The sequence below is a fragment of the Zalophus californianus genome, chromosome 7 (genome assembly GCF_009762305.2).
Source record: "Zalophus californianus isolate mZalCal1 chromosome 7, mZalCal1.pri.v2, whole genome shotgun sequence".
Classification (NCBI taxonomy): Eukaryota; Metazoa; Chordata; class Mammalia; order Carnivora; family Otariidae; genus Zalophus; species Zalophus californianus.
Window position 1 is genome coordinate 123,759,585 of NC_045601.1, and position 144,179 is coordinate 123,903,763.

The 144,179-nt window shown below is 39.3% G+C and overlaps 4 protein-coding genes across 22 annotated transcripts; 2 read left to right on the forward strand and 2 right to left on the reverse strand.

The window, feature by feature from the left end:
- The first annotated feature begins 19,485 nt into the window (after positions 1 to 19,485).
- On the forward strand, positions 19,486 to 57,974 carry PRPF4B (pre-mRNA processing factor 4B). 11 transcript variants are annotated; one of them, XM_027601107.1, is made up of 19 exons: positions 19,553 to 19,689; positions 28,044 to 29,243; positions 32,016 to 32,192; positions 36,187 to 36,342; positions 37,726 to 37,807; positions 39,150 to 39,360; positions 42,732 to 42,805; positions 44,348 to 44,438; positions 45,094 to 45,241; positions 46,174 to 46,311; positions 46,930 to 47,083; positions 49,929 to 50,043; positions 50,638 to 50,789; positions 52,149 to 52,235; positions 53,355 to 54,097; positions 54,606 to 54,651; positions 55,172 to 55,257; positions 56,031 to 56,076; positions 57,797 to 57,974. In XM_027601107.1, exons 1-15 carry the CDS (start codon positions 19,553 to 19,555, stop codon positions 53,556 to 53,558), a joined length of 3,126 nt encoding a protein of 1,041 aa, XP_027456908.1. In that variant the 3' UTR covers positions 53,559 to 54,097; positions 54,606 to 54,651; positions 55,172 to 55,257; positions 56,031 to 56,076; positions 57,797 to 57,974. The 11 variants fall into 11 exon arrangements, with proteins under 11 accessions (XP_027456903.1, XP_027456911.1, XP_027456910.1 ...); XM_027601108.1 differs by having other exon boundaries at positions 53,355 to 53,633; positions 53,963 to 54,097; positions 56,031 to 57,974; XM_027601102.1 differs by adding an exon at positions 55,515 to 55,587 and having other exon boundaries at positions 19,486 to 19,689; positions 53,355 to 55,257; positions 57,797 to 57,971.
- Positions 57,975 to 61,686: 3,712 nt separating this feature from the next.
- On the reverse strand, positions 61,687 to 76,712 carry FAM217A (family with sequence similarity 217 member A). 4 transcript variants are annotated; one of them, XM_027602678.1, is made up of 9 exons: positions 76,406 to 76,712; positions 74,577 to 74,809; positions 70,056 to 70,181; positions 68,914 to 69,001; positions 66,774 to 66,858; positions 66,596 to 66,609; positions 65,789 to 65,863; positions 65,635 to 65,702; positions 61,687 to 63,199 (listed from the first exon to the last, which is right to left on the reverse strand). In XM_027602678.1, exons 1-9 carry the CDS (start codon positions 76,421 to 76,423, stop codon positions 61,981 to 61,983), a joined length of 1,926 nt encoding a protein of 641 aa, XP_027458479.1. In that variant the 5' UTR covers positions 76,424 to 76,712; the 3' UTR covers positions 61,687 to 61,980. The 4 variants fall into 4 exon arrangements, with proteins under 4 accessions (XP_027458479.1, XP_027458478.1, XP_027458480.1 ...); XM_027602677.1 differs by lacking the exons at positions 74,577 to 74,809; positions 76,406 to 76,712 and adding an exon at positions 74,016 to 74,032; XM_027602679.1 differs by lacking the exons at positions 66,596 to 66,609; positions 66,774 to 66,858.
- Positions 76,713 to 76,821: 109 nt separating this feature from the next.
- On the forward strand, positions 76,822 to 106,369 carry C7H6orf201 (chromosome 7 C6orf201 homolog). Of its 4 annotated transcripts, XM_027603317.1 has the most exons (7): positions 76,822 to 77,122; positions 85,296 to 85,494; positions 90,818 to 91,040; positions 95,406 to 95,522; positions 100,753 to 100,843; positions 104,658 to 104,748; positions 106,144 to 106,369. In XM_027603317.1, the coding sequence occupies exons 1-4, from the start codon at positions 76,930 to 76,932 to the stop codon at positions 95,454 to 95,456; spliced, it is 666 nt and encodes a 221-aa protein (XP_027459118.1). In that variant the 5' UTR covers positions 76,822 to 76,929; the 3' UTR covers positions 95,457 to 95,522; positions 100,753 to 100,843; positions 104,658 to 104,748; positions 106,144 to 106,369. The 4 variants fall into 4 exon arrangements, with proteins under 4 accessions (XP_027459118.1, XP_027459120.1, XP_027459117.1 ...); XM_027603319.1 differs by lacking the exon at positions 104,658 to 104,748; XM_027603316.1 differs by lacking the exons at positions 100,753 to 100,843; positions 104,658 to 104,748.
- ECI2 (enoyl-CoA delta isomerase 2) lies at positions 91,034 to 111,922 on the reverse strand. 3 transcript variants are annotated; one of them, XM_027603313.2, is made up of 11 exons: positions 111,831 to 111,906; positions 110,807 to 110,950; positions 108,909 to 109,062; positions 106,818 to 106,916; positions 106,376 to 106,564; positions 103,988 to 104,057; positions 98,651 to 98,753; positions 97,467 to 97,587; positions 93,766 to 93,855; positions 92,070 to 92,213; positions 91,034 to 91,404 (listed from the first exon to the last, which is right to left on the reverse strand). In XM_027603313.2, exons 3-11 carry the CDS (start codon positions 109,014 to 109,016, stop codon positions 91,249 to 91,251), a joined length of 1,080 nt encoding a protein of 359 aa, XP_027459114.1. In that variant the 5' UTR covers positions 109,017 to 109,062; positions 110,807 to 110,950; positions 111,831 to 111,906; the 3' UTR covers positions 91,034 to 91,248. The 3 variants fall into 3 exon arrangements, with proteins under 3 accessions (XP_027459114.1, XP_027459113.2, XP_027459115.2); XM_027603312.2 differs by lacking the exon at positions 110,807 to 110,950 and having other exon boundaries at positions 111,831 to 111,922; XM_027603314.2 differs by lacking the exon at positions 110,807 to 110,950 and having other exon boundaries at positions 108,909 to 109,077; positions 111,831 to 111,900.
- Positions 111,923 to 144,179: the final 32,257 nt, after the last annotated feature.

Genomic DNA, 144,179 nt, shown 5'->3' on the forward strand with positions numbered 1-144,179 from the left:
AAGACCAAAAGAGAAAAAAAAAAATCCAGTTTAAAAATGGGCAGAAGACATAAACAGATATTTCTCCAAAGAAGATATCCAGATGACTGACACATGAAAAGATGCTCAACATCACTCATCATCAGGGAAATGCAAATGAAGACCACAATGAGATACCACCTCACACCTGTCAGAATAACTAAAATCAAAAACACAAGAAACAAGTGTTGGCGAGGATGTGGAGAAAAAGGACCCCTCTTGCACTTTTGGTGGGAATGAAAATTGGTGCAGCCACTGTGGAAGATATTATGGAGGCTCTTTAAAAAATTAAAAATAGAACTACCACATGATCCAGTAATTTCAGTACTGGGTAATTATTCAAAGAATACAAAAAACACTAATTTGAAAGGATATATGTGCCCCTATGTTTATTGCAGCATTATTTACAATAGTCAAATTATGGAAGCAGCCCAAGCATCCATCAATGAATAAATGGATAAATAAACTATGGCGTATATACACACAAAGGAATACTCTTTGTCCATAAAGGTGAATGAAAACATGGACAGACCTCAAAGATACTATGCTAACTAAAATAAACAAGACCCAGAAGGACAAATATTGTATGATTCTACTTATTTGAGATAGCTAGAATAAGCAAATCATAGAGACAAACAGCAGAATAAAGGTTACACTAAGGCATGGGGAAGGAGAAAAGGAGGAGTTATTGTTTCATGGGAATACAGTTTATGTTGACAATAAAAGGTTGGAGATGATGAAAAGCATTTGTGTATAATTGGTAGTGATGAGTACACAGCACTATGGATGCAATTAATGCCACTGAGTTGTACATTTACAAATGGTTAAGATGATAGATATCATGGTATGTATATATTACCACAATTTTAAAAACTGTTAAAAAAATAAAGGAGAAATAGTTACTCAGAAAACTAAAAATCGACAAATTCTAAAATTCATATGGAAATGGAAATGGAAAGGACCCAGAATAGCCAAGCAATTTGGAAAAAATACAAAGTTGAAGGACTTATACTACCTGATTTCAAAACTTGCTATAAAGTGAGGCGCCTGAGTGGCATAGTTGGTTAAGCATCCGACTCCTGGTTTCAGGTCAGGTCATGATTTCAGGGCCGTGATCTATCCTCCACACCCTCTGCCCCTCCCCCACTCCATCTCTAAAATAAAAATACATCTTTAAAAAAAACTTGCCATAAAGCTACAGTAATTAAGACTGTGAAGTTTTGGTGTAAGAACAGACACATTGATCACTGGAACAGAATGGATAGTCCAAAAACATACCCATACATATATATCCATTTGATTTCTCAGCACAAGGACCAAGGTAATTTAATAGTGTTGGAACAACTGGATAGTCATGACAGAAAAAAATAAAAAGAATCTTATCTCGCACTGTAACAAAAAAATTACCTGGACAAGCTAAAATTACACTATGCCCAAAACAAAACATCAAAGAAAAAAGCAGTTTCCTTCACTGAAAATACATTTCTTGTGTAAGAAATTGTATGTGTTGTAACAGATTAAAAAAAATGGAATTAGTCACATATAGTTAATATGACTTTAGAAGAGCACTGAAACAAAAGCTGTTTCAAGGCAGCCCAAAAAGCTAAAATAAAATACTCCCCCAAAAGCAGTCACCTGTTTTCAGTAATGCTTTCTAAGTTCTCAAAGCACTTCATATTAGATTCATTTTTATAATAAGTTTAGAGAAGTTATAATTTTAAAAGTCTCTGTTAGATATTTACCTAAAAGCTATCTATTATCAGCCCCTTTTCTTATCAAATATTATGTCTTAAATCACAGAGCTAAAAGTAACAAACTTCCCAAGAGTGATACTTAGACAGCAGTTAGCTAAACATTTCAAAGAACAGAAAGGATCAGTTAAGAAAATCACATAACTAAGAAGATAAACGATCATACCAGTTTTTTCTTCCATAAATTACCAACTCAAGGATAGTGCAAATTAATTAAAGAAGTGGGTAGTTGTGTTGACTCTTCCATGTTTCTTTTTTAAAGATTTATTTATTTATTAGGGAGAGAAGGGAGGAGGGGCAGAGGGAGAGGGAGAGAGAGTTCTAAGCACACTCTGCACTGAGTGTGGAGCCAGACATGGTGCTCGATCTCACAACCCTGAGATCATGACCTGAGCAAAAATCAAGAGTCAGATGCTAACTGACTGTGTCACCCAGACACCCCTAAATATATTTTTAAAATTTAGAGAGATATGTATAAAATCCTAACACACTGTGGAAAAGTGACAAAATTATAGCTGTCCTAGCTATAAAACTGCTAAGTTTTTCAATTACATAGTAGAATACAGGTTCCCTTGGAAGAGCATTTCCTAGGACCCAGAAGTTGCTCTAATTCATACAGAAAAACTGGAAGTGATTCAAAACACCTCAATATTCTCAAAACCCTTTTAATTACCATGGAATATCAGCACCACTACAAAGGAGCAGAAAGAAAAGAGAATTAAAGACAGTATGTCTTAAATAACTTGTTTTTAAATTCTGTCTCTGCCAACTTACTGGCTATGTGAACTTGGAAAAATTACCTAACCTCTCTGCTCTGCAGATTTTTAATCTGTAGAATGAAGATAATATTGCCTACTACATAGATTCATTAAGAAGGTTAAATGAACTAATATGTTTAAAGCCCTCATTACAGTGTCTAGTACATAGTAAGTATGTTTGTTATCATCATTATTACATCATTATTATTCTGGAAAATGCTTGGAAAAAGATTTTTCAAAATTATTTACAAAAAGTGATTAGGAAGATCAATTCAGCATATAGAGTCTGATGCCAATTTTGATGTTTGACTATTAATAGCTTTCAAGCCCGACATTCCCCGATCCTCCTTGTCCCACATCTGAGCAAGATGGTCAAGTCCAAATGTCCCCTACTTTGGTGTAAATTCAGACCACACCAGCCTGGACCCTGGCATGGGAACTCTAGCCCTTAACCACCAGGAGAGCCCCAAACCTGTCTTCTTTCCCTGCTCTCTCAAGCCACTTTCAAACCAGGTTAGGAGCCAGCTAGAGAAGTTATAATTTTAAAAGTCTCTGTTAGATATTTACCTAAAAGCTATCTATTATCAGCCCCTTTTCTTATCAAATATTATGTCTTAAATCACAGAGCTAAAAGTAACAAACTTCCCAGAAAGCCTCATTGTGTCCATAAACTTTTTCATACCTGCTTGGCGTTATTTGTGGTGTCCTCAATCTCAACATCAGAACCAAATTCTGGGGGAGGGGTCTATCTTCCTTCTATGCAAGGTTTTCCAAAGAGAGAAGAACTAATCCAAACAAAAATTAATTATATAAAAAGGATTGAAGAATGTTATGAGAAAGCCAAGAAGTCAACTAAAAGATTCTGAGAGACACATATTATGGTGTCAAATGTATATATGAGTATCTACAAAGTAACTATTATAATAAGAATTTCAAAACCTTCTAAAATATGTTAGTATCAATAAAGTGAAAAACAACAGGCCCTGGGTCTCATCATTTTCACAGGTCTCAAATTATTCATAAAATATACTGATTAAAAGGCAAGAGAATATATAATTGGGGAGGGGCTCTATACTATAAAGTGAAAAATAGGTTATCTATATTTCTCCCACCAAGACATTGTCCTACTAACATTTTGGTACATTTCCTTTTTTTTTCCAAATTCAAGTTCCATTTTTAAAACAGTAATAAAGAATATTTTAATTAAAAAAAATTTTTTTAATTTCATCCATCAAGTTTTGCCCTCCTTCATTGGTTCTACCTAAGTTTTTGTTTGTTTTATTTTGTTTTTAAGATTTATTTTAGGGGCTCCTGGGTGGCTCAGTTGGTTGGACGTCCAAGACAGTTGGTTGGACGTCCAACTCTTGGTTTCAGCTCAGGTCATGATCGCATGGGTCATGAGATCTAGTCCTGCATCTAGCTCCACGCTCAGTGGAGAGTCTGCTTGAAAATTCTCTCTCTCTGCTCCTCCCCTCTCATGCTCTCTCTCTAAAATAAATAAGTCTTTATTTATTTTTAAAGATTTATAAAGAGAGAGCATGTGCCCACGTGTGAGTGGGGGGAGGGTCAGAGGGATAAGGAGAGAGAATCTCAAGCATATTCCCCGCTGAGCCCAGAGTTGGATGTGGGGCTTGATCTCATGACCCTGAGATCATGACCTGAGCCAAAATCAAGTGTCAGATGCTTAACTGACTGAGCCACCCAGGCTCCCCAGGTTCTGCCTAAATTTTAAATGATGAAAAATAACCTACAAAAGTGTCACATTAGATCTTAAAAAAAAAGAAAAAAAATTAAGGAAAATGCCAAAAAAATGGAACTGGAAGGAAATGTACCAAAATGTTAGTAGGACAATGTCTTGGTGGGAGAAATATAGATAACCAATTTTTCACTTTATAGTGTTCCATATTTCCTAGCTTATCTCCTAATAGCAAGCCACTTACATATGTTGCTGTTATTTTGTTTCCTTACATTCAGTGTGCAAATGTGATTAGAAACTGTAGGCATGAGCCCTGAAATGCTTGAGAATCTCAGGTAAAATTTTATCTGTCTAAAAAAATCACAGGCGTATACAGATTATCTATAATCTTCAAAATGTTTGTGAAGACTAATCTGAAATGTTATTTTAATTCTATGAATTTTAGTGACTACAGATACCATTTAAACCTGCATCTATATACTTACAGATCAATATATGCTGACGATAATAAGATCGATATATCAAACTAAGTCCTTTATAGATGAAAAAAACACAAGAATAAAGTTATAATTTATAAAAGGGTGTAACACTGAAAGATGGAAATCCAGCCTCAAATATAAAAATCATCCTTTAATATTCATACTGACCTCATATTTCTGTTTAAGGTAGCCTCCTCTTCATCCAAGTGTTTTATCCCTGCTCTCATCTCTTTCTCTTTTACTTTGGTAACTTTCAGTAACTAGTATTTGTATATGCCCTTATAGATTACAATGTACTTTTCAATGTATTATGTAATTAAGAGGAACCACTCAGAATAGTAAAAGTAAAACTGACATTTATAAATTTTGTTCCTGGAAAAATGAATGACCTTACGTGTACCTAAAACTTAGAAGTGATCTCACTGGCACCTTCCGGTATGTATCATTTTAGAGTTTACAAGCCATTCTTATACACTATATACTTTTAAAAAAGTTTGTAGTATTGAAGTGTAGTTGACATACAATGTTCATTTCAGATGCACAACATAGTGATTCAACAATTGTATACATTAACACAAGGCTCACCACAGTAAGTATAGTTACCATCTGTCACCATACAACGTTATTACAATAATATTAGCTATATTCCCAATGCTGTACTTTTCATCTCTGTGACTTATTTATAACTGAAAGTTTGTACCTCTTAATCCCATTTACCTATTTAGCCCTTGCCTCCAGTCCCCTCCCCTCTGGCAACCACTAGTTTGTTCTCTGCATTTATGAGTCTATTTCCATTTGATTGTTCATTTGTTTTTTAGATTCTACGTATAAGGGAAATCATATGGTATATGTTTCTCTCTGTCTGACTTATTTCACTTGCATAATAACTTCTAGGTCTACCCATCTTGTCACAATGGCATATCTCACTTTTTATGGTTGAGTAATATTCCATTGTGTATATAGATACCATACCATCTTCAGCCATTCATCTATTAATGGACACTTGGGTTGCTTCCATATCTTATCTATTGTAAATAATCCTGCATTGAACATAAGGGTGCATATATCTTTTTGAATTAGTGTTTTTTTTTTCCTTTGGGTAAATACCCAGTAGTGGAATTATTAGATCATATGATATTTCTATTTTTAATTTTTAAGGAATCTTCATATTGTTTTCCACAGTGGTTGCACCAATTTACACTCCCATAAGCAGTGCACAAGGGTTCCTTTGTTTCCACATCCTTGCCAAAACTTATTTCTTGTCTTTTTTATAATACCTATTTTGACTGATGCGAGGTGATATCTCATAGTGGTTTTGATTTGCATTTCCTTGATGATTAGTGATGTTGAGCATGTTTTCATGTGTCTCTTGGCCATCTGTATGTCTTCTTTGGAAAAATGTCTATCCATGTTCTCTTACTACTTTTAATGGGATTATTTGATGTTGAGTTATAGCAGTTATTTATATATTTTGAATATTAACCCCTTATTGAATATATCATTTGCAAGTATCTTCTCTTATTCAGTAGGATGCATTCTCGTTTTGTTGATAGTTTCCTTTACTGTGCAAAAGCTTTTTATTTTGGTGTCATCCCAATCTTTGGGTTAATCTCTGTACACATTAGGACATTTAATACAAAGCAATTCCAATTTCCCCCCAAAATACTACCTAGGACTTAAAACGGGGCAGTGCCAATCAACCAACCAAAAGAAACAGTGGACTTCCTTCCACAGAGAACACCAAAGTTGCTACCAAAAGAGGAAGGAGCTCTCAATTGAAAAAGCAGAGTCAGGTAGCCAGGATCTCTTTCAAGATACAGGGAAAGTACAGAAATAGTTCCCTTGTAGGACTAATTCAACTCTGTAGCAGATCTCTTCACCGATAATCGATCAGATTCTCTACTAATAAGAATCAGATTTTCTACTAATAATCTACAACAGGATGTCAGTCATCAGTTTAATAAGCACCAAAAGGAGGCAGTATCTATTCCAAATTTGTTGAAATGGCAGAAGACTATAAACAGATGGACAATAACTGAGGAAGCAGTGACAGAAACTGACAACATGCTTCCCCAGTGTATAAAAATGGCATGTGTTCCGAAAGCTTTGATTGTATGCTTTCTTTGGTCTCGAGGACATTCATAGTACATAGCAATCTAGCATTTCCTCACTACTTTGGATTCATGGCTATTAGGTTATAAATTTTAAATTATGCCTAGTTCCCTACCAATTTAAAAAGTTTAAAAGCAAACACCTATATGATTACATTTTATAATAATTTCAACAAGAACATTACAGAATACATTAAAACAAAATGATTTAACAGAAAAGAAAGTAAAGCACAGAGCGTAGACTAGCTCAAGACAAGCAGCAGGGAAGACATGACCGTTGGGAAGGCAGTCTCATGCCCACAGTCCTTCTACCCCACTCAGCCACATAAAACAGGCCTTGGGCGGGGACATTTCCTTACCAAGGTAAGGAGTCCACACAGCCTGTGTTGATCTTATCACCTTGCGTAGGAAGATGTATCCCTGTTTCAGGCTCATTGTGTGCTCCTTTGTTCTGCTGAAGTGGGCGCCTCAAAGGCCCTCAGACATGCCCCTAGCGTTCAGTATTTCAGTCTCCACAGGGGAGGTGTCGGTGCCCTTCTCCCACAGCACACGTGGGGTTGGTGCAGGCCATTTGACCTGCACTGGCTGCCAGAGGACCTGCTGGCCAGGGGGGACCAAAGCCCACTGTTAGAGCTGATCTTGTTCTGCCTCTTCTATACTTGAGTAAAAGCATTGTTTCATCTAGTGCTTGACTGTGTTCTGTTTTCCTTGCTGACTCTGACATGAAGATGCTGTAGGCACAAGTGTTTGGACTTCTATTCCTGGGGGCTGGCACAATGATGAGCTTTGCTATCCTCCATATAGTTGGAGTCTTCTGGCATTGGTAACCGGTGCACAGGTGTTCGGCTTAACGGTAATGGCAAAAGTCATCCCTCCCTCTTTTGTCTATTTGATTAACTTTTCTAAGTATCATTGTAGTTCTCTAAGTATGGTCCATGAATCATTAGGGGTTCCCAAAACTTTTCTGTGGGGTCGACAATGTCAAAACTACTTTCATAATACAGGTATCCCTCATTATCTGAAAGCAGAGCGTTCCTATGAAACCTTCCCTTAGGCAAAATGGGGTAAAGCGAAGAAATGATTACCATTAATTTATACAACAAAGGTTTTAAGCATTCCCAGACCCAGTAAAACCCTCTTAGGCTTTTCTGATACCTTGCAACACATCTTGCTAATGGATGCACAAAATAGAGACAAGGCACAAATGCTCACAGACACAGTTCAAAGCTATAGCGGCTCCGCACTGAGATGGAGAGTATAGTTCCTGGGGAAAGCGCTTGGCAGTGCCGCCCTCCCTACTTGGGGAGTACAGCTGCTCACTGCAAAACAGATGCTGAACACTAGTTTTGCTTTACGTAAAAGTGGAAATCCTCTATGGCTTTCTTTCAGTTAGTGAGGAAAGAATATAACATAGTCTTTCATAAATGCAAGGTGGCATAATGCAAACTTTCAAAAATCAGGGGATACCTGTAATATCAAGATGCTGTCTGCTTTTGGCTGTGCTGACATTGTACTGATGGCACAAAATCAAAGGTGGTAAACTGCTGGCACCTTAGTGCAAATCAAGGAAGTGGCACCAAACTGTACAAGCAATTCTTGTATTCTTCACCAGTTTTAATTCACAGTAAACAGACTGTAACTCTATTGAGATATGTCTTTAACTCTACAAAATTAGGGACATATATTCAAACATAAATTAAAAGGAGACAATGTAATACATACACTAGGAAATCATTTCTTACTCCCACACACTTTGATGATACCTAATTGTATCAAACTGCCTGAAATTATGCAAACAACAAGAGGCTAATCATATGGTTGCACTAAGACATGCAGGTGCCATTACTGTTCGTGTCTAAAATACAATTTGCCGAATATCACTGAAGATGAATGAATAAGAACAGCAATAACAACCAAGAGAAACGCTCTAAACTTACCAGTGAAATTACTGTGCAGATTTAAATAAGTTATCATTATGAGAAGTCTCCTGTGATTACTTACATGTTCAGCTTCACAGAAAGCTAAACATTCTAGACACTAAAGAATACTATGATGATTGATTCCTTTTCTTGGTGACTGATTCCTATGCAGCCCCCCAAATCATTTTGTGTCAAGAAAACCTTTTCCATATCAAGCACTCTTACCAGCATGTGAAATTTTATGTGTCCTCCCTTTGAGTTCTATTCAGTCATTTGTCAATTACAATCGAAACGGACAAATCCAAAAAGTCTCTTTTGACATTCACAGTGTAAGTACGACTTTGGTCTCAGATATCAGGCTATATAGAAGGCTTCTTTCATCATAACATTTTAACAGGTGAATTCTTGTCATTTCTTCCTTCTTTTCTGCCTTTTATCAATTCTCTGTTTGGAAACTACTTTGGACACTTAATTGTACCAAGGTTTTGAGATTATATACTATAAACTCTTTATAAACCAACAGTTGTAAAGCACTCAGACTAGGTCTTTTATCTTTCCAACCTGATTTTAGCTCAGAGGATATTAGCCACAGAAAGAAAAGCCCTTTAGCAGGAATTGTCCAGCTTCTTCAAATAGTGTGCTTGCTTCACGTGTGTGGGGTACATGAGGACTGTTGTTTTGACCACCTGGGGTTAGAATCAGCACACAGAATTGAGGTTTGGGCGTACTCTACATTGATAAGAGAAAAGGCATCTTTCTCAAATTTTCTTTGTTTTCTGACTAACCTACACTAAAATTGTTCATGTTTCATCTGAGTCAAAATTTATTTCTAGTTCAAAACTATAATGCCACCTCTCCTTTAGAAGAAAATTAAAATGTGGTTCTTGAGGTTTTTTTTTTAACTTTATCTTGAGGTTTTTCTTTGTGCTGCTGGTAAACTAGCAAATCTTGCACCTTATATCTAATGAAAGTATTTCAACCAGTTGCAACTTGAGCTTCAAAGTCCTTCCCTAGGGAAGAAAAAGGATTGGGCATTATGCTTTCCTCTGATAATTGTCAGGATCACATGAAATTTACTTGAATTTAAATTTGAATTCATTAACAACACAGACCTACAAATAGAAAAAAAAAACAGAAATGAATGTATGAGAAGGCATTTTAAATGACTGGTGTTAAATTCTTTTGTTCTCACAGTTTTGTTGAGATATAATTAACATACCAAAGGGCTAATGTTAAATCTTTACTACAAGGCATAAAATTTTAAAAATAATCTATCGTGTGAGGTGCCTGGGTGGCTCAGTCGGTTAAGTGTCCAACTCTAGATTTCAGCTCAGGTCACGATCTCAGAGTCATGAGATTGAGCCCCCTGCTGTACTCCGCACTCCATGCAGAGTCTGCTTGAGGTTCTCTCCTTCTCCCTCTGCCCCTCCCCTGCTCGTGTGTTCTCTCTCACTCTTTCATAAATAAAAAATAAATAAATAAATAGATAAATAAATAAAAATCTCTTAAAAATAATCTATTATGAATGTGGAGGGAATAATGTTGCTGAAATGACATCTAGTTATCTCTTCTTCCACCAACACAATGATACACTTAGAACATATACAGGTCTATCTCACAAATTTGCTAGCTGAGAGGTTTTTTTTTATAGATTTATTTTTTAGAGTATTTTAGGGTTACAGAGAAACTGAACAGAAAGTACAGTATCAATATATACAGTAGTTTCTCCTTACCTGCCAAGAATGCGTTCCAAGACCAAGAGTGGATGCCTGTACCCTCAGATAGTACTGAACCCTGTATATACTGTTTTTTCCTATACATACATACACCCCATGATAAAACTTAATTCATAAATTAGACACAGTAAGAAATTAACAATACAATATATTGTAATAAAAGCTATGTGAATGTGGTCTCTCTCTCAAAATATCTTATTGTACTGTACTCACCCTTCTTCTTGTGATGATGTTTGATGATAAAATATCCATGTGATGAGATGAAATGAGGTGAATGATGCTGGCACTGTGAGGTACTGCTAGGCTGCTACTGACCTTCTGAAGATACATCAGAAGGAGGATCATCTGTTTCTAAACCGTGGTTGACCATAGGTAACTGAAACTGTAGAAAGTGAAACCATGAATGAAGGGGTGGGGAGGACTACTGTACTCTCTCTCTCCCTCCCGCACTCAGTTTCCCCTATAATTAACATCTTGCATTGGTGTGGTACAATCTTTATAATTAATGAACCAAAATTGATGAATTATTATTAACTAAGGTCCCCAGTTTACATTAGGCTTCACTCTCAGTGTTGTACATTCTATAGGTATGGACAAACGTATAATGACATGTATCCATCATTATAGTATCATACAGTGCTATGAATTCTTTCATATACTAAGATTTCTTTCACTTAGCAACGTGCACATAGATTCCTCCATGTCTTTTCATGGCCTGATAGTTCATTTCTTTCTATCACTGAATAGTATTCCAATAGTATCACATTCCATTGTACGGATGTACCACAGTTTATCCATTTACCTACTTAAGAACATAGCCAAAGAAGAACATAGCCTATTGAAGAGCATAGCATACAGTACATACAGATGTCTATCACAAATGGCTACAACTAAATTTTTTTTAAATACAAAGTGCTTTAAATTCAAGGCAGATTTATTAAATTTTAAAAATTTTAGTGAAATGAAATTTAATGAATGAATGAAATGAATTTAATGAATAATTAAATCACAATGTATTGTTGAGCCTCTAACACATGGAAATATAACATATTTGCTAAAGGAGGTGGGTAGGAGCAAAGCTGTACTGGGCTAAAGAAATTACTCTAAACGGTAACATGAACTCACAAAGACAAGAAATGAAGAGAACCAGAAATCATAAATAAGAAGGTCAAGGTCAGGGGTGCCTGGCTCCCTCAGTTGGTAGAGCATGTGACTCTTGATCTTGGGGTTGTAAGTTTGAGCACCATGTTGGGTGTAGAGGTTACTTAAAAGTAAAATCTTAAAAAAGAAAAAGTCAAGGTCAATATAACAAAAGCTATAAATATGTATGTACTTGCTTTCTTTCTTTCAGCTTCTTTAAAAGATATAAAGTAATCACTATAACAATGTATTGTTGGGTTTGTAACATCTATATATACAATATATATAACAATTATACCACAAAAAAGCACAGAAATGGAATAAAACTATATTAGAGTGAGGTTTTTAATCTCGTTGCAATTAAGTTAGCATAAATCTAAAGCTAAGTCTAGTAAATTAAGATGTTTATGGTAAGCCCTAAAGCAACCACTAAAATAATGCTTTAAAAAAGTGAGAAAAAAAAAAACTATGAATAAACTTAACCAAGGAGGTGAAAGACTTGTACTCTGAAAACTAAAAAACATTGATGAAAGAAATTAAAGATGACACAGATAAAAAGAAAGGTATTCTATGCTGATGGATTATAAGAACCAATATTGTTAAAATGTCCATAACACCCAAAGCAATCTATAGATTCAATGCAATCCCTACCAAAATACCAACAGCATTTTTCACAGAACTAGAATAATACTAAAACTTGTGTGGAAACACAAATGTTCCTGAATAACCAGAGCAACCTTGAGAAAGAACAAAGCTGGAGGTAACATAATTCCAGATTTCAAGTTATACTACAAAGCTGTGTAATCAAAACAGTATGGTACTATCACAAAAATAGACAAATAGATCAGTAAAACATATTAGAGAGCCCAGGAATAAACCCATGCTTATATGGTAAATTAATCTATGACAAAGGGGACAAGAATATACAGCAGAGAAAAGACAGTCTTTTTAACAAATGGTTCTGGGAAAAGAATGAAACTGGACCACTATCTTACACCATACACAAAAATAAATTCAAAATGGATTAAAGATCTAAATGTGGGACGTGAAGCCATAAAACTCCTAGAAGAAAACACAGGCAGTAATTTCTTTGACATCAGCCCTCACAAAATTTTGCTAAATATGTCTCTTTAGGCAACAGAAATAAAAGCAAAATTAAACTACTGAGACTATACCAAAAGAAACAGCTTTTGCACAGCAAAGGAAACCATCAACAAAATCACAAGGCAACCTAGTGAATGGGAAAAGATATTTGCAAATGATATGTCTGATAAGGAGTTAATATCCAAAATATATAAAGAACTCTAACAACTCAACACCAAAACAAATGAACAAATAATCTGATTAAAAACGGGCAGAGCACCTAAATAGATATTTTTCCAAAAAAAGACACACAAATGGCCAATAGACACACGAAAAGATACTCAAAATTACTAATCACTAGGAAAATGCAAATCAAAACCACAATGAGATATCACCTTACACCTGTTAGAATGGCTTGAATCAAATAGACAAGGAATAATAAATGTTGGCAAGGATGTAGAGAAAAAGAAACCTTTGCACACTGCTGGTGAGAATGTATATTGTTGCAGCCACTGTAGAAAACATTACGGAGGTTCCTCTTAAGATTAAAAATTACAAATAGAATGATCCAGTAATTCCGCTACTGAGTATTTATCCAAAGAAAATTAAAACACTAATTTAAAAAAGATACATGCAGGGACGCCTGGGTGGCTCAGTCAGTTAAGCATCCAACTCTTGGTTTCTGCTCAGGTCATGATCTCATGGGTGCTGAGATCAAGCCTAGCACCAGGCTCTACACTCAGCAGGGAGTCTGCTTGAAGATTCTCTCCCTCTGCCCCTCCCACACATGTATGCTTTCTCTTTCTCTCTCTCTCTCTAAAATAAATACATCTTTAAAAAAAAAGATACATGCACCCCTATCATTATTTACAGTAGCCAAGATATGGAAGCAACACAAGTGTCCATCCATAGATGAACAGATAAAGACTATGTGGTACACATATACAATGGAATGTTATTCAGCCATATAAAAGGATGAGATCTTGCCACTTCAACAACATGAATGGACCTAGAGGGTATAATGTTAAGTGAAATAAGTCAGACAGACAAAGACAAATACCATATGATTTCATTCATATACGAAATATAAGAAACAAAACAAATAAAGAAAAAAAAAGAGACAAAGAAATAGACCCTTAAATACAGAGAAAAACTGGTGGTTGCCAGAAGGGATGTGGATGGATGGGTGAAATAGATCAAGGAGGTTAAGAGTACACCTATCATGATGAACATTGAGTAATGTAGAGAATTGCTGAATCATTATATAGTATGTCTGAAACAAATATAACACTGTATGTTAATTATGCTTCAATTTAAAAAAAAGGAGGAGAAAATGGGAACAAAAATCATTAAAAAAGTAACGGCTCCATTAGGAAATAGTCACCTGATGCAAAATGAAGCAGTAAGAGAGGGATAGAGGAACAAAAAACACATTAGACATATAGGAAACAAAGTAACATGGCAGACATAAATTCATCTTTACCAATAACATTGAATGCAAATGAATTAAGCATTCTAATCAAAAGGCAGAGGTCATTAGACTAGACTAAAAAGTAAGATCCAACTATGTGCTGTCTATAGGAGATACTACAATGATCTATCATGCAAGCAGGAACCACTGGACAGCTGGAATTGCTGTATAATAAGAGACAAAGTAAAGTTTTTTTATAAAAAAGTTACTAGAGGGACATTTGGTAATGATAAAGGTATCAATCCAAATGGAAAAGGTTTGTAAACATGAATGCAATGAGAGAAGTGAAAGGAGAAACAAGTAACTCAACAATAATTGAAGTTTTTAAGACCTCACTTCCAATTAGACATCTAACAGACTCCAAAGTATGATCTGACTAAAACAGAACTCTTCTTTCCCCCCACTTAAAATCTGTTCCTCCTTCAGTCTCTATCTCTGTAAGCAGCAACTGCATCCATCCAATTGCTCAAGCCACAAACCTATAAGTTGCTGTCTCTTGCACCCCACATCCAATGAATCATTGAATTCTATAGCTTGTCCTTTCAAAATATATTCAGAATCCAGCCACTTTTTCCATTTCCACCCTGGTTGAAACCACCACCATCACTCACGAAGATTACTGAATTACACTCCTAACTGGATTCCATCTTTCCTTTTCTGGTGCCGTGCTATCTCCATACATCAGCCAAATGAACCCTCCAAAACAAATTAAATCAGGTTATTCCTCAACCCTGAACTTATTCTATAAATTCGAAATGAAATCTAAATTCTACTACCTCTCTTTCCAGCTTTTTTCCTACTCCTTAATCACCGTACTCTCTTCACACTGAACACTTTATGATGCAATTCTTAAAAATTCACACTGAACACTTTATGAAGCAATTCTTAAAAATAACAATGTATGTATATATGTATAAAAGGTGAGAAAGAATAGGCCCTACCATAAAACATGAATAATTATTTATAAATTATAGCTAACTATAACTTTTATTGCAAAAAAAGTATTTCTAACTTATGTTTTTATGAATAATTTATATAGTAAAATATATAAAAAGCCTACGTATAAAACCCCTTATACCCAGTGTGGTGATAGTATTTAACCATATACAAAATCTGGGAATAAACCATGCATGTTATCAAAAAAATCAGAACAAAAGAAATTTAAAAATACAAAAATCGAAAAAAACTTTACATGTAGAAATAGTTGGTATTTACTAATATATGATCCAGGCATTTTCATTATTTCAATTAATTCCCATAATAATCCTTGTGATGAGAACTATTATCCTCATGTTACTGATGTGTAAAATGAGGCTCAGAAAGGTTAAATAAGTTGCTTGAAGTGGCAGAGTGGTGAAGCCCAAGTCAACGCCCCTTGAATAGTCACGTTCTAAATACTATTCTAAATATCGCTTCATCATAGTCATATACAATAGTGCAAAACTGAAATGACATACACATCCACCAACAAAGGAAAAAAGAGACATCACCTGGTTATAAAAATGTTTACTGAAACTAGAATTATGTTTAAATAGATGAGTGTGTTACATGAAAAAGCCAACTATCGCATTTACTCATGAGTACAAGAAAACTTAGTATTTCATATGGAAATAATTCAAGCCAATACATTAATGTTGGTTCAGTTTGGACAATAGAACTCTAGGTGGTTTTGTTTGTTTTCTTTTGCTTTTTGTATTTTCCAGATTTTCGTGAATGCTTCAGAACTGCTTTTAAAAACAACAAAAAACTAAATTTCATGGAACAAAAGTCAAAGTTTTATTAGTAATAAAAGAAAATTCAGCCTCAGTGTCTTCCAGCTACGGATTCGAAATCTAGATCTAAACTAGATAAAACCTTAAGTATTATGCAAAAAGCGATCTACATTCTTTTAACTGACATCTGAGAACTCTCCATGGACCAGGGGTTTTTTTTCAAAGGATTTTATGATACTCTTTATTTTGTTTGTAGCCCACGTTAAGATGAGCCAAGTAAAAGCTTATCGGGATTGGTAACTATGTAGCTTAGGTGGTCCGAACGCTAATAATCTCTTTCCATAGGAGGAACATAATTCAAAAGCACTTTCAAACTACCCCTGGAGTGTGTACTGCACTAAAGTAATAATTTTTAAAAGGAAGCAAAGATGGTAAAAAAAAAAAAAAAAGTCAAAAATGCATTCTTGTTCTCAAAACCTTGTCTCCGGGCCAGAACACTTTTTTGGTATTGTTTCGTAGTGAGGCTCCAAGCGTTGCGGGTTTTACGCTCCCTGTCTGCAAAAGAGAGTCAACGTCCGCTTTTTTTGCATTCGGCTTTTCACGGCGGTCAGCAAAGCGTGCCAGATCCCCCGGGCCGCAGGCCGCGGATCTTGAACCTACTTACTACTAGTCGGGCCGGCCCCGCGGCTCCGGAAAACCGCCTCGGCTCTAAAGGTGGCAAGAGCGGCGAGACTGACAGGGGCAAAAGAGCGCGGGCTCACCGCCCGAAGAAGGAAACGCAGAGGCTGGGCGGCTCCGCCAGGCGCGACGGAAATGTACCGACCAGAGAAAACCAGCTCTCAACCTACAGGGAGGGTACTGCAGGGAACGGCGGGCCGCTGCCTCCCTCGGGCACGCCCACCCCTTTCGCCAGACGCACGCATGCACGCACGTATGCACGCACGCGCGCGCTTCACTGGGCGCGCGGACGGAGTGCCCACGGTCGGGAAGCGCGTGCTTGCCGAGGCCCCGCCTCTTCAGGGACTTCCGGTCAGCGGGTTCAGCCGCTATGTTGTCCCTCCTGCGCGGGGCGGGTCTGGCTGTGTCTGCACCTTTTCGGTGCAGCGGTTTCCGAACTCTGGGAGGAAAAGCAGAAGAGTGAAAACCTGAACTTGAGTTTGCTGACTTATTTAAAGTAGTAAATGATGTTTAATTTTAACTCTGCCTTCCCTAAACCCCATTCTTCCAAAACTACAACAGTTTTGGGTGAATCCTTAACAAATCCCTCCTAGGGCGCTCCGAAGTGGTAGTAACCGTGCAAGGGAAAGCGAATAGGTGAGAAAATCTTAAAGGAAATTGGCCAGCATCATTTTCTGAAATGTTTTTTGTTTTTACTGTGCTTTTTAATTTTTAAAAAATCTGAAGGGTTTGTCCAAGTCTAAATTTGAGCCAGTCATAATGTGGCTTCAAACCTGAACAACTCAGCCTCTATTCTCCCCACCTATCCTCCCTTGACCACACTCATACAGCATGGTCATCACTGTCAAATCACTATGTATACATTTGAAACTAATAAAACATTACATGTCAATTACACTTCAATTAAGAATTTTTTAGACTCAAAACAGCAGAGGTGACAAAGGAGATAATACTGTGGTTGAGGAAATTGAGATTTGCCTATGAGCTTTCAGCATTAAGGAAGAGACCCAGGGAAAATAAGGTATATCTGGATGCCCATTCATTCCTCTGTCCATTACCTTTAACTCAAAACACATTTGAATATCAAAGAGCTGTGTAGGTGGGTGCTCAATAAGTAGATGCTAAACAAATGACATTTCTGTGGGAAGCAGCAGGGTAAGGAAAGAGCACAGATGGGAGTTAGATTTCATTTCATATCCTGGCTTGGCACTTGGGAACTAAGTCATCATAAGTTACTTTACCTCCTGGTGCCAGTGTGCTAGGCTTCTTTTGCCCTAACGTATATTCTACTTTATATCCAAGATGAGATCTCTTGCAGGTTTGCACTTATTTCCAAGAATAAATCTGAAGTAGGTTTGTACATACATACACTATTCATCTATTTTAATTTTAAATTTTATTTTAAATATTTTTTTGTTATTTTAATAACATTTGAGCCAATCTGGATACAATGACACATGGCCTTGCCTTCATGGGGGCTGGGGCAGAGAATATAATAAACCATAAATATAATAATGAATTCATGAATTCATACTTTGAAAAGATACATAGAGATGAGAATCTAGAGGCAGAAAACAATTAGAACTCTGAAATCCCAACCTACACACTATTAATAAATAATAGATATATGGTTGAAGATATAAACCATCTTTAACATACTTCTGAAAACTTTTTCCTATGAAAAAAGTCTTCCAAGTTATTATACCTGAATCTCATTGTTAAGGAGAGAAAAATCCTTCACAAAGAAAGCAATGCAATTAAGGACCATATAAAGAAATGCTACAGTGGAGTCGGGGGAGGAGAGGGAATCCACAAAAATCAGTGTTAGTGTTCCATATTAATAGAGTCCACGAAGGTAAAACGTTTAACATTTTTTTTTAAAGATTTAGTTATTTGAAAGAGAGAGCATATGAGAGGGGGCAGGGTCAGAGGGAGAAGCCGACTCCCTGCTCAGCAGGGAGCCCGATGCGGGACTCCATGCGGGACTCCAAGATCATGACCTGAGCCGAAGGCAGTCGCTTAACCAACTGAGCCACCCAGGCGCCCCAAACGCTTAACATTTTAAACACGTTTAGGTTAAGCCAACGAGGGACTCATTTTGTAAGAATAAATGTATATCTTCCCCTCTGAAAACCAAGATATATAACAAGCCCAGATATTCTGAGGTCAAATTTCTATGGTGAAACCAAACTCAGTTCATTACAAGAAGGAAAGCGATCGTCACCCTGATTTCAGGTTCCAGAGTATAAAGAAAGATATTTTCGAAAGAGAACGAATATAGAAACCTACGTGGTGTTAAAAGCTCTCCAAGAACCAGTAAATATTTTCTCATAAAATATTTCATTTAATCGATTATGTAGAATTCATTATAGAAAAACAAAATCACATAAAGTGATTTGGACCAAAAATATTACTGAACCAGCAAACCTAACGACTCCCGATTCGTTACCCCTAAATTAAGCAAAAGCTTAAAGGAAATGCAAAAGTTTCAAATAAATGTATTAATAATAATTCCGTATTAAAAGACATTTACGTTCTAGATACAGTCCTAACCTCCCAATATTCTCAAAATGTCTTTCTACAAACTTTCCCTTAATGCCACTTCAGATTGGGTTATCTATCCAGTAATAAGGCATTTACTATGCCTCCCACTCAGCCCGGCAGCAAAATCATCATCTTGTCCTAGTTTGAGAATTAACTTGTGGGCCCCTCAGTGAAACTAGTTCTCGGAACCGCACACAAAATACCGGTATCTGACTCCCTCTGGGACTTCTTTAGCAAGTTTTCAGAACCAAATGTTCGGTGCCAACATTCACTAGCGGGTAAGCCTAAATCACTCACCCCCTAAACCCTTAGCAGGTGCCGTCTATACCTCCTCACGCCCAACCCCCGCCCCGGAAGTTGCGTCATGGCGCTCGTGCGCCATGTCCCCGGATGCACTTCTATATCCGGATTCTTAGAGCGGACTCAGAGCTCCACGGTTCCCTACGCGGTTAGCACATGCGCGAGGGTTCTGCTCCCTTTTCCTCCACTTCCACTAGCCTCTACCGTCCGGGAAGCCGCCGCTACCGCCGCCGAGGAGTCAGGAAGTTCAAGATGGCCGCCGCGGAGACTCTGTCGCTGCGGGAACAGCCAGAGTAAGTAGTCTCTGTGAGCGGTGCGGAAGGCCGGCGCCCTGGAGACCGCCAAGTGGGAAACCGGGGAGACCTGCACGGGCGGGCGGGAAAGTTCAGGCCTAAGGGCGAGAGCCAAACTTTGTCTTTCCCCGCGCGATACGTTGTTGGGCGGGAGGCGTGGGGGCCTGGCGGACGGGCGGCCTTCGAGTTTCACTCCCGCGGAGGCCGCGGCTGTTGGGTCGAAGGCGGCCGCGGCCTGCCGCGCGTCGTTGCCCTGGGAGGCGTACGCGCGAGCGGCCTCTACAGGTCCCGAGCGCGAGGCGACTGCCGCGACTGTGCGGTCGCGCCTTAGTATTTCTCCCTCTGGGACCGAGCCGAGCTCCCTGGCTGCAGCACTCAGAGGCATCGGTTTTGGGCACCCGAGGAGCAGTGGCGGGAGAGGGGCAAGCAGTAAGACTTTCTGCCGTCGTCCTGCTGTTGGTGTCAGTTTTAGGACCTGAAAGCAGGGAGGAGAAGGGATGCTAGGGCTACCCTCTTTGACCATCCCAGAGCTATATAATAGTTTGTCGCTAACGGGGTATTTCATTTCCCCATCCCTGTGCTCTTACTCCAGCATCATTCGATCTATTTTTTTTTCCCCTCTGCCTGTTGGCAGCTTATTTGCCAACTTGCAAACTTGAGGCAAAGTAAGATCAAGTTCTTGGTTTTGAGGCCTGACATTTTTGGCCTGAGTTTGTAGGGCTTCTTTGGGAGTACAAGGGGAAGACGTAGTAGCTGCTTCCAAACCCAAGCAGTTTATGTCTATAATTAAGCTAACGTAAGAATCGATGCGGCCAAGTGAAAACATTAACTTGTATGTGCTGCAAAGTCTAACCGTTGCTTAAAAGCAGTATTTTGTTCTCCTGTTCATGTTGGGAAAACTCAAACAAGAACCCAAAATAGAGAGTGAATTTTAAAACAGCATTCATAGAGCGATCTTTTTGTGCATCAGCATTATCTGATTTTTTTTTAAAAATCCGTTTTAGGAAAGGGATACAGTCTCCCAGCAACTAGGGACTGAGGAGAAATTTTTACTACCAGGCGCCCCTACACTTCATTGCTATGCATTCAGTTCTAGACTCCTCAGTCGTTTGCTTTACTCAAAATTAAGTTGAAATTGAGGGCTTTTGAAGATTGCTCTGTTATCTTCACAAATTGACTTAGAAGAGAGCAGATGGATTCTAAAGTTTTAACTAGACTTCACCTCCTTTTGTTTCTCATTGAGTTCACAGTGTGGCACGTTCCAGTATTTATGCCAGTACAATACAAATGTTATGCAGCTGTTTTTTCTAGCAATCTCTTCAAAGTTCTGTAGTATCATGTCCATTTATTTGATTTCAGGGACCGTTCAGATTAATTTTGAGGAGTGCTTGGATCATATTTTATATGCATATTCAATACTAGACAATAATTAGCATTTATTTATGCCTCTGCAATAAGAATGCCCCTGAAATAAATAGTCTTTAATTCTACCTCGCTTCCTCACAGGACTCTTGGTATAAATGGAGTATTTGGTCTGTAAGTGTCCCACTTAAAATGTTTAACAAAGAAAATAAATTTTGTATGAAAGCAAGTACTGTGTGCTCCTCATAGTGAATGCTGGAATATAGTGTCTGAACAGTTCTTTAGAGGACACTGAGTAGTTTACAATTGTATGAGCTCTATTTGAAGTGGAACATTTGGGACAAAATAAAAAGTTAAGTTCCCTGAAGGCTTTTTAGTGGCTTTTAGGTTTGTCCTTTAGCTCTCTTTAGTTCAGCCTCTTTGATGGTTTTAAGCATTTAAATTTTTATCTGCATTTACTTATTTGCACTTATCAAGTACCAGATACTGTTCAAAGCACTGAACAAATATTTTATCCTTATAACGACCCTGTGGGGGTAGATAACTTATTTTCTATATTTTACAAATGGATGGTTAAACTGAAGCACAGAGAAATTAAGTTAACTTACCCAAGGTCACACTAAGTGACAAACCCAGGGTTTAAACCCAGGTAGTCTAATTCTAGAGCCCTGCTCCTGACTATTGTACTGTGTAGTCGCCCACTATACATTGTGGCTCCTTTTAAAAATAGCCTTTAAGGTTTGAAATCCTTTTTATTGACTTCCAGTGTCCCAGAAAGGTCCATTTTTTTTTTTTTTGATGTGACAGTTCTAATTCTTTGAAGCTTAATTTTCCATACCTGATTTGGAAAAGGAGGGATGGAGGAGTTCATTTTAAGACTAGTTAGTCTTTTGAATCCATTCTTACTTTTACATCTACATTAATTCTGTATTAAAGTAGTTGAAGTTGTCAGAGAAACAGGCTTAATTACTTTCTTTGTAAAGAAGAGAATGCTCAGTATTCTGTTTCCAGAGCATAAATTGAATGCCTCCCAAATAAAATGTCATTAAGAGTATTCTTTTTAAAAATTTAAAAGACGAAGTTAAAATAACACTAGTGGTTCATAATCAGTCTTCATTTTAAAGTTGTTTCGTTGTGCTAGATGCCCAGAGACCTTTGTTTGAAGGATGAAACTTATACGTTGCATTTAACAAAATAAATGATAAAAACACTCCTAACACTTCCATATAGTCTGCACTTCAAATCAGCTTCGTTTCCAAATAATGTGATTTGAAGGATATTACTCAATTCTCAGTAAGTACTGTTTTATGACAGTCTTGTAGACCATTTTAAATGTTGGTTTAAACATTGACCTGCTAAATGTGTAAATTGTAAAGTGTTCAATTGCAGAACGTAAGTGTTAAAATGTAAATTTACATATATGGAACTTAATTACCTGTATTTATTATAAACATGAACTATGCAAGAAGACTATGAAGTTTCTTATCAGGGTACCTTTCCGTAAAGTTTTAGAAGAAAGTTGTTGATGATGAACCTAAATTAGCTGTTTTTGCACAAGCTTGTTATGTGTAATATGCCATCGATTCATTGAGTTCACGATTTCCTGATGTACCTAGTCAGACCTCAGTTGGTATTTTCTATGGAATTTGCATTGAGAGAGCAACTTGAGGAGGGTGAAGGTCTACTAACCCCAGTGTAGGAGAATAAACTAATAGGCCCTAAGTGCTTATAGCATCTTTATCAGTAGTGTAGTCATTTCTTTAGATAACATTCATTAAATTACATTAGAAACTAGGGATACTCATGGAAATAACTCAAGTGACACGGGACATAATGATGTAGCTTCTAATTCTCAGAAGCTTTAGGAGCTAGATTTTCTTTTGAAGGAAATTACTTCCTCTGTGGGTAAACTCTTAAGAATTTTGATTTGCAACTCCTTGAAGACTTGTAAATTGTAGAAAGCACTAGAAAAGGGTTCAAAGAGTAGATTTTTCTTGGGGAGGGAGGTAATTAAATTTAAATCATTTTGGGGCACTGCATTCACCAGATAGGTGTATGCACTGTGTGAGGCACTGGAGATACAACTGAGCAAAAACAAAATGGTTCCTGTCAAGAGATGAGTATAGTATAGCCAGTAAGCACAGCTGTAGTCTAATGAATACAGTTTTTATTTGTTCTTCTATATAAATCATTTATTGACACAACAGATTACTTATTGAGTACCTGCTTACTATAGGTTAGAAAGTTTACTATAGGTTAGAAAGTTTACTAGGCCTTAGGGATAGAGCAGTGAACTAAATAAATTAAAATTCTGCTCTCATAGGGCATGTGTTACAATACGGAGAGACAAACAAGAATTAGGTGGTGGCAGTTACTTTAGAGAAAAAAATAAGCAGAGAAAGGGGATATGTGTGTGGTAGGGTGAGGATTGTGATTAAAATGACTTGGTGAGGAAAACTTGACTGAGAAAGTAATTTAAGCAAAGACCTGAGGCTAGGCAAAGGAACCAGCAATGTATATGTCTGGGAAAAGCATTCCAGGTGGAGAAACAGCAAGTACAAGTACCAAGGCCCTGAAGTAGGGTTTACCTATTGTTTAAGGGGAGCGGTGTGGCTAAAGCATAGTGAGGGTGGGAGGAAAGTAGTAAGATCAATGTGTTGGGGAGGTTGGGCAGATAGTATGGGGCCTTGTAAACAATTTTGGTTTTTATTCTGAATGTGATAGGAAGCAATAATCAAGTTTCACACAGAGTAGTGATATGATCTGACATTTTAAAAGTATCTTCAGTCAAATGGAAGAGTTCTTGACTGACTTGGAATGTAATACTAGCCTTCTCACTAGCTTGATGTGTGTTTGACCGAAGGCAGGACCCTTAAACTTCCTTGAAACTTAGTCTCCTCTGTCCTGGAGACTTAGACGGTATTTCTTCAATACTTTGTGTGGTAGCCTTTTATATATGAACTTACTGCTACAACAAGTCTGTGATTTATCAGTACTGTTATTTCCCCAGTTTGTACCATTGAGAAAACTGAGGCATGGAGGAGCGACTTGCCTAAGGTTAGACTAGGTGTGTCATGTTGGAAACACCATTTGAACAAGGTAGTTTGACTCAATCCATGCTCTTTGACCATATTACTGAAAATAACATTCTTAGTATCAGCCTTGACAGCTCCACAGTGTCATGGTGAGAAATATTTATCCAGTTTCTGAGGAAGAATAATCTCTTACTTTTGAGGCACTTGGTTTGTGCTAGGCACTATTACGAGCCTTAATAACATCTATTAACAACCATGTGATCCTCACAGCTTGCTTTGAGGTAGGTACTATTTTCTGCAGTTTGTAGATGAGGTGCCTGTAGACTTGAGGCCACACAACTAGTATTGGAATCAGGATTTGAAACCAGATAGTCTGGCTATGGAGACTGGTTCCTAAAGACACATTAGAGGATCTTCAGATAGTTTGAGTTTTAGCTTATTGACTAGAATTTTGTACTTTGGGCACTGAGATTTTATATGCCTGAAAATCATTGTCAGCCTTTAAAAAGGTTCTCCATACTTGTCTCCATATCTTGAATTAGCCTAATTGAGTTTTTCTCACACGTTTTCCCCTATAAGTTGAGTTTTGGGAAAAAAAAACAAAACAAAACTATACTACCACTTTCTAGGTTGTGTGATGGGAGATTTCAGGGTAAGGGAAGTGGTTACTTATATGAGGATATAGCCTATATAAGGAACAAAGTTGAAAAGTCTTTGTACCAGAGCGCCTGGGTGGTTCAGTCTTTTAAGCGTCCGACTCTTGGTTTTAGCTCAGGTGGTGATCTCAGGGTCCTGGAACGAGCCCCATGTAAGTCCCCATGCTCAGCGGAGAGACTGCTTAAGGATTCTCTCTCTCTCCCTCCTGCTGCCTCTCCCTGTGGGTGCGCGCACACTCTCTGTCAAATAAAAACCTTAAAAAAAAAGAAAGAAAAAGAAATGTCTTTGTGTCTTCTACTTAAACCTGTGGTTTCCCCTCTCTCCCCACCATAATAGAACCATGTTGTTTGTTTTTGTTTTCGTTTTTTTTTTCACGTAAAGATACTACACTTTCTTTTTCTAAGTCTTTGAGAAAATTTGATGATCCAGAGAACCCTGGAAAGCCTCTTTGCAAAGCCTCTTTTCTCCACCGGTGCCAAAAGTTCAGTTGCAGCTTCTACAACCATTCGGTATGGTCAGGGGGAATTTATTTTTTCCCAACAGAGAAGAACAGCCATTAGCAGCCTTCTATTTTTGATGTCTCGCCCCACTGTGAGGAATGTGTTAGTTTTAATTCATGTTGATTCCTGTAAGCATTTGACTGTCTCAAGTATTTCCCCCAGAACTTTTTCAGGAAATGGAAGTCATTTGGCTGATACTTGCTTCGTGACTCCAGGTTGCTTAATTTATTGGACAGAGGTAGTAATTTATTTTAAGGACAAAGTGATGAAGTGGGGAAATTTATAAAGCTAAATATTATATATTTTATTTTTCATACGTGTTTGAAGTGCAAATCTGTGGAAATTCCATTTGTAGGACCAAGTTGACATGCCCATCTTAACATTGTATGCTACAAGAACTCTTCTGATGACAGAATTTTGATTAAAGTCCACTGGAAGATGCAAATATATATTTTTATTCTGTCATCTTTGTTATATATTTTTTTTTGTTTGCTTATTTATTCTGTCGTCTTTGTTCCCCATTAGAGAGAAGTCAGTCCAAACTAAAACCTCTCAACCAGAAGATACAGCTTTCTCTGCAGCTGTCTTCAGTACTTTCTTCTTTCTCACAGTCCACAGTACCAAAGTGGAGATTGGCAGTCTGGCAAAAATTTTAATTTTTTGCCATGTGGTAGTTGTATGTTCATGTTCTCCACACCACCTCATTGTTATCAACTAAGAACTTTTCAAAAATATCTCTAGTATGTCACCTCCCTCCTCAGCCCTTCCAACTTTGCTGAAGACTGAGACCTGACTGGAGGACCAAATTCTCCTCTGACTTCCGCCATAATGACAGTGTCTTTACAGACCACTCTCCGGCAACCTAATCTTGCAGTTCCTGGGCCTCTGACCCCAGTGAGCCTCTAACTCTATCTCAACCACTCACTCCCATAATCTCCTGCAATATCTTTTCATCTCCTGGAATTGGTCCAGTTGAGATCTTAACCATTAGACTAGTTTCTTCACAAGTTTGATGCCCTGGCAACACTGATCTGCTTATAGTTTGCTATTTATAACTGTACCTTTTGTCACTTTTTTTTCCCCCTATCTAAAGTACTCTTTTCCCTTCTCGTTAATTTCTTACTCATTCTCTAGGACATTTTTACTCAACCTTTATTTTATAATCTATGTACCTTCTCAATAAACATTCCTTCTCTCCTTTCAAAGTCTCTGCTTAACAAGTAGCTGGGGTTTTTCTGTGATCTCCTTGACCATTTTCAGAATGATTTTAGTTGATCCTTCAGTGTTCCCATAATGCCCTTATTTGTGTCTTTATCATTGCATTCTTCCAGTGTTTCATGTGACTTTCTTTTCCCCTGAACTATAATTTCCTTGAGGTGGCAGGTACAGTTCTTATACATCTTGTTTTCCTGCTGCCTTTCTTAATGTCTGCATTAAGTGTAGTGATTTTAAAAAAATGTTAAAAGAAATTGAATTCTGAGGCGCCTGGGTGGCTCAGTCAGTTAAGGATCTGACTCCTGATTTTGGCTCAGGTCATGATCTCAGAGTCATGAGATTGAGCCCCGCATCTGGCTTCGCGCTGGGTGTAGAACCTGCTTAAGATTCTCTCTCTCCCCTCCCATTTCTCCCCTTCCTTCTCTTAAAAAAAAAAAAAAGAATTCCTTAGTTCTTAATTTTGGCACAAATAATAAATTTAGTAAAAGTACAGGAGTATATAATTTGAAGGACTTGGACAAAATAATCCATATCTTCCTCCAATAATAGTGTGTCTGAATGATTAATGATTTAAAGTCTGGTGTTAGTCTCATATTCTGGGATGCAATGTTTTAGTATGGAATGATTTTAAAGGAGAAGGTTAAATAATACTGTTGTAATCTGCGTTTAACCTGGGATTAATGAACAGCAAGGATTTAGCAAAATAATTTAGAATCATAAACTCTTTCAGCATAGTCTAAACATTTAAGCACAAAAGCTACCCCTTTGATGTAATTAATTTTATTAATATTATTTTTTTTGCATGGCACCAATCAATATGAGCGTATTTTGGGAAACTAATCTTTCATTTGAAATTTAAAGAGATTAAATAGCCCGTTGAACAAATATTGGTTCAACTGTAGGCTTTTGCTGATACTGGACTATTGTTGACCTACAGGAGACCCTTTGATGTGATTCAGTCTAATACCACATGGTTGCTCTGTGGCCACTACAGACTGAGCATCCTAACTCCTTGTCAGCTCATTTTGAAATTTTAACCTTTGGGGGGTTAAAACATCAGCCATCAGTGCACATTTAGAGAGTGTTTGTTTTGGATAAAGCTGAATATTGGTTGTAAAGATTTTAAAAAGAAAAAGTATACTTCTCAATATAAAGTGGAGAAAGAGATTAGTCTCCCAATATATGGCAGTATGTTTTCTGGAAAAAGAAAATAGGGGGTGGGGCATGCCTTTGGTGTTAAGTCTGTGTGGGAAATTATGATTTAAAAAGTTAGTGACTTTAAATCAATATTAACATTTTACTGTACTGGTTTTGGATTTTCTTTTTATTAAGTGTGATTATTTTAACTTCCCTCATTATGTATGTATTCTTTGTATTTGAGTTCAACCATTAGAAACAAATTGAAGTTAAATCACTAAGTTAGTTTTTGCCATATATCTTTGCAATTAAACGTCTGAAGCTGTTCTGAAAATATTTCAGTGACTAACTTCATGTGCTACATTGAGATGTATTTTATCATTATTTTGTTAATGACTAAATGCTTGATAAATGATGAAATTTTAAAATGTGTTTGATAAATTTATAGGATGGAAGATGCTGATAATTCCGAAAAGAGTGTAAATGAAGAAAATGGAGAAGTATCAGAAGACCAGTCTCAAAATAAGCACAGTCGTCACAAAAAAAAGAAGCATAAACACAGAAGTAAACATAAGAAACATAAACATTCCTCAGAAGAAGACAAGGATAAAAAACATAAACATAAGCATAAACATAAGAAACACAAAAGAAAAGAGGTTATTGATGCTTCTGACAAAGAAGGTATGTCTCCAGCAAAAAGAACTAAACTTGATGATTTAGCTTTGCTGGAAGACTTGGAAAAACAGAGAGCCTTGATTAAAGCTGAACTTGATAATGAGTTAATGGAAGGAAAGGTCCAATCTGGGATGGGGCTCATATTGCAAGGCTATGAGTCTGGCTCTGAAGAAGAGGGGGAGATTCATGAGAAAGCAAGAAATGGAAATAGGTCTAGTACCAGATCATCAAGTACAAAGGGGAAACTTGAACTAATGGACAATAAAAATAGTACGAAAAAGCGAAGTAAAAGCAGATCCAAAGAACGGACTAGACATAGGAGTGATAAAAAGAAAAGTAAGGGAGGTGTTGAAATAGTTAAAGAGAAGACAACTAGGAGCAAGTCAAAGGAGAGGAAAAAGTCCAAAAGTCCATCCAAGAGAAGTAAGTCTCAAGATCAAGCAAGGAAATCAAAATCTCCTACCCTTAGAAGGCGATCTCAAGAGAAAATTGGGAAGGCCAGATCTCCTACTGATGACAAGGTTAAAATTGAAGATAAAAGTAGGTCAAAAGATAGAAAAAAATCCCCAATTATAAATGAAAGTAGAAGTCGTGATCGAGGCAAAAAATCCAGATCCCCAGTTGACTTAAGAGGTAAATCCAAAGACAGAAGATCACGGTCCAAAGAGAGAAAATCAAAACGGTCTGACGCGGATAAAGAAAAGAAGCCAATTAAATCTCCCTCTAAAGATGCTTCTTCTGGGAAAGAAAATCGGTCACCCAGTAGAAGACCTGGTCGAAGTCCTAAAAGAAGAAGTTTGTCTCCAAAACAGCGGGATAAATCAAGGAGAAGTAGATCTCCACTTGTAAATGACAGAAGGTCTAAACAAAGCAAATCACCTTCCCGAACTCTGTCTCCTGGTAGAAGAGCCAAGAGCCGATCCTTGGAAAGAAAACGAAGAGAACCAGAAAGGAGACGACTTTCTTCTCCAAGGTAACTTGTTTTCAAAATGTTAATGCTTTTTTTTTTTTTTTTTTTTTTAAAGATTTCATTTATTTATTCATGAGAGACAGAGAGAGAGAGAGAGCGAGAGAGAGGCAGAGGAAGAAGCAGGCTCCCAAGGAGCAGGGAGCCCGATGTGGGACTCGATCCCAGGACCCCGGGATCATGACCTGAGCCGAAGGCAGACGCTTAACCATCTGAGCCACCCAGGCGCCCACAAAATGTTAATGCTTTTTACCAATGCACCGGATTTTAAAAAGGAGAAACTAGAGCTTGTACACAATAAAAAATGAGGTAGTGTAATCAGTCTTACAGTTTTAAATAGATCCTGTCCACTAACTAAATTAATATTTGTACTTTTTTCAGTGAGTATCTTGACTAAAAGATTTACAAATACTGAACTTGGTTGACAGAATCAGTTTTTTTCCCCCAGGTTCTTAATTTAGTATCAAATTTGCAGAATCACTGTTTTAAATCCAAGTAATTTGGCTGATAAAAAAATCTATATAGGTATACCCATTTGTATATTCCCATTTATGGGAAGTGAGGGGAATTTCTAGAGCAAGGATTTTTCATTGAACAGTATAGGCTGAAATTTTTAACTTTAAAAAAGGAGGTGTCAATTTAAGAATTGTGATGTATCCATTCTTTTGAACTGGCATGATTTTGAATTCCAACAATGTAAATTGGAACTACCAAATTTTTTTTTGCCCCCAAAACAAAATTAAATTGAAAGTGGACATTTTTTTTGTTACTAATTCATATACCTGTAATCGCATTGTTTAAAAAAATAGTTATGTCTTAAGTTTAGGAAGAAGAATAGTGTAAGAAATGATTTTATTTTTTTACCAATAATAATGAAAATGATTCATATTTGTATAATGCTTTTAGCCCATCGGTTTTTTCCTCAAATTCTCCTCATTATCTCTCCTCATAAAGTAGAGTGACTCTCATATTCATTTTATAAATGAGAAAATTGAGAGATTATTCCATTTACCTAGCATCATAGAACTAATAGGTAATTAAGGCACATGAAGGATTTTAGCAGAGTGGGTGGGGATTGTTTAGACTAGTCTAAACTACTTTAGAAACTTGATTTTTTTTTTAGTATCCTTATGTTGAATAATTGGACATGTGAAATTATCAGCCAGGTTTAGCTTAAAAGAAGGTTGGCTTATACTATGTAAAGATACGAATTCCTAGCCACGTATTGTGTCTGAGTATAAATAAAGTTGACCTTAAAGTTTAAATCGTTTTTTCTGAAAAATTTCAAGAATGCTGTTTTCACAAAGTGCTGTATCTTAGATACTCTTAATTCTTCTAAGTAGCATTGTAATTAAATGGCCCCTTCTTCCTTTAGCTTTCTAAATTGAGACAGTTGTTATAGTTGCTGATTATGTTCTCTAAAGTGTTTCTAAGTGATCTTTGTTTCTTTCAGTTTGTCTTCCCTTTGAAAAGGAAATTCAGAGCAGTTTATTAAGGACTAGAGTTGAATATTTGAAATAATTTTTTTTAATTACAGAAAAGATACTAATTAAAGAGAAATTCAGATAAGGCAAAAGCCTGTAGTTTTTACCTTTTCATCCTTCACTACCAGTCATAAGAATATGTCCTAGTTCTTTTTTTATGCACATACAATTATATGAATATTCTTTCATACGGAAATGGAGTCTTACATATTAAAATGTGATTTGCTTTTTTCATGAAACATTTCTGTGACAGCAAAGATCTTTTTTTTTAGCTCTTTATATAGCAGCACCATATTTCACAGTATATATATACAAAGTTGAGCTTTGAACAACACAGGGGTTATGGGCACCAGTTGCTCACACAGTCAGAAATGGGCATATAACTTTGGACTCCTCCAAAACTCAATTACTAATAGCCTACTGCTAACTGGAATCCTTACCAGTAACTTACCACGTATTTTGTATGCTCTAGTATCATATATACTGTATTGTTGAAGTAAGTTAGAGGTAAGAAAATCCTAAGGAAGACTAAATACATTTACAGTACTGTACTGTAAAAACAGTCTGCATGTGAGTGAACCTGTGCCGTTCAAACCCATGTTCAAGGGTCACCTCTAATCATTCCCTTACTGAAACATGAAAATTTTGGTTGGTTCCAGTTTTCCAGGATTCTATGCAAAGATGTCCATTGTTTATGTGTGAAGTTTTTTGTAGCATAGATTCATAGAAGTGAAATTGCAAAGTCTAAGGTAATGTACATTTACATTTTATGAAGTATTGTTGAATGTCTTAACAGGAAAGTTATACCAATGTGTATTTCCTTGACTAGATGATGGACTGTCCCTTTCTCTAAACCCTTACTTAGATTTTCTTTGTTCTAAGGTTAACAGTGATTGTAAGATGCTGTTGTATGTAATACATTAAGAATAAGACTATATTACAAAATGTCAAAATTTAGGAAGAAAACATGTCTTCAAACTGGAGGAAATGGAATACTGTTACTTAGACAAGTTTTATTTGAGTTGTTTATCTGGAATTAGAATCAGTGGTTTAACAACATTAATAACCTTTATAGTTTTTCAAATTGTGAGACCAGAGGGAATAGACCTTTTACTGTGTGCGTACCATAACCCCAAAATGTAATTGTGATTTTCTGAATTCAAGTTTTGTTGCAAAACATGTTAATCTGTGTGTTCTGTCTTCAGGTTAGTGTGCCCTTTCTAAAGATGTCTTTTATGTGCAAAACAAATTCATTAATGTATTTTTCTATTAACCTGTATTTGGTCCCCTTAAGAACACGACCTCGAGATGATATCCTCAGTAGACGTGAAAGATCAAAAGATGCCAGCCCGATCAATAGGTGGTCTCCAACCCGAAGAAGAGCAAGTAGATCTCCAATTAGAAGACGGTCTCGTTCCCCACTCAGACGTAGTAGGTCACCCAGGAGAAGAAGCAGGTCTCCTCGGAGGAGGTAGAGATATGTTACATATGTTGACCTTTTTCATTCATTAAACTCTGTATGCTTCTGAAGCTTCATATTAGCTCATTAGGTGGGTTTTCTTAAAGACCATTTTTCTTTGTGAAAAATTGAAGCTGCGATCCCATGTAGTTTCCTTTTTACCAATATGATATTTCACACACACTGATTTTTCTTTATCTTTTTTTCAAATTTAAGTTAGTGGTTCATTAAAAACTCAGTCTTTTGAAAGGGGAACACTTTTTTTTTCCTACTTCTTAAGAAAGAAATACAACATGAGCTATGTTTACTGGTTTGTTTTGTTTTGTTTTAAGCAGGATAGATTATAAGGTAATAAATAGCCCAGTTTCCAGTCATTATGTAATTGCAGGTCTCTATTTTTCTATTAACTTTTATTTGGTCCCCTTAGAACATGACCTTAAGATGATAGCCTCAGTAGTTGTTAAAGACTTTCTTGGCAAAAACTCTTTAACTCACAGTAGTAGAAACCATTTTATGTAAAGCACATGTAGTGAATTGGTTAATCAAAATGTTGGTTTGTAAAGCAGGAATCATTTTAAAGTATATGCACTAAATATTTTTTTAAAGGTGTATCTATTTTACAGCATGCAAGTGGGGGCAAGGGCAGAGGGAAAGAATCTCAAGCAGACTCCCTGCTGAGCACAGAGCCAGCCTCAGGCTTCATCTCACAGCCCTGAAATCATGACCTAAGCTGAAACTAAGTCTACCACTTAACCGACTGAGCCACTCATGCAGCCCTGTGTGTTAAACATTTTAACTCAAACATAAGTGGACTTTCATTTGCCAATTTTTTAACATTTTTAATTGAACTAATACATGAATGTAGTTTAAAAAGACAGCATGCCAATGGCTTATATTCCAACCAGTGGATACATCTTTACATTATCTCTGAGTATTTTTGTATACTAGATTTCTTGAAGTAGAAGTGCTTTGTCTGAGGTTGTGTATGTTTAAATTTTTGAAGTTATTGCCATGTTATTTATTGATTTCTTACTTTGGACAATTTCTTTTCTTTTCCTTTCTTAAGTAGACTCCGTGCTCATAGTGGAGCCCAGTATGGGGTTTAAACTCAAAACCCTGAGATCAATACCTGAGCTGAAATCAAGAGTTGGACACTTAAACTGAGCCACACATGCACCCCAGCAATTACTTTTTTTAATTCCACCCATCACACTTTCTTTTCTACCTAATTGTATCACATTTCTCTATGTTTTTATAGTCATTATGCTCTTGTGCCTGTTGCTCATTGCTGAGCAAGTAGTCAGGGGAAGGGGGCAAGGAAAGACCTTCCTCCTAATGTTTCTAGCCTTCTGTCTCCAAACTGACTAATAGGCCTGCTTGTACAGTTATTGTAGAATTTGTTTTCCCTTTTCTGTCCTCTGGATATTCCCTTGTTTCTGTCTTATTTTGTGTTTCCCTTTCCTGTATCCAGCATTTTCAGGTTTTACTTCCTTGCTTTGTTAATGCATCTCCAACAACTTCCTATGAAAAGGACATTTTGGGGGACTTTTGTTTCTTAAAATTCCCCCCTTTTTTCTTTTCTTTCTTTTTCTTTTCTTTTCTTGTCTTCTCTTTTCTTTCTTTTCTTTTCTTCTTCTTTTCTTTTCTTTTAGATTTTATTTATCCAACAGTGAGACACACAGTGAGAGAGGGAACACAAGCAGGGGGAGTGGGAGAGGGAGAAGCAGGCTTCCCGCGGAGCGGGGATCCCGATGCGGGGCTTGATCCCAGGACCCTGGGATCATGACCTGAGCCGAAGGCAGACGCTTAACGACTGAGCCACCCAGGCACCCCCCTGCCACTTTTTTTAAATTCCCATTGCTGATTTGATTTGTCAAGGAGTAGAATTGCAAGTTGAAATAATTTTTTTCTTAAGAATTTTGAAATTGTTATTCCACAGATTTCTGGTTTCCAGTATTGCTATTGAGAAGTCCTGTTCTGATGCCTGGGCATTTCTAAGAGGACTTGCTTTGTCTCTCTCCCTCTGTTTTTATAATAAATGTCCTGCATTCTGGAATTCCACTATAATGTGCCTTGGTGCATGTCTCTTTCCATTGATTTTGCTGGGCACTAAATAGGCCCTTTAAAGCAGAAATATTATGACTGCCTATTCTGGGAAATTTTCTCTCTTTTGTTTTTGTTTTGGTTTGCCTTCTTGCCCATTGTTCCCCCCCCCCCCCCCCCCCCCCCCCCCCCCCCCCCCCCCCCCCCCCCCCCCCCGCCCCACTGGACCTTCTGTATTGTTCCACTGATTTCCCCACACACACAGTCATCTTTGATGTTTGTCCTTTTGTTCTACTTTCAATCTAGGAGATTTTCCCATTCACCCTTCTTACCTTTCTGTTGATTTTTTTCCCCCTGTGCTCATGTATATTTATTTTTATTTCTAAGACTTGTTGGCTGTTTAATTTTTATTATGACATTTTACTCATGTTTTATAGAAATAGCATCTCTTAGGTCAAAGATGATAATGAGTTTATTTTATGGAGTTTTTTCTTACCTATACTTTTTCATTTTAAACTTTTCTTCCCAGATTCCTGTTGTTGTTCCTTACCTTTTTTCATTTGAGGACTTTACTCATAAACAGCTGGATCCTTCTTGTTGCCTATTCTCATTTAAAACTTAAGCCACTGTGAAAGCTGAATGGAAGCTTTCTTCCATTCTGAGAATGTAGAATTTGTGGCTTAGTGGGTATCACTTCAGTGTAACAATCTCTTTAGCATATCCATGACTGTAGCCCTCTTCTTTTGGGCTAGCAGTTTTCCAGAATCCTCTCATCTGCTGGAGAATATTGTCATGTTTGCAAGGAGAGTTGTGGTTCTTCATAATGTAGACTTCCCCTTATTCCTTTAATGTTCAGTACAGTACTGTGCCTCCCTGCTACCTTGGGTCAGTTTTTATAACAACCAACACCTCTCTATAAAATAAATTTTAAGTATTATGCCAGAATGTGAAGGGGGATTTTTGGCATTTTCTACTGAGTCAGGAAGGGAACTATTCAGAGGCAAGCTGTTGCTAAGGCTTTCAACCAGTTCTTTTTAGCTTTTACCTTACACCACATCTAACAGAATATGGTGTCTCCAGTTTGTGAGGCTTTCTTGGGTTTTGTAGCATGCATTTACTTGTTTCTTATTTACCTTGTCTGTTCCTGTTGGACTAATATTTAAATTTGATTTATTACTATTCTATCCAATTTGTACATCAAGATTTTGTTGTCATAATTCTTCTCATTCTCTTTGCCTGAGGGTTTTCTTTTCAGTTGTTCCTTTCATGTTATTTTAGTAAGGTTTCTTGAGAAATGTGACATAAGCATGGTAGTCAGATGTGATAGTAACTGGGAGTTTGCCAATTCTCTGTAGACTTAGCAACCTTTTGTTTGGAGTTCCATAGCATCTTTCCAACATAAACTTCACCTTTAATGCTTGAACTATAATATCAGTTTCTGTTACACATGAGGCAAGACCTTTTTGCACTTATAAAAATGTCTGAGGGGCATGTTAATTAGACTTGGAATTTTTGTCACATTTGTCTTTTTATACCTTATTAGCAGTGATCTCTTTTTAAACTCGGTTTTATTGAAACATATTCACATAAAATAGATTCACCTTTTTTGGTGTAAAGTTATAGGAGTTTTGACAAACACATAATCACCAAAATCAAGAACGTTTCTATTGCCCCCAGAGTTCTTTTGTGCCCCTTTGCAGTCCAGTAAGAACAATAGCTGTATTTTAGTTATCTTCAATTAAGTTGATTAACCCAATCTTTCTGATCTGTTATTTTACTTTAAATTTTTAATTAACCCCTTTTTAAAAGATTCCATTTTTAGAACAGTTTTAGGTTCACAGCAAAATAGAGCTTTTGAAAAGTACAAAGAGTTCTTTATACTACTGCCCCCAACACACCCACAGCTTCTCTACCTTTAATTGACCTTTAAAATGTGTGTATGTATGATGCCCCCCCCCAATAGGGACAGAGGTCGGAGGAGCCGGTCACGCTTGAGAAGGCGGTCTCGATCACGGGGTGGTCGTAGACGTAGGAGCAGAAGCAAAATAAAGGAAGATAAATTTAAAGGAAGTCTTTCTGAAGGAATGAAAGTTGAACAAGAATCTTCATCTGATGATAAGTAAGGATGGAATTTCTCATAATTGCCTTTTTCCAATTTAGACAAGTACTGTTTGACCTGGAAATCTTTTAATTTCCACCTGGATATTGTAAGTGAATCTATTAATTAGATCCTGAATTTACAAGTTAATTTTTTCTGTATATTTTATAGGTTAAAATTACGTGGCAGAGGTCATGGTTTTCTGATTTTAGAGGTTCCAGTTTTGCCAGTTTTGACTGGAGTGAATATCATGAGCCTTCCCTTTTTCATTTTGTTAGAGATAACAGCCCTACCAATCTTGATTACCAGTTTTACAGTGGTTGGGGGTGGGGGGTATAGTGATTTTTAAACTTTTCAGTTCGTGTGAAATGATACATACTTTGCGGTTGAAGCTATCTGGTGTTAAGTATGCCTGTTACAGTGTGGAAAATACAGAAACATTTCACTGTCTAGTGGATAAAATTTTTTTAATGTGAATTTAGTTGTCTAGATAGAACATCTCAAAAAATAATTTAGAGCAGTGGTCCTCAGCTGGGGGTAATTTGCCTTTCTGAGGACATTTTGTCAATATCCAAAGGTATTTTTGGTTGTCATCTTGTGGCTAGAGACCAGAGATACTGTTCAATATCTGCTAATGCACAGGACAACGCCCTCTTCCATAACAAAGAATTGTCAAAATATCAGTAGTGCTAAGGTCAAGAAAGCCCAATCAGAGCTAGGTGATATGCAAGTTAAGGGAAGGGTGTTAAACATGGATCCTGATATCTTGAGAATGCAGTTTGCTTACTGGTGTGCAGTGAACATTCAGCAGATCATAAAAGAGGCTGTGCGGGGAGGGATTATAAAGATTCAGAGTTCTTTGGGAGGAAATTGGGACCAGTTGGGCAGTGTCTGGGGATAGAGCCACATTCCTCGTCAGATTGTAGGCGAATATTTACATACGCATCTTTGATAGGGAAAAGATCCATAGCTTGCCAAGGATCTATAGCTTTCTGTGACCCAGAGAAGGTACTAGTTTTCTTACATGTCTCACTCTTACTCTGTTAGGGGTTAAAACTGAGGCTGGCTAGGTGAAATGACTTTAGTAATAGCAAGGTCATGGTAGAGCCAGGGGTTACTTTTTTGAACTTAAGGATCTTTTGTTCCTAATTTGGTGCCATGAAACAAGTCAGGAGAAAAATGAGATACAGAGGGTTAAATTACTTGCCAGGATTCCAAACCAGGCAACTGAGAGAGTTTAGAAACAGGATAAAGAGAATAAGGTGGCTTAAGACTTTGCTGGAACTTCCGGATAACCTGTGTTTTCTAGCTTTTATTTTTAAACTGTGTAATAGTTATGGTTTGTGACTGTCTAAGGATGTTTGAAATTGTGTGTATATATGTGCAATTTTTTTTTCTTTAAAGCCTTGAAGATTTTGATGTAGAGGAAGAAGATGAAGAAGCCCTAATAGAACAGAGAAGAATACAGAGGCAGGCGATTGTTCAGGTATGTGATATTAGTAAAGTTTTGAGCAATCCTTTTTAAATAATTACTCTCTTAGTAAAAGGGTTTTTACTTTAATAAAGAATCGATGGTGGTAGCAATTAAGTCTTAAGGAAATGTATATGTGAAATTATCTTTATGAGATTTGAAAAGATAATTTCTTATGTTGAAATGGTTGCCCTTTTTTGTTATATATAGGATTTGGATATAAACTATAAGGCAAAATTTGAAGTGTTTTTTGTTTTTGTTTGTTTTTGGTTTTTGGAATTTCATTTAGCAAAAAGTTATGTAATTATACCTGTTTCTATATCGGGGGGGAAAACCATTTTAATGTCTAAAAAAATAGATTTTCTTGTGTAACTGTGATTGCTTAAATGGGACATCTCAAAAATAATTTTAAAAGTAGTTTAGAGGTAGGTGATTAAGAAAATGGGGTGGGGAGAGGGTGTTGTATATAAGTCTTTGTGTAGTCATTTAAGATTACCTTCCTTGGAAGATTGTCCGTTATGCCTTGGGCATCCTGAGATAGAGCCATGGCTACTAGATCCTTTGTGGGTGGCAGTGCCTGTAAAATGTAATGCTTTCTCTTGATCATGGGAAGGTGAGTGATGGAGTAAAGAACACATTCTGGAAGAAGTGAAAAATGTTTAGATACTATAAGGAAGATATCAGGCAAAAGGGAAGAATAGTTGTGCCTGCCAGCCTACCTACACATACATAGCAAATCATAAATCTAGCACTGGAGGTCAGAGCAAAGGAAAGAACTTGAATCACCAGAGGATGTAGGGCAAAACTGGAATTCCAGAGAAACTTGCTTTTCTGGGACACTGATGAAATTGTTGTTATTAAACTGATATCCCTAGAGACTTGGTTGAATCTTTTTTTGTTCTTGCCCAGGTCCACAATCCCTTATCTCCAGCCCCTGGGGCCAGATGTGCTTCAGAACTCAGAACTATTTGAATTTTAGAAAGGTAATATGGTGCATCTGTGTATATTATTTAGCCCCATCAGTGGGGTCTAGAACAGCACCCCACTATCAAACACATTAGCATTTCTGCAATGAGACATACTGTGTTCACACTGGGGGATATAAAAAAAAGACTACAAATAGTATCACATCTGTTCAGGTGAGGTTTTGTCACCTAATGAATGTGCACCAAACATAGAAAAACTTTTTCAGAGTTTTGTGGATTTTGGAAATATATGTAAGGGATTGTGGATCTGATTCAATCAAGACATCAATACCTTTTTAAAGTTTTTAACATTGACAGTCTTTTCAGTGCGATAGCTCTTAGCAGATATGCATCAGATTTTATGAAAATAGTATGTTGTATTATTGTTACAGAAATACAAATATCTTGCTGAAGATAGCAATATGTCTGTGCCATCTGAACCAAGCAGCCCTCAGAGCAGTACCTGTACACGGTCACCTTCTCCGGATGACATTCTGGAAAGGGTAGCTGCTGATGTGAAAGAGTATGAACGGGAAAACGTTGATACATTTGAGGCTTCAGTAAAAGCCAAGCATAATCTAATGACTGTTGAACAGAATAATGGTAAGTTAGATTTTTGTTTTGACATGCTTTTCTCTGAATTTTTAGCTCTGTAAATAATGAAAAAGATTGTTTTGAGATGGGTAAAAGTGAAAGGGATTAGAAATGTTGCCCCTCCTGAATCTTAGGGTAATACAATATTAAATGTGTCCCAGTGAATGTCCTTTATAAATGTTTTGATTAGTTCACGTAACCTAAACAGTATTATACTGAATCTCATGTGTTCATTACCTTCTGTTTGGGGCACCTGGCTGGTTCAGTGAGTAGAGCATGTGACTCTTGATCTCGGATTTGTGAGTTCAAGCCCAGTGTTGGGCATAGAGCTTACTTAAAAATAAAATGTTGTCATTACCTTCTATTTTGCTTGCTAGAGTAGTTTAAAGCAAATCCCAGCCATGATTTCATTTCATAAATGAAATTGTGTATCTCTTCTAGGTAAGGACTTTAAAAAAAAAAACATTACTTGGGTACCTGGGTGGCTCAGTCAGTTAACTGTTCAACTCATGATTTCGGCTCAGGTCATGATCTTGGTCCTGGGATTGAGTCCCATTTTGGGCTCCATGCTGAGCAGGGAGTCTGCTTGAAGCTTCTCTCTCTTCTTCCCCCTCTCCCCCTTCTCACACTTTCTAAGTAAACAAAATCTTTTAAAAATAAAAAACATTATACTAAAGAATTGATCATTTTTAAATCTTTCTAATTACAGTTGGTTGGTTTGAATCAAAATCCAAATAAGATGCACATCTCTTAATCTCCAAGTCTTTAGTACTCACTCTCATCCTTCCCTCCCCCCTTTCCATTTATTTGTGAGGATGCTGAGGCCATGTGTCCTATAAACTTTTCTTTCCGTTGTGATATTGTCACATTCTTGTTTCATTTATCTTTATTTCTTCTATCCTCCATGTTTCTTATAAACTAGTATAAGTGTTAGAGACCTGAGTAGATTTATGTTAATTTTTTTTTGGCAAGAATACTGCCTAAGTGGTGGTGTGTACTTGCATCGCATCAAGTGGCATGTGGTGTGTGCTTGTCCTGTTTTTATTGATCTTGAGATTGTGTGTTTAGATAAGATGATCACATCTGTCCAACATGAAGTTGCCCTTCAGCTGTTCACCTGGCAGTTTCAGCAGCCATTGGTCATCATTCCTTAGATCCACTATTTCATGAGGGGTGGGGGCAGGTGGGCACACTCCAAAGCTGTGATTCTCAAATTTCCATAATTCCTTTTGAATTATTAGCTGTAATTCCGTCAGAGAAGAGGTTTCCATTCTTTCGTTAACCAAGAAATATAGTTTGTACAGGAGTGTCAGGTTAAATGCTTGGTTATTTTCTTTTATTGACTGATACTTAGGGTAGAATAGATTTGGTACATTAACAACCTCCAGAGATGACCAGTGAGGTTTGGGTTGTTTTTGTCAGGTTTTTATTATTTGGTATCATTATGTACTAAAATTCTCTCCAACTGAGGTGGGGGGGAGGAAGGGAGCATTTTTAAGTTGGTTTCCAATGTCTTTTTGATCCAAACCCTACAGGATTTATTGGTATTAATATATTATGTTTCTTTCTAGGACGGGCTGGCAACTGTTTGTTTAAGGTCAGATAGTTAATATTTTAGGCTTTTGTAATTTATGCGTTTTTTTCTCTGTTCCAACCACTGAACTCTGCTGTTGTAATGCCAAAGCAGCTATGTTTGGAAAAAAACTATGTGGACACTAAAACTTAAATTTCATATAATTCTCACATGTCACAAAATATTCTTATGTTTTTCCCTAAAACCTTTAAAAATGTAAAAACGGGCCACATAAAAACAAGCAGGGGACCAAATTTGCCCCACTCTGTAGTTTACAAACTCCTGTTCTACCACATTGTAAGATATCACAGGCTCACCTTGTACATATCTTGTCCCAGAACCGAAGCAGCTATTGCTCCAAGGAACCCTGGTTCCATTTAATAGGAAATGCCATTTAGACTTCACAAAGCACTTAGGAGTGCCCATTATTCATGGGTTTTTTAATGGACCAAGCTAGGACGTGCATTTCTGCATTTTTGGAAAGGGGAGGTTCATACTGAAAAATTGCCAATTCAAACTTGAGATTACAGGGTTTTTATTAACATCTTTGATTTTCGACTTGTTTCTTTTATAGTGAAAAACCTGATTCCTGATAACATGATTATTTATGTTATTTTGAAGCTTTTATTTACATAGTTTTCAGTATGATCACCAATATTTAATGTAGGGAATGCAAATTGAAAATTTAATGATTCTTTTTATCCTTGGGATACATTCCAAGGTGTAAAGTCATTTGAAATACTTTGGTATGGTTATACCACCCATTTGATAGATTTGGGTTTATTTTAATTGCTTTTGATTTTCAGGAATTTTCGGTTTGATTATTAAAATGTCTTTCACATGTGTATTTGTATTTTTGCCTACACAAGCACACACAAAAATATACACACTCATCAGTATGAAAAGATCTTCATTCCTTTTTACAGCTCTGTGCTATTCCAGCATAATCAATGTGCCAAGGCTTATTCACTATGTCTTCTAATGGTGGATGTTTGGGTTGTATCCAGTTGTTGATTATTCATTGGAGCATTAATTATAATGTCATTGTGCATTAAGTCATTTTTTAATGCTAAAACTGTATCTTTGAAATAATTTCCTAGAAGTGGGGTTGCTGGGTCAAAAGAGTATAATGTGCTATGTTTCCATATTTCACTCTGTAAGGCTTGCACAGTTTTGCCTCCTGCAAGTAATGTTTGAGTACTTGCTTATCAGGGCCTTATTACTGGGATGTTGTCATACTTTCAGGTTTATTAGCCTATCTCAAAAGAGAAAGGGTATTTCTTTATAATTTTAATTTGCATTTCCCTTACTATAAGTGAGATTGGGTGTGTGTTCATATGCTTCAAGCCCTTGCATTCTTTTTTTCTTTCTTTTTTTAAGGAACTCCTTTTATTTTGCCCAGTTTTTCTAGGGGATTATTGGACTTTTTAGGGGAGAGATACATAGAGATCTAGATCTATAGTGGGGTATTAACCTTTTGAGATTTTAAGTTGCAATTTGGAAATGGAATTTTTTAAAGAGGAACTTTGATTTTAATACATAATTATTTAGCTATTAGCATATTAATTTAACTAACAGTGGAGAAAATACTGACATTAAGTCTTTCAACTTTCTAAAATGCATCCTTTTAGTAAAAAATGGATAGCTTTCTAGATCTTAAGTGTTACAAAGTGACTTTAAGTTGGGTATTAGTGAAAAACTGATGTGCAATTCAGTTTGAATTGCTAGTGATATTACATTGATGACTTATTTGTGTTTTAATATGTATCCCTTCATTTTTCAAATATTACTGTTAATTTCCATTAAGGTTCATCTCAGAAAAAGCTCTTGGCACCTGATATGTTTACCGAATCTGATGATATGTTTGCTGCCTACTTTGATGTAAGTAATTTTAAGTCATAAAACATAACTATTAAACAAAATATATATAGGGATGCCTGGGTGGCTCAGTCGGTTAACCGGCTGCCTTTGGCTCAGGTCGTGATCCTAGGGTCCTGGGTGGGGCTCATTGCTCAGTGGGGAGCCTGCTTCTCCCCTGCCTGCTGCTGCCCCCTGCTTGTGCTTGCTCTCCCCCTCCCCCCCGTGTGTGTCAAATAAAATCTTTATTAAAAAACTATATATATATAATAAGTATGTGTGTTGTATACAGAGAGAGAAAAGGATAAAGCAAATTAATAAATGTTAATACTTGGACAGTCTGAATGAAGGGTATCTGGAGACTCTTTGTACTAGGTCTGCAACATTTCTCTAAGTCTAAAAGTAGATTAAGATTTTAAAAAGTGGCAGAACAGTTTGAGAGCTTCCGAAAAGTTAAATACCAAATGACTTAAACCTGTAGTTATTTTTTTGAAACAACTTTTTTTTGGATTTACAAACCAGGGCAGGGGGGCGGGGGTACATAGTTAGCTGAGACAAGATGATGTCAGTAATTTCCAGGCCTGTATTAAAACAGAGTCCACTTTGGGCTTCTATATTGTGGGTGAATGAGAACTTAGGATTTGGATCCTAATACATTCACTGAAGAGTTGGGAATGTTATTACAAGGAATGGGTTAAGAAATTTTGTTTTTTTAGCTATTAATGACTTTTCTTGAAAAAGTCTTAACATATTTAAAAGTATGAGATCATTTTCATTATATATTCAAGAGAACATGAGAAATAAGGAGGCTTTGGCAAGGGAAAGTGGAGGGCTAAACATAAAATAGAGAAATTAAAAATAGAGTAAGATTAAACAGTCAGTGTCCAGGACCCTGAAGACATTGGTCATTGGCTTAAGTAACGTATCTATATTTTGCAATGAGAACACCAAAACAAAGCTAGGTTAAGAGAGGATGAAATGATTAAGCCGGTGAAAGTATCCCCACCCATCATTTATTTGGACGATAGTGAAGGGTCTTCCGGGTATCATGGAAAGTGATGTGTCATAGTCTTCAGAAGTTCCACATTTAATTTCTCACACCAACTGTTAGTGCAGCATATATGGGAAGAGAAATCAAGGGGTGTTTCGTGGACAAAGCAGTAAAAGAAATGTGAAAATTGGTAGGAGAGAGAGTTGAACACTGTTAACTGAGTGCCCATCTATAATTTTTGTTCTCTGTCTATTAATAACTATAAAAAACCAGATCTGGTTTTGAGTTCTTTTTTTCATTTATAATCCCCTAGTCATATTCCTAAGAGTTTTTGAAGATAACTTAATTTTTTTCCTGAGCATTATTGTGATGTGAGACTTTGGTAATCAGTCATGTTTCCAGCTGTATTGCATTTACGTAGGTGACGGTAGGAGTTGACTTAATTTGGCTAAAATGTTTTTATTAAATTATAGCTGGTTTTCCCCATTTTGGTTTTAAAGGAAGTGCTTTAAGTATCTGCCTGATGAGTAGTAGCCGTTAGATAAATGGCTCTCTTCTTGCCTCCTCCATTTCAGAGTGCTCGTCTTCGGGCTGCTGGCATTGGAAAAGATTTCAAAGAGAATCCCAACCTCAGGGATAACTGGACAGATGCAGAAGGCTATTATCGTAAGTTCACAGTTCTGATTAATTTTAGGGTTCGTTACAACATTTTGTAGAAGTATGTTGCTTGATGAAGTCACATGTTGGAGAACTCTGAAAGTCACGTCACAGTGTCATCACTTAAAATGTGTGGCACATCTAATAGCTGCGTGAACCCATGTTGTATTCTAGTAAGCAGCTCAGGAGCTTCATGAATAGAAGTGAGGTGAAGACTTGATGTGCAACTTAAATCTATTCAAAGTTGTTTTCAGCCATGAGATAATCCTCCAGGAGGAAGGGGGAACGTCACTTGCTCGTCTTGATCTGAAACCAAGAAAAACGACATACAGGAACTTGGGATGCCAGTCATGCAGTATTTGTCATGCAGGACTACAGTTGGAAACATTTCAGTGAGCACATTTCTTCCTACTCAATGTTAAAATCCTTAGCAGTTGATAGGAAGTGGGCATGCAGCTTGAACCACATTATGAAAGAGTGACCGATGGAGGCTCGTCTTTGATTCTCCATGGTGTCTAGGAAACCAGGCACACAGAGATTTGACACATTTTTTTTTTAAGTGACTGTGCTGTGTTTCTGTTTGCTTTATTACGTATATCTCATAGTTTTGTTAAGTAAATATTTACTATGGTCAAAATTCCCGTTTCTTAATTTACTTTTTCAGGTGTGAACATAGGTGAAGTCCTAGATAAGCGTTACAATGTGTATGGCTACACTGGCCAGGGTGTCTTCAGTAATGTTGTACGAGCCAGAGATAATGCAAGAGCCAACCAAGAAGTGGCTGTAAAAATCATCAGAAACAATGAGCTCATGTAAGTTCAGAAGACCTATGTAATGAAACCTAAAAACACAGGTATTCACAAATGAACATTTTTAAAAAGTAACACAATCTGTAAAAGTATTGAAGTTATAAAATAACAGAAGTCTGGTAGTGAATCTGCTGCCTTTTTTTCTTTTATATAATAGAGGTAATTGCCATACCCATAGGCTTTAATAAGCACAGTCTATACCACACACTGAGCTGATGTTAAAGTCAACTTGCCATCAGCTTTAAAACACTGGGAATAACTTACAGATGTATATTAACATCTTCAGCTGCCCTAGGCTTAGAAAGTATTTTAAAGCCATTTTAAAAATATGGCCTATTGACAAATTATAACTAGAATTTTAGAGGAAAACCAAATGTTAATATTTGGTAAGACATCCATTCTTAGTCTCTTATATAGTGTGGTTCCATTTTTGTTAAAATAGCATTTACATCAAGACATTTTTTTAAATAAAAATATGCAAGATTGGGGGCACCTGCATAGCTCAGTCACTTGAGCGTACCAACTCTTGATTTCAGCTCAGGTCATGATCTCAGGGTTGTGAGATTGAGCCCCACATCTGGCTCTGAGCTGGGCGTGGAACCTGCTTAGGATTCTCCCTCTCCCTCCACCCACACCCCCCCACCCCTCAGAGAAAAAAGAAAATGTGGAAGATTGAATTCTCTTCAGGCAAGGTGGGTTTGTTCCTCCAGTGTTTTTTTCTGTTAATTATTGTGGAAATAAGCTCCATGGAAACCATATTTGACTAAGTATAAAGTATTGTGTGAGTAACATACAGACTTGTTATTCCTCAACAGATTTACTATTAGTACTTAAAAATCCAAACTACTTATCACCTATGGTAAATCAGACTGGAACTAGTAAATATTTATTTTTCTTAAATTCTGTATTCAGTTTTGAACTAATTTTCTTTTCAGGCAAAAAACTGGCTTAAAAGAACTAGAATTCCTGAAAAAACTTAATGATGCTGATCCTGATGACAAATTTCATTGTTTGCGACTCTTCAGACACTTTTATCACAAACAGCATCTCTGTCTCGTATTTGAGCCTCTAAGGTACACTGTCAAACCTGTACATTACTAAAAATTTAGATAAACACCATGACAGATTGCTGTATGTTTATTTTTTCCAGTTAGCTCTGGTTTTGTTTTTTTACTTTTGGTTAGGAACTAGGTTCATGACAGTCATTAATGTAAAGACCATAATTGACCACATACTATGTGTCAGACACTAACCTTATGTAGCCTTCAGCTCAACAGAGATTCTCTGAAAGTTGAATACTTCCAAGGAAGGATCACAATGTAATAAAAAGAAATGGGAGTAGTGAAGTAGAAATACAGTTTTGATCTTCAAAAGTATGGCTTCAGTTTTGGCCTTTCAAATGTAAACCCATTCTAAAATCAATAGGAATTTTACCATTGTATGTCTTCCCTTCCATTTATTTTGAAAATTTTTATTGGAAAACTGTCTCATTTATACACAGGTTCATGTGCTCTCATTTTAGTGTAGAATAATTTATTAAACATCTGGGAGGGCTCATGAACAGATACTTTCATTTTAGTTAATGTTTTGGATTTGATTTTACTTTATGCTTGAACATGGTTTTGCCTTTTTTATTTCCATTTTGCATTTTAAGCCCTAATTTTGTGGGTTTTTTTTTTCTCTCCTAAAAGTATGAATTTACGAGAGGTGTTAAAAAAATATGGTAAGGATGTTGGTCTTCATATTAAAGCTGTAAGATCCTACAGTCAGCAGTTGTTCTTGGCATTAAAACTCCTTAAAAGATGCAATATCCTACATGCAGATATCAAGCCAGACAATATCCTGGTAAGTCAAACAATCAGGTTACCTTGTATATCCATATAGGTTCTTACCAGTAATGTGATAACCACTGTATTATTTTAGAAATGATGTCTTAAAAGAATAACTCAGCATATTAATTACTTATGACAAAGGACTTAACCAGTGTTTACTTTTTTGGAAATTGGTCCATGAAATTTTATACTAAAGTATAAAGAAAGAGGAAATAGGCTATTGTCTCAATTTTTTCCTTTATATTGATGGATTTAGAGTACACACAAATCCCAAAAGTGCCTTAATGTAGTAATGATGGGCTTCCTCTGGTATCTAAACACAAAAATGCACATGTTGCTGTTTTGAAATGGTGTTCACAGCTCTTTGTTCTCTAATTTGTGGTCTGACAGGCTTAGAGACATTTAAAGAATTATCTCTTAAATAGATGTATGGAGTAGTGTTTTATAGGTGCCCAGGAGGGGCCCAAAGACAGCAGAGCTCGGTTGTGATTAGATGTTACGTTGAAAGGCGTTCCTTTTACATTCTTCACCCCTTAACTAAAGACTTCTGGGTTGGTAATACGCAGCTTTCACAGGGTTTATGTTTTTTAAATTTAGAAGTAATACATTATCATAGGGGAGCGATGAATGCACACATACCGCTTCCTTCCCTGGCCCCATTTCTTCACCCCTTTTCTGAGGTATTCAGAGTTCGGGGTGTGTTCACAACTTGGGGAATTCCTACCTTGTCTGCTAATAACATTCTACACTTTTTTTTTTTTAAGATATTTAAGACAGCACAAGCAGTGGGGAGGGACAGCGGGAGAGGGAGAAGCAGGCTCCCCGCTGAGCAGGGAGCCCAAGGCGGGGCTCAATCCCAGGACCCTAGGATCATGACCTGAGCCAAAGGCAGATGCTTACTGACTTGGGCCACCCAGGTACCCCGTATTCTACACTTTCAGAAGATTATGATCCCATTAAAGTTTGTTAAGGACTCCTCATCAATAGCTTAGCTCTTAGTTCAGATTTTTCTTCTTTTTTAATATCTTAAAATACATCCTTCCAGACTACCATGTTAATAATGCATTCCATCTTAATAGGTTTTGTTTGACTTTACAGTGTGTTATACATCTAATATAACCTGGGGTTAGAGGAGCTAAGTAATTACAGCGAAATAAATGAATTGTAGACTTCATGTTAGGATTGAATTGTAGACTTTTCAACTTCATAGTTAATTTTTACCTCAGTTTTGTTTCTCTATTTTAAATTGTGAAGTATACCATCTGTATCAGAATGTGTAAAATACGTAAAATTTAAAGGTAACTATGCAGTGAACATCTGTGTAACCACCGTAGAAGTTAAAGAGTAAGACATTTGCCAGTATCTTAGGAGCTCTTGTTTTTAAAACTTTATTTTCCTTGAGTTACTGCTACTCTAGTATAAGTTTACACATGGACTTCAGACATTGAATGTTGTCTCCTTCCTGAGAAAGGAGGAAGTAGACATCAGAAACTAGAGGGAGCTGTTTGTGAATGAAAATCCAAAGCTTTCAGCCCAGGATTTCAACCATCAGTGGTAGGAGTACCATGTTCCTCAGGGAGGATAAATGTTGTCTAGGAGGAGTGCGTATGAGTGTGGATACCCTGCGGGTTGTTGAAGGCATTTTAGCCAGCCCAAGAGTCCTACTGACAGGTTTTAATTTTAAAATTGTCCTGGGATTTCTCTGGGTTTTAAACTGCATCCTTAAGTAGCTGAATGCAGTTTAGACTTTAAAAAGTTTAAGAAGTACTTGTGCATTTGAAGATACTGATTTTCTTGATTCCCCAGGTGAAGAGAATGGTTATGAATATGGCAGTGAAAAATAATCATTTCTATTAATAGCTTAATTCTGTGGATATCGTCTGTAATGGGCCAATCCGTAACTCTGACCAAGCTTTATGACATCCCAGTAGAAAGTGGCCAGGACTTATTTATTTAAAGTGTTAAGTTTCTTTGGGGTGGGAACTGTAGGCCAAGTTCAAGTCCCAACTCGGAATTTGTGTGTGTCTCTTTTGAAGGGGGGAAGGGACTCTGGAATATGAATTACCTTCACTTGTTAATCCTGAACATGCTTCTGACTCATGAGTGGCAGCAGCCATGGGAGCAACTCCAGCCTTTCTCAGCAGATGTCACTGTTACTGTGTATGTTGAAGTATTTACAAAGGAAAAAAAGAAACAAATAACTAATATAGAGTTCATATTTATCAGTTGTGGCAAATATATTTAACATTTTCTTGACTAATACCTTCTTTATATTTAAGGGATTTAATATTTTTTAGACTTGAAGTGATTGCTAAATTTGGGATGGTCTAGCGGCTTCGGATGAAGAATGTTTTTATTCTGTTTTTGTCCAGATTTAATCTGAATCATTCTCTGCTTTCATTGCTATCGTAATTTTCTGGCAACTGAAAGTTACCTTCAATCAATTGAAAGTTGATCTAAGTCTGTCCCTTATTAATAAATTGTCTTCATGTTCCTTTAAATAGTAACTTGACTTTATTCAGGTATTCTGGGGATTTTTAGAAGATGCTTTACTTCAATGAGATTTTTCTCTTACTACCCCTCCCTTTTCAAAGTAGCATTGGTTAAAATTAAATGTACTTGGTATTACCCCATATTTCCTCACTGAAAAAAGTTACTTTACTAATTATAATCAAATATTTGATAGCTCTTAATTTTTTATAATTAGGGAATTGAGTTATAATTAGAAGAGGAATTATAAACGGGTAACTTTGTTTTCAGTATTGGAAGTAACTTCTCAAAGCCAATTATTTTTATCTGATTACTTGTCTTAATTATTTCTGGCATGAATTAAACTTCCATGATAAAATGTTTTGCAGGTTAATGAATCAAAAACTATTTTAAAGCTCTGCGATTTTGGGTCGGCTTCACATGTTGCGGATAATGACATAACACCTTATCTTGTCAGTAGATTTTATCGTGCTCCTGAAATCAGTAAGTTTCTTCAAATGTTCTTTGACCTGGGCCATCATATGCAGTGGAAACAGCATATTTAATGTCTAAGTACTGTTTTCCATCGCACTTCAGCAGCTGCACGAGGTCATTGATGAGGAAGGGAACCGTAGCAAGTTCATCCTCCTCAGGTGGAATGGTGGTAGTTGTGACAGGAGTCTTGATCATGTCTGACAAGAGTAGCAAAACAATTGTGGAAAATCCTCGGCTTTAGAAGACTGCTCTTGATTACTCAAGGTCTGATTATCAAATTTATGGATTGTATGGGACCTTTGTTTTTGCTCTTCCTGTTGCCTTGGTTGAGGCTGGTTAGCACCTCCACCAAAGGTGAAATGAGAAAAGAAATACACATTTCCTTCTGCCCCTCCCCCTGTTCCTTCCGTATTCCCTCATTTTTTAAGGTTTTTTAAGTTTAAGAGTCTGTTAAGAATTAGTGGGGAAAAAACATGAGGCTAATGCCAGAGCGAGGTATTAAGATTGCAGTTATGTAGGCCAAGCTAAATTAATCCCCTATTAATGAAAATAAATAGTTGATTGTTTCTTTCATCATGTATTAAACTTCCATTTTGTTTTCAGTTATAGGCAAAAGCTATGATTATGGTATAGATATGTGGTCTGTAGGTTGTACCTTATATGAACTCTACACTGGAAAAATTTTATTTCCTGGCAAAACCAATAACCATATGTTGAAGCTCGCCATGGATCTCAAAGGAAAGATGCCGAATAAGGTAGGACATTAATGCGAGCTGTTATTTTTTTTTTTCCCCAAGGTTTTAGCAATAGTTTACTGTAGACCAGTGGATTGCTGACACTTTACTCATCACTAGTGCCTGTAAAACCATTTCAGAAAGGCAGGTGTATGGCTACTGTAATTCCTTAGCTTTTTTTTTTTTTAATTTCTGTTGTTTAAAAAATAGTGGGTCTAATCAGCCAAGAGGTATCAAAAGTGAGTAAGAGAACTCCATTTTCCTGTTCCCCTCTAATGTCTCTCTTTGCTTTTCTTTACTCTCTTAAATTAAGCAGGAGGGTAGGGGGCTATAGTTTAGAGTAGAGTTGGAATTGAGGAAGAGAGATTGATGAGCATAAATTTGTTAAGCACCATACATGTATATATGACTGTTTCATATCTTTGTTCTTCCCTTGTTCCATTTATTATCCTTTAATGATGGGCAGAGAAGCAGCCTTGGGAGCACACCGTTATTGGTAACAGCACCAAACATGCTTGAGAGGTGGAATGAAAAAAGATGCAGGTCAGGTTAGTTCAGATGTGAAGAAGGGCTCAGTTGTCAGAGAATGACGGGTGAATATTGGAAAAGGAACTTGATGGCAATCAGTTTATTAAAGATTGGAAGTTATTTGGGAAAGGATGGTACCAAGAAAAACTCACTTAAAATTGACATCTTTCTAACATAAAACTCACCCTTAATGCTTCAGCCACAATAATTAGTTTCAGAAATGAAGCAGAAACTTCAGGCATTTATAAACCTGTCTGAGGGCCATATCTTAAAACTTTGATGATTTCAGCTTATTTGGTGAATTTCTGAGAGATTATACAGATTTTTCCCCATATAGGTCAGAAGCCATTATGTTTTTTAGGTACTGTCCAAATTCATGTTGGACTTGTTTAGAATAAGTTACACAGAAATTAGTTATGTTGGTATTTGTTTTAATGAGGTCTGACCTGTATCATTTCAGGGCTATTGGAACATAATTTGTAAAACGTCATCGGGTTTCCTAAGCTGCCAAGAAAAAAGGCCCCAACTGTGTAATAATTTTCCTAGGAACAAATGATTTTGTCTTTGTTTGAGTCTCAGTTTTGAATAGTGAAAGCACAACGTGATATTATAATTGGTTTAAGTCACTGCCTGGGAAAATATAATTTCAAGTTATTAAGTAGTTTCAGGCACAGAGCATTTATATTAGCTTTTTCAAAGATGTTAGACTCTCCAGAGCAAGGAATCTAAGTGAATCCTTAAATGAGGAGACTAAATAAGTCCTATTTTTGACTTGTTATGTATCAAATTGTTGGTAGGCCAGACTGTTTCATAATAGTTCAAAATCCAAGTTTTATTTTGCTTTATTGCCAGATGATTCGGAAAGGTGTATTCAAAGACCAACATTTTGATCAGAACCTCAACTTCATGTATATAGAAGTTGATAAAGTAACAGAGAGGGTAAGTGTCTCTTAACTGTGCTACAGTAAATGATTGTCTTATTGTGAACGAGCTGAATACTGGGTGGTAGTAGGAGCTGTGAATATTTAAAACACTAAAAATAATTCCTTTTTGCTGGTGGCCATTTCCTGAATAAAACACAATGAGGTTATGAGAAAGAGGAAGGATTTAAAAATGTTTGTCTAGTATAATGAGTCTATTTTTATCGTAGGTCATAATTAGGCCCTCTTCCTCTGTTCTTTGGATCATTTTCTGTCTCTGGCCTCCCATCCAGCTTCTGGACTACTTACCAGAGTGATCTTTTTGAAAACAAATCTGATCATGTTATTCTCCGTGCTTAAAATCCCTTCATTGGGTTCCTCTCTGATGAACTCTGCCTCTGCTGTTTTGAGCAGTTTGCATACCCCCTCATGGTACTCTGTAAACCCCCCCATTCCACACTTGGCAGTCAGCTGAAGGGCATGCTGTGTCATACCTCTCTGCCTTTGTTCACAGACCATCCTGACCTTACTTGCCTCCTCTCCTTCCTCATCCCCTAAAAATAATTTATCCAACTTCAAGCCTCAGGGGAAATACACATTCTCTATGAGCCTTTCCAAATCCTCCAGGTTGAAGTAAGGACTTCTCTGTTTTTGCCCCATTATATTGTCTGTTCCTAACTTTGTCAGAGCCCTTAACAACAAACACTTCCATGTCTGTCTGGCACCACTTCGGGGTAGGGAGAGGACAGTTCAGACAGGAAGTGCTTACTGTTAATTATTAATTACTTAACGGTGTGGGGATTTTCGTAGACTTCTTTCTGTTAGCAGTTTGATCTTTTTACAAACGAGGAGTATGTTTTTTAAAAACTATCATAGCTAACTTGGGGTTGATTTTTTTCATTCAGGTTTTTCGGTTACTTCTTAAAAAGATGTAGGGAATAGAGGAAGTCACATAGAAGTTTTAAATGAGTAGATAATACATATATATATATATATATATCAAATATATATATATATATATACACACACATATGTATATATATTAGAAGTTCTGATACACCAAGCAGTCTGATTTAAATTAAGGTACATATGCTTAGTAACTCATGTAGACATACACATTTTTAAAAATTATTTTTAGGAGAAAGTTACTGTCATGAGCACCATTAATCCAACCAAGGACCTGTTGGCTGACTTGATTGGGTGCCAGCGACTTCCTGAAGACCAACGTAAAAAAGTACACCAGCTAAAGGACTTGTTGGACCAGATCCTAATGTTGGACCCCGCTAAACGAATTAGCATCAACCAGGCCCTACAGCATGCCTTCATCCAGGAAAAAATTTAAACGAGATGAAAGAAGCTCCAAGGGTTTGAGTAATTAAATACAAAGACTGAAGAAATTTCACAGCAGTTTATTAATGTATATAAACTTATAAATATTTCTCCAGCAAATTTGAGGAAGCATGATATATTTGAATTAACACCAAGGGTGATATTTCTTTTAGAAATGTTAGTTAATCTGTTTTGTGTCTTATGTGAAATTTCACTGTAGAACTGTTTTAATTGCCAAGACTGCACAGAATTACAGTGCTAATGTATATGGTTGCAGTTCACATAAAAGACAAAAGCATCTGTTATAAAATGAGTAGTAATACTGGGTGGTTGATTTATTTTTAGCAAACTTGGCTTCATATTGGTCTTCGGATAAAATGGCCAGCATAAATGCTGTTTATATTCACGTTTTCCTAGGTGTGTGTGTGCAGGCCACAGCAGCATGCCCTTGGTGTAGTCAGTGCCGAAAGGGGTCTGTTCCTTCTTGAGCCTGCCTGCAGGGATGGTCTCCTCTTTTAAAGCAGGTTGTGTACAACATTCAGTACACTGAAGGTAAGCTAAACCATCAACATCACTGGTGTTTTAAGATGTTATTTTATTGGAACAGTTGACAAATGAGGGATATTAGCTTTGTGGCGGAATTCCCTGCATGTGTGATAACTGATCTTGTTTTATTTTTTGGCATTGCAACTGTGGCATAGTTACAGTTTCTGTTCTGTTCATCACATTTAAAATTGGAAGAGTATGCGCTTGATGGATAGAGCGCCTTCAGTGTACTGTTTCTTATTAACTTTAATTTTTTTAAATCAACTTGCTATAGACTTTATATACATTTTGTTAAATACAGTTCGTAGTGACGTAGAAACAAGGCATAGTTTTCCTTTACTAATTACACATGTTGAGGCCTAATTCTGAAAGTCCTCATATTTAAAAGTTAGACAACATAATGAAATTTTTAACTATTTGTATGTCATTTTGAAAGTGTACTGCTTTATGGTAAAAGTGTTTTTCATTTGTTCATTGTTTTCATTATTTGTGATCATGTTGTCTTTCAATACAGGCATAAACCTTCCACTCTTGAACAAAGCAGCTGCTTTTTAAAAGCGGTAATTGCTTCTTTACCTTTTATTTCTTTTGTAAATGAAGCTTTTCTTTAAGAATGTGACTTTAAAGTGTTGTCTATTGCATAAAACAGTTGACACTCACTTATTGTAAAGTGAAGATTGTTCTCCTGCATGTGAAGTGGACCATGCAGATTTCTGTATGTTCTCAGTATGCATCACTAGATAATAAAGTCTTTTGTGAACAAGGCATTTGTAGCCATTTTTAAAAGTTTTTGTCTTCAGTGCTGGTAAGTCAGGTAAACCATACATAGTTAAAAAGCAATCTTTCATTTCTTCCTTTAAGTCTTTAAAAGATTTATTTGTTAAAGATGTAAGCTTAGCCACAAGTTGATCATTTTATTAATAATCAGGATCCTAACTATTTCATCAAAAAAAAAAAAATCCTACAGATATTGTCAGCTTTCAGTGTAGTGAGATAATTCCTGTAGGTTACAGGGTATAATTCAGGATTTAACTAATGTTTCTGCTATTTTCTCACTTTTCCTTTTGATGGTGCGGAAAGAGAAAAGGAAAACGGGGCACAGGCCACTCACCGCCTTCTCCAAGGGGTCTGATTTGCTGAGACACCAGCTTCACCTTCTTAACAAGGTTATTTCTGACAGCATGTGTAGTTAAACATTTAGCAACGATTTAAAACAAAATCCTGTAAATCAGCTTGGTTTTGCAACACAAAGGAATTTGTATTTTTAACATGGTAGGAGAGCATTTTCAGAAATGTATGTACATCTTTTCTGTTTGGGTGGTAACATTAATGCTTGTCTTCCTGAGCATTGTGGAAAATAACCAGATTTTGGGGGTTTAAATAATATTTTTAAATTGTAAATGGGATTTTTTTATTCACCCAGGCACCTAATTACAACAAGCATGCACATTTTGGTGCATTCAAGAATGGAAAATCAGAATAGCAGCATTCTTCTGGTGGGTTTTGCTCCATTTAAAGACATGAACTACAGCCAGGAAGGTGATAGATGATATAATAAGCCAACTTTGAATCTACACCCCGTCTCTTCATGGTTTAGACTTACTAAAAATAAATAAAAGGTGGTTTCCATCTTCAGGTAGTGAAGCCTTTTAAATAAGGCATCACAGGTGCAGCTTGTCTACCTTACCAAAATGGGTAGTGATTTTCCCACCATGACTTACTTTATTTTGGTGATAATATGCTGCATATTCAAGTCTTTGGTAGTTATTTTCACTCGAAATAGTTAACATTTTGATGCTTCTGGTGATTTTCATGACTTCATTTTATATAATTATTTAATAAGTTAACTTCCACTAGAAACAGTTCATCTTATGCCTTCAAAACTATTACCTATTCTTTAAAAAACAAAGTTGCTTGTTACTTGTTCTTTGTGTTTTAGGTGCAGTTCAGTGGAAGATGATGACAGCCAGAAGACATGAGCTAAGGTTTCTGTCCTATAAAAGATTTAAAAAAAAAAAAAAGAAAGAAAAAAAAGGAGTTCTCCATTTAATTTTTGTCTAATTTTTTAGTTTTCAGCATTATGATTTGGGTTTCGTTAATGTTTGGCACTTAGAATAGTAGTGCTGTTGTGTTCATCTGTAAAGTGCTTGTTTTATCATGCTTCCTGCCTTCTTCCCCTCCCCCCCCAATAAAAACGGTAGTCAAATTTAGTGACTCTTTATGAAAGAGAGATTCTACATAACACATGGCCATCAAAATTGGTTCCTAGGGGTTATTAGAAAAATAGAAGCCACCAAAATCACATATATCAGAAAGTAGTCTTTAGCTTTAGGTATCTTATCTCCTTGGCAGATGCAAAAGAATAGAAAGCAGAACTTTAAGAACACTGTTAACTCAACTCCTTTAATACTCTAGTCCCCGACTTTCCCTTTTAGTAACTGTTTTTGCGAGTGCTCCAGTCATGGTCTTAAGATAGACAAAATATTTAGAACCACTGTCCGTTTTTCTTCTTAAGTGAGAGAAGTAGATCTTTGTTCCCAAATTTAGCATTCCTAGATTTGTCTATTCTAAAAACCCATAAACATTCTTTATGTACATGTACATGATTTTATTAGAATTAATAATTTTGCTGAGGCAGAGATTTGGAACTTTGTAAGACCTCTATTAGATGATGGTCATAATTTAGTGAATTATTTTAGCCTGCATTCATATTTCAGAGAAGCTGTATAGTTTTCAGATAAGTTAATCTCTGATGAAGCATTTGTTTTATTATACTTCACAGCAAAAATATCCCGTGATTGTCAGATGTCAGGGTTCCTAAGTCTTAGGGTCTAACCCTCAAAAAGATCATAGTTCTTTCAGTGGGTAGGTGAGATCCAGAAAGCAGATACACTGTGGACCCTGTTCTCTATGTGAACCTTATTTTCAAAGTCATGGTTTAGAGTATCGAGTTTCGAGTATCAGGTTGGAGTATTGAGGTTTTGAAGGAAGGGAACATCTTAATTTTAAAGACCTTCCCAGTATTCACATTCACCCCTTAGTCCTTGTTAGTTGCATCCTGTTGATTCTCCAGTGTATAACTCATTCCACTCTACTACTTTCAAAATAAGTTTGTTTTTAAGATACTGTAATTTTTTTCCCATTATAATAACCACCTTTTTTCTCCAAAACAAATACTCAGGACATTTCTACAGTACAGAAAGATGTATGTTTTATGGTATGTGGTAGAGGCAGAGAAATGTGTAGTGTTCTCAGAACTGTTTCATATTTGCATTCCTTCTACTATGCTTTACCTGTTCTTTATCATTTTGTAACGCTAGCCTGCTAGGTAGAAATAAATCTCTGGAGTGAAACAGAGGAATCACAAATCTTCAAATTTAGGCCAAGTAGTTAAAGAATGCCCTTTTAAATGTTGGAGATAACTCAAGTAATTTCCTTTCATTAGTTATAATGACATCATTAGAAATTGGGCTTCATAAAAAGTGTTTATTTCCTTGTAGTATCCTAGTTCAAGCATATATTCAACATGAGTTTTATCATCCTCCTAGATGGAATATCTTCCTTATGGAAATGTTCACTACAAATTCATTTGTGTTTTTTTACATGTCAGTAGTGTACACTAAATTGACTTTTAGAATGTTTTCCAGTTATTTGATAGATATCATCATGGCATCCTTAATTTTTTTTTTCTCCTTCTGTATGTAGGGTAAGGGACTATTCTGAAGAATCTTTCCATTTAGTGATCAAGATATGGAAGCTGGTCTCTGAAAATACTCAATATGTATCCCAGTTACTCATGGTATCATTTGAATTGTAACCTGCATTTTAGCAGCAATGTTTCCAATTATTGGGAAAACTTAATAAAATGTGCCTCTTGTTACCATATTGTTTCCTGATTTTTCCTTTGCTGGAATTTGCTATTTTACGTTTAGTTTTAAGTTAAAACACCATTTCCTACCTAAGGTTTCTTAGATGCTATTTCACTGGTGTTCATAGATGTGCTTTGAAGGGTATTCTGTGCCCAAATATGATTGGCAACTGCCAGATTACAATTAGATACTTATGTTAAAACTTCTCAGAAGACACTGTGTGCATTGTGAACCTCAGTGAAGGAGGAAGGTGTGGAGAGAAGTTGACCAAACCACTTGGCAGAACCTGCTGCATGGAAACGGCCAATTTAGTATGATCTTTCTTAACAAACATCAAAACCTTTCCTAGCAACTAAGTGCAGAACACAGGCCAAAGGGTTTGGTATTCGTGTTCTTGTTACATATATTTCTGATTTGGTTATCCTAATAGTGAGAAAACATCATAAGTAATGAGATCACACCCTTTTCTGTAATGATTTAAATCAATTGGTTCATTGTAGATGGGGAAGCCTGACAAATAATTGGACTGTATCCTTAGTCTGTCTGCTCCTCATTTTCTTTTAAGGAAACGTTCTCAGCTTAGAACAAGCAAAAAACTGTAAAATACCTAAGAGGAATGGGGAGACTGAATCTTCAATGCAAAGCAGGACTGGAGGAGGCAGGGTCAAATGTCTGGCTGTGTGGAGTACACCTGACCTAGCAGGTGCCACCTTCTCTACCTAGTTGTCGAGTCCTGGTTTTTGTAAGAGATGGGCCATAAAGGCAGTGGCCCTGGACAGCCGCCTTGCAAAGGCCCCAGTTGTAGTTTTCTACTTGGGCTGGCAAAGGATTAAAAACTACATACTCCTCTGTCTAAAGCAACTGACAAGGGTCATGAGATCCTGTTTTTTGTTAGGGAAGGTGCATTGGGTTTGGGAGGCGGTTATGGCAAACTTTGAAGAGAACTTTTCTACATGTGCCTTCATTGACGAGAAAGTCAGAATCTGCCTTGGGTAAGATCCAAAAAGCTAAGAAAAGGTGTCCAACTGGACAGCCAAAACATGGGGAATGTATAAGCAAGCCAGAAAGCCAAATTCAACTCAAATTTCCTGAACAGAAATATTTCAGTTTATATGTGTCTGTTAGAAGCTGCCAAGTGTTTCTTCAAAAATAGTGGTAGAAGTTGGTTTCCAACAGGTTTGAAAAATAGCCAAGTCTTTCAAGTTTGTTGGTAACTACAGTGCTCCCACCCCCAACAGTAAGTTTTTCTCTTAGCCAAATATTTCCTGTTTTACTCTCATCAATTCACAAGATAAACCGAAGATGGCTACATCTACTTCCTGTGTATATGCCTCTTCTAGCCTCATTTTAGGGACTCCATTCAAAAAATTTCAACTATTTTTACTAATGATCATAACGTTAAAATAAGTACCTTTGCTTCATAATTGAAGTCAGCGTTGCTGCTAATGCATTTTTTACATAGTTATATTTGAAGCAGTTTGGGACTAATTGAAAACTGATAGGTGTTTCAGTAACTTAACTCCTTTTTTAGGTCTAATGGCATCCTAAATAAAGTAGCCTGGTTATGTTTCCAGTGAGAAATTTGCCCTACCTATCTCTTGAGATACCAAAGCCCAGAATCCATCTCCCGCCCCCCAAAGCAATCCTTCAGTGCAGGAATGTATTTTTTGGAACTGCTGACACAGTGACCTATTCGCTCCACCTCTATAATACTCCTCCCTACCTCCTGTTTCCTGTCTCCCATGTCCACTCCCACTCCTGGTCTTCCTGGAAACCAGGGCTTGCGTCTTCACACTCCACAGCATGTTCCTGACGCCGGGCACATGCCTTGCAAGAAGCAGGATGTGAATAATCGGGAGTTGTTCCTCCAGTGACAGTTAATTCAGTGCCAAGGCAGCTCATTCCATCCGGTGTGCCCTCCTGTGTCATTCCGGTTTTTCCCCCGATCTGTTTTTTAATTTGTCAGGCACGTGATCCAATCCTCCCGTGATTATATGAGAGAAGAGGTCCGAGCCGAGGTTAAGGAACCTGCCTGAGGTGCAGATCTGTTAAGTGGCAGCACCTGGCTGTGGAGCGGTGCTTGTAACTGCTGTGTCACATAACCGGCGTCAAGGCTGGGCCAAGTTCTTTCCTTAATCCAATACTTGGAAGGTATCTACGGACCAGGCGATGGTTGTTCAGGCTAAGAGTGGTGAACAGAACAGGCAGGTCCCTTTCCTGGCGCTTTTACAGATAAAAATTACATCATTACGAATCTACAGGTGAGGGGATGAAATCCAAGCAAGTAAAGAAGGTAGAAATGAGAATGGGTAAGAAGTCTGCCAACTAAGGCTCGGGACTCAAGTTAGCGTTGTAACAATGAGAGGAAAGGGGGTTGACGGGAAACAAGAAAGACCATTGCAAGCTGGGATGGAGTGAAAGCATGAGTCCGTTTTTACATTCTGTTCTGTGAGAGGGATGTTCTACCTCTTTGGATAATGACACCAACCACGGGATTTAGGTAAAGTTCTGTTCTACAATAAGAACAGTTAAGTTTATTTTTCTCTTGCCATGTTGATACAGTTCCAGAAAATTCTTTGAAATTAATCTAAAAACAGCCTACTCTCTTTGACCTCTGCTTCTAATTCTTTGAGCCTTATTCTTTTACTAAAAATAGAGGAAACTGAAGCCACAGTTGCTCTCTTCAATATGTATTTGAATTGTCTTTTAATTAATCTCCCCCATCCCTATCTCGAATATTTCATCTGGCTTGGTGTGGAGGGGGTGGGTGGGGCAGGGAAGACGATACAGGATATTGACCACGCCTTGGCAGGGGGCTGGGGAGTAGGGCGCCTTTTACTTCTGTTTCCTTTGGGCAACGCTTGAAGTTTTCATCGTGTTATTTTTTTAATGTTTAAGAAAAACTCTTGAATTCAACCATCCACTGAAACCAAAGCACACTATTCCCACCCTCCCCCCCGCCCGCCCAAACATCCAGACTCTGAGCTATGCATTTTACACCAACTTTTTCCTTTACAGTGGTTTTCAAAGTGTGATCCAAGAACCACCCGCATTAAAATCACCTGGGATGTTTGTTTACAATGCAGGTCCCCAAGCCCCACTCTCAGGTGCCGTGTCCTTGGGCTTGGGACAGAACCCTGGACTCAACTTTTTTGTTTCCCTGATTAGGTGCAGTAAGGTGTGTCAGTCACATAGTCCCCCCTACACACACACACTTTCTATTAATGAGATAAGAAGCTTTAGCTGTTTGCTTTTCAACTAACCGGGGTTAAGACTTAACAAAGAACTTTGGGGAAAAGTTCCATTAACAGATTTTTGGCTGCTCTGTGGATAGCAACCTTTTCTCATTTTCCCTTTGACATTCTAAAACTGTTAGGTCTGAGTGGAAGAGGGTTGTTTCATGCCTACAACTACCATTCGGCCCCAAAAAACTGATTTCGCTTTCATGTATATGACAAAGGACCTGGGAAAGGAAAACTTTTTAAGATTCACTGGAGGATCTAGAGGATCTTGCATATTAATTCAACAAAATCACAAGTATCTTAGCTTTTAATGGCAAAAAAAAAAAAAAACTCAAAAGATAGGTCAAGATGATAGACAAAGGAGATTTTAGAGCTAGCAAAGGAAAGAAAAAAACATACCAGAGTGGGAAGAACTAAAAAAATTAATTTGCTAATAGAGGTAATGTACTCTTAAGACTATAATGGAACACAAAATACACCAGCAGTCGATTACAGCGTTTACAGAATTCTGGGAAACACAACAAAAGAATAATCTTTTGAATAGTTTACAAAGTGAAACATTCCTTTGAAACATGACATGCAAAAGATTGTCAAATATGTCAGGATGGAAGCCCTTGGATTTATATATAGACATTTCAGCAGTGCTTTTCACAAGTTCCACTCCACATCACATCAAGTTATTCATGTGTGTAATACCTGTATCTCGGCATGATGAGCCGTATTTTAGCCAAGCTTCTTGGAAATAGATTTGCTCACATGGAGATGCAGGAGAGAAAAGTTATTTTTGGTCAGTGGGTGAACACTTATCCTTACCTACAAAGGAAGGTGATAAACAGTTTAACTTCTGAATACAGAATGGTTTGTTCAATTCTATGTTTTTTTGATAAGGTTTCTTTTTGGTCCTTGGTGCCTTAATGTCTTCTCTGTGATTTTCGGGAAAAGAGAGAGGTATAGATGAAACTGGTATTGGAGACCTTGGTGGCAGACATCTTGTGGAGACCATTTTAACCAACGATTGAGTTGTTTGGGAAGTAGTGAGCTTGGTTGAGAGTTCTTGGCATGGATTCAAAATGGAGCTTCTGAGATTCCTAATGTCATCACAAGTTGCCATCAATTGTTTGGTGGCAGATGAACTTTTTAGAGACGGTGGTCTAGAAGTCCATTTGTATGTATTGCTGGCATTGCTCCAATTCCATTTGGAAGCATTTTGTTCAAGCTTGCAAGATCCAGAACTGCTTTTTCTTTTTTCGCGACTTTTATCTACACAAGTTGTCTGAAGACTCAAAGAGTCCGAAAGTTTTGGTTGTCTCACTTTGGGGATAGCTTTGGAGGAAAAGGGTCGCTCAGGAGCCGCTGGAGCGCAGAAGGTAGTTTGAAGTCTGGGCCTCTCTTTTTGTATAGTCATGTGTTGTAACCTTTCCATTTCCAGTAAACGAGTTATCAAATGTTCAAGAGAGCTTTCGGGAGGTTCCACTGTTGCTTTCCAATTCTCAGATTTTGAGAGGGCTAATTTGCGCAAGTCCAGAGTATTGAAAGGAGAAGGGAGAAAATCAGGATATGGAAATACTTCATTTGGTTCCTCTGTGACAGATTCCTCAACATTTTCTATTGTTTCTGGCTTTAAGTTCAGGTCCATCTTTTTAAAATAGCTGAGCAAACTATCATTTGCTTTTTCATTTTCTGATAAATCACTTTCGTCTGTTAAGTTTTCTTCCACACTGCTGTTTCCATATTTCAGATTCCAATTTGGGGCAGATAAGCTTTCACCATTACTGTTTTCCACGGCTGAACATAAATTAATATAAGGCTCATTTCTGTCCTTAAAAAAGTCTCCATCAGCATAGGGCCAGCAGAGACCCGATGGTATCTGGAGGCCAGGGTAAGAACCAACTTGCTTAGTGACTGAAGCACTTGTCAGGGAGGGGTTCAGAGTGAGGAGCCTCACGGGATTATTGGCTACATTAAAGCCAGTTTCCACCGCAGACTTCTTGAAATCCCTTTAACAAAATGATTTAAATAGTGAATGGTTTGTTGACTAGAATTAAAATGCTGTTAAAATGATAATCAATAAGCAAAATTATCAAAGACTGGATAATGTTTAGTTTCTAATGGCCTATGTGTACCTATCTGTAACAGAGGTATGTTCATTTCCAAATATGCTCAATTATATAAAACTATATTTTTTAGAGTATAGATTAGAATATTAACTGGACACCCCTTTGTGCATGCACAGGTGACTAGATCATTCTACCCACAAATGTCTAGCTGTGTCTATGAATGGCCACTAGGTTAAAAATGGCTAATTCTATCTATTTGCCTATGAACATACTGTACATGCAGTGATGATGTCTGAGAAGGGAGCTCTCCAACTCAAACTGAAATTATAGTGAAACATTTACGGACACATGATTAGATAAAAGGAAACTCAAAGAATGTAATTAGGTTACTCAATAAAGCCTTCTACTTTGGCCATTGTGGTTTTAAAAAGTTATGCTAACATAAAAGAAAGCAAAACAATGTTTACCAAATCTTATCCCATAGTAAAAAAAAAAAAAAAAGAAAGAAACTATACAATTTAAAAAATTATCCCATAGTAATTTTCATCTGAGGGTCTTTTATTTTATGAGTAATGCTTCTAGTACTATACTAGAATGAAAACTGCAAAAGAGCCATGCCGTAGAATACTGAGTTTATAGTTTGTTTTTTTAAAAAGCTTATTAGAAATTCTGACATTGGAAGAGTTGAAGCATTAATTGACATATATAGTCTCATTATCTTCTTGCTTCCTTTAATGCCAGTGTTCTTGAAGGGCTTTGAAAAATACTTCTATTTCTATAGAAAATGTAAAAATTTATTGATTTAGTTAAATATTAGTTAAACTCACTTGCTTTTGTAAAACCATGGGGAAGTCACTTTAAATCTACAATTGATAAGAGACACAATCCATGTTGTTTAGTGAAAAGAGCACGGAATCTGGGGGTGAGGACCTAGGTTTGAACCCCTTTGCCACCAGTGAGCAGAATGGTAATGACAGTACCGACCTTGGGGTTGTCTGAGAAGCAAAACAATTACATGAACGTACTTTGCAAAATGTTAAACACTAAATGAAAGGCATTTTATTCTTGATGGCATACTGAGGAGAAAAATTAAATGTGATAGAATATTTCACTGATCCAGGACTTCTAACACTGCAACATACTTAGGCTTCCCCAGGATTAATAACAAATACTTATCAAACACATGATTCTGTTTAGTCCTCACAACAACCCTATAGGATAAGCGCTTTTATTTTCTACCTTTTATGGGCAAGGGAACTGAGGCACAGAGTGGCTCAGGTCCCACATCCGGTAAGTGGTGGAGCTGGGATTTAAGCCTGAGTGGTGGCACCCCATGTTGGTAATCCTAGCCACTGCCCTCTACTGACTCAGTTTATGTTTGCTGTATGTTAGTATGATGAAATTCAATTCATTTCATTTGACCTCTTATCTTGAAATCCTTGTTCCCAGCAGAGTTCGTTCTAGTAAAAGTAGCCTTTCCCATGCCCCTCACACTGACGTTCCCTTGGGACATTAGTCACTATAGTCCCTTCAGCACTTCTTGGACTCATGCCTCGAATTTCAGCATTAGGTTGAGTTTTATCCTGAGCCTCACTGAGGTAAAGTCCTCTGACTGGGAGACTGCTACCAATGAGCCACCCTACTGTCAAAAGTGGGGACAAAACTGAGGAACTAATTCTAGTTCTGATCCAGAACTCAAGATCTCCATTAAACAACACACTGTATGTAAAAGTGACCTGGTGTTCAATAAATGGAATCGCCACACAGTAGTAATCTGTGTTTGTGAGAAGCATTCCAGCTGGTTCTAACACAGTAAGTTTAAGGACCAAAAAATAAGAATTCAAACCCAAGTAAGGTCTGAGAAGCAATATACTGTAGTGCTTGAGAGCATGAATCTGGTTCTGCCATTCATTCATTGTATGACTTTGGGCAAGTAACATACCTTGTCACCCTGACTCAATGTCCTCATCTGAAAGATAGGGATGCTGACAATAGTGCCTTATAGGATTACTGTGATGGTTAAATGAATTAATATACACAAGGGACAGAAATCATTCCTGCCCCATGGACTATTATTTTTCTATCACTGTTTCTATTACAGTTCCTTTTCCCTTCAACAAGAAGCCCCAACCCTATCCATGGAAACTCTCACTGTAAGGGCACAGGAAACTGAATTCTTCTTATACTGATGATCTCTGTGGTGTACGCCAGCCACTTCCTATTTTAGGGTGAGTTTCCATAACTTCCCACAAGTGGCACACAATACTTTTTCTTCTGGTTGTTTTTCTCCTTGTCTTTCAGATGAGTAGTTAACTCATTTGCATTTAAATGTATCTCACTAATTTAGGGGTTTACGAAAATAGATATTCTCTCACCTGTTCTCCATGGTACTTCCTTCGTTAAGAGGATAACTCCATAACTGAAATATCCCTTGTTTATTATTCTGGAAACAGAAAAACCATGGGCAACATTTTAGTAACTGCATGCATTGAAAAATAAATACTTTGATTATGATGAATAACATCTCACCTGTGTTCTTTTGTGAGCATGCTCTGACAAATTTAGTTCTAGCATCATTTGCTCTATTGGAATTTCCAAATGGTTCTATAAAGCAGCAGAAGACTTTTAAACACAATACATCTCTATTCCCTGTTATTGTTCTAAGAATGTATAGTTCTTGTTCTAACCAACAAATATATTGTAAATATATTGTAAAGTCATAAAATACTCCCTTTTATACATACAGATATCATTTGTTTTTACTGACTTCAGCAGGAACTAGTTACAAATACCAACAGTGTTAACAAATGAGCCTCGAATATCATTAAGATTATCTTTATTTTACTAACAGTTACTTAACTGTTAATATTAATTGTTAATATATTATATTAAACTATTATTTTAAAAAACTATATATTAAAATATATAGTATATTAAACTATTAATATAACCAAATTTGTTATATCTTATATTTTGATCCAAAAAAGATGAAAGATGAATTTCCTCACTACTTCAAAACAAAATATTAACCATTTTAACTGCCTCAATATATCTTAAGAGCTGAGACTACTTCTCTTTTGGAAATGACTACAAAACACTATAGTCACTACAATGTTAATTTCCATTTCTGGTATTCTTATATTGAAAAAATATATAATAAAGTATTAACTTAATGTCCAGTTTGCAGCCCTGCAGAACAGAAAAGGCTTTGACTTGTTTGAAGAACTCTACAGAAATGAGATGGAAATTTTTAAAGAAAGAAATTTTTTAATGAACATACGTATAATTTTAAAATAATGTTTTGTGAATTATTTAAAACCAAACATTTATCTTTACCTTGTTAATTTTGCCTGAAAGAATGTGTATGGAAAAAATGACAATTAATAGTTACATAAAACTGGTTGTATTAAAAACAAACCCCCTTTAATATGAGTGGTTATTCATATTATAAATATGGATGAACATAAATGTGCAGTATTTATAAATATAAATACACACATCTAGGATTTCTTACCACCTGCTGCACTGTACTTTCCAGGTGGGAGATTTTTATTTTCAGGAGCAGGTACTTCTGATTCCAAATTCCAGTGAGACAAGTTCTAAAACAATATTTGTTTTAGAATAAACTTAACATTAAGAACATTTTAAAAGCTCAAGTACATAATTTTTCATGTCTGTGGCTAAAGTATGAGAAAGGTATAAAGTTTCATGACCCATTCTCCTTCCTATAAGGACACTACCAGCATTTTTGAGAAGCATGCAGTGTTCTCTTATCAAACTTATTATCAGCTTGATAACACCTATTAGGAGATAGGCCTTTACAATAATTTATGGTTTTGTTCTCATTTTGTTAAAAATAATGACACACAGGTTTTCAAAATCAATCTTAAAAATATAATAAAATATCCAGTTCAGTGTGTCCCTGGTACACAATGGCACATTCACCAAATTTTCTGTATCTGAACACCAGATCTGATACCCTATAAAATCTTTCCAACCACCAAAGAAAATTATCTAATCTTCACATTGTACTCAACACTGACCAGCCCGCTACTCATTCTAGACTCCAGACACTGAACCACACTCAGGAAATATTCAAAAGCAAGCCAAAAAATGAAGAGGGAAAGGCACTAATATGTACTGAGTATTTATGTTCCAGACATTGTGCTGAATGCTGTGGGGGAAAAATGTGGGGTGTGTGCAGGAGAGGATTATAACAATTTATCCTGGAATAGGGAAAGTAAAGAGGTGAGGAGTTTATTAAAGAAAAAAGAAAAAGTAATTTTTTGAGAGCATGAACTCAGTTGTTTTCTATCTCAAAAGAGAAAATCCTGGGCGCCTGGGTGGCTCAGTTGGTTAAGCGACTGCCTTCGGCTCAGGTCATGATCCTGGAGTCCGGGGATCGAGTCCCGCATCGGGCTCCCTGCTCAGCAGGGAGTCTGCTTCTCCCTCTGACCCTCTTCCCTTTCGTGCTCTCTATCTCTCATTCTCTCTCTCTCAAATAAATAAATAAATAAATCTTTAAAAAAAAAAAGAGAGAGAAAATCCTTTGTAAATTACACAAAATGTTAGGTATCATCCCCAAACTAAAGGAGAAACAGGGAGAATAAGCTTAAATACAGTATGAGGATTTAATTGGCCCACAAGAAAATTATCTCCTGCTGGGTAGGGTAGTTGAACATTGGAAGGTAGGCTGCAGATTACCTTTCTCTGGAGGTTAATTCCCTGCTCCCCAAGATGACACGTAATTAGGTCTAGTCTCTACGTGAGAATCACCTGGGGAGCGTTTTAAAAATGATACCTGAGGGGCACCTGGGTGGCTCAGTCGGTTAAGCATCTGACTCTTAATTTCAGCTTGGGTCATGATCTTCAGGGTCGTGGGATCGAACCCCGGGTTGGGCTCCGTGCTGGTTGTGGAATCTGCTTAAGATTTTCTCTCTCCCTCTTCCCCTCCCCCTGCTTGCGCTCTCTCTAAAATAAAATAAGTACATCTTTAAAAAATAAAAATGCTTGAAAAAAATTACTGCAAGGTCTGACTCAGTAGGATGAAGGTAAGTCTCAGTTGTTTGTATTTTTAAAACCTCCCTGACAGATTATCAGGCTTCTTTCAGCTCTCTGATCCTGGTCCACTAATGTACAAAATAACATGTGACAGAAATACCCGTACAGTGACACGTAAAGGGAAGCTGATGAAAACTGCAGTTGAGATCATATAAGATTAATATAACCAAATTTGTCAACTGGTAAGGGAAGCTATCAACTACACACGAGGTCCGCTAGATTGCAAACTCCTTACAGGTTGGGAATTGATTATGCTTTCTGATATTGCCTCCTGCCTTACCAACGTTTCTCACAGAATATGTGTGAGAGAATAAAAAAAAGGTGAGCACAGCCTGAGGGAGCAAGGTAGCATCTTTCAGGAAATCCAGCTGCAATAAGAACCGGTTTGAGATTTGGAGAGAAGCTGGTTAATTTTTCCTTTGTTAAAAGAAAGAAATTTCCCATTTGATATTCCAAATGTGCCAAGAGGAAAACTCGGTACAAAATGCTCACAAAGAGAGAAAGCAGCAGGGATGTGGGCAGTCAGATTCAGCAGGAGTGAGGTCTTGACCAAGGGAGGTGCCCAGATGCTCAAGTTAAGCCATTAGCCTTACCTCATGGGAGATGTTGGACCCACGTGGGTTGGTACCACTGTTCTCACCATTTCTTCTCCCCATTTTGGTCCTCTGTTTCCTTAAAATCCTACACAGGTTGTGACAGGCACATTTATGGGTAAGGTACAACACCGATTGTTTTAAAACCTTGAGCCTTTGGCTCCTTGTCTAAAGGAGGTCCAACAATGCTTCGAGTGCAGGAGAACGGGACTATGAGAGCAGAGGAGGGCTAACAATATGGAATCAGCCAGAAACAAGGGGGACCAGACCCCCCCAAAAAACCCACAGAGAAAGCAAATTGTAAGATCTAACTGACAGAAGATTAGGAAATTAAAGTCTTAGGTGAGAACAGAGACATTATCAGACAGAAAGATAAAACACAAATCAGAAAAAAACATGATGAATTATCTGGAACTTATAAAGCAGGGCCATGAACTCTGCTTTTAATTATTCAAAGCAGGTGCTACGTTTGAAAGCAGGATTAACCTCGCAGGCAGAACAGTCACCCCATGCGTGTTTCAGGGACACTAAAAGGCCCACAGGGCCAAGCACTACTTTCCAAGCCCAACTATCATGGTATCTAAGCCCACTACTGTTTAAGGTAGAAGGATCAGAAAACTATCAGATAACAGGTAAAACAATCATTGGGTTAAGGTAGGACTATCCGGAAAGAATCACAAATTAAAGCCACCGCGGTGATCAGTATATTTGCGAATCGTTTACAATTTATTGTCTCCTAGAGGGAAAGGTGTAGCCTGAAGAAATAGAAAATACAGTTCGGGTAAGTTTTGAATCAGTAAGTATTGATCCACCTGCTCTGTGCCGGGCCCTGGGATGGAACAATGAAGGAGGAGGGAATTTGCTGAAGAGGTGGCGCTGCGTGGGGACACCCACGTGTGTGCCACGGAGTAGGGCACTGGGCGCCTGGACGAGGCCACCGCGCCTGGAGGAGGGGCCCGAGGACAAGGGGGCCGTCGGGAAAGGAGCTACGGGGTAGGAGAGCAGGTGGTGCAGGTGCAGGTGGGAGGCCCAAAGCCCGCGGGCGAGCACCCCCTCCCGCCCTCCGTCGGGGGGGGGCGGAGCGCAGAGCGGGGGGACAGCAGGTGGGGCTCGCGGGGGCTCCCCGGGCCCCGGCCTCTTACCCCACGGCGCCGCAGGCCCACGCGTCGTCCTCAGCGTCGTCTACGAGGGCGCTGCCGCCCCGAGGCCCCGGCCCGTCCGCGTGCGGGGCGAGCGGCTTGACGGGCGCCCCCTCGGACTCGGCCTTCCTGCGGCGGGAGGACAGGGATGGCAGCGGGCGGCGGCCTGCCGGGACCACGGCCCCCTCGGCGCTGGACTGCCTGCGGGCCGCCGGGGAGCCAGGCGGGGCCCCGCGAGGCCAACCTCGGCCGGGGCTGCGGCTCCGCAGGCCTCCCCCGCGGCCAGGTCGCCGGGCAACTACCATCGAGCGCCCGCGCCCGCGACGGCTCCGCGTTCCACCGGGGCCACCGGTATTCGGGGGTCACCAGGCCGCCAGGCCCGCGGGACGGGCGACGCCACCGCGGGAGGGCGCTGAGCCGGAGCCCGGGCCCCTGCGCCCCTCCGCGCCTCACTCGGCCATAGCGGGTGGAGGGGGCCGCCCGGGGGCTCCGCGCGGGCTGAGGTCACGGCCGCCGGGCCTTCCCCGGCCTTCTCCCGCCCTGGCGCTGACCCTGACCCCGAGCCGAGAGCTCTGCGTGGCGCCCAGTGGGTCCCTGGCCCCTGTTCGAATAGAGCCAGGAGCTCAGGCGTAGTGCGCTAGACCGAGCAAGCTGTAATGTATTGCATGGATATATGTACAGTTCTATCTAGGCTTATAGTATATAATATTTAAATAACTAAAATGGAAGAAGGAAGGTATCCCAGCTGAGAGCAAGCCCACCTCTGGTCGTTCCAGATCAGTCATTGGTGTTACAATAAGAAGAACAAAAGATGATTTTTTTTTTCCTACCTGGGATACATGGAGATGATAGGCCAGTTTTGCCCTGCAAATGCCTATCTCTTACTTCAGTTCCCTGAAATAAGTGCGTGGGGTGACAGAGGAAGGAATATATATACACGTATATAATATGGATATATTATTATATATGCATTATGTACATGCATATATAACAAATATGTGAGTGAACACTTACATATTTCTGACTGATATATGTGTATAAGTAAGTAAACGAATACTAAAAATGTCAGAGATATTCTTTATATAAAGCATTGACATTTGAGGAAGATATTTTTGCAATCCTTTGCTGATGATACTATTGCATTCTGTGGGGTTGAACATCCAACTGTAGATTCAAGCCCCAGAATGTTTCATTAAGCATCTAAATGCACTGGTTCTTAACATTTGGGGGAAAGAGAGGCCATCTCAGATTCTCTTCTGAGAATCTTCCCAGGAAAATGCACGTATAAACCAGATGTCCAACCCAACTCCAAGGGTGTGTCTGCCCTTGGATCTCCCACCTCTGTCCCCTGCCCAGAGGTGTCTGTCTCCTTCCTCGGCATGTCCGTTTTCCTCTCAGAAAGGCCGGCTCTGACTCAACTTCAAAGACACCTTTCCACCCACATTACTCTATTTCATAACACCCTATTTTCTTCTCTGTACTCCTCACAGTCTTGTTAATCACGTGTGCTTTTCTATCGCCTCTTCCCAGTAGAGAATGAGGCAGAGAGGCCTTGCCTGTCTAGTTCACTGATACACCCTGTCACTTTAACTCTTTTCTTTTTAATTTTATTTTAGCATGTTATGTTAATCACCATACAGTACATGATTAGTTTTTGATGTAGTGATCCACGATTCATTGTTTGCGTATAACACCCAGTGCTCCGTGCAGTACGTGCCCTCCTTAATAACCATCACCGGGCTAAAAGTGTGCTAGGCATGGGACGCCTGGGTGGCTCAGTCACTCAAGCATCTGCCTTCGGCTCAGGTCGTGATCCCAGGGTCCTGGGATCGAGTCCCGCATCGGGTTCCCTGCTCAGTGGGGAGCCTGCTTCTCTCCCTGCTTGTGCTCTCTCTCTGACAAATATAGGAGAATGAATATAAGATTAGTATAGGCCTCCTTGGCAGTCTCCCCCCTGGGTTCTCTCCTCCTTCAGACTGTTTTCCATTCTGCTGATAAAAAGCACGGATCTGCTCTAATACCCTCCTAATCCCAAAGAATGAGCCAGGCTTTAAGTATCTGCTTATCATTTTCAGGGCCTACATGTTCAACACCTCAGATATTTTGCAATTTTTCTAAACACTCTGTCTCCTCCAGGACATACATCATTTTTCTTTTCCTGTAATAGCTCCTCCTTTTTTTCCTCCTCCCGACTTTGATCCACCCAGTTAAGTCATATCCATAGAAATCTAGCTCACAAATCATCTTCCCTGACCCCTCAGGGAAGAACACATTGCTACCTCTTCCTCTTCCAAAATCCCTGTCAGGTTATTATGATTTATTTGCTTACAATTCCTTTCTCACTGTTACGTTATAATTACTCATTTACAATATCCCACTCACCATCTTTTCCAATGCCTTAAAGGCAAGGCCTGACCTTATTCTATCTGGCCTGGTACCTGGTGTATAGTAGGCATTCAATAAATGTTTGAGTTAATTTAATTACTCCAAAAAATAACATTTGCTGTGGTATGGTTACCATGTTGGTTTCCGCGTTTTCCTTTTGTTTCAGAACATGAACTGATCCCTGATCCCTTAAAGTCCCTCTGAGATTTGTCATCCATAAATACATCCTCTAAGATTCTCTCTCTCTCTTTTTTTTTTTTTCCTTGACAGAACATATTCCTAAAACCCTTCTTTATCAATTTGACTCTCCTCACTTTCTCTGGAGACTCTTTGAATGCTTTGACGTCAGCATAAAAATCATGCCCCCCCCACTTGTTGAATTGATAAAGTTGTTAGTATTACAGGTTTAAAACGATAGTGACAGCCTAGTCCCTGTAGAGAGTTCGGCAGGAGAGCATTCAGTCTAGGCTGTGAGGAGACAAGGCTGAGAGGGAAGAAAAGTAAGCGTGAGACGTTGTGGTCGTGGACAATCTAAGGGCAACAACGAAGAGAATCATACCCTCTCCACAGCTTTGACTCTGGGTTGGCTGTCATCCAGCCTGAAGGCAATCATTAGACAATGGACTGTTCTCCACAGTAGCTCGGGGGCAGCCCTAACGTCAATCCTTAGCCCAACAGAACGCACCTTCCTTTCAGGCCACCCCAAGACCCCTCTGGGAATTCAGGTTTTAGGGGTAGCATCAGGCTTGCCTTACTTTAAACCTGTACCTCTTAGCTAATCTGGTGAGGTAAGGTGAGACAGATGTTCTGTCTTGTGGCATTTACAAGCTCTTACATTCATTACCATGGAGGTGGTCTGGATTGGTGGAAAGAAGGAAAGCCTTGGGCCAATCCCTTGGTAGGTAAGCATGCCTTGCTGCTCACCTCAGTTTCTCCTACTCTGAGAGAGGTGACAATTTGGGCCCAGAGAAAGCTCTTTTGGAAAGCACTTTGATAGACATTCCTTTTTTTTTTAGCCCAGGGTGATGCAAAGAAATGTCAGTGACGACATTACTTAGCTTCTAATTATCCTGCAGGGAAATCCTTCTAGTTCAGTCCACCTCTTTCAAAACCTTTCATATCTTTTATATTACCCACGTGTTTGTCCCCACTTCCCTTTATTTGTCCCTGCTATATTGTCAGCGTCACGGCTGGCTATTTACTGCAATGGAATCTTGTTCGGTGTAATTATGTAAATATCTTCAGAAAGTCAAGGTCATATTTTCTAATTAATAGCATGCATTTTTGTTCTCAAGTAAATAAGATGCTATTCAGTGGGAAATATTTCAGTTCAATTCTGGGTGATTTCAGTTCAATTTGTGTGTGGTTAGGTAACTAGTCCTACGCTTCTCCTGTTTGCAGCCTCAGCTTTCTCTTTCTCTCATGGCCAATTACCTAAATCCCCGACTTAGGTCTCCATTTCTGTGAGCATTTACCTGAAATGTCCTAACTTGCTTGGGTGTGTACAGTTTCTTTTTAGGAAATATGTATAAAAATATTTTTTTACTTAGAAGTTGTGTTTCTCTTTTAAAAACTAACCTTGACCCCTTTACTCCCTTGTTTGGGAGACCACCATTTTGTTGCAAAAATGTAACAAATCTTGTTTAAAATCTATTCATTCCGGGCGCCTGGGTGGCTCAGTTGGTTAAGCGACTGCCTTCGGCTCAGGTCATGATCCTGGAGTCCGGGGATCGAGTCCCGCATCGGGCTCCCTGCTCAGCAGGGGGTCTGCTTCTCCCTCTGCCTCTGCTTGACACTCTCCCTGCTCTCTCTCTCTGTCAAACAAATAAATAAAATCTTTAAAAAAAAATAAAATAAAATCTATTAATTCCTAGAACGAATGTGATAGTGATGCCCAGGAATATCTTTCCAAAAGATAAACAGACACATTGGCTGCAGAAGTTGTAGCCAGTACTTTTGGATAAATTCTCCATGGTATATGTCCACCTCTATTTAGATTTTTCTTCAGGACTTGCTGCCTGCAGTGGGAATAGCTTTATGGCTTCCTGTCCTTCAGATGCCTATGCTCTGCAGTCGTGTTTTCTTAGTCTTACATCACCAATGTACTTGGAAGTTTTAAGTTTCAGGATCAAGACTTACTTTCTGGTGCCAGGAAAGGTGTAGCCTGGGTCCTCCTTCTGGCGGCTGGAAGCCTCCCACCTCATCTGCTTTGAACGGAACACTCTCTTTAGAACGCTTTCTTTAAGAAGCTTGGAGATGATCTTTTCCCTTTGAACATTACTGAATACTTTGCCTTCTGGAAGCCAGCTGGTCTTGTCACATCCACTGTGGCAGAGGGGAAGAGGAAGGTGCTCAGGAGACACAACAGCCCTCTTTGGAACAAAAAAAGGAATTGCCATTTACCTAAAAGTCATGAATAAAAGATCAGCCTAACTCGAAAAACAACCCAGTGTCCTGCAGGTGCTGTGCTGTGGGATCAATTTAGTTAATAACACAGAGCTACTACCTGAGTGGCGCGGCTGGCCCTTCCTAGCAACTCACTGTCACAATCAGAAAGGGAGTGCAGGCTTAGGAGGATTCTCTCTCATCTTTTCTTTGAGAAAATAATAATACGTTACCGCTGTGGTTATGGAAATGGAAATGTATTGATCATGGAAGAACAGAATTGGAAAGAAGGCAAATCCCAAACACGGCACAAAATAGAAGGCTCTGTTTTGTCAGAGCACATTCGTTCTGTAGGCTGAGACCTGGCTGGCTGAGATCAAGATCACACAGCTAGTTAGCGGCGGGGGTGCTAACTCTGGTCCTGAACAGCGTTCTTTCCCCTGCAGCACGAGACAGAGAAGATGAAGGAGGTGGATTCCTTGGAGAAGTCTTATCCATTGCAAAAGACATTTATCCATCCATTAAATAAAGTTTATTTAAAAATAAAATATCATAATTGTGGTCTACTTCTGATTTCAGCCAAGGTCAATAAACCAGATAACTAGAAACATTCCATCAGTTGCTATTTATAGCAATGATTAAGAACATATGGTGGGGATGAAGGGAACAGTATAGGGAATATAGTCCGTGGTATTATAATAACATTATATATATATCATACAGGTGTCAATTTATATATATTGATATATCTATATATTTTTTCATGCAGTATAAAGAATCAATTTTAATATATCACTTCCTTGGCCTGTTGAATGGCTTAAAACATGGTTTGTTCTTTTCGATTTATATAAATATTTAGAGTAATACACTCAAGTTTGCTTGGAAGAAAGAAGTCTCGGTCTATCAAAATATTCTACCACCCTCACTTCCTCCAGCTCCCTTCTCTTTCCAAAAACACCTACGACATTATGAGAATCACATTCTATTCGAGTGGCTCTGATTCTATATCATATTTTAAGTTTATTTAAAGTATACCTTTTTGTGTATGTTTAAAAGTCTTACTTTTTAAAGTTTGCAAATGGAAACTGAACTGGAAAGTTAAGAAGTGAAAGTTGGTATCTTCCGCTCTGGGCACTAATGTACCCTACGATATAATCCTGAAGTTTTTATAGTCTTGGTCAAGGGTTTTTAAGTTCGGTAAAAAGCTGGCAAACACTCCCAGCTCTTGCCCTGGCATGCCTGGCTTCCATGGCGCTCCCTGATCACTTTGAGGTATGATTCCCAGCCAGTGCACGGGACAGGGCAATGACAGTGAACCTGGCTCCTTGGGTGGAGCATGCTGAGACTAAGGAGTAGCTAGAACAACCCTTATGATTTGCACGTTTGCCCCAAATCTGGGAATAGCTCTTGGCACCTTCTATCTGGCTCAGGGCTATGCCATTGAGTGTGGTGGCTTAAGGTGATTTAGTACTTCGGCTCAGGGTCCACAGTGAAGAATGGCTTCTGCCGCTCAAGCTAGAATTGAACATTTTGTTTCCTTTGTCAGTTTGGATAAGAGAACACGCAGCAGGTTGGCTTCTTACCTGTGTTAATCTGGACATTTCCACAGTTATGGGCGATGGAGCTCTTTCCCCAGTTCTGCTCAAGAACTGTGTGGATGTAAGCGCTCTCCCTCAGGGCCCCGAGGATCTGTGGAGTCTGAATTACATGTGCCCAGGGTGCATGGCCCGTGCGGAGTGCCAGCTGGAGAAAGAGCACTGGAGGTGTGCACCCTGGCTTCCCCTCTTCCCTTCAGGAAAGCACCTGCTTTCCTCAGGTCTTGCTCATGTTCAGACAGGAAACCGGAGTTTCTGCCTGAAATCCCTGTAAGACTTGGCAAGGTGTTTTTGACTGGCTGATTTCTTCTGGTTTGAAGATCAGATGAGCCCTCAGGGTTCCAGGCGAAGGTCCAGGCCATTGTGACTCTCAGAACGCTAAGCGATCAGAGACCAGAAAAGGGATTCCATGGCATCTCCTCAGGGGTGTACAAAAGCATGGAGAAATAACAACAGCAAGGGGCTCCACCCTTCCAATTCTTTATTTGTGCTTCTAACTCTGGCGGGTGGTCATGGGGACGGCCAAGAACAATCACTTCACACTGAAACTTCCTCTCCTAGACAAACTGAAGACACCCAAAAACTACGCACAGCCTGAGGTTCTGCGTCACACCTTTGAGACTCTGTCCAACCTTCACAGACTGCTGCCAAACCATCTGATGGAGACACTTTATTCCTACAAGAGGGAAGAGGACAAACAAAATTGTACGTGGGTAGAGGGTGGTGTGAGCTCTTTTAACAAGCACACACTTTATCTTGGCGCAAACTTCTTCTTTTAGCCACCAGTAAGAACTAGCTTTCTTTTTTTTTTTTAGAGAGAGAGAGAGCTGGGGGAAGGTCAGAGGGAGAGAGAGAGAGAGAGAATCCCAAGCACACTCCCCGCAGAACACAGAACCCCACAGGGGGCTTGATCTCATGACCTTGAGATCATGACCTGAGCTGAAATCAAGAGTTAGATGCTCAACTGACTGAGCCACCCAGGTGTCCCAAGAACTGCCTCTACATGGCGGGTGTGGTCCGTCCTTGAGACCCATGGACCCGTGGATAGCGTGCCCAGCGATGGACTCCACCATCACTCCTTCACATTCCTTTTCTTTCACTGGTCTTTTATGAACGGAGATAGGTCTGTCACTCCTCTTTCGGCAAAGCTTACCTGTGGAATGATGGAAACTGGACTAAGTGGGAAATTACCACTAAATTTACGGGTGTAGATGTGATTTTGAGATGAGTGAGAGAACTTCCAAGTTGAAGGTGGGGCTTTGATGTTTATTCCTTTGCTCTCTTTCCCGCTGCTTCTTCCTCCATTTGTACCACCCCAGAGAGAAGCCGGATATTCCCCCCGAAGATTACAAATGACTTTCCCTTTCTGGAGTTTGGAGTGGCCCTCCAATTCTGGAATTCCATCAGGGCAGTTGATAACTGAACTGATTTGCAGAATTGGGTGGAGCCTGCCTCCTGAATTATTTATGCTTCAGGGAAGGGCAAAGGTAGCTGGTAGCCACTTGTGCCCATGAACTTAGAAAGAAAGTAGGAGCTACCACAGTAATTAAGACACAAGTCAGGGGTAGGAAGGTTTGATGGCAAATTTGTCCATTTGTATTCTGGTTAGTCCCTGGTCCCTGAATGCACAGTATTATGATTTGACCCCAACATCCAGATTACACTAACAATTACATAAAAATAGTTAAGGAAAATATAAGGAAACTACTACAAGTGATACATGTCATAGGCAATTTACAAGATGAAATGCAAGTTATCAATAAGCATGAGAGATGTTCAAACACTCTGGTAATCAAGGAAGCAGAAGATAAATCAAGGTGGCATTTTTTAGGCCATCATACTGGTCAAATCTTGAAAGATCAATAATGATGAACATGTGGGGAAATTAATACCCTCCCAATCATTATTAGCATGCTTACTGATTCAGGCTTTTTTGAAGATAATTTGAAAGTTTTTGTCAAAATTAAAATGTATGTTACTGGCTTCTTTTTTTAAAAATTTTTTATTGTTATGTTAATCATGATTCAGGCTTTTTGAAGATAATTTGAAAGTCTTTGTCAAAATTAAAATGTATGTTACTGGCTTCTTTTTTTTAATTTTTTATTGTTATGTTAATCACCATACATTACATCATTAGTTCTTGATGTTGTTACTGGCTTCTTAAATGAGTTGAACTGGGCAGAGTAAGTAGAAACTAATTTTCTTTTTACTCACAACTTCCTCTTTGGCCCATTCTGTTGTTCTTTGCTCATCAGCTTTGGGTGAAACTACAAGCAGATCTCAGAGCTTTCCTGGTCGTATTTATTCAGATAACAAAATGTCCACTCTAATGCCCACATTCTAAACCCTCAACCAGAGTAAAGACCTCTCTGCTCCCCATCGCTCTGGCGTGACATAGACTCAGAGACTGGGAGTTGGCCTGCGATGTGGTGGGGCTTTTTTTTTTTTTTATCATTCCATCCCCGCTCACTGGCTGCTGTTGGGTTGACAAGGGTGAGGCTGGGAAGAACTGAAAAGACTTCCTTGATGTGAAATATCAGATTGTCACCTGTCATTCGTGCCTTCTAGGGGTGACAGCTTTCCAAAGCTGGCCTCTTCTTTCCCGGGCGTCTGGTGGGTTCCCTTGCTGGAGATCTCTCATTCACTCAGCCTCCTGCTGACATTTCCCCTCCTCCATCCCCACCCCTGGCCCAGCTTCTGTAGGCTGTGCTCCCAACGTGTTTCAGTGGAGACTGCCTCATTGGGTGACAGAAGCCCTCTTGAGAGCCTATTCAAGATGACTCAAAACTAATCCATTTCCAGGGGCTTCGCATATAACATGTAGAAAACTTGACCCCCTGTCCTTCATACCTTCACCCAGCTGGTGAAAATACAAGTGACTCCCAACACTGACCTTGTGTCTCTGTGGCCACAGGCAGCTGTGGTCCTAACCAATTATCTTATACTTTCTGAGGTATTAGGGCTGAGCTATGTCCCCCAAAATGATACGTTGAAGTCTTAACCCCCCAGTATCCCAAGATGTGAACTTATTTGGAAATAGGGTCTTGAGAGAGGTGCAGATGTAATTAAGAGGAGGTCAACTGGAGTGGGGTGGGTTCCTAAACCAATATGACTCCCCTTATAAGAAGACAGAGACACAGAGGGAGGAGATGGCCGTATGACAACAAACGCAAGGATTGGACTGATGCATCTGTAAGTCAGGATAACACCAGGGATTGCCAGCAAATATTAAAACCTAGGAAGAGGTAAGGAAGAAACCTTTCCCCTAGAGGTTTCAGAGGGATCACAGCCCTGATGACACCTTGGTTTCGGACTTCCAGCCTCCCGAACTGGGAGATAATACATTTTTTGTTTTAATCCACCCAGACTGTGGCTCTTTATTATGGCAGTCCTAGGAAATGAATACATCAGGTGTTAGGGGACACAGCCCAGTTCCTCAGGTAGTTCTCTTATTTATTTACTTATTATTTTTTTTAATTTAAATTCAAATTAGTTAACATATAGTGTAGTATTGGTTTCAGGAGTAGAATTTAGTGAATCATCACTTACATATAAAACCCAGAGCTCAACACAAGTGCCTTCTTTAATGCCTAGCCCCATCTAGCCCACCCCCCCTCCTCCAGCAACCCTCAGTTTGTTCTCTTAACTATAGTCTCCTATAGTTAGAGAGCCTCCCTCTCTGATTTTTTTATTTTTTAAGATTTTATTTATTTTATAGAGAGAGATTGAGAGTAAGCAAGCAAGTGGAGGGGCTGAGGGGGAGGGACAGGGACAAGCAGACTCCACGCTGAGCAGGGAGCCTGACACGGGGCTTGATCCCAAGATCGTGACCTGAACTGAAATCACGAGTCGGGTGCTCAACTGACTGAGCCACCCAGGTGCCCCTCCCTCTCTGTTTTTATCTTATTTTATTTTTCCTTCCCTTCCCCTATGTTCATCTGTCTTGTTTCTTAAATTCCACATAAGAGTGAAACCATATATTTGTCTTTCTCTGACTGACTTATTTCGCTTAGCATTATACCCTCTAGTTCCATCCACGTCATCGCTAATGGTAAGATTTCATTCTTTTTCCATTGTAAATATATGCCACATCTTTATCCATTGTTGATAGTGCTGCTATAAACATTGGGGTGCAGGTGCCCCTTCAAATCAGCACTTTTGTGGGCGCCTGGGTGGCTCAGTTGGTTAAGCGACTGCCTTCGGCTCAGGTCAGGATCCTGGAGTCCTGGGATCAAGTCCCGCATAGGGCTCCCTGCTCAGCAGGGAGTCTGCTTCTCCCTCTGACCCTCCCTCCTCTCATGTGCTCTCTCTCTCAAATAAATAAATAAAATCTTTAAAAAAAAACACAAACAAATCAGCACTTTTGTATCCTTTGGGTAAATACCTAGTAGTGCAATTGCTGGGCTGTAGAGTAGTTCTGTTTGTAACTTTTTGAGGAACCTCCATACTGTTCTCCAGAGTGGCTGCACCAGTTTGCATCCCCACAAACTGTGCAAGAGCGTTCCCCTTTCTCCACATTCTCGCCAACACCTGTTGTTTCTTGTGTTGTTGATTTTTACCTATTCTGACTGATGTGAGGTGATATCTCACGGTAGTTTTGATTTGGATTTCCCTGATGCCGAGTGCTGTTGAGCTTTTTTTCATGTGCCTGTCGGTCATTTGGATGTCTTCTTTGGAGACATATTTGTTCATGTCTTCTGCCCATTTCTTGACTGGACTTTTTGTTTTTTTAGGTGTTGATTTTGATGAATTCTTTGTAGATTCTGCTTACTAGCGCTTTATCTGACATGTCATTTGCAAATATCTTTTCCCATTCGATAGGCTGCCTTTTAGTTTTACTGATTGTTTCCTTCACTGTACAAAAGCTTTTTATCCCAGTAGTTCATTTTTGCTTTTGTTTCCCTTGCTTCCAGCGATGTGTCTAGCAAGAAGTTGCTGTGGTCAAGGTCAAAGAGGTTGCTGTCTGTTTTTCACCTCTAGTAGTATCAAAATGGGTTCCTGTCTTACATTTAGATCTTTCATCCATTTTGAGTTTATTTTTGTGTATGGTGTAAGAAAGTGGTCCAGTTTCATTCTGCATGTTGCCATCCAGTTTTCCCAACACCATTTGTTGAAGAGACTGTCTTTTTCCATTGGATAGTCTTTCCTGCTTTGTCGAAGATTAGTTGACCATAGAGTTGTGGATCCCAGGTAGTTCTCTTAAAATACCTTCAGTTGCCAGGGGGAGGAGAGATGCTACAGTGCACAGCATTTCAAAAACTCGGCCTAAAGAAATCTCCACATGCCTTAAAGAATGTTTAGCTTTCTCTTGTTTGTTTGTTTTTTTAAAAAGATTTTATTTATTTGTCAGAGAGAGTGCGCGCACACAAGCAGGGGGAGCGGCAAGCAGGGGGAAAAGCAGGCTCCCGCTGAGCAAGGAGCCTGATGTGAGGTTCGATCCCAGGACCCTGGGACCATGACCAGAGCTGAAGGCAGACACTTAACCTACTGAGCCACCCAGGTGTCCCATGTTTAGCTTTTTCTTGTACACATAGGTATGTTGTGCATAGGTGGGTAACAGCCACCTACCAGATTTTTCTGACTGTGTGGCCTTAGGACAAAACTGAGACAACAGAAAAACTCACATTTTAACATCCCATTACATACTCATGCTTTTTGACTTAGCAATTCCCCTTCTAGTTAGTGTCTTAGAGAAATTCTTGCACCAGTGCACACAGATGCAGGAAGGAGTGTGTGCGCTGAAGCATTGTTTATCATGATGACAAATTGTAAACAGCCTCATGTCATTCAATAGCAGAACGATTAAATAAACGGATACATCCGTATTGTGGAATACTATTAAAAAGGAAGCTGATGTTAAAATATTTATAAAATGCCCTGTAGAATATTAAAAAATACGCTGCAAAATAAGAAACACCGGTTCCATTTATACCAAAAGAAGACTGTATACCTCTACATATAGACATGTATGTACATGCAGAGGGAAGAGTTCTGGAAGGAGACACATCACATTCAGGCCAGTGGCTACCTCTAGAGAAAGAGGAATGAAGATGTTCCCTTTAACTATGTATACTACTTTAAGTTGTCTGATTTTATTTATTCCAATGGAAATCTTTTCATGTATTTTTGTAATGAAAATGCAATTTTACCATTGAAAATGCATTCAGTGTTTATGTGAGGTTGGAGAAGCGGGTTTTGATTTTCTAGTGATAGTCTAGTTATATGTTGATTTCAATTTTGTTCCCTTAGCCTCCCAATGTAGACACTGATAGGTATTGATACCCCTCTAGCCACTGGTAGTGTTCCTGCCAGATAAAACCTCTGCTCATGATCACTGAGGTCCCTCTGTTTCAGAGGGGTTGGGCTGCAGGGTCTCTTCACTGGTTGGAAGTCAGTTGAAAGTGCATGACGTAGCTGACATGAATGGCATTCGGAGGAAGAAATGTTTCCTCAGAGTCCTGGGTCTGAGGCAGAATCCAGTCATTGAGGGGACATTAGCCTCTGAGACCCTGAATTCTTCACTGAAAGGCTGCTTCATTTCCAGAATGCCATTTCCAGTGAAGGCTTGAAGGTACATATGCAAGAGATTACCCTATTTCTCACACTTTCATCTGTCAGATTATGAATTCAATAATGGATGCCAATGGCTCACTGCTACATGTCTAAAGCCTTCCATCTAGCTGAAATTTCACCTTACCTTAAAAATGGGTTTTATTTCTTCTCGTGCCACCCCCATCTGCACCTGCAGGGAAGCTTTACTTGCATTAAACTATATTTGTTACCCAGAGCCATCAGAAGAAGAAAGAAAAAAAAAAAGAACTGAAGATTTGTAGTTAGAAACACAGGGTCTTTTTTTCTGGATTTTAAATAATAGGAACTTAAATCATACAAACAACATAAGATGAGGAATGAGGATCCATTATACTATATGCACTTGGACCTACCGTGCCCACATAACTGTCCCCCAAACATCACAAGCCTCTGTGAGTGACCTTCTTCCTCCTACCCCACCTACATCCCAGCACAGCAGGGTAAGGAGCTATCCTGAGATCACGTTAGGATTGGTTTGATGATGTTTAATACATTCTCCAAACCAGTCCTTTCAACGACTGGCACCAAACCAAAAAGTAGGACATGGGAGGAAGTTTAAAGCTTTTGTATGTTGTTTTTAATGCTTAAGAAGATGCCTCTCTTGGCTAATTCCCTGCTCGCCCACTCCAGATACTTTGGGAGGTTGCATAATTGAAAAGTTTTATTTATTTAAGTAATCTCTACACCCAGCGTGGGGCTCAAATTTACGACCCCGCGATCAAGAGTCACGTACGTGCTCTTCTGACTGAGCCACCCAGGTGCCTCTCCTTCCAATAATGTCTTGAGGCATCCTTATAATTTTTGTACTTTCTTTCAAAACCAGGAAACTTGCTTATAATTTCAAAGAAGGCCAGCAATAAGAGCTAGTTAAATATTGAAAGTGAGTTCTGAGTTTTTATCTCATTTTGGTGTGCAGTACTAAATACTGGAGGATAAGATAATTTGTAATATTTATGAAATACTAGTCTCTCTAATTTATTCCTGTTTACTTACATAAAGGATTTGAAGCAGTTTACAATTCCAAAGTATGTATATACAACAAGACAATAAAAAACAATTCATTTGAGGCAAAAAAATATATATATATTTTAGCTGGATGTCATCGAATACCTGAATTGGGTAATTAATTCGGTTTAATATTATATTAACTTTAGCTGTGACCTCTGACAACCAAAGCAAACCATATGCTATTCCCATCGTTCCAGTGCCTGGGAGAGCTTCTGGATGCCCCACTGCGGGATCCTGAGCTAATAAACTGCCTCTAAGAGCAGTATGTGGAAGCTGTTTGGGCCAGGCCTGAGACCTCCGGGAAGAAGCCCCGGATTCCAGCCCTGTTTTTGACTCACTTGGAAGGATTTTCAGGCCTCTAAGGAGCAATCTATTAATCATTACATCATTTCATCAGATTGCCAAGCTATGGCCCCTTGGGCCAGTTCTTGGTTCTTTGGGGTCTGTGCCAATTACCTCGTCTGGGAGGGACCATCAGTGGTTCAGTCTGAGAAACAAGGGAGGCTGGATGAGTTCTGATCCAATTCCTATGCAGGGTCATCCTGAATCACTGGGGCTCAGCTCCTCTTCCTGCATTAGGTTGATGGCAGTGTCTTAGTTTCTCATACACCCATGTGGATTGCAGAGCCACGCACAGAGCAGCCTGCACACTGGCTTTTGATTCTCAAATTATTGCCAGTTGGCAAAGAGAGAAGCTTACACCACAGTGTAAGACAGTCATGTCACTAAATCCACGATGTAGTTTTACTGACTCCCTTTCCTTCCCTCCCTCCGCCCCTCTCTTCCTTCCTTTTGGTAGCAGGACTGTTTTGTTGAAGGATGCAGTGTATTGAATTACATTCTGACCCAAGCTCTTTGTCCCATTGAGATGAGCCACTTGGTTTGGGGCCAAACGAGGTCAACGTGAAGCAGTGCATGTGATGTAAATGCAGAGTGTGGTTAACATCTCCGAAGATAAAAATAATCGTGCATTCAATTGCCATTAATTTGAGAAACAGGCACGGATTGCTTAAATAGACTTCAGTATTCATGGTGCTGCCAGCACATTGGTTTGTAGGTTCATTCACTCATTCATTTGCTGTGCATCTATCAGATGTCCAGGACCAGGCTAGTGTCTCAGTGTTGCTCAGTAATATTTTTGCAGAGAAGGGATGGCAGAGCTCAATAGCAATTATGTAGTGGCATAAATATTCTTTCTCAAGTGAGTGCCATGTTACTCTTGCTGTGCAAAGATGAAAAGGCACATGCCGAATTGCATTAATGTTTCTTCTATTACCAGGTCAGAATTCTGAATTCTCTGGCTTAGAAAGGATCTTAGCAAGACATGAGTTTCCAAAAGAGATTAATATGACCCCAAAGCCAAGTAGCATGCCCCTGTGGAAAAGAAAATCCATCAATAATGCAAATCACGGGTGGAAGAAATGCCTCTTGTGGAATAAAAACATGGAGGAACCTCCGATGTCAACCATACTTGTCAGGTAGGTGTCTGATTTTTGTCTGCCGCCAACATATTTAGAGATATCCAGGATGACCACAAACTCTCTTTATGACAGCTAAAAAATGATTTAATGTGGTCTTTGAGATACATGGGAAGCCTGAAAACAAGGATGGCTATGTATTAAAGTACATAAGCCCCATTTTCACACACCAAAGTGTCTGGAGGAGCCCTCACTGAGAGAAAACTCGGGGAGAGAGGAGCAGGTGTGTGGGTCCCCCAGGAGCCATTGCCTTGCAAGCTGGTGAGCAGAGATCTAGCAGGGCTGCAACGGGATTCTTGGAGAGGGAGCCAACCACTGAACTGTAGCTCTTTTACACTGCATGAGTCAGGAAACACCAGCTCACCCCCAGCATGACCAGCAGCCTAGGGTCTAACAGCATAAACAGTAGAAATTTGGCTTGATCTGTAGTCTGCCAGATTTTACGTGGACAGAAATGGGAGCCATTTCAGGGTCTTAATGAGTGGGGTGATGCAATCTGATCTGAACCCTCCCTGGCCTGTAGGGGGGCAAGGGTGGACTCAGGAGAGGGGTGGTGGGCCTCAGACTAGGTGGTAACAGTGGGGATGCGGAATTGCCTGGATTCTGACACCTGAAGTTGTAAGCTTTGGGAGTGCCTGGGTGGCTCAGCTGGTTAAGCGTCTGACTCTTGACTTTGGCTGGGGTCATGATCTCAGGGCCCTGGGATTGAGCCCCGTGTCTGGCTCCGTGCTGGCTGTGGAGCCTGCTTGGGATTCGCGCATCCTCTCCCTCTGCCCCTCGCGCATCCTCTCCCTCTCCCCCCTCCCCCCTCACGCACTCTCTCTCCAAAAAAAAAAAAAAGCAAGTTATAAGCTTTGGTTCCTTGGCAAATTATCTTTGTTGGTCTGCTTCCTTCCCTAATTATGCCAGACGGATGATGTCTCCATATTGTTTCTTTAGTATTGCCGCATGTTGCTGTAAAATACCTAATAAAGAATTTCTACTCAGTACTTAGTAGGTATTCTAAAAATGTTGCCAAGCTGACAGGAGAAATATATAATTTGCTATAAAGAGAGAGTTCTCTCTGCTTTGAAAGTAGCAGACACAGGGAGAGACTTCCAGCTCATGAATTTGCCTGTACGGGATGCTCCCACTGGGACCATTGTTCTATGGAAGTAATGTCCTTGTCTACTTTTCCCCCCCCCGTGTCCTCAGTGGCATAACTTGACAATTTGACTTAAAAGTCCATATTTGAAGAAGGCAAAGATATGTTATAAAAGAATTAGAATGGTGGTATTTTCTTCTTGGACAATACAAGGCCCTAAATTTGCATCCAGATTAAGGGTGTAAGTTATTTTAAGTGATGATTCCTGATTACTTGAGTTAAAATTATTTGACCATACTCTGGAGGCCTATTAAAAAAAAAAAAGAAAAAACAATTTCACAATCATGGAAAGTTTGTATACCTCAATTTCAGGCCATAATGTCTTGACATGAACTAATATATTTTAATTTACATTTTAGTTTGTGTGGTTTCTGAAATAGCTCAATTGTTAGAACATAAGAAATGATCTATTTATTCACATTTTCTTCTATGAACATTCATTTGCTTTCCTTAAAAGCTAGGACAGGTAAAAGCAGGCATCCTGTACTTGCGCTTATTGTCAGGGGAAAATAATTCAGTATTTTGTTGGTTATTGGTTTTTGCAGGTTACTTTTATCAGTTTGAAGAAGTTCATGACTGGCTGGTTTGCTTAGTTTTTATCATAATGGATACTGAATTTTGTCAAATGCTTTCTCTGTATGTATCCATCAAGTTGATCATATTTATCTTTTCTATTAATATGGTGAATTGTATTATTTTTAAAAATATTTTTATCGTGGTAGAATGTACATAACATAAAATTTCCTATTTTTCCCATTTTTTTAAGTGTAAATTTGGGGGCATTAAGTACATGCACATTGCTGTGTATACCATCATCACCATCCATCTCCAGAAAGTTTTCATCTTCCCAGACTGAAACTCTGTCCCCATTGAACACTAACTCCCTCTCCCCTCATCTCTCCAGCACCTGGCAAACACTGTTTTACTTTCTGTCTCTATGGATTTGCCTAATTTAGACACCTCAAATAAGTGAAATCATACAGTATTTGTCCTCTGGTGTCTGGCTTATTTCACTGGGCAAGTTTTCAAGGTTCATCCATATTGTAGCCTGTGTCAGGAATTCTTTCCTTCTAAAGGCTGAATAACATTCCATTGTCTGTATATAACACATTTTGTTTTATCCATACAAAAATTCCCCACCATTTACTGAAAAGATCATCCCTTCCCTATTGAATGGTCTTGGCACCCTTGTCAAATCATTTGATCATTAAAAACAACAACAACATTTGATCACATATGCAAAGGTTTATTCTGAGTTCTCTATTCTATTCCATTGTTTATAAGTCTGCCCTTATGTCATACCACACATTGTGTGTGTGGATATATATACAATTATGTATTATTATTACATATTAAAGGTCTAATATTTGGCATGTAAATGTTTATGATTGTTATATCTTCTTGCTGTATTGACCCTTTTACCATTATATTATGTCTTTATCTCTTGTAAGAGTTTTTTATTCTTCTTTGAAATTAGTAAAGCCGTCCCTGTTCTCCTTTGCTTACTATTTGCGAGGAATATTTTTTTTCATCCTTTCATTTCTAACCCATGAATGTCCCTAAATCTAAAGTGAGACTCTTGTAGGCAGTGTATAATTGAATCCTGACTGGTTTTATTATCCATTCTATCAGTCTATGGTTTTTGGAGAGTTTAATCCATTTACATTTGAAGTAATTACTAATAAGGAAACACTTACTTTTGCCATGTTGTTTTCTGTATGTTTTACCTATTTTTTCATCCCTCGTTTCCTCCATTACTGCTTCCCTTTGTCCTTAGTTGATTTCTTGTACTGACGCATTTTGATTCTCTTTTCATTTCTTTCTGTGTATCTTCTATGGGTATTTTTTTGTGTGTGTGGTTACCATGGGGATTACATAATAACATCCTAAAGTTATAACAATCTATACTATAGATTATTAACTATATCTTATATGTAGTTACAACACTCTATAACAATATATCTTTAATTGTTACAAACTTAACTTCAGTTGCTGCTCTGTCCCTCCACTTACATTATTGATGTCACATATTACTTTTATATATTGCATACCCATTAACATAGATATACAATTACATCTTAGGCATTTGCCTTCTAAATCCTATAGAAAATAAAAAGCAGAGAGGCAAACCAAAATTATGAAAACACTATTTTTATATTTGTGCATATATTTACCTTTACTGGAGAACTTTATATTTTCATGCGGCTTTGAGTTACTATCTAGCATCCTTTCATTTCAGTTTGGACACCATTTAATATTTCTGGTGGGGGCAGATCTAGTGGTAATGAACGTCCCCAGTTTTCGTCTAGGAATGTCTTAAATTTCTTCCTCATCTTTGAAGATGTAGAGTTTGCCACATGTAGAGTTATCAGTTGACAACTGTTTTTTTTTCCTTTCAGCATTTTAAATATGTCATTCTAACTGCCTTCTGGACTGCAAGGGTTCTGGTGAGAAATCTGCTAATCTTATCGGAGATCATTTTATGTGATGAGTGGCTTTTCTCTTGCTGCTTTCAAGATTCACTCTTTGTCTTTGACAGGTCTGATTATAACGTGTCTCACTGTAGGTCTCTTTGTGTTTATCCTACTTAAAGTTCATCGAACTTCTTGGATTTGTATATTCATATCTTCCCTCAAATTTAGCCCTTCTTTTTTTCAAATAATCACCCTGTCCCTTTCTCTCCTCCTCTCTCACCTCACTCCCCTCCTTCTCTGTCTAGGACTCCCATTGTACGTACACTGGGGTTGGCTTGATGGAGTCTGTCCCGTACGTCTTTTAGGCTCATTCACCTTTCTTCATTCTATCTTCTTTTTGCTCCTCGAACTTGATCATTTCAAATGACTTCTCTTTAAGTTTGCTGATTTTTTTTCTACTTGTTTGAGTCTGCTGTTGAACCCCTCTAGTGAATTTTTCCGTTCAGTTATTATAATTTTCAGCCCCAGGATTTGTTTGGTTTAAAAAAATAATAATGTGCACCTCTTTGTCGATACTCTTTATTTTCTTCACATACTGCTTTCCTGATATCCTTTAGTTCTTTGGCCATGTTTTGTCTTTAGCTCTTTTGAGGTATTAGACATTTGTTTTAAAGTCCTTGTCTAGTAAATCTGACTTGCTATGTCTTTCTGTTTCTTTGCAGTCCTTATGACCCTTTGTTGAAAACTGAGCACTTTTGCAAAAACGAGCCTCTCTTACACTGATGCGTAAGACCCTCTCTCACTGTGTCTTCAGATCAGCCCAGGACTTCTCAGATCTTTTCTGGGTATGCTTCCTGTCTAGGCCTGTATGTTTCTTTTTAATTTTCCCTCAGCTGCTTTTAAATGTCTTAGTTTCCTGAAGAGTCTCCACCTTCTTCTCAGGGCCTTAAGTGCTCTATTGGATTCCTGTTTTGTGATCTCCTTCCTGGCACCCGAGAGGCTGTAGTCAGCCTGTACCTTTCAAGTGTTTGTGTGTCACTGCCTCTTGGGGTTTCTTGTCTCACATCCAAACTATGCTAGCATCTCCCTCCTGAACTGTGAGTCAGGCAAGACAGCAACCAGTCCCTCAGGTGGCCTGCACACAGGCCAGAAGTTTACAAACAAGTTCCACTCTGCTCCTTCTATCCCAAGGGAGGGAGCTGGGAATTAGGTGAATTTCTTCCAACCCCACCATGCAGGGAAGTGGTGGGGCGGCGGGGGGGGGGGGGGGCGCGGTGTGGGGGGAGGGGAGCGTGGTAGGGGTAAGAATGCCACACAGTTTCCTACAACTTTCAATGTGATTTTTCTTTATTGGACATTGACTTGTTTGCTGTAGATGTTTAGTTTCTGTAGTTTGATGTTTCTATGGAGAAATGAGGGTATTTAGAACAGCAAACTATTCCACGCCAGTTTGGTAGCCACTGAAATTATGCCCTTGTCCTTGTCATTAGATATGGCACTAATCAAACCCGAAAGTTCCAAGGACGGTTAAGGTAGCTTGCGGGTATGCCTTTTATAACATCCCACATTACACAAGAGTGAAGACTACGTAGTAAATAATTAAGATAACTGATCCAGAACACTGCTTTTATTTCCAGTGAAATAACCCAGTTTTCCCTTCATGGATTTTTTATTAATTTATGGGGTTTAGTGGAACTAAGATTGTTGTTTCTTTTCTTTTGTTTCTTTTTTAATACTACTACTGCTCCATCTGCTTGCTTGCTAGGTGGTTGAAAAAGAACATGCAACCCACCGAAGACCTTCAGTCAGTGATCCAGAGGCTGTCGGTGTTTGGGCCTATTAAGTCCGTCACCCTCTGTGGACGGCAAAGTGCTATCGTGGTGTTCAAAAACATGACTTCAGCTTGCAATGCTGTGAATGCTTTTCAAAGCATGACCCCAGGCACAATGTTTCATTGCTCCTGGCAACAGAGATTCATGTGGAAAGACGTAAGACTCCCTGTGACCCAAATCCTATGTAAATTCTTAAAGCTTGTGGTACGGTAACTGGTTTGTCATCGGGGCTCTAGTGAAATATGATAACCATAAATGATATGTTAGCACTGAGAAAAGGCACAGTTTATTTAGTCCGAGTACTGGAAATCAGAGATGACAGCACATCCCTTCCTTTGAAATGCATAACTCTGCTGTAACAGCATCACAGCTTGGCTTTTCGGGAAAAGAAGTCCATGACTGCATTCATGCATTCGTCTGACAGCCATCTTTCCTGGAGGATCCTGCTTTCTTCAGCATTAATAGCGTGCAGCTTTTCCTTCTCGTGATTTCTGATGATCTGTTTCGAAATATGCATGGCCTGAAAACACAAAACCAACAATAAGGTTAAGGGCATTCCAGAGGGAACGGGATTATTCTGTAGTGCTGATTTTTGTTTCTCCACGGTTCACAGAATCCTGTCACGTCTTCAGATGTATGTGTAACATAGGACAGTGCTTCTCAAACTTGAATGTGCATATGATTCATCTTGGTAGACACGGGAGAGGGCCTGGGATCACACATTTCTAGAAAGCCCCAGAGAGAGACTAAAGCTTCTGGTTCCAGGACCACATTTTGAGCAGAAAGAATATAAGAGCAGTCAGTCACGAGTTATCACATATAAAAACCAAAGTGCTACACAGTAAGAATCTCCTAAAAGTCAACCTATCTGGCTTCTCACCTGGATTCAAGAATAAAAGTGCTCAGCAAATACTGCCCATCCCCCTCCTCAAAGTTATCCCCAGAAAGAACTGTCCCTCTGCCTTCATATGTATCATAGCAATGAAACGCCTATCTGAGAAGTTTTTAAAAAAAACAGTACTTCTAACATTATTATGGTTATTTTTAATCTCAAATTTAGATGTGCTTACAGCCAACCAAGGTATCTCTTGTTTTTTTAAATGCTTATTATCTCTTAAGGCAAATAAATTATTTCCATGGTTTCTACTAGGAAAAAAAACCCAAAAAACAAAAGACAACACTAACATTCTGGGGGAGCTTTGAATATGCTTTCAGCCTGGTCCAAACTTCTTTCTGAAAGGTGCTATCAGGAAAAACTTCAGTAACAAGTCCTTGAGCATAGGCTTCTCCGGCGGTTAACTTCTTCCCAAAAATGAGCATCTCTACTGCCTGAAACGAAAAGCAAGATTAAGACCTTAACTTAATGAAACACAGGTCAGTTAACCTCAGAACTAACTGCTTTCAGGAGACAGAGGGAAGTTCCCTTACGGTCTTTTGAGGTTGCCAGTATTTCTTGTTAAGGGAGAAAGTGAAGACCTCAATGGGCAATGTTTTGCAGACTGTGCTGAGAGCATCTCAGGCTCTCTGGAAGGTTTGCCAAGTATTTTTGCTTCTCTATGTGTCTGTGCTGGGAAGGCAAGAGCAGGGAGCCACAGATCCGCAGAAAGGACCTGAAGCAGATGCTGACCCCGTAACCCACACAGCTAGAAATTTCTGTTTTATACACTATAAACAATTACAAAAGAAAACAGAACTAAAAAGAAAAGGAAAATCCAGGTCACCGTGAATGCCAACCAAACTTTAGACACCCTAACTTTCAAACTTCCCTTCCCTGGAAACTCTACGCAGTGGTCCAGCTCTGACAGTTTTCTTTACCAGCACAGGTACTACTAATTAGTTCTACCTGACCAAAAGAAAGGGAGGAAGGACTAACAAAGGGAGGAAGCTTCTAACAAAACTGAGCTCACTGAGTGGATATCCTCTATATTTCCAGTTGTGCTTCTGGAAAAATATTATTTCATAGTCAAATGCCCTAAGCCTTAGAGTTGGTTCTGCCCAACTTTTCAAAGTTAAAATCTATAATAATGACTCAGGGCATGTAACAGAATAATGAGCCTTATACACTATATATCTGCAACGAAAACCTAGCAGTCAATGAAAACAGGCTCCATTCCAACCCCACCACGTTCAGACCTCCAAGAATTGGCTAAGGCTTCCCTTAACCCCGGCTACCCGCTGTTCAGTCTCGTCATGATTACCTGGAGTCATGCACACTGAGCCTGGGCACCCAGGCTTCCATAGACACGGGGACAGACCTGGGCAGCCACAGAACCCCTCTGGGAGCCTGAACACACGGCTAAACCTGCTCAATGAAGAGGCTGCTATGACTGGGAGCAGCTCTGGAAGGTGTAAACCCCCGGGAGGACTCGCATCTGCTGGTACCTCCCGACTCTCAAAGTCAAAATGTCATCTTATGGCTTCCAGAGGATGCTGCTCATCCACACAGAAATCCAGTGGGGCCACGAGGTGGCACAGCCCTGGTCCTCTAATGACTCCTGCCACATAGCAGTGGAGGACAAGGCACCGGGCACCCAGCTGCAAGAGCAGACCCTAGTCTGCAGAGTCATGGAGAGTTTCTAATTTTCCCTCACACCAGACATTTCCCATAGCCTAGCTCTCCTACATTTGAAATTTTTAGAGTGGCGGAGCAAATAACTCATTTTTCTTCTGTCTATATTATCGAGGAAAAGAAAAGAGTATAGAATTACTTTTTGAACAGAGGTTACTTTTTTTTTTTTTTTAAGATTTATTTATTTATTTGAGAGAGAGAGAGAGAGAGAGTGCAAGTGGGGGGAAACATCCGAAATCAAGAGTCGGATGTTTAACCGACTGAGGTGCCCCCAGAGGTTACTTATTACAACTTAAGGTTTCCAAGAGTTACCTTGGCTGGGCCCATTATCTTCGGAAAAGTGTAAGAGGAACATCCTTCTGGAGTTTGGCCAAGGTGACTAAAAGGAGTGTGAAATGTTGCCTATTTGGAAAAAAAAGAAAAGACAATTACTTTTTGTATGTGATTTTTAAAAGTCACTATTTGTATATACCCTCACAATACTTAAGTTTTTTAAAAATTAGGATTGCTGTGGTATTATATACACACCAAGTTTGCTCTTAGATAGGCAGCTTGGTGAGTTTTAATGAAGGTACACAGTTATGTAGCCATCACCATGTCAAGATAGAGAATATTTCCATCACCCCAAAGGGCTCCTTGTGCCCTCTGCAGTCAGTCCACTCCTGTCACCACCAAACCACCACCGATCTGTTTTCTGTCCCTTGTTTTGCCTTCTCTAGAATATAATATAAATGGAATCATACATTCTGTAGCCTTTGGTCCTTAGCATAAGCCTTTTTGAGAGTCACCATGCTATTGTACTGGTAGCTTGCTCCTTGTCATTTCTGAGTAGAATTCCATTGTATGGATGTCACAGTTCCTGTATCCACGCACCAGCTGAAGCCACTGGTGGTATTTCTAGTATTTTGGCTATGATGAGTACGACTGTTAATGAAAATTTGTACACAGGTCTCTGCATGAACGTGTTTTCAGTTCTCTTGGGTAAATACGTAGTGGTAGAATTACTGGGTTGTGTGGTAAATTGTGGCTTAAGAACAAAAGAATTTCCGACATGGTGTATCATATAACACTCCCTTCCCAGTTGCTCCAAACCCTCGCTAAACCTTGTTATTGTCAGTTGTTTTAACTCGAACCATCCTGGTAGGTGCGTAATAGTGTCTTGTGGTTTTAATTTATATTCTGTAATGACTAATGATGTTGAGCATCTTTTCATGTGCTTACTAGCTCTTTTTATATCTTCTTTGGTGAAGAAACCATTATAATACTTTGCCCACTATTTTTAAGTTAGATTGGTTGTGTTCTTATTATCACTACACGGTTGCGGGGAGTGGTACATGATACACCTCTAGAGCCATCTTCAGTTTTTGTTTTTGTTTTTAAGTAGACTCCATGCCCAGCATGGAGCCCAGTGAGGGGCTTGAACTCATAACCCTGAGATCAAGACCTGAGCTGAGATCAAGGGCTGGATGCTTAACTGACTGAACTACCCAGGCACCCCTTGTTTTTTTTATTTTTTAAAGATTTATTCACCTATATTAGAGAGAAAAAGGGAGGGAGGGGAGAGGGGCAGAGGCAGGGGAAGAGAGAATCTCAAGCAGACTCCCTGCTGATCACGGATGCAGGGATGGATCTCACGACCCTGAGATCATAACCTAAGCTGAAACCAAGAGTCAGAAGCTCAACCGATTATGCCACCTAGGTGTCCCCCCTTTTTTTGATTTAAGAAATATTTTTGTGTATTTCTTGAGAATGAGAAGTCCTTATGAAAGGAAATTAATTTATACTTGACAATATGTATACAGAACATTTAGACTTCACTTCCCATAATCAGATTTGGTGCTATTTCTTAAGGAATATTGTTAGAAGACATAAATATATAATAGACGCAGTATATAAGGGAAAAGTAAAATAAAAAGTTACTAATGTCACCTATCACCCCCTCCCCCCAAAAGCAAGCTTATTCAAGAAGATGTACTGAGAAGTCACAGCCTAAGGAGGATTAAGTGGGAAAGCGAAAGAAAACGCCAACCGTAGCTAAAGGGCCACAGACAGGATGTGAAGAACTGACAGTAAGCAGCATTTAACTTATTTTCAGAAATAGAGCAGTAAATGTAATTAAGGGTCAGGCTCTGGCATCCGACTGCTTGGTGACTCTGGGAGCTTCTTAACCTCTTTGTGCCACAGTGAACTCTTTTGTAAAATGGAGACAAAAATACCTATCTCATAGGGCTGCTGCGTGCATTAAGTGAGTATGTATCACGGGCAGCAACAGAGTGCCTAGGATGCGGTGAGTATTCAAGTATTATTTTTATGACTTCTACCCTTTGAGTACCTCATAGGGGAAATGTATAATTTGCTGACAAAGAAGCCAATGGGCATTGTTAACTCTTGCCCATAATAAAGAATAATTTGGTTGTATGAGTGTTAAACCCACATTTAATATGGTATTTGTTTATGAAGCCAATAATGATAAATCCTGTAAAATGCATTCCTCTTCACAGACTCTTTCTTCTGTGTCTTTCTCTGATCTTAAATTGAACCTTGGTTTAATTCAGTTGGGTGAACTCTTAGTAGTCGTCACTATTTGTCAAATATTTTGCTCTGGGCCAAATGTTTTAGCATTTGAAGTATCTATGTATGTTTTCTTTCTATTTCAATTCCAATTTGTATCATAGAACGGAGATCCTAGAAACCTTAAAAATATGATGGATGTGACAGTTGTTTTGAATTCTGAGGGAGAACCAGGAGAATATTCAAATAGGATGATATATTTGCCCTCTAAGTACTGAAGAATGAGATCCCTAAGTTCAGGTCAGGAACTCCTGACCCTGGTCAAGACTGGCTGATCAATCAGTCCTCTAACACACATGATGTGACCACAGGCTATTGATTTCTGCCTTTGAGCAGAAGCTTCCACCTATGAAGGTTAGGCAGCCTAGCACTTAGAATCTCATTTGCTATTTTCATGGGATAATTATTAAAAACATTTAGGTCTGACAACATGCCCAATCCAATCAAACTGAATCCAGTAAAAAAAAAAAAAAAAATGAACTCAAGAGATAAGGATCTTAAAATATGGTCATGTCTATCAGTCGGGAAACACCTCCAAACAAAGCTAGGAATCTCTTCAGGGGTAAAAACCAAATGTTTCCCACAAGGTTGCAGAGCAGGAAATTGTACCACTGCACAAGAAAAAATTACTCTAAGAATCTGATAACCTTACAAGTGGTTATCAGTTCTACAACAAAAGTTCTAAAACAAATGGTCATCACATCTTTGTTCATAATGACAGAACTGGAGACAGCCTAGGGTTCCAGCAGTCAGGGACTGGTTATCTGTGAGTGGTAAGATAAGAAGTGATTTTTAATTGAACCCTTTATGCTTTTCCAGATTTTTCAAAATTTTATTCTACTAAAATATATATTGATACTGTAGTGAGGACAGAAATTAAAAAATCAATGCAATGCAACGGCAAACACAAGGCTAAACTGTTTTGGCAAGTAACCTGAACTTTATTTATCTGCAAAAAAGGGAGTTAGGGTAGATAATGCTTCAAAGTCCCTTCTTATTCAAAAATTCTAATATTCTAAAATTTTAAACTCCAGAATTTGTTTACTTGGAAAAAAGTATCAAATTATCCACTTGCAGAACATGCAAAAATGCTGTTCCCCCTGCCCCCCCGCCCTGATAGCAAGCTTTCAAGATCTCCTATTTTAGATTAATTGGAAAATCAAAATTTGAGTAACTGTTACGTAATTTGATTAGAATATAGAACCATAATAGTTGAGACAATGTTCACAACAATACTGGTATTTAGGAAAACCAAAGTTAATAATGAAGGACAAATAAAACAAGTCGAATTAAATTAAGAGTAATTCTTTGGGAAAAAGGGAAATTTAGTCCATTCTACCATAAATCGTGCAATCCATTTACTACCAGCCAACAATTAAAGAGAATTCAGAGGACCTCATTTTTTACTTCATGACTTCCTACGTTTCTGGGGGCTGACTTACCCTGTCGGATGCATACACAAGATCAAATAGCCCGAGAATGGTGACGGATATTCCTACAGCTGGACCATTGACCACTGCAACCAGAGGCTTAGGAAAATCTATGAAACAGTCTACAAAATCCCTACAGAAATGGAAATACAAAAGCATAGTTAAATGAGCTGGAGGGGATCATGCTAAGTGAAATAAATCAAGGAGAGAAAGACAATTATCAAATAGTTTCACTCATACGTGCAACATAAGGAATAACACGGGGGACCACAGGGGAAGGAACGGAAAACTGAAGGGGGAGAAGTCAGAGAGGGGGATGAACCATGAGAGACTCTGGACTCTGGGAAACAAACTGAGGGTCACAGAAGGGAGGGGGGTGGGGAGATGGGGTAACTGGTGATGGGTATTAAGGAGGGCACGTGTGGTGATGTGCCCTGGGTGTTATACGCAACTAATGAATCACTGAATGCTACATCAAAAACTAATGATGATAATAACACGCTGGCTAGTTGAACATAATAATAATTAATATTAATAATAATAAAAATGTCCCAACGTGGCATGACTGAAGTACAATAAGGAAGACAGCATGAGTCTGAAATGAACTCTGGCCAGCCTGGATACCCATCTGGATGGCATGTGATGGAAACTCATAGACCTTGGTTCAACCGTGTATTCTGGGTAGCCGGGTCAGGGTTACATGTCAGCTGCAGACTTGGAGATTAGGAAGGCTGGCTGAGCATATACAAGAGCCGCAATATTACAGCTTCATGGGAATCAGCAACCTGGTAGCGATACGTGAGTTAGGAGGAGAGAGGCCTTCATGTCCTCTGTGCTGAAACTACTTCACATGTCCCATTACCAGCAATCATGGAAATCATGCATTCCTCTGGCCGAATGAGAATTGGCTACATCTCTCTGCTTCAATAGGAGAGAACTTTTTTTTTTCAACTGTAGTTGACTTTTATGCTTTCTGATCGAATCTCATATAGAGCAGCAGGATGAATGGGTAACAGAAGTTAAAGTGATAGAATAAAGGCCCACATATTGATAGAGGCGGTCTGGAGAAATATGCTTGTCCAAAGCCACATTAATGACACTGACACAAAGAAGCATTTATCTTACTTCTGCTGTACTAAATACCACTTCGAGGAATATGAACGAGTCTGCTGGGATCAGACAAATGTCACTCTTACCTCAGTAAAATGGCACTATTTTTAGCTTTCTCCTCTATTCCACCAGGGGGAATATCAGTGAAATTAGTCAGATCATTCCCACTAGAGTAATAATCACCATTTCCTGTAAATAAAATCAACAGATTCACCATTCATTCATTCTGTCCATTACTGAGTATCTGCTATGTGCCAGGCTCTATAGCAAGCACTGGAAATACACTGGTGAACCAGCCATGGCTCTTGCCCTAATTTACAGACAGGTGAGTAAGCTGGACATTGACTTAAAAACATACAAACCAATGTAGGTAATGCAACTCTGATACAAAGGGGAAGTACTCGATGATGATATGAGAGTGTGTAACAGGGGATGTGTCCTAACTTGGAGGTTTAGGGAGGGATGTTTCTAAGGAAGGAACAACTGAACTGAGACCTGAAGGACAGGCAAAGTTAGCTAGAAGAAGAAGGGCAGAAGAATTCACGCAGAGGGAACAGCATGTGCAAAGGTCCTGTAAAGGGGGTAACTGGCCACTGTGCCAGAGCAGAAAAAGCCAGAGGGGAAACTGGTGTAGGATGAGGGCAGGCAGGATGGACCATGCGGGGCTTTGCTGATCCACTAAGAAGTTTTGACTTTTATTCGAAGAGCCACTGAAAGTGTTTTGTGTTAAAGCATAATTTACATACAAGAACACCAATTTTAAACACTCAGTTCAATGATTTTTGATGATGGCAAGTACCTGCGTGATCACCATCTGAAACAAGATATAGGAACGTTCTACCATCCCAGAAAGTTCCCTTAAGCTCCTTTCCAGCTATCCCACCCCACCCTGCCCTGACACAACCACTTTCTGACTTCAATCACCACAGAATATTTTTGCCTATTTTAGAAATTTTATAAACGGAATTCTATAGTATGTACTCTTGTGTCTGTATTCTCTTTGCTGAACTGTGTCTTAAAGATTCACCTATATTCTCGTATCAGTTCTTCATTCCTTTATATTGCTGAGTAGTATTCCACTGTATGACTAGTCAACAATTTGTTTATTCACCTGTTGGTGGACACGAGTTGGTTTTGGCTCCTGTGAATTGGGAGTACAAATCATTCTGTGGATACATGCTTAATTTATCCGAAGTAATTGCTTAGGAGTGGCTTGATGTGCCACTGAACTGGTATATGTTTCATTCCATAAAAAGCTGCCAAAGAGTTTTCTGAAGCGATCTCCTAACAGAAATGTGTAGAGATTCTAATTGTTCTGCATCATCACCAATATTTCGTATTGTCTGTCTTTTAGATTTTAGTCATTCCATTGGATGAAATATCTCATTGTGATTTTAATCTGCATTTCTTTGAAGCCTAATAATTTTGAGCACCTTTTCATGTACTTATTGGCAATCTGTATTATCTTCTTTTATGAGGTGTCCAAGTTAATTTCTAAGGAGTTCTTTATATATTCTGAGTAATAATCCTTAATCAGATTTATGTATAACAAATATTCCTCCTACCCCAGCCTGTAATACCTGTATATTCATTTTCTTACTATTGTCTTTGATAAGCAGATATTTTAAATTCTGATGAAGTCCAAGTTGTAAATTGTTTCTTTTATGGTTAATGCTTTTTGTGTCCTGTCCAAGAAATCTCTGCCCACCTCCAGGTCACAAAGATATTGTTTTCTTCTAGAAGCTTTATGTTTCTGAGTTTTATGCTTACATAACTTTTAAATTAATTTCTGTATAGGGTGTAAGATGGGGTTGAAGTTCATTTCCCCCATATGAATATTTAGTTGCTCTGGCATCATTTGTCACAAGATTTTTCTTCTTCCACCGAATTGTCTTGGTGCCCCTGAAGTTTTAAATGGAGGAGGAATAAGATTTTTATTTGGAAAAAGATTGTATTGGATGTAGTGAGACTGGATAAGGCAAGGGAGAGAGGAGGGCAAAAGGGAATCAGAAAGATGAGAAAGGGTTTATTTCATTTCAGACAAGAGTCCACGGCAGCTTGGACTAGTGCAAAGGAGACAGAAAAAAATGGCTGACTCCAGAGCTACTGATGAAGTGAGGTGGGACATGGGAGGTGAGAGAGGGACAAGGTCAATCATGAATGTTAGGATTCTGGTCTACATTAACAGGGCAGATGTGAAACCACCCACTGTCATCCGGAACACTGAAAAAGCTCCAGAGAGAAAGATGTGGGAGGTGATACCCATGAGGAAGTGCCAGGTGGGTACGTGGGTCAGGAGCCCCGGGGAGTGTCCTGACCAAAGATACCAAGGGAGGAAGCACCAGCATCTGGACTTTTGCTGGAGAGTGGGCACGGATGCCAGGTCCAGGAAAAGAGAACAGTGCCCACAACTATGCCTTCAGGAACCCTCCCTTTGGATGGCCACGCAGAGGATGAATCTACAAAGGAGATTAGAGACTGCAGATCAGAGGGGCCGGCTGGAAGGGAAGGCAGGGAAGACACAGGTTTAAGATGCGGGAAGAGTCAGATGAAGCCTAAGAAATGTCCCTGGATTTAATGATACAAAGGTCAGGGTGGGGATCTAAGCAAAAGGTAGAGACCACACTGGAATGGGCTCAAGGGCAAGTTTTAAAGGAAAAATTCAGAAGACATGTTTGTTTTGTAGTAGGGCTTTAGACGGTTATATCTAGGGAACTGAGAAACAAAGAGCTATATTTGTTATGGCAGTATTTTAACATAATAAATTTATTCTTTAATTTTTTCTTACTATCAGGAGCAAATGGTATCATAAATAGTATTTTCAATAATTTCATGAGTAATAAAACTTCTTTTCCAAACACACTGTTATGCTGGTCCTCAACGTATATATAAAAAATTAACAGCTGAGCTTTTCCGTGGACTCAAAATGGAAGTGACGGATGAGAGAAAGAAAAGAAAAGTACCTGGGAGCGTTCAGGAAAAGAGGTAGAGAGAGAAAACCACAAACACTAAAGAATGTCATTAGAGGCCATAAAAAGGACAGACATTGTTAAAAATGCAACCAGAGTACAGGATTGAGACTAGTGAGCAAAACAACAGAAGACAAGAGTTAAGAATTCAGAGAAAATAAAAGATAATAGTCCCAGCAGTCCAGACATTCTCTTCTATAACTAGAATTTCTTTCAAAAAGAACAGACCAATTGAAACAAAAACATTCAGAGATATTACCAAAGAAAACTTAAAACAAGGCCTTACTAATCAGTTTTAACAGGATACATATGTTCTATGAAAAAGTGATAAAGAACAGGAAAGTATCCCCTGGTCTTCTAGGGGGGAAAAAAGATCTTATAAAAACAAAATTAATGGTAGCCTCAAACTTCTCTGGGGCAACATTCTATGCTAGAAGACAATGGAGCACTACTTAACAGACCATATACTCGGAAAAGAGGTCTGTAGGGTGTCGGGAAATGCATGCTCCCTTCCTCGACTCTCATAGGGCAACCAACAGACCCTGTCCAAGGGGAAAAATACAAGCTAGAGTTATTGATGGGTACCACACAAAGCTATAAAAGCAATTACTAAAAGCAGGGAAAAAATCTTTCAAACCATGAGAAGTAAAACACACACTAAGGAAAAAACGGACCATGAAGTAAAAAACAAAGGAAGTATTCTAAGTAGTAAGCATATAAGATGCCAGAGCTAAAATGTAACAGATCTGTCATATACATAAATCTAAACAGGTGAAGGGGCCTTTACAAAAAAAAAAAAAAAAAAAAAATTCAGACCGGATCAAAGAGGGAAAATCTAACAATGTGTTCTATGAGACACAGACTGTAACAAGTAATTCGGAAAGACAGAAAGCTAAAAGGGTGGTAAAGGTTTGCCAGGCAAGTGCAAAGAGTACTGAGGCAGGTGTTATGGCATTAATATTTGACAAGGTTGACTTCAAGGCAAAAAAGCATTAAGTGAGACAAAAGATGACCATTTTATAGTAACGGATAACTATTCACAAGTCTTTTAGTGTCAATAAGATAAAAACTTGCTTTAAAGCAATTTGTTTTTTTGACATGAAGGAGAAACTGAAAGAAACATAATAGCAATAAATGCCTTTAAGTTACTTTTTTCAGTCTAAGATTAATTAGAAGACAAAAACAGAAATGGGGAATCTTAACATAAATTAGAAAAAGGCAGTCTAACTGATATATTTTTAACTCTATACCTTAAAAGAACGAACTTATTTTTTGAATAGTTTCTGGATGCTATAAAAAATTGGCCATTTTCCAGTTCTTTATCTTCAAGGTAGAGAGTTCAATATGGAGCAATATACAGAAAACTTAATAGATTTTTTAAAAGATTTTTTATTTATTTATTTGACAGAGGGAGACACAGCAAGAGAGGGAACACAAGCAGGGGGAATGGGAGAGGGAGAAGCAGGCTTCCTGCGGAGTAGGGAGCCTGATGCGGGGCTCCATCCCAGGACCCTGGGATCATGACCCGAGCCGAAGGCAAACGCTCAATGACTGAGCCACCCAGGCGCCCCACAAAACTTAATAGATTTTTAAAAAGTAAATCTAGTGGGGCGCCTGGGTGGCTCAGTCAGTTAAGCGTCCAACTCTTGATTTCAGCTCAGGTTATGATCTCAGGGTCCTGAGATCAAGCCCTGCATCGAGCTCCACGCTGGTTTGGGAGCCTGCTTAAGATTCGCTCTTTCCCTCCTCCTCTACCCACCCCCCCCAAATAAATAAATAAATAAACAGTAAATCTAGTAAAACTGATACTCTCTGATTATAATTCAGTGAAGCCAGGAATCAGTAACAGAAATGGAAAACCAAAAACCAACCAAGTAAACAACAACAACAAAAACCTTTTCAGAAATTAAAGGAACCATCATTATTGGGGCACCCGGGCGGCTCAGTTAAGCGTCTGCCTTCGGCTCAGGTCATGATCCCAAGGTCCTGGGATCAAGCCCCACATCGGGCTCCCTGCTCAGCAGGAAGCCTTCTCTCCCTCTCCCACTCCGCCTGCTTGTGTTCCCTCTCTCGCTGTGTCTCTGTCAAATAAATACACAAAATCTTAAAAAAAAGAAAAAGGGGAATTATCATTATCATGTAAAGCTTGGATCAAAGTGGAAATAGAAACCAAAAGTGAAGAATATATAGAAAATAACTATAGTAAAAGCACTATTTATCAAAACTTAACCTTTCAGTGTTCCCATCTATAAAATAAGAGTAATTATAGGGCCTAACTTCACTGGGTTTGTTCAAAGAAAGCTTAGAAAAAAATAAAAATTAAAACATCTTTAAAAAGAATAGAGTATCTCAGTACTGGAAAATATCTCAGAGCTATTTACTCAGTTTCCTATCTGGTAGGAAATCCCCCCAAATAGAAATTTAATTATTAAGAAATCCAAGAGAATGTCTTACCTGTAAAAACAGTTATGGTAGAGTCATCCTTGCTTGCAGCTTCAAGTGCAAGCATGATTTCCCGATACATCTATGTGAATGGGGGAAACGAGAAAAAGAAAGGAACTCTGAAAATCACAACCATTGCGTGGGATTCACTAAAAGTCTGTCTGTAAGCCTGTCCTCTGCAAAGCGCCAACTGTTAATGTTGGTTGTATTTACATAACCAAAAAGGCAGCCCAAGTCGAAAGGATTTTCATTCCTTTTACAGTTATTTGGTGTGTATCATATGCCATGTGCGCTTGTGGACACTGGGGGATATATCCACCTTTCCCCAAAAGTGAACAAATAAGACCTAGTCCTTGAGCTTTTGCAATTACTAGAGGGGGAGCTCTAAAGTGGGTGGAAAGTATGACACGGCAGGCAGCTTGGAGGAAGCACTGATGTCTAGCATGGGTAGGATGGGAGGCGGCCAGAGGAAGATTTCCATGAAGCAGTTTGTCAGCTGGGACCTCAAAAAAGAGCACGTGTGTCCCAGGCACTCTGGAAAGTGTTAAAGGTTGGGATTTCAAGACACTCTAATGGTAGCCAAAGACAATAGGTCCAATATTTTAAATCAGCAACGTCTCCGAAAATCTTGGAGGTGTCGTTGTTATGGCTTTTAACGCACTGGTGCCCGTTTCTACCTCAGATAAGACATCAGTGTGGGAGAGAATGATGAAGAGGGTTGATATTTACGGATACACAGACACTGAAAAAAAAATATGGACTTGACATAATATGTGAGTAAGGGTGAAATCGTATTCACTGAGGGAGGGAACGAGGAAATAACTCCATTATTATTATGGTTATGATGATGCAGCAAGACAGGGTAATTGGCCAGAGCTGGGATTAGGAGATGGATATATTAGGGTGATTTAGGTTTTCCAGCTTATTAGTTATGTGAATTTGAGCAAGTTACTACTTAACCTAATTATTTTATTGTTAGTATTAAAACTAGGCTCCTTGTGGGATTTAAAGAAACCTCTGTGAGGAAAGGGCTGACACACACTAGGTACTCTGTAAAGAGCAGATGCTATAACTATCCACCTCCTTATCATCACCATCATCACCATCATCACCATCACCACCATCACCATCATCACCACCACCACCATCATCATCACCATCACCACCATCATCATCACCATCATCACCACCATCACCACCATCATCACCACCAACACCATCATCACCACCACCACCATCATCACCACCACCATCACCACCATCATAACCACCATCACCATCACCACCACCACCAACATCACCATCACCACCACCACCACCATCATCATCACCATCATCACCATCATCACCACCACCATCACCATCATCATCACCACCACCATCACCACCATCACCACCACCATCATCACCATCATTACCATCATCACCATCATCACCACCACCATCACCATCATCACCACCACCACCATCACCACCACCATCATCACCATCATCACCACTACCATCATCACCATCACCATCATCATGACCATCATCACCATCACCACCACCATCATCACCATCATCATCACCACCATCATCACCACTATCATCACCATCATCATCATCATCACCATGATTACACAGAAATGAGGCAAAGGCAATGAAATTTTGAGGATCAAATGTTTTACTAAGTCAATGGCACATATCCAACTTCATGGAATTCTTATTTAACACCATTTTAAGTGATCACGCTCTTTCTGCTACAATGTAGATGATAAACCCAATGGAAAGGGTTTTAGCCCCTCAAATTTTACTTGGCAGTTTAGCACCAAGCATCCAATTAATTCCCTACATTTTTTTCAAGGGGAAGAGGTAGAAGTGGTTATTTTTATTATCATTGTAATTCAATAAAAGACTCAAAGGTCAAAGGAGCTCTCGACAGGTGGCTCATTTGAAGCAGAGCTGGGTTATGCTATATTTAAGATGAACGTCTTCTTTCCTTTCTCCCTCTACTTGTATAAATAAAGGCCCATGCAACTTGAACAGTACTCACTCTCAAGTCTAAGTGACATGAGCAAAGTCTGGGGATGGTCTATATCAACCTTGGAGAACCTCTATACCTATTCTCTTATATCAATGTATGTTTCATTTGTATTAATTTAATTTATTTGTGCTTCCATCACTAGGAAAGTTGCAGTGCTTTTGGGACACACAGAACCTACCCAAAGCCAACAAATTCTAACTAACAAATGCCCAACTCAGTTGTATGAAGAAGTGGGCACCATTACTAATCCTCTTGCATAAATCAAACAAGAGATCACAAAAATAGCAATGATGCTGAAACATTCTAGCTGTTCAGTGAAACAGACAGAGGGAGGAAAGAAAAGCAGGACAAACTCCCAGGGCAGGTCATGTTACCTGTGTGGTCAGTGCATTCTTTTTGGCGGGCCGGTTCAACATGATCTTTGTGATGCAGTCTTCAGAGGTGATCACCAGCGTGTCATATCCAGCTCGTTTCTTGTCTGCTTCAGGCTTCACTTGGCTAGAGGAGTCAGACGAAGACCTCAAACCAGATACCAAATCCACATAGTTCTGCCTAGCAGTTTCCTGAAGAGAAGATGACAAATAACTGTAGCCCATGGTCAACAAATAAGCACTTTGAAAACTTACGATGCTAAGACATGGCACCTTGCAATGAAGAAAGAAGAGAGGTCTGATTCAACAGAATCCAACCAGATCTCACAGGTTCCATCTGCAATGGTTTAATAATGAGAGGCACCCATTTTCCTTCAGGAATATAGCAAGTAAAATAAAAGCAAAGTAGTAACTAAAATAAAAGCAAAGTAGCAAGTAAATTTACCTTGGGCAGATTGCCAAGAGCATTCCATGCATCCCATTTGGCCTTATTGATCAAGTCGAATAGACCTGGTTTAGGTGTATTACAAGCCCCTTCAGTGGCCTGTGAAAAGGAGAGAGGCAATTATCAGTCAAATGTCCATGCAAATTGGAGTGTCAAATATTTAAGATCCATAAAATGCACAACCAGCGTGAATGCACCTTCCCCTCCCAAACACTTTTAGAAGATACATAAATTCATCTTAACCTTTCCCTTGCACTGTCTTTGATGCTGCAGGTGAAAATACACAACAGAAAAAAGACTGGAGAAACAAAATGTGCCATCAGCTATCAGTTCCTAAAGTAAGTTCTAAATGCCTGCTTATGAAAACAATGCAAGACAACGGTTTTGGCAAAGTACTTTTTAAAAACTTCAATAGTTCATTAGTTTTATACTGATGATCCCATTTTTCACACACAATCAAAATATTCAAGCAAACTATCTTCAAAAGTAACCAGACAACAAACATTTGGAAACCTACCGTATATTCTGAAAGCCCACTCGAAGGTACAAAAAATACCACTTAATTCAGTGGTGGATTTCTGCCAACTGAACAGATTCCTACTTGGGGTAGCAGGGATGGGAGGGTGTCAAAGCCACTGGCCTTCTGGAAACTTAAATGAAGGCCATGTAAATAGAAACCATAAAAACAACTAAATTTTACTTGTTTGAGAGTAGGTGGAGTGTTTTGAGATGAGTATCCCATGCCACTTACATGGCCACATGTAAAAACTTCAAATCCTGTAATTTGCTAAAAGAGGAAAGAAGAGCCTTTGAGAAACAAAAGCAGTGGAGGAGGCTTAGACTTTCCAAAGACAAAGAGACACCGGTCACCCTGCCAGAGGGAAGTGAGAGGCAACATGATCCACAAGCCCCCCTCTGCAACCCAGCCTGGAGTCAGGAAACAATACTTCTCCCACAATAGATGTGTGATAATGCACAGGGAGTACTGCCCACCAGGGAAGGTCACTCAAGCCCTGGTGTTCAGAGTTTTCATATGGGGCTCCATGACGTAGGCATGACTTGAATACGCAGCCAGGAGCCCTGACTCGAAATCACATTGTTAAGACTCTCAGGCCGACAGAGACACTCCTTAGCAGGCATGATCTTTTCAGGGCTTAAGGATTACCTCCCAGAAGTCAAGGGCAAAGTCCTGGTCTCTTTTTGAGCAATGTCAAATTCTTCACTATACATACCCATAGGACACTAAGGGAGGCTGGTACTGATCACGGGAAGAGGAAAATAGATCACACACAGGAGCCCAAAATCAGCTGACTTCCCAAGGTTGTCTTTAGACATCACAACTTAGAAATTTTAGTTTTAAATTTTTGTTATACAAATTTTCAAACATGTAGAAAAGTAGAATATTATAATGAATTCCCAATACTCGACCTAACTCAATAACTATCATTTATTGGCCATACTTTCTTTGTCCATTCTTTTTTCTTTTTCTTTCTTTCTTCTTTCTTTCTTTCTTTCTTTCTCTTTCTTGCTTTCTTTCTCTTTCTTTCTTTCTTTCTTTCTTTCTTTCTTTCTTTCTTTCTTTCTTTCTTTTTCTTTTTCTTTTTCTTTCTTTCTTTCTTCCTTCCTTCCTTTCTTCCTTCTTTCTTTCTGCTCATTTTGGTGATTCTCAAACGGCATGCTATTTCACCCCTACATATTTAGTGTGCATTCCTAAAGAACATCAACATTTTCTTATATAACAATGGTGCCATTAATAATAACTCCTAGGTATCACCTAATACTCAATCCACATTCAAATTTCCCCAGTGGTCTCAAAAAAAATTTTTCAGTTGATTTTTTCTAATCAGATGCCTTTGGTGGTTATCTCTTAAAGTCTCTCTGACTCCAGAGTGATCCGGATGCGCTTCTTGCCTTAACGGTACTACAAAGACTAATGTAGAAAAACTCTCATGTAGACACTCTTCAGAGGAAAGGCAGTAATACAAACCCTAAAAATATGAAAGCTGCATTTCAGTAAAACACACGGCAGATCTATTTGAGAAGCCTTCTGCTCAAAATGTCTCTAAATTACGTCAGACCTCAGGCACATACCTGCTTATAGAGTGCATAGAGTTTGAGCTTCACTTCATTTCCTGGATCCTTCTTCAACAGCTTCACCTGATTCACTGCACTCTCAAAATCCTTCTGACAGGCTCCCATTGCTGTTTTGCTTATGTGCAGCTGCAGTGCTGGGACCTGCAGGGGACTGCAAAATGGCAGACTGATTTCTAATTACTGCCAGTCCTTACATACCAAAATGCTCTGTTTCTCCTGAAATATGTTCTCTATACCTCCCCCTTTACAAGCTGGCTGCAAATGCTTAGTGGTGTAGGGGCCAAGGGCAAAGAGCCCCAAGATGGGCCATGGTGGCATGAGCAATATTTTGAGTTAAAAGCAAGCAAAGCCCAGCAGATGCAGGAAAAGCTGACTCCCCACCAACTGCTTAGGTTTACATTGGAAAGAAGAGCCTGTACCAGGAAGAGTGCCATTAACAGAGATTCCCCTTTATCTAAGAAACTTATTTGTGTAATGGAACAATCTTTGTTTTCCCAAGATCTCCTCTCACCTTCCTGCTAATGGTCTTGCTCCAGTTTGTATCCTCAGACTCCTAACCCTTCTCCTTAGCTCAGACTATAAGCTTCAAAATGTAAGTCATGTAAGCCACCTGCTGCCCATCTTTGGAATTTCATGTCTATGTGGATTCCCCATATGTATGAAACTAAATTTGATTTTCTCCCGTTAATCTGTCTCTGTCAATTTGATTTTTAATCCAGCTAGAAGGACCTTGAAGGGCTGAATACTTCCCTTCCCTCCCAACAGTGGTTTTCAAAATGACCCCCCCCCCCCCGGAAAAAATAAATACAGAGGCTAACTGTAGTAATCTTAAAATAAAGGAAAAGAAAGTTACAATCCAGCACAACATTTGTAGCAATTCAAATTAAATACGGATAAAGGCGGCGGGAACCTGAATGGCCATGTAAATTTTGCCACAGGCAAGAAAGTAAATGAAAGGCACTGCAAAATGGACGAGAGCAGGAGACTGAGCCTGAAGAGGCCAACTGCACAGAATTTGGTCTTTTGTGTCCTAAGGGCCAGAAATCCTGTCTGCCCTCACTGATTGTTAACGAAGTATAAAACTATTATCAGGTCAATTCTTTCTGTTCAGCAAAATGAGTGTCCCAACATACAGGTGGAAGTGATGTAGGAAAGAAGGTGGGATTCAGGGCCTACAGCCAAGAAAGAATTCTTGAGACGTCTTTGGTGCATAACGGTGGTTTTATTAAAGCGTGGGGACACGACCCGGGGGCCGTGAGGACGGCTGATTATACACTTTCAAGTTGGGAGGGGGTTAGGGATAGCCTAAGTCTCTAAGGAATTTTGGAAGCAAGGTTTCCAGGACCTTGAAGGGGCTAGCTATTGTTAGGAAAAGGTCATTTATTGTTAGGAAAAGGTCATTTATTACTGTCTAATAAAACCTTAGTCATGAGACCCTTCAGATGTTTATCTGTGAGTTATAAGCTTGGGGGGTGATTGTCAACACGTATCTCGGGGGGTAGAGATAAAGGACGTTTCCAAAGGAATTTTTATATGTTAAAGTAGACTAACAGGAGCCTGGGGGTCGGGCTAAGATTGCCTTCTGCCCTTAGCAAAGTATTAACATCCAGGCAGATGAGTGCCTAGAGGAATGTCACTCTGCCTGTTTCAAGGACTTGTCAGTGGGTTGTAAGTGGTAAGGAAATTTAATGTTTCTTCTGCCTTTGTTTCCCACATCAGAAGGAGGGGAGAATGGGTTAGGATACAAGAAATGTTCAAAAAGATGGATGAGCTGTCGTTGGCATTCCAGACAAAGAGCCACTTCTTAGTAGATGGGGGACCTACCCAGGCGAAATCTAACCCCTGTGGCTGCTCATCTGTGAAGCTGCCCTGAACAGACATAACTAAATACTCACCCCAGGAAGCTGAACCAGCCAGCTAGGAGGAGAGCAGAAACAGCAAGCACAACCAGGTACAGTGTTTAGTAGGCAGAGGAAGAGAAAATTTCAGTGCACAGTACTGGGGCCACAAGCAAAAAACTGATGTTCACAATGATGACCCTGGCATATAAAGTTAAAGTTAATGGGATCAAAGATGATTAAAATAATAGTTTTAATAACGCCCACACCTGATGTATCACTCCCTCTGCAATAATATGCCTTTCAGAGACTATAAGGAACCCTAGGTTGAAACTCTGAAATACTAGTAATTCAATAAAGTCTTCAATAATTTTTATATTAAATAACTGAATTCGTGTCTTTCCAAAAAGGGAAAAACTGCATCCTACGTGATGCATGTGAAGTTCCAAACAGAAAACGAAAGGAAAACAAAATGTCTATTAGAAGGCCTCAATGTGCAAGTTCTCACAAAAGTAAAGTGAGTTTTAAAAAAAATTACAGAACACTACCGTTTAATATATAAAATCGGGAAAATCATTCATAACTCCACCACCTCAATTTTTACATAGATTGTGTATGCCGTCACTTAACATTACAGAACTGTTCCCCAGGAAGCAGTTTAACCCCACCCTGATGATAATGGCTTGCGTTTCTACAGCATTCAGCAGAGAAGCCAAGCGTGCTTAGATGTTCTACCGCATTTTAGCGAACTACGGCGGCAACCTCGCGGCAGCCAGGGTGGCGGCGTGCACCCGAGGGCAGGGCGGCTTGTGGCCGGAGGTGAGGGCTGAGCGCCAACGCGTGCGGAGAAGAGTGGCAGCTGCGGCACCCCCGCGCGTCCATCCGGACCATTTCGGGCCCAGCCGAAGAAGAGGGCGCGCGTTTAAGGACACTTGCCTTCACTCTCTCCCTGGAAAACCATAAAAGCAAAGCCCTGTTGCTACCGGGACAAGATAAGAGAAAGGGCAGCTCCCACGGGCGGCGACCGCCTCTGGACGCCGGGGTCCCAAGGGCGACCTTGAACCCCTGGCTCAGCACTTACCTCCTGACCGCTCTCAGGCAATAGCACCCGGCCCGTCGACCGCTTACCCCAACCAGCGCCATCGCTAACCCGAAAGTGGGGGCGGGGTCGGAATTCGGGGGCGGTACTTAGAAGCTGGATGGCCCGGAGGCGGTGGGGCGGGGAGCGGAGCGGGACACGATAGGTCAGAATAGAGGACGGGGCGGGACGGGGGCGGTACCAGCGCGGAGGGTGACGCCAGGACCGGGGTCGGGGGGAGGGGGAGAGAAGGGGGAGGGAGAGGAGGAGGAGGGGGAGGAGGGGGAAGGGGAGGAGGGGGAGGAGGGGGAAGGGGAGGAGGGGGAGGAGGGGGAAGGGGAGGAGGGGGAGGAGGGGGAAGGGGAGGAGGGGGAGGAGAAGGAGGAGGAATGGGGAGCATCGCAGGGATTAAGGTGGGCTGTTTGGACGCGCCTCCACTCCGGGCGGGAACGGGAAAAACAGAGCTTGGAGGCGCAGAACTTCTGAGCTCCTCGGGGTGCGTTCGGAGCAGCGAAGGTGTGTTATGGGAACACTGGAACTCTGCCAGCGCTGGGGCGGTTGCTTTCTGCGCACTCCCCGCCCCCAGTGCCCCAGCCACCTAAAATGGGCTGTGCGTTAAGGGGGGAAACAATGAGGGTGTGTTTAAAACACACACACACACACACACACACACACACACACACACACACACACACACACACACACACACACACACACACACACACACACACACACACACACACACACACACACACACACACACACACACACACACGCGCGCGCCTTATTTACCGCCAAAGATGAGAGGTTTACAGACCTGGTAGAACACCTGGGGATCAGAAATGGTCTGCTGAATATTTTTAAACCTGTCTTTTCATGTCAGTAACTTTCTGTGGATATTTTTGAGTTCTGCCAAAGCATTTAACAAAGTATTTTCTTTGGGAAAGAATCCTTAAGAGTTGGAATGGCCTTTGGCCGTCACCTCCCCCAGTTGAAGAACAATAAAAATCACTGCTTTAAACTGGGCTCAAAAGAAAACCACAAGTGCAAAATAGAGTCGCTTATAGTAAGGCCCTGTGTCAGCAAACTAAGACTTAATACCTAACCAAATTTTGGTTTCGTACCTCCCTACCCCCCCATGTAACCTTTAACCAGTCAATAGGAAATGTACTGATAAATCCCTTCTGTTCTCTTTGGAGGGTGACCTTGCCAAAAACAATGCATTCTTTGCTAATAATTTCCTTTTTTCTGCTCCCTTTCTGCCTTTAAAAACATTTCCTTTTCTGCAGCCCCGCAGAGCTCTTTTCTATATGTTAGATGGCTTGATACCTGATTCATGAGTCATTTAATAAAGCCAATTAGCTCTTCAAATTTACTCAGTTTAAATTTGTGTGATTTACAGGGCTCAGGGTGCAACATCCAAGTAGGCCTGGGGCCAGTCAGATTTTGAAACTGACACTGAATTACTTATATATAGTGAGCCAGACTAATTGTAATTGCTTCTGTAATCCCATAGGAAAAATGGTGTCACCCTATTTTGCCCTTGTGGAAACAGAGGTCAAGAAAGATTCATTAGGTGGCTTGCCCAAAGACCTGAGACTTGGAAGTAGTCAGAATCCTATTTCAACTCAGAGCTCAGAGTTGAAGTCCTCAGTAATTTTACTATTTCATGTTGATGGCCCATTAGTATTTGTGCCGCATCAGGCAGAGCTGGGTAATAGTGCAGGTGGGGGGCAAGACAAAAAGCCAGAGTAGAACAATTTGGAATTATTCTAAAACTTCAGGTAGTACAAGGTGGTGGCTGGTAGGCTGAGCTGTCTCTCAAAGACCTGGATCCTCTCCCGGGCTGAGTTAGGTGACCCTCAAAGGCAATGGAAATACACTAGTCAGAAATTGCAGAAATACTGGGAAATTCTCTGGACTCCAGAAGATGAAACACCTCTCAAAGAAATATTAATATTTTTAAGAAGTCCCTTAATGGTGAGCATATTTGGATTGTGAAACCTTTCATAATACAAGTGAACACTTCTCATACTATGCTACTATATTTCACACAGAAAAGCAAGATTGGGAAATTAGCTGCCTTTGCCAAAGTATAATTTAAACAATGTAGAAGGAGCATTTGTCAAAGGTTTACTTAACTCGTTAATTAGGGAACCAACAGGATGGTAAAAAAACAATTTGAAGAGCTGGTTTATATAGTTAGTACAAGAGAAGAATGCTGGAATAGATTGCAAGGTTATATACAGAACTCGTTAATGTCTTACAGAGCAATAAAACCATAAACTCCTGGGTGACTTTTTTTTTCCTGTTGGACAAATCATTTACATCTCTGCTAGTTGTATTTACTAAAGACCATTAAATGCCAGTGAATGAGTGAGTGAGGGGAAATGACTGAGAAGGTAGACATTCCTGACAGAGAGTTCATCTTGGATCCACCTTTGGTCTGTTAAATTGTTACCAGAAGTTGAGGCCATGCTGTTCAAACATGATTACGATGCCCTGCGGGTAAAGAGAACAGGTTCTCAGCTAACAGAACCATTGGTTAGATGTTCCATCTGAGCATGAAGATCACTGTATACACACTAAGTTGTCTGGATTTTGTGTTGAGAGCAGGGGAGAGACATTGAAGATATAACTGGTATATGTGGTTATCCAGTTAGTACAATCATATATTCCCACCCTATGATCACAGTGTAATGCTTCTAGGTAAGAGTAAGAAATGCAGAAACTCAGGCAAGACTGCATCCAAAGTTCTAATCTCCACTGTTATATGATCAGGTTCTCCTAGTGCTAATGAAAAAGGCCGTGGAAGGGGAATGTCCTATCCGATCAGATCCTATTTTAGAGCATTGCTTGCAGGGGAGGGGTCTGCCTGAGGCGAATTTGATGCTGTTCTGTGTACAGAGAACCCCCGACTCCCCCTGGAGATCACAGGTGCCTAGGAGGAGCACCTGTGTCCTGCTATAATGAATCTTAGGAGCCAGGATGTTTGCTGCACAGTGTTGTGCTCAGTGGTGGGGCATTTTTATCTTAAACATGTTTCTTCTCTAAGATCACAGAGTACAATCTACCATTGTGAGTCTTCTGTCAGTCATAACGATTATTTTTATTTCTGATTTTGAAGACGTCAGATACCGTTATGACATACAAGAAGGCTGTCACATTCAGTCACGAGGAATGATTTTTGGTACCATTGTCCCATTAACTGCATGCTAGGAACCTGGCAACATCCCGGAATCCCTCTGTCCCACTGACACCTAACTTCTATCAGTTGCCAAGCCCTAGTGACTCTGACTCCTCAATATTTCTTCACTTCTTTCCCTTTCCCATCTATCAGTGCCTTAACTCAGGCCCTTGTTGTGTTTGGATTACTGTTATTTGGATTATCGTTACTAAAGTTACCATCCCAGCCACTTACCAGTTTTGCTGACTTCAGCGCCGCATCTGCAGCCCATTGTCAATCTGCTTCCTCACTGGTCTCCCTAAATTGTAAACCTGACGCTACACTCATAATTCTCCCTAATCTCCCCTCATGATTGAATCTCCTATGGTGGGTCCCCTTGGTCTTCTGAAAAAATTCAAACTTCTTCGCCTGTCCTAAAGGCCCTCAAGATTTGGCCCTTGCCTCCCAGTGTAGTTTATCTCTCACCAGCCCCACACTTGAAACTTCCATTTCAGATGAATTTGGGATGTTCTGTTTCTCTGAATCTTCATATTACCAACTTATCCAGGAAGTTGCCTCTGACCCTCCATTGGGTATATTCTCTCCTTCTGAGCTCCTATAATCCCCTACTTCTCTTTCTCAGAGCACCTGTGTGTCTGGTTAGTAGTTTGTCTCATTACTCCCCCAAGGGCACACACACAGAAGAATTCCACGTACAGTAAACCCCAGGTCCTGTTTCCTGACATGCTGCTTGATACAAGATAGTCTGTAAATGTGTGTTGAATGATGGATGAGCTATTGAAAGTGTCTCTCTAGGCCATGATTTTCCACCTTTGATAATAGGTTGTGAGGAAATTTCTATGTTTTTATTAAGTTGTCAGAAGAAATTAACATCAATGTTTTTGTGCTTTGAACTATTTCTTTTTCACTGAGTGGTAGCTCAAGGAGAAGGAATTTGACTATTGCTGGGTTCCTGCATTAAAATAAACTAGAAAATGTGGGAACAAGGAAACTGTGGTATTATTTAAATCTATAAATTTCTGGGGGAGCAGAAATATATTTTCAATTAGTCATTAAAAATCATTAGTCCATGTTTTGTGCTCTGTATCATAACCATTTCTTGCTTAAGTTCTACGACATTGCTTGCGATCAGTTAAGCCTCTGTTGCTATTATGTTTTCTTTACCAAATTAATCCTCTTTTTTTTTCTATGTAGGCTTTGTATCATCTTCCTGTACAGTACTATGTTATTAAAATATATGATAAATATATGATATTAAAAATAATATTCTGGAATCGTCTGTTTTTGCATGTTCTTTGTCTTTTCAATCATTATGATATAGAGAAGAAACACATTTCAGAAGTAAACATCTGAGGGGCTCAGTTGGTTAAGCGACCGCCTTCAGCTCAGGTCATGATCCTGGAGTCCCAGGATCAAGTCCCGCATCGGGCTCCCTGCTCAGCAGGGAGTCTGCTTCTCCCTCTGCCCCCTCCCCTCTCATGTGCTCTCTCTCTTTCATTCTCTCTCTCAAATAAATAAATAAAATCTTTAAAAAAAAAGAAGTAAACATTTGACTCTCTGTATCACCTCTGCCTAAGTTTCCTATGCTTGAATGATTTGTTCATTCACCCACATATATTTTATCCACATTTATGTATGTGTGTGTGTGTGTGGCACAAACATTAAACCAGTCTTGTGCTGGAGGATTACCTTTCAACCCCTTTTCTCATGCAAAGAAACCTCCCTCAGGTATTGTGCTCTGAGAATGATTGGAACTGATAGATATTACACATGTAGGAAATGGCTGTTGTTTCCAGAGTAATTCCCAGTTTTTCTTGTTCGCACCAAAGTTTAACTTACAACCTGTCCAAATGCATAAAAAAGAACAAGAACAATGGCTATAATAAAAAAATGAGCCAAGGGGAATGACAAAAAGAATCATCAGTGATGTATTCAGCACAACGTTAGATAATTTACAATGATCCCAGGGCTCAGAAGGAGGTCAGAGAATGGCATCCCCGGTTGGGGAAGCAGATGACATCCTTGTAGACTAGCACAGGTTTATCTGGCCGCTCCTTCCTGTATAAGGAAGAAGTAAATTAAAAGTTCTATCCATAAACGACCAAACTGAGACTTTAAGAAGACACAGTCAATCCTCATTATTCTCAGACTCTGTACTTGAGAATTCATTTACTTGCTAAAATTTATTTGTAACCTCAAAATCAATACTCCTGGGTCTTTCACAGTTATTCACAGACATGTGCAGAGCATCAAAATATTGGAATTTCCCTACATGCGTGTTCCCAGCTGAGGGTGAACAAGGTGGTGCTCTGCCTTCTTGTTCCAGCTCTCATACTGTAAACAAGTGTCTTTTTCATGGTCTATTTAATATCACGTTTTCCATATATGTGTGTGTGTTTATTGTTGTTGTTGGTGGTGTTGATTTGCTGTTTAAAATGGCCTCCAAATGTAGTGTTGAAGTGCTGTCTAGCATATCTAACTGCAAGAAGGCTGTGATGTGTCTTATGGGGAAAATATGTGTGCTAGATAAGCTTCATTTAGACATGAGTAATAGTGCTGTTGGCATGAGTTACATCTTAAAGAAATTTTCAATGTATATTAAATAAGTTGTCTTTAAACAGAAACATGCCTAAAACAAGGTTATTTATTGATTAGTTGATGAAAACGTCATGACCAGAGGCTCACAGGAACCAACTGTATTTTCCCTTGGAGCAATGTGGTTCACTATTCGCTAATTCAGTGTTCACAGTGACTTTAGAAAATCTCACTTCCACAAATATTGAGAATTGACTGTATATGCTGCTGTGTTAGCTTGGGCCTCCGGAAGCAGACCTCCAGAAAGGAGTTTATTTGGAAATGATCCCAGGAAACATTGGTGTGGGATTAGGGAAGTGAGACAGAAAAACAAAAGCAGCCAATAAAGGGTGAGTTAATCAAGCCAATGACTTCTGTGGGCAACTAAAACTCAACCCAGGCACTCTGAGAACCAATGAAGAACACATGCCGTGGAGTTTAATTCCATTATGGTCCAAGAGCATACTTTGTATGAACTCAATTCTTTTAAATTCGTTTTAAATAAGTTTGTCTTAAGGCCTAACTTATGGTCTATCTTGGTGAATGTTCCATGTGTCTTAGAAAAGTGTATATTCATTGTCTGGTAGATATTCTTTAAACGACACTGATTTTCTATCTACTTGTTCTGTAGATTACTAAGAAAGGAATGTTGACGTAACAAAGTATATTTGTGAACTTGTCTATTTCTTCACTTAGTCCTATCAATTTTTGCTTCATGCTTTGTTGTTAGTTGCATACAAATTGATGATTGTATGTCTCCTTGATGAATTGACCATCATTATGTATTGTCCCTTTTTATCCCTGATAACTGATTTTCCTTGATCTGAAATATAAGTTATTTGATATTAGTATAGACAATGCAGCTTTCTTTTGATTGGGGTTTGTGTGGCTTATTTTCATCCTTTTAATATATGTATATCATCATAATTAAAGTAGGTTTCTTTAAGTAGAATATAGTTGGGGTTTTTTTGGAATATAGTTGTTTTTTATTGAAATCCAATCTGACAATCTTTTTTTTAAAGGTGTTTTTAAAATCATTTACAATTAATGTGATAACTGATATGGTTGAATGAAGCCTACCATTTTGTTATTTTTTCTATTTGTCTCCTGTGTTTTTTTGTTCTTCTGTCATCTCTTCCTGTCTTCCTTTGAATATTTTTTGGTATTCCATTTTAATTTATTTGCTAGCATTTTGGCTATATCTGTTTGTGTTTTTTTTCCCAGTGGTTGCTATACAGATTATAATATACATGACTAAGTTTTCAATCTACTTAGAGATCATATTTTGTGGCTTCAGGTAAAATACAGGATTTGTAAACATATAGGTCCCTTTATCTTCCCCCTTTATCTTATGGTTGTTATATGTATCACCTTTGCACCTTCTCAGACAATGCTGATTTTTTGCTTTCAACCTTTATACATATTTTAGAGAACTTAAAAAAGAAAAAAAACCATTTAACCAGACATTTATCACTTCTATTGTTTTTCTTTCCTTCCTAAAGTTCCAAGTTTTCCTCTGGGAACATTTTCCTTCAGCCTTAATTCCTTTAGCAATTTCTCTTATAGCAGAAATATTGGCAATGAATTCTCTGTTTTTCTTCATCAAGAATAACTTTATGTTACTTTCATTCCTGGAGGGTATTTTCATTGATTATAGAATTTTGAGTTGACATTTCTTTTGGCACTTTCAAGATTTTACTCTACTGCCTTTATAATCTCTGATGAGGAATCCTTAGTATTCTCTAGTGACTGTCGTGTTTAAATTGTTGTTCCTCTTTATGTAATGCATCATTTTGTTATGACTGCTTTTAAGACTTTTCTTTATCTTTGTTTTTCAGCAGTTTGGTTTTGATGTGTATAAGCATGGTGTTCTATGAGTTTATTTTGTTTGGGGCTAACTGAACTTCTTGAATTTATAAATTTATATCTTTACCAAAGTTGAGGAGTTTTTAGTCATTATTTCTTCAGATATTTTGTCTGTCACAATATCTCTCTCCTCTTCTTTAGGGACTCCAGTGATATTGATATTATCCCATAGGTTCCTGTGACTATTTATTTTTTAACTGTTTATTTTTTAATCTTTTTTTTTGTCTATTCTTCAGATTGGATCATCTCTATTTTTTTTAAAGATTTATTTATTTATTTTAGAGAGAGATGGCACACACGAGTGGGGGGAGGGGCAGAGAGAGAGAATCTTCAAGCAGACTCACCACTGAACATGGAGCCCAACTTGGGGCTTGATCCCACGACCCATGAAATCATGACCTTAGCCAAAACTAAGAGTCAGACGCTTAGCCAACTAAGCCACCCAGGCGCCCCTGGATCATTTCTGTTGATATATTTTCAAATTTACTGATTCTTCTCTCTGTCATCTCCATTGTTATTGAGCCTACCTAGTAAATTATTTTCTTTCAGACATTCTATTTTTTCTTTTTTTTTTCAAGATTTATTTATTTGTTTGAGAGAGAGTACATGAGTGGGGGGAGGGGCAGAGGGAGAGGGAAGGTAGAAGCCTTGCTGAATGCAGAGCCCCATGCAGGGCTCTACCCCAGGACCTTGAGATCATGACCGGAGCCAAAATCAAGAGTGGGACTCTCAATTGACTGCCACCCAGGTGCTCCAGACACTCTATTTTTTCATTCTCAAATTTCCATTTGGCTCATTTGACTAGTTTCTCTTTCTCTGCTGACAACACCTATGTTTATTTTCATTTCAAAAGTGTTCACTTTTACCTCCTGGAGGAAGCTTATAGTGACTGCTTTAAATTATTTATTCCTGTTGGTTTTATTCTGCACTGCCTTAAGGGTTTGGTCTCTTGCATTTGACCTCTTGGATTTTCTCTGTCTCTGACACCTTGGCACTCCTGCTTGATTGTCTGATGGGCAACTCCACCCTCATGGCTCAGTGCTGCACTGGGCAGTCCTGTGTTTGACAGTGCCACATCAAAGGTATGTCTTGGACCCTCCCAGCTAGGCTATTAGATCTTTGATGATTAGATTAGGACCATTAATTCTTCCCTCAGCGGTGTCTTCAATCATGCTGAACAATTTGAATTAAATTGAAGTGAGTGGATTCATTGATAGAAAATTCATAGGTCCAAGCCAGCCAGTGTAATACTTCATTACAATGTGATTATTATCTTGAATAATGCTCTTCATTCCAACTATCTGTGGAATTTCATGGACCAGAAATGTACTGCATATTCCACACTTCTCAACATTTTCAGCCCAATTATAATTGCAGGCAACCCTTATAAATCTAATTCTATATTGTACAGAGACTTCATAGGTACCCAGGCCAGATGGAATTCATGTCTTTGAGTATTGCTGTCAATCACAGGAAGTTCAAACAAAGCATTCATTAACATAATCTGCCATTCATCTGTCATGCTCACCTGCTTTCTTAAGATATTGGCAGCATTTAGCAAGGCTGGAAAGTTGATCGATTGATTGGTTCATTCATTCACTCATTCTTCAATCCTTCCTTAGCAGACATTTATTATGTGTCAGGCAGTAGCAGAGAACTCTGTTGGAGTGGGGTTGAGGCTTTCATGTTGGTTACCTGTGGAGTGACAAGTTTGTTGAGGAGAAGCTAGGCAATGGTGGATCTCCACTCTTTCTGCTGACACAGAGAAGGGAGGGTGAGCCTGCAGCAGAACAAATCCAGGAAGTCACACACCAGGGAGGAAGGATCTCAGGGCCCCATCTGCTATAACAACAACAACAAGAAGAGTTCAGTAACTCTTAAGTTCAACAATATTAATAAGCCACAATGTACCATGTGTATTATCCAAAATTACCTTAGGGATAAGTACAATTATCTTGTTGTTTTACAAATATCTTGTTGTTTTACAGGAAAAGACTTTGAAGCACAGAGAGTCTAAATAGCTGGCCCCAAATCTGAGTCAGTAAGCAGCTTTCTGAACTGGAAGCTCAAACTCTGAACCACGGTGCTCTCTCGGCTCATCACTCCCACAGTGATCAGAGAACCAAGGAAATGACTGTTGTGCAAACATACAGAGTGTCCGCTGAGCAATAATTTTATTAAAAAGCCAGAAAATACAAATATTGTGTAAAAAGACCAAATACCTTACTATTTAATCTAACAAATTTAATCTATGCTAAATTGATTTTAGATAAATGAATTGATATGAATGGAAAAGGAATACAGATTAGAGGGGTGTGAGGAAAACTCAGGAAAATATATTTAAGGGTCTGAGACCATCTGACACTGATATGTGCAGATTTTTTCTTTTTTTAAATTTTTTTATTGTTATGTTAATCACCATACATCATTAGTTTTTGATGTAGTGTTCCATGATTCATTGTTTGTGCATAACACCCAGTGCTCCATGCAGAATGTGCCCTCTTTAATACCCATCACCAGGCTAACCCATTCCGCCACCCTCCTCCCCTCTAGAACCCTCAGTTTCTTTTTCAGAGTCCAACATCTCTCATGGTTCATCTCCCCCTCCGATTTACCCCCCTTCATTCTTCCCCCCCTGCTATCTTCTTTTTTTTTTCTTAACATATATTGCATTGTTTCAGAGGTACAGATCTCTGATTCAACAGTCTTGCACAATTCACAGCGCTCACCATAGCACATACCCTCCCCAATGTCTATCATCCAGCTACCCCATCCCTACCATGCCCCACCACTCCAGCAACACTCAGTTTGTTTCCTGAGATTAAGAATTACTCATATCAGTGAGGTCATGTGATACATGTCTTTCTCTGATTGATTTATTTCACTCAGGATAATAGCCTCCAGTTCCATCCACGTCGTTTCAAATGGCAAGATCTCATTCCTTTTGATGGCTGCATAATATTCCATTGTGGCTATATACCACTTCTTCTTTATCCATTCATCTGTCGATGGACATCTTGGCTCTTTCCACAGTTTGGATATTGTGGACATTGCTGTTATAAACATCGGGGTGCACGTACCCCTTCGGATCCCTACATTTGTATCTTTGTGGTAAATACACAGTAGTGCAATTGCTGGATCGTACGGTAGCTCTATTTTCAACTTTTTGAGGAACCTCCATACTGTTTTCCAGAGGGGTTGCACCAGCTTGCATTCCCACCAACAGTGTAGGAGGGTTCCCCTTTCTCCACATCCCCGCCAACATCTGTCGTTTCCTGACTTGTTAATTTTAGCATTCTGACTGGTGTGAGGTGGTATCTCACTGAGGTTTTGATTTGGATTTCCCTGATGCCGAGCGATGTTGGCAATTTATCATGTGTCTGTTGGCCATTTGGATGTCTTCTTTGGAAAAATGTCTGTTCATATCTTCTGCTCATTTCTTGATTGGATCATTTGTTCTTTGGGTGTTGACTTTAAGAAGTTCTTTATAGATTTTGGATACTAGCCCTTTATCTGCTATGTCATTTGCAAATATCTTCTCCCAACCTGTCGGTTGTCTTTTGGTTTTCTTGACTGTTTATTTTGCTGTGCAAAAGCTTTTTATCTCGATGAAGTCCCAAGAGTTCATTTTTGCCCTTGCTTCCCTTGCCTTTGGCAATGTTTCTAAGAAGTTGCTGCGGCTGAGGTCGAAGAGGTTGCTGCCTGTGTTCTCCTCTAGGATTTTGATGGACTCCTGTCTCACATTGAGGTCTTTCAACTATTTGGAGTCTATTTTTGTGTGTGGTGTAAGGAAATGAGTTGACCATAGAGTTGAGGGTCCATTTCTGGACTCTCTATTCTGTTCCATTGATTGATGTGTCTGTTTTTGTGCCAGTCCCATACTGTCTTGATGATGACAGCTTTGTAATAGAGCTGGAAGTCCGGAATTGGGATGCCGCCAGCTTTGCTTTTCTTTTTCAACATTCCTCTGGCTATTCAGCGTCTTTTCTGGTTCCATACAAATTTTAAGATTATTTGTTCCATTTCTTTGAAAAAAGTGGATGGTTTTTTGATGGGGATTGCATTGAATGTGTAGATTGCTCTAGGTAATATTAACATCTTCACAATATTTGTTCTTCCAATCCATGAACATGGAACGTTTTTCCATTTCTTTGTGTCTTCCTCAATTTCTTTCCTGAGTATTTGATAGTTTTCTGAGTACAGATCCTTTGCCTCTTTGGTTAGATTTATTCCCAGGTATCTTATGGTTTGGGGTGCAATTATAAATGGGATCGACTCCTTAATTTCTCTCTCTTCTGTCTTGTTGTTGATGTATAGGAATGCCACTGATTTCTGTGCATTGATTTTCTATCCTGCCACTTTACTGAATTCCTGTATGAGTTCTAGTAGTTTTGGGGTGGAGTCTTTTGGGTTTTCCACATAAAGTATCATATCATCTGCAAAGAGTGAGAGTTTGACTTCCTCTTTGCCGATTTGGATGCCTTTGATTTCTTTTTGTTGTCTGATTGCTGTGGCTAGGACTTCTAATACTATGTTGAATAGCAGTGGTGAGAGTGGACATCCCTGCCGCGTTCCTGACCTTAAGAGGAAAGCTCTCAGCTTTTCCCCATTGAGAATGATATTCACTGTGGGTTTTTCACAGATGGCTTTTATGATATTGAGGTATGGACCCTCTATCCCTATACTCTGAAGAGTTTTGATCAAGAAAGGATGCTGTACTTTGTCAAATGCTTTTTCTGCATCTATTGAGAGAATCATATGATCCTTGTTCTTTCTTTTGTTAATGTATTGTATCACTTTGATTGATCTGTGTTTGTTGAACCAACCTTGCAGCCCAGGGATAAATCCCACTTGGTCATGGTGAATAATCCTTTTAATATACTGTTGGATCCTGTTGGCTAGTATTTTGGTGAGAATTTTTGCATCCATGTTAATCAAGGATATCGGTTTATAATTCTTTTTGATGGGGTCTTTTTCTGGTTTGGGGATCAAGGTAATCCTGGCCTCATAAAATGAGTTTGGAAGTTTTCCTTCCATTTCTATTTTTTGGAACAGTTTCAGAAGAATAGGTATTAATTCTTCTTTAAATGTTTGGTAGAATTCCCCTGGGAAGCCATCTGGCCCTGGGCTTTTTTTGTTGGGAGAGTTTTGATGACTGCTTCCATTTCCTTAGTGGTTATAGGTCTGTTCAGGTTTTCTATTTCTTCCTGCTTCAATTTTGGTAGTTGATACATCTCTAGGAATGCATCCATTTCTTCCAGATTATCTAATTTGCTGGCATAGAGTTGCTCATAATATGTTCTTATAATTGTATTTCTTTGGTGTTGGTTGCGATCTCTCCTCTTTCATTCATGGTTTTGTTGATTTGGGTCATTTCTCTTTTCTTTTTGATAAGTCTGGCCAGGGGATTATCAGTCTTGTTAATTCTTTCAAAGAACCAGCTCCTGGTTTCATTGATCTGTTCTACTGTTCTTTTGGTTTCTATTTCATTGATTTCTGCTCTGATCTTTATTATTTCTCTTCTCCTGCTGGGTTTAGGCTTTATTTGCTGTTTTTTCTGTAGCTCCTTTAGGTGTAGGGTTAGGTTGTGTATTTGAGACCTTTCTTGTTTCTTGAGAAAGGCTTGTATTGCTATATACTTTCCTCTCAGGACTGCCTTTGCTGCATCCCAAAGATTTTGAACAGTTGTGTTTTCATTTTCATTGGTTTCCATGAATTTCTTTAATTCTTCTTTAATTTCCTGGTTGACCCATTCATTCTTTAGTAGGATGCTCTTTAGCCTCCATGTATTTGAGTTCTTTCCGATTTTCCTCTTGTGATTGAGTTCTAGTTTCAAAACATTGTGGTCTGAAAATATGCAGGGAATGATCCCAATCTTTTGGTACCGGTTGAGACCTGATTTGTGACCTAGGATGTGATCAATTCTGGAGAATGTTCCATGGGCACTAGAGAAGAATGTGTATTCCGTTGCTTTGGGATGGAATGTTCTGAATATGTCTGTGAAGTCCATTTGGTCCAGGGTGTCATTTAAAGTCTTTATTTCCTTGTTGATCTTTTGCTTAGATGATCTGTCCATTTCAGCCAGGGGGGTGTTAAAGTCCCCCACTATTATTGTATTGTTGTCAATGTTGTTTCTTTGCTTTTGTTATTAATTGCCTTATATAATTGGCTGCTCCCATGTTAGGGGCATAGATATTTACAATTGTTAGATCTTCTTGTTGAATAAACCCTTTAAGTAGGATATAGTGTCCTTCCTCATCTCTTATTACAGTCTTTGTTTTAAAATCTTATTTGTCTGATATAAGGATTGCCACCCCAGCTTTCTTTTGGTGTCCATTAGCATGGTAAATGGTTTTCCACCCCCTCACTTTCAATCTGGGGGTGTCTTTGGGTCTAAAATGAGTCTCTTGCAGGCAGCATATGGATGGGTCTTGTTTTTTAATCGAATCTGATAGCCTATGTTTTTTGATTGGGGCATTTAGCCCATTTACGTTCAGGGTAACTATTGAAAGATATGAATTTAGTGCCATGGTATTGCCTGTAAGGTGACTGTTACTGTATATTGTCTGTGTTCCTTTCTGGTCTATGCTGCTTTTAGGCTCTCTTTTTGCTTAGAGGAGCCCTTTCAATATTTCTTGGACGGCTGCTTTCGTGTTGGCAAATTCCTTTAGTTTTTGTTTGTCCTGGAAGCTTTTTATCTCTCCTTCTATTTTCAATGACAGCCTAGCTGGATATAGTATTCTTGACTGCGTATTTTTCTCGTTTAGTGCTCTGAAGATATCTTGCCAGTCCTTTCTGGCCTGCCAGGTCTCTGTGGATAGGTGTGTTGCCAATCTAATGTTTCTATCATTGTAGGTTACATATCTCTTCTCCCGAGCTGCTTTCAGGATTTTCTCTTTGTCTCTGAGACTCGTAAGTTTAACTATTAGATGTCAGGGTGTTGACCTATTTTTATTGATTTTGAGAGGGGTTCTCTGTGCCTCCTGGATTTTAATGCCTGTTTCCTTCCCCACATAGGGAAGTTCTCTGCTATAATTTGCTCCAATATACCTTCTGCCCCTCTCTCTCTTTCTTCTTCTTCTGGGATCCCAATTATTCTAATGTTGTTTCATCTTACCATATTGCTTATCCCTCGAATTCTGCCCTCGTGATCCTGTAGTTGTTTCTCTCTCTTTTTCTCAGCCTCTTTATTTTCCATCATTTGGTCTTCTATATCGCTGATTCTCTCTTCTGCCTCATTTATCCTAGCAGTTAGTGCCCCCATTTTTGATTGCACCTCATTAATAGCCTTTTTGATTTTGACTTGGTTAGATTTTACTTCTTTTATTTCTCCAGAAAGCGTTTCTCTAATAACTTCCATGCTTTTTTCAAGCCCAGCTAGCATCTTTAAAATCATGTTTCTGAACTCTAGGTCCGACATTGCACTAATGTCCGTATTTAGTAGGTCCCTGGCCAACGGTACTACCTCTTGTTCTTTTTGTTGAGGTTATTTTTTTCGTCTTGTCATTTTGTCCAGAGGAGAATAGATGAATGAGAGAACAAAATGCTAACAGGTCAACAACGTCCCCAGAAAATATACTCTAAACAAATCAGAAAAGACCTGAAACCAGGGGAAAAGAAAGGGAAAGAAAGAAAAAAGAGAGAGAGAAAAAGAAAAAGATAAAAACAAACAAAAACAGAACAAAACAAAAACAAACAGAATATGATCAAATATGATCAGGCTGGTGCATAGATCAGTGCTACACACTAGATTTTGGGCATATTTTGGTCTGTTAGAAGAAAGTGCTTCCTAAAATTTTAAAGAAAGACTTATATATGTACAAAATAAGGGTTGAGACGTTGAAGGGATGGAATATGACTGTAAAAACGAAAATTATAAAAAAAATTTAAAAAAGGAATTGATCAGAAGGTGTTTGAAAAAATAAAGAAGAGGATTAAAAAAAAAGGAAAGAAAGAAAGGAAACAAAGGGGAGAGAATGTGATCAGGTAGGAGACTGGAAAAAAGCCATTCACTAGAGATTTAGGGTATATTTTTATATGTTAGAAGAAACTGTATCTCAAAATTTTAAAGAGAGAACAACTTATATATATATATATGCCCAAAATAAAGGGAACTACTATGAAGGGATAGAATAGGACTCTAAAAATTAAAAATAAAAATGTTCTTTAAAAAAAGGAATTGATGTTGGTTGGAAAAGGGAAAAAGAAAAATTCAAAAAAAAAACAGTTAAAAAAATTAACTTTGAAAGACTAATGAATCATGGTAAAAAAGCCATGAATTCTATGTGCAGTATTCCCCAAGCGCTGGAGTTCTCCCGTTCTCCTTGATCGGTAAACTTGGTCTTGGCTTGCTGTCTGTTCGTGCTGATCTTCTGGGGGAGGGGCCTGTTGTTATGGTTCCTAAATGTCTTTGCCGGAGGCGGAATTGCCCCGCCCTTACCGGGTCCGGGCTAAGTTATCAGCTCGGGTTTGCTCTTGGGAGCTTTTGTTCCCTGCAAGCTTTCCGTACAGCGTTGGAGGATGAGAGTGAAAATGGTGGCCTCCCAATCTCTGCCCCGACGAGCCGAGAACTCGGGGCCCCGCTCCTCAGTGCGCCCCCAGAGAAAAGCAGTCACTCCCGTCTCCCTGGTCTCCGGCCGCACTCCGTGCTCACCCGGCCTGTGACCGAGCGTTGCTATCTCTGGCACCCGACCCCATGTGGAGTCTCCAAACCCAGCAGATCCCTGCGGTGCGCTCCCGTGCCACTCCTCCCTGGGGAGGAAGGGGAGTCTCCCCGGCTCTGCTGCTTGTTGGGTCCCTGCTGGAGGAGCCGTGGCCCGACTGGGCCGCGGATCACAGTTTATGGCCACCCCGAGCTGAGAGCCCACGCCTCGGCTCCGTCTCTGCAGCCGGCTTCCCTACTCCAACACCTGGGAGCTCTGCTGCACTCAGGCACCCCCGGTTTTTCTGTGACCCTGAGGGTCCTACCCCCCGCTTAGCCACTGGAGGGACGTCCCTCAGCGGAGCCGACTTCTAAAAGTTCCGATTTTGTGCTCCGCGGCTCTAGCACTTGCCAGAAGCGGCCGACGGAGGCCCCCTCCCCCGCCGTCTATCCTCCCGAATATCGCCTCGGATTCACTTCTCCGCACGTCCTACCTTCCAGTAAGTGGTCGCTTCTCTGTTCAGAGAGTTGTTGCTACTCTCTTCTTCGGTCTCCTGTTGAGTTCGTAGGTGTTCAGAATGGTTTGATCCCTATCCAGCTGAATTCCTGGTACCGGATGAAATCCAGGTCTCCTACTCCTCCGCCATCTTGCTCCGCCTCCCTCAGATTTTATTTTCTTAAAGGACACATGAAATTAATGGATTGCAATTATTGTTGATTGTTTTTTAAAATTGTGGTAAAATACACATAACATAAAATTTATCTTAACCATTTTAGGTGTACACTTCAATATTGTTAAGAACATTTACATTATTGTGCATCCAGTCTCCAAAACCCTTTTTATGTAGCAAAACTGAAACTCTATACCCATTAAATAATAACTTCTCATTCCTTCCTTCCCCCAGCTCCTGACAACCACTCTTCTACTTTCCATCTCTAAATTTGACTACTCTAGGTACCTCATATGAGTGGAATCATACAGTGCTTGTCTTTTTGCAAAAGGATTAATTCACTCAGCATAATGTCTTCAAGGTTCATCCATGTTGTAGCTTGTGTCAGAGCTTCCTTCCTTTTTAAGGCTGAGCAATATTCCATCGTGTGTGTACATCACATTTTGATTATCCATTCCTCTGTCAGTGGACACTCGGGTTGCTTCCACCTTTTGGCTATTGTGAAAAATGTTATGAACACAGGTGTACTCTGTGTTCAATTCTTCTGGGTATATACCCAGTTGTCAATTATTTTTAACCAAGGATCTCCAAATATTTTGTGACTATCTTTCCTAGAAGATAAGTTCTGTGTTGTAGTAAGTGAGGAGAATAGGTAATTTCTGCAAATTTTCTGGGAAAACAAACGCTCTTGGTTTATAAGTTGTATGAGTTAGCTTTCCATTTTCTACAGAAAAATAAGACTAGAAAGCAAGTATACTTTGTTGAACCAAATGAGTTAAGAGAGGTTTGGTCGAGCCAACTGAGTTATGATAATGATCACCACCGGCCCATAATTTATGCCCCAGAGAAAGTCAAAAGACTTATGAACAACTTCCTGCTTTGGAGGATGTTCCAACAGAGTAAAGACATTCACCTGGAAAACATGATGCTCCCTTTGTCATCAACCTTCAGTTAAATGAGGAGCACCATCCAGACAACTGAAGGAGCAGAATAGGCAATATCTGAATTTTTCCCAGCACTGCATCTGTTTGGGAATGAAGGGACCATAAAAACCCTTTGCGCCAGTCTCTGACCATGCATATCCTGCGATTTCCATCTCTTTTCAGTGAAAAAAATAAAAGTTTGGTCTGAGAGGAGAGATCACCTCCTTGTTTTACAGGTCTTAGGAGAGTTGAAGAATCTTGTTTTTCTTCTCTTAAGAAGAAGAACAAGGTCGGGGGCGGAGCAAGATGGCGGAGGAGTAGGAGACCTAGATTTCGTCTGGTCTCAGGAATTCAGCCGAATAGGGATCAAACCATTCTGAACACCTACGAACTCAACAGGAGATCGAAGAGGAGAGTAGCAACAACTATCTGAACAGAGAAGCAACCACTTACTGGAAGGTAGGATGTGCGAAGTGAATCCGAGGCGATATTCAGGAGGATAGACGGCAGGGGAGGGGGCCTCCGTCGGCCGCTTCTGGCAAGTGCTAGAGCCGCGGAGCACAAAATCGGACCTTTGAGAAGTCGGCTCCGCTGAGGGACGTCACTGCAGTGGCTAAGTGGGGGGTGGAACCCTCCCGGGACAGTGTGGTCTCAGGACCCTCGGGGTCACAGAAAGACCGGGGGTGCCTGAGTGCGGCAGAGCTCCCAGGTATCGGAGCGGCGAAGCCGGCTGCAGAGACGGAGCCGAGGTGCGGGCTCTCAGCCCGGGGTGGCCATAAACTGTGATCCTCGGCCCAGTCGGGCCACTGCTCCACCAGCAGGGACCCAACAAGCGGCAGAGCCGGGGAGACTCCCCTTCCTTCCCGGGGAGGAGCGGCGCGGAAATGCACCGCAGGGATCTGCTGGGTTTGGAGACTCCACACGGGGTCGGGTGCCAGAGATAGCAACGCTCGGTCACAGGCCGGGTGAGCGCGGAGAGCGGCCGGAGACCGGGGAGATGGGAGTGAATGCTTTTCTCTGGGGGCGCACTGAGGAGCGGGGCCCCGAGTTCTCAGGTCCTCCGGGTGGAGATTGGGAGGCCACCATTTTTGCCCTGGTCCTCCAAGGCTGTATGGAGAGCTTGCAGGGAACAAAAGCTCCTGAGATCAAACCCGAGCAACTTGCTTAGCCCGGACCAACAAGGGCAGGGCAATTCAGCCTCCGGCAAAGACATTTGGAAACCACAGCAACAGGCCCCTCCCCCAGAAGATCAGCACGAACAGCCAGCAAGCCAAGACCAAGTTTACCGATCAAGGAGAACGGGAGAACTCCAGCGCTTGGGGAATACTGCACATAGAATTCATGGCTTTTTTTTGCCATGATTCATTAGTTCATCAAAGTTAATTTTTGTTAACTGTTTTTTTTTTATTTTTCTTTTTCCCTTTTTCAACCAACATCTTATCAATCTCTTTTTTTAAAAAAAACATTTTTTATTTTTCATTTTTAGAGTCATATTTTATCCCTTCATAGTAGTTACCCTTATTTTTGGCATATATATATATAAGTTGTTCTCTCTTTAAAATTTTGAGATACAGTTTCTTCTAACAGATAAAAATATACCCTAAATCGCTAGTGTATGGTTCTGTTCTAGTCTCCTGCCTGATCACATTATCTCCCTTTTTCTTTTTTTTTAATCTTCTTTCTTTTTTCAAACAACTTCTTATCTTATCAAGTCCTTTTATAAAATCTTTTATCATTTTCATCTTTACAGTCATCTTCTATCCATTCATTGTATCAACCCTTATTTTGTACATATATGTCTTTCTTCCTTTAAAATTTTAGGAGGTACTTTTTTCTAACAGACCAAAATACGCCCAAAATCTAGTGTGTGGCACTGATCTATGCATTAGCCTGATCATATTTGATCACATTCTGCTTTTTTTGTATTGTTCTGTTTTTGTTTTTATCTTTTTTTCTTTTTTCTTTTTTTTTCTCTTTCTTTTTTCTTTCTTTCCCTTTCTTTTCCCCTGGTTTCAGGTCTTTTCTGATTTGTATACAGTATATTTGCTGGGGACGTTGTAGCATTTTGTTCTCTCATTCATCTATTCTCCTCTGGACAAAATGACAAGACGAAAAAAATCACCTCAGCAAAAAGAACAAGAGGTAGTACCGTCAGCCAGGGACCTACTCAATACGGACATTAGTACGATGTCGGACCTAGAGTTCAGAATCATGACTTTAAAGATACTAGCTGGGCTTGAAAAAAGCGTGGAAGTTATTAGAGAAAGCCTTTCTGGAGAAATAAAAGGACTAAAATCTAACCAAGTCGAAATCAAAAAGGCTATTGATGAGGTGCAATCAAAAATGGGGGCACTAACTGCTAGGATAAATGAGGCAGAAGAGAGAATCAGTGATATAGAAGACCAAATGATGGAAAGTCAAGAAGCTGAGAAAAAGAGGGAGAAACAACTACAGGATCACGAGGGCAGAATTCGAGAGATAAGTGATTCGATAAGACGAAACAACATTAGAATAATTGGGATCCCAGAAGAAGAAGAAAGAGAGAGAGGGGCAGAATGTATATTGGAGCAAATAATAGCAGAGAACTTCCCTAATGTGAGGAAGGAAACAGGCATCAAAATCCAGGAGGCACAGAGAACCCCTCTCAAAATCAATAAAAATAGGTCAACACCCCGACATCTAATAGTAAAACTTACAAGTCTCAGAGACAAAGAGAAAATCCTGAAAGCAGCTCGGGAGAAGACATATGTAACCTACAATGGTAAAAATATTAGATTGGCAACACACCTATCCACAGAGACCTGGCAGGCCAGAAAGGACTGGCAAGATATCTTCAGAGCACTAAACGAGAAAAATATGCAGCCAAGAATACTATATCCAGCTAGGCTGTGATTGAAAATAGAAGGAGAGATAAAAAGCTTCCAGGACAAACAAAAACTAAAGGAATTTGCCAACACGAAACCAGCCGTCCAAGAAATATTGAAAGGGCTCCTCTAAGCAAAGAGAGAGCCAAAAAGCAGCAAAGATCAGAAAGGAACACAGACAACATACAGTAACAGTCACCTTACAGGCAATACAATGGCACTAAATTCATACCTTTCAATAGTTACCCTGAATGTAAATGGGCTCAATGCCCCAATCAAAAGACACAGGCTATCAGATTGGATTAAAAAACAAGACCCATCCATATGCTGTTTGCAAGAGACTCATTTGAGACCCAAAGACACCCCCAGATTGAAAGTGAGGGGGTGGAAAACCATTTACCATGCTAATGGACACCAAAAGAAAGCTGGGGTGGCAATCCTTATATCAGACAAACTAGATTTTAAAACAAAGACTGTAATAAGAGATGAGGAAGGACACTATATCCTACTTAAAGGGTCTATCCAACAAGAAGATCTAACAATTGTAAATATCTATGCCCAAAACATGGGAGCAGCCAATTATATAAGGCAATTAATAACAAAAGCAAAGAAACAACATTGGCAACAATACAATAATAGTGGGGGACTTTAACACCCCCCTGACTGAAATGGACAGATCATCTAAGCAAAAGATCAACAAGGAAATAAAGACTTTAAATGACACACTGGACCAAATGCACTTCACAGACATATTCAGAACATTCCATCCCAAAGCAACGGAATACACATTCTTCTCTAGTGCCCATGGAACATTCTCCAGAATTGATCACATCCTAGGTCACAAATCAGGTCTCAACCGGTACCAAAAGATTGGGATCATTCCCTGCATATTTTCAGACCACAATGCCTTGAAACTAGAACTCAATCACAAGAGGAAAGTCGGAAGGAACTCAAATACATGGAGGCTAAAGAGCATCCTACTAAAGAATGAATGGGTCAACCAGGAAATTAAAGAAGAATTAAAAAAATTCATGGAAACCAATGAAAATGAAAACACAACTGTCCAAAATCTTTGGGATACAGCAAAGGCAGTCCTGAGAGGAAAGTATATAGCAATACAAGCCTTTCTCAAGAAACATGAAAGGTCTCAAATACACAATCTAACCGTACACCTAAAGGAGCTGGAGAAAGAACAGCAAATAAAGCCTAAACACAGCAGGAGAAGAGAAATAATAAAGATCAGAGCAGAAATCAATGAAATAGAAACCAAAAGAACAGTAGAACAGATCAATGAAACTAGGAGCTGGTTCTTTGAAAGAATTCACAAGATTGATAAACCCCTGGCCAGACTGATCAAAAAGAAAAGAGAAATGACCCAAATCAACAAAATCATGAATGAAAGAGGAGAGATCACAACCAACACCAAAGAAATACAAACAATTATAAGAACATATTACGAGCAACTCTATGCCAGCAAATTAGAAAACCTGGAAGAAATGGGTGCATTTCTAGAGAAGTATCAAATACCAAAACTGAACCAGGAAGAAATAGAAAACCTGAACAGACCTATAACCACTAAGGAAATGGAAGCAGTCATCAAATATCTCCCAAGAAACAAAAGCCCAGGGCCAGATGGCTTCCCAGGGGAGTTCTATCAGACATTTAAAGAAGAATTAATACCTATTCTCCTGAAACTGTTCCAAAAAATAGAAATGGAAGGAAAACTTCCAAATTCATTTTATGAGGCCACTATTACCTTGATCCCAAAACCAGACAAAGATCCCATCAAAAAGGAGAATTACAGACCAATACCCTTGATGAACATGGATGCAAAAATTCTCACCAAAATACTAGCCAATAGGATCCAACAGTACATTAAGAGGATTATTCACCACGACCAATTGGGATTTATCCCCGGGCTGCAAGGCTGGTTCAACATATGCAAATCAATCAACGTGATACAATACATTAACAAAAGAAAGAACAAGGATCATATGATCCTCTCAATAGATGCAGAAAAAGCATTTGACAAAGTACAACATCCTTTCTTGATCAAAACTCTTCAGAGTATAGGGATAGAGGGTACATACCTCAATATCATAAAAGCCATCTACGAAAAACCTACAGCGAATATCATTCTCAATGGGGAAAAGCTGAGAGCTTTTCCCCTAAGGTCAGGAACGCGGCAGGGATGTCCACTCTCACCACTGCTATTCAACATAGTATTAGAAGTCCTAGCCACAGCAATCAGACAACAAAAAGAAATCAAAGGCATCCAAATCGGCAAAGAGGAAGTCAAACTCTCACTCTTTGCAGATGATATGATACTTTATGTGGAAAACCCAAAAGACTCCACCCCAAAACTGCTAGAACTCATACAGGAATTCAGTAAAGTAGCAGGCTATAAAATCAACGCACAGAAATCAGTGGCATTCCTATACACCAATAACAAGACAGAAGAGAGACAAATCAAGGAGTCGATCCCATTCACAATTGCACCCAAAACCATAAGATACCTAGGAATAAATTTAACCAAAGAGGCAAAGGATCTGTACTCAGAAAACTATAAAATACTCAGGAAAGAAATTGAAGAAGACACAAAGAAATGGAAAAACGTTCCATGCTCATGGATTGGGAGAACCAACATTGTGAAGATGTCAATGCTACCTAGAGCAATCTACACATACAATGCAATCCCCATCAAAATACCATCCACCTTTTTCAAAGAAATGGAACAAATAATCCTAAAATTTGTATGGAACCAGAAGAGACCCCGAATAGCCAGAGGAATGTTGAAAAAGAAAAGCAAAGCTGGCGGCATCCCAATTCCGGACTTCCAGCTCTATTACAAAGCTGTCATCATCAAGACAGTATGGGACTGGCACAAAAACAGACACATAGATCAATGGAACAGAATCGAGAGCCCGGAAATGGACCGTCAACTCTATGGTCAACTCATCTTTGACAAAGCAGGAAAGAATGTCCAGTGGCAAAAAGACAGTCTCTTCAACAAATGGTGTTGGGAAAATTGGACAGCCACACGCAGAAGAATGAAACTGGACCATTTCCTTACACCACACAGAAAAATAGACTCCAAATGGTTGAAAGACCTCAATGTGAGACAGGAGTCTATCCAAATCCTAAAGGAGAACACAGGTAGCAACCTCTTCGACCTCAGCCGCAGCAACTTCTTTCTAGAAACATCACCAAAGGCACAGGAAGCCAGGGCAAAAATGAACTATTGGGATTTCATCAAGATAAAAAGCTTTTGCACAGCAAAAGAAACAGTCCACAAAACCAAAAGACAACCGACAGAATGGGAGAAAATATTTGCAAATGACATATCAGATAAAGGGCTAGTATCCAAAATCTATAAAGAACTTATCAAACTCAACACCCAAAGAACAAATAATCCAATCAAGAAATGGGCAGAAGACATGAACAGACATTTTTCCAAAGAAGACATCCAAATGGCCAACAGGCACATGAAAAAGTGCTCAACATCGCTCGACATCAGGGAAATCCAAATCAAAACCTCAATGAGATACCACCTCACACCCGTCAGAATGGCTAAAATTAACAAGTCAGGGAACGACAGATGTTGGCGGGGATGCGGAGAAAGGGGAACCCTCCTACACTGTTGGTGGGAATGCAAGCTGGTGCAACCCCTCTGGAAAACAGTATGGAGGTTCCTCAAACAGTTGAAATTAGAGCTACCATTCGATCCAGCAATTGCACTAATGGGTATTTACCCCAAAGATACAAATGTAGGGCCCCGAAGGGGTACGTGCACCCCAATGTTTATAGCAGCAATGTCCACGATAGCCAAACTGTGGAAAGAGCCAAGATGTCCATTGACAGATGAATGGATAAAGAAGAAGTGGTATATATACACAATGGAATATTATGCAGCCATCAAAAGGAATGAGATCTTGCCATTTGCAACGACGTGGATGGAACTGGAGGGTGTTATGCTGAGTGAAATAAGTCAATCAGAGAAAGACATGTATCATATGACCTCACTGATATGAGGAATTCTTAATCTCAGGAACAAACTGAGGGTTGCTGGAGTGGTCGGGGGTGGGAGGGAGGGGGTGGCTGGGTGATAGACATTGGGGAAGATATGTGCTATGGTGAGCGCTGTGAATTGTGTAAGACTGTTGAATCACAGATCTGAAACAAATAATGCAACATATTTTAAGAAAAAAGAAAAAGAAGAAGATAGCAGGAGAGGAAGAATGAAGGGGAGTAAGTCAGAGGGGGAGAAGAACCAGGAGAGATGATGGACTCTGAAAAACAAACTGAGGTTTCTAGAGGGGAGGAGGGTAGGTGGAGGGGTTAGCCTGGTGATGGGTATTAAAGAGGGCACATTCTGCATGGAGCACTGGGTGTTATGAACAAACAATGAATCATGGAACACTACATCAAAAACAAATGATGTAATATATGGTGATTAACATAACAATAAAAAATTTTAAAAAAAAGATAAAAAATAAAAAAAAAGAAGAAGAACAAGGTCAATATTAATCCACATGGCAGATTTTTATTTGAAATAGAAGGGATAAGTCAGTTGGGCATATGCAGTCCCATGAACACATGGTTTAGGTAGCACCTGGCTTGGGAAATTGAGCTGGCTGGATTTCAGTACCTGTTTGTCTCTTTGCCCTGGCACTACAGATAATGAACATTCTTGCACTACTGTGCTTGTTTCAATCTCTTTCTGGTGGCCCCATTTTCCAGTTATACCATGAGACTGAATAAATATTTGTTTACACAATGTGCTTGTTATTTGGCTCAGCAAGCAGTAAGGAACGATTTGAACAGGCAGACTCAGAAGAGTTGGTGGTGGGAGTAGCCGCTGTGGGTGGTGTGGTCAGGGAAGGCCTTCGGAATGTAGAAAAAATGTGGATATGGGAAGTGGGGAGAGACGCTCTATCTTCAGAAGAATTTTATCTATTTTCATTTAGGAGTCAAAGCCCACACTACATGGCAAATAGCAGGCTTTTAGATCAGTAGTATGCACTGTTGTAGGATATACACTACAGTATGCACTATTGATCTTTTTTAAGAACTCCATAGAAGGTAGAGAGGTCTAAAGTTAAGCATCTTTGAGGGAATTCTACTATGTAATATATTCAAGGGAATAAGGACTCAGTAAAAGGGTATATATTTAAAGGAAAAGAGTACATAAGGTATGAGATGACTCATGGGCTGTTTTCTATTGGTGATGCTGGGTATTTAACAGCAATAAATTCCTTCTTAACTCAAATAAAGTAATGACAGATAAACCAAAGGCCACAAATCGTTTTTTGTTTTTTGTATTTTTTATTATGTTATATTAATCACCATACATTACATCATTAGTTTTTGATGTAGTGTTCCATGATTCATTGTTTGCCTATAACACTCAGTGCTCCATGCAATATGTGCCCTCTTTAATACCCATCACCAGGCTACCCATCCCCCAACCCCCCTCCCCTCTAGAACCCTCAGTTTGTTTCTCAGAGTCCATAGTCTCTCATGTTTGTCTCCGCCTCCGATTTCCTCCCCCCTCATTTTTCCCTTCCTGCTATCTTCTTTCTTTCTTTCTTTATTTTTAACATATAATGTATTATTTGTTTCAGAGTTACAGGTCTGTGATTCAACAGTCTTACACAATTCACAGTGCTCACCATAGCACATACCCTCCCCAATGTCTATCATCCAGCCACCCCATCCCTCCCACCCCCCACCACTCCAGCAACCCTCAGTTTGTTTCTTGAGATTAAGAATGCCTCACATCAGTGAGGTCATATGATACATGTCTTTCTCTGATTGACTTATTTCACTCAGCATAACACCCTCCAGTTCCATCCATGTCGTTGCAAATGGCAAGATTTCATTCCTTTTGATGGCTGCATAATATTCTATTGTATATATATACACCACACCTTCTTTATCCATTCGTCTGTCGATGGACATCTTGGCTCTTCCCACAGTTTGGATATTGTGGACATTGCTGCTATAAACATTAGGGTGCACGTACCCCTTCGGATCCCTACATTTGTATCTTTGGGGTAAATACCCAGTAGTGCAATTGCTGGGTCATAGGGTAGCTCTACTTTCAACTTTTTGAGGAACCTCCATACTGTTTTCCAGAGTGGTTGCACCAGCTTTGCATTCCCACCAACAGTGTAGGAGGGTTCCCCTTTCTCCGCATCCCCGCCAACATCTGTCGTTCCCTGACTTGTTAATTTTAGCCATCCTGACTGGTGTGAGGTGGTATCTCATGGAGGTTTTGATTTGGATTTCCCTGATGCCGAGCGATGTTGAGCACTTTTTCATGTGTCTGTTGGCCATTTGGATGTCTTCTTTGGAAAAATGTCTGTTCATGTCTTCTGCCCATTTCTTGATTGGATTCTTTGTTCTTTGGGTGTTGACTTTAAGAAGTTCTTTATAGATTTTGGATACTAGCCCTTTATCTGCTATGTCATTTGCAAATATCTTCTCCCAACCTGTCGGTTGTCTTTTGGTTTTGTTGACTGTTTCTTCTGCTGTGCAAAACTTTTTATCTCAATGAAGTCCCAAGAGTTCATTTTTGCCCTTGCTTCCCTTGCCTTTGGCGATGTTTCTAAGAAGTTGCTGCGGCTGAGGTCGAAGAGGTTGCTGCCTGTATTCTCCTCTAGGATTTTGATGGACTCCTGTCTCACATTGAGGTCTTTCAACCATTTGGAGTCTATTTTTGTGTGTGGTGTAAGGAAATGGGCCAGTTTCATTCTTCTGCATGTGGCTGTCCAATTTTCCCAACACCATTTGTTGAAGAGACTGTCTTTTTTCCATTGGACATTCTTTCCTACTTTGTCAAAGATGAGTTGACCATAGAGTTGACGGTCCATTTCTGGGCTCTCTATTCTGTTCCATTGATCGATGTGTCTGTTTTTGTGCCAGTCCCATACTGTCTTGATGATGACAGCTTTGTAATAGAGCCGGAAGTCCAGAATTGGGATGCCGCCAGCTTTGCTTTTCTTTTTCAACATTCCTCTGGCTATTCAGCGTCTTTTCTGGTTCCATACAAATTTTAAGATTATTTGTTCCATTTCTTTGAAAAAAGTGGATGGTATTTTGATGGGGATTGTATTGAGTGTGTAGATTGCTCTAGGTAATATTGACATCTTCACAATATTTGTTCTTCCAATCCATGAGCATGGAACGTTTTTCCATTTCTTTGTGTCTTCCTCAATTTCTTTCCTGAGTATTTGATAGTTTTCTGAGTACAGATCCTTTGCCTCATTGTTTAGATTTATTCCTAGGTATCTTATGGTTTTGGGTGCAATTGTGAATGGGATCGACTCCTTAATTTCTCTCTCTTCTGTCTTTTTGTTGGTGTATAGGAATGCCACTGATTTCTGTACATTAATTTTTATATTCTGCCACTTTACTGAATTCCTGTATGAGTTCTAGCAGTTTTGGGGTGGAATCTTTTGGGTTTTCCACATAAATTATCATATCATCTGCGAAGAGTTTGACTTCTTCTTTGCCAATTTGGATGCCTTTGATTTCTTTTTGTTGTCTGATTGCTGTGGCTAGGACTTCTAATACTATGTTGAATAGCAGTGGTGAAAGTGGACATCCCTGCCATGTTCCTGACCTCAAGGGGAAAGCTCTCAGTTTTTCCCCATTGAGAATGATATTTGCTGTGGGTCTTTCATAGATGGCTTTTATGATATTGAGGTATGCACCCTCTATCCCTATACTCTGAAGAGTTTTGATCAAGAAAGGATGCTGTACTTTGTCAGTTGCTTTTTCTGCATCTATTGAGAGGATCATATGGTTCTTGTTCTTTCTTTTATTAATGTATTGTATCACATTGATTGATTTGCATATGTTGAACCAAACTTGCAGCCCAGGGATAAATCCACTTGGTCGTGGTGAATAATCCTTTTAATGTACTGTTGGATCCTATTGGCTAGTATTTTGGTGAGAATTTTTGCATCCATGTTCATCAAGGGTATTGGTCTGTAACTCTCCTTTTTGATGTAATTCTCCTTTGTCTGGTTTTGGGATCAAGGTAATGGTGGCCTCATAAAATGAGTTTGGAAATTTTCCTTCCATTTCTATTTTTTGGAACAGTTTCAGAAGAATAGGTATTAATTCTTCTTTAAATGTTTGGTACAATTCCCCTGGGAAACCATCTGGCCCTGGGCTTTTGTTTTTTGGAGCTTTTTGATGACTGCTTCCATTTCCTTAGTGGTTATAGGTCTGTTCAGGTTTTCTATTTCTTCCTGGTTCAATTTTGGTAGTTGATACGTCTCTAGGAATGCATCCATTTCTTCCAGATTATCCAATTTGCTGGCATATAGTTGGTCATAATATGTTCTTATAATTGTTTGTATTTCTTTGGTGTTGGTCGTGATCTCTCCTCTTTCATTCATGATTTTGTTGATTTGGGTCATTTCTCTTTTCTTTTTCATAAGTCTGGCCAGGAGTTTATCAATCTTGTGAATTCCTTCAAAGAACCAGCTCCTAGTTTTGTTGATCTCTTCTACTGTTCTTTTGGTTTCTATTTCATTGATTTCTGCTCTGATCTTTATTATTCCTCTTCTCCTGCTGTGTTTAGGCTTTATTTGCTGTTTTTTCTCCTTTTTTTTTTTTAAGATTTTATTTATTCATTTGAGACACACACAGAGAGAGAGAGAGAGGGAGGGCATGAGCAGGGGGAGAGGCAAAGGGAGAGGGAGAAGGAGACTCCCCGCTGAGCCAGGAGCCCGATGTGGGGCTTGATCCCAAGACCCTGGGATCCTGACCTGAGCCTAAGGCATACGCTTAACCATCTGAGCCACCCAGGCGCCCCTTGCTGTTTTTTCTCTAGCTCCTTTAGGTGTAGGGTTAGGTTGTGTATTTGAGACCTTTCTTGTTTCTTGAGAAAGGCTTGTATTGCTATATAATTTCCTCTCAGGACTGCCTTTGCTTCATCCCAAAGATTTTGAACAGTTGTGTTTTCATTTCATTGGTTTCCATGAATTTCTTTAATTCTTCTTTAATTTCCTGGTTGACCCATTCATTCTTTAGTAGGATGCTCTTTACCCTCCATGTATTTGAGTTCTTTCCAACTTTCCTTTTGTGATTGAGTTTTAATTTCAAAGCCCTGAGGTCACAAATCTTTTTAATTGTACCTTTTTAATTTGCTTAATTGTGGATTTCAAGGCAGTGATTTATTCAAGTTTGTACTCACCTTATTTTTAGAAACCGGGGTCAACTTGTCTCTTGCTACTATTTTGAATTTGTGTTAAGTTTTTTTTTAAGATTTTATTAATCATTTGACAGAGAGAGCATGAGCAGGGACAGCAGCAGGGAGAGGGAGAGGGAGAAACAGGTTCCCCACTGAGCAGGGAGCCTGCTGTGGGGCTTGATCCCAGAACCCTGGGATCATGACCTGAGATGAAGGCAGATGTTTAACTGACTGAGCCATCCAGGTGCCCCAAATTCGTATTAATTTCTAATTGCTGATCTCAAGCCCTTTTAAAAACATATGTTGTGGATAACTATTTCTTTTTATTGAAAATTTCCACAGAAATATGTTAATTTTTTTGATAAATCACAGATATTGAAAATTCGAGTTTATTCCTTTACATCTTCAAGAGATGCTTACTGAAGAATTATCATGTACCAGGCCTGTCCTAGGCACCATGGAGATGATGGTAAACTATATAGAGTCTTGCTTTCATAGAGTTCATATTCTAGTGGAGGGAAGCAAAGGATAACAGGTAGAAAAATAAAATAATTTCAGGTATTGTATAGGAAATAAAACAGGGTACTGATTTTATTTTATTTTTTTTAAATAATCTCTACACTCAACATGGGGCTCAAACTCACAACCCTGAGATCAAGAATCACATGTTCTACTGACTGACCTAGCCAGGTGCCCCCAACAGGGTAATGATTTTAAAAAAGTGCTAGGAAGGATTTTGCCAAAAAAGACTTCTCAGAGGGGGTCAGGTTTGAGTTGAAACCCTGGCAAGAAGCTACACATGTGAATATCTGAGGGAAGAATGTTCCAAGCAGAGGAAACAAGTGACAAGGCCCTGAAGCAGGAAGAAACTTGGGAAATTCAAGGAACAGAGGAAAGACTCATGTGGTGTGAATCTGGCAAGTGACTGGAGAACAAAGTCAAGAAGGAAGGGTAGGAAATGACGAGAGCATTTAGGACCTTGTAGATTATTTTCAGAGTTCAGATTTTATCCTAAAATTCAAGAGAAGTCATTGGAAAATTTTAAATAGGAAGATGTTTTATAAAAACCAGTCTAGCTGCACTGTTGGAAAATGGATCAAGGAGGGAAAGAGTAGTTAAGGGGTCAATGTAGTAGTTCAGATAAGAGAGAAACCTGAACCAAATGGAGCAGAAAAGATGAAGAGAAGTAATTCAATTTGACATGTATTTTGGAGGGAGAGCCCAAAAGGCCTTAGGATGAATAGATGGATATGGGAGATGAAGGAAAGATAAGAATTACGGATAAATTCTAGGCATTTGGCTTGATATGGTGGTACAATTCAGATAACACTAAAGCCTAGGACAGGAACAGTTGAGTGCGGTGGGAATGAAGAGAATGAGGAGTGTTTTGTCTCAGATAATATGCCTTTTAATATAATGTAGTAATTATATAAAAATATAATGTGATGCGACTGCTATAAAAATGCATATTAGACTTCCACACAGAGGTGTTAAGTCACAGTTAAGACAATTAGATTCAACCACAGTTCTTGAGCACCCATTTGTAGTTGGAACTAAGAAAGACCAAAGAGAACAACCCAGTCTTTTTGCCCTCAGCAGCTTCCCGTCTACTGTGAGATTCGGATAACTAGGTAAGTCCACTTGGAAAATTAACTTGGTAGTCATAGATTTAACTCCTAGCAAGCAGCTCCCAAAGCTCTGTGTCTTGTAGGAATGGGTCAGAGAGGTAACGTCTCCTTTCCAGGGCTGCCGTGAAGACATAAAGCCATGGCTGACTTTGGTCACAGGGGCTGCAGGACTGGCCTGTGGCTGGGAGTCTCTCACGTTGGCTTTGCCCGGGAACCAGTTGCTTCAGACCTCATCTGCATCTCGCCAGTGTTTCTGGTTTTAAGGTTTCCACTGAGCTCAGGTGGACTTCTGTCTAAGGTCCAGGAAGTTATTTGTGCTATCATTGTGGTGCAATCAAGGAGAAAGTGGGAAAGACAGAGAATCCCCTCGAAACTGAGGAGGGGTTCTAAGAAGCTCTGAGAGCAGATCAGAGTTGAGCAGACTTTCACAGGTGGAGATGAGTAAGGTGCGGACATGGTGGAGGTCAGTGCTTAACCAAACTTTCAACTGAAGGAGAGTAGGGTGTATTCGAGGAATGGTATGATCTTTGTTGAATTCGAAGAAAAGATTATTACTGCAAACATAATCTGAGGACAAAACTGTTAGCCTTAAGAGACCCATGTTTGAATCAGCTCTTTGCAGAATATTAAAGTGACTTTTAAGATTATCGTTGTATCAGAGAAGTTGTATGGAAAGAATGGGTGAGACCAACCTAATCAAGATGGAGGTCTTCAGGAAAGACGTTGGCAGCCTGTCACTTACATTGCAGAGTTCAATACCTACGGTTTTTGCAAAACGCAGAAACTACTA

Coding starts and splice junctions, on each gene's coding strand:
- FAM217A (XM_027602678.1), bottom strand. Junction 70,182..74,576: donor ACCTTTCCTGGCACCAGAAA/GTAAGTCTTGAT, acceptor CTCCCGCCGCAG/GAAGGCCGAGTCCGAGGGGG. Junction 66,859..68,913: donor GGTCCAACATCTCCCATGAG/GTAAGGCTAATG, acceptor ATATTGTTTTAG/AACTTGTCTCACTGGAATTT.
- C7H6orf201 (XM_027603315.1), top strand. CDS start 76,930: ATGGGGACGGCCAAGAACAATCACTTCACACTGAAACTTCCTCTCCTA. Junction 77,123..85,295: donor GGAAGAGGACAAACAAAATT/GTACGTGGGTAG, acceptor TTCTATTACCAG/GTCAGAATTCTGAATTCTCT. Junction 85,495..90,817: donor ATGTCAACCATACTTGTCAG/GTAGGTGTCTGA, acceptor CTTGCTTGCTAG/GTGGTTGAAAAAGAACATGC.
- ECI2 (XM_027603314.2), bottom strand. CDS start 111,892: ATGGCGCTGGTTGGGGTAAGCGGTCGACGGGCCGGGTGCTATTGCCTG. Junction 104,058..106,375: donor AGAATGCACTGACCACACAG/GTAACATGACCT, acceptor CCATTCACATAG/ATGTATCGGGAAATCATGCT. Junction 91,405..92,069: donor ATTCAAAGCTCCCCCAGAAT/GTTAGTGTTGTC, acceptor TTGTGTTTTCAG/GCCATGCATATTTCGAAACA.
- PRPF4B (XM_027601102.1), top strand. CDS start 19,553: ATGCGCGAGGGTTCTGCTCCCTTTTCCTCCACTTCCACTAGCCTCTAC. Junction 42,806..44,347: donor TGTTTGCTGCCTACTTTGAT/GTAAGTAATTTT, acceptor CCTCCATTTCAG/AGTGCTCGTCTTCGGGCTGC. Junction 44,439..45,093: donor AGATGCAGAAGGCTATTATC/GTAAGTTCACAG, acceptor TTACTTTTTCAG/GTGTGAACATAGGTGAAGTC.